We start from the raw sequence: 144,179 nt of genomic DNA, 5'->3' as shown, positions 1-144,179 counted from the left end.
AAGAACATTTTACCAATTTTATTGGAATATGAGCAACAAGGAGGGTTAATAAAGAATTTTAAATAGAAAATTATGTTAATCTTAATTCACATTACAAAATAGTAAAGTCAGTAGACAGACAAGCAGTCACACATACATACAGTTTTTTTTTTTTAATGTAACAGAAGCTATAGGACTGTAGTCTTTTCTGTAAATGGATTTGAACACCACAAGTACCAAATACTGCATTCAAGGGAATATAATTAGAGCTGAAGAGTTGAGAACTCTCAAAATACAGATGAAACTCGATACTCCCAAAAGATTGTACTGGCTGAAAGTTTAAATGGGTTAAATAAGGGTTTAGATAAATCCCTGGATGACTGAGCCATAACCAGTCATTTAAAGGCAATTAGAGATTTAAAGGTGAAGGTCTTGGGAGGATTATGTCACAGCAAAGGCAAAAGTCCCGTAGGGCACTTTAAGAGACAGGATTCTGCCCAATTCTTTCACTCTTAAACAGAAGCCTTAGATACCTCATTCTCTGGGACTTTATATATATTTGAGTGTTTGGTCTGGTCCCCAGGAAACACAGTAGCTACTCCAGGTTAAACCTAAAGTAGTACTAGGTGATCTCATCCTAACTAATGAATTCCATTATCTATCTAGGAAGATAGAAAATCATTCCTAGAGTTCCTTTTGTAAAAAGAAATGTAGGTTTGAGATTACCTCTCCATTCTTGTTTGCATATTTTTTCTCCCTAATTTCCTCCATTAATATTATACTTAATTGTAGAAGTAATTCAGATATAATTACATTTTACAAGTAAGAATAAAGGGGAAGGAATCATGTAACATGACTGAAAAGAAATAATTTTGACCATTTCCATTTCTGTTACATTTCAAGTCCCCAAAGATTTGAGTATGTGATCACCTGTTTGCAAAACTGTCCCAAGTTCTTTATCTTTACCTCTACTTCTACCCTTTGCAATGTAATTTGCAGTTCTTCCAATCAAAGAGTGGTCTATTTCCCTAACTCTTGTTTAGTCTGGTCTTGTTACTAGCTTTGGCCAATAAATTCAACAGAAATGATGGTGTGCCAATTCCAGCTATGGAATGGCACTATTTCAAACTTCTTTTTGAACCTCAGCCACTGACACAAGAACAAGCCTGCTGGAACATGAGAGGCCGCATAGAGAGAAACTGATCATCTTCAAGGCTAACTAGCTCACAGATGATCAGCCAGCTGATAGTAGATGCATGAGTTAGCCCATCTGAAATCTTAATAATTGTGCACATGATTTACATATCCATAATTAATAACAGATGCTTATTTTATGATAGTGCATTTTGCTGTGGATTGTTATATAGTAATAACTAAATAATAAAGGGATGAAGCATGTAATTGAGTTACTTGTTAGCTATATATTATCATAATAAGTATGTGGCTTTGTACTCTCTTCCCTCAGTATTTCCTTGGTGATATTAAATGATTTTGAAACATGTGGCCACATATTAAATCCAGGAGAATAAGGAGAAAGCTAGACACCAAACCTAAGGAAGTGAATCTGACAAAAAATATTATTCTTTCATTTAATGGATTATCAGAAAAATACAACTGTGTACTTATATGTACTAAATAACATGTCCTTAAAATATATAAAAAACAGGGGTTTGAAGCATGGCGGACGACGTGGACCAGGAACAAACCACCAACACCGTAGAGGAGCCCCTGGATCTCATCAGGCTCAGCCTGGATGAGCGAATTTATGTGAAAATGAGGAATGACAGCTTCGAGGCAGATTACATGCTTATGATCAGCATTTAAATATGATATTGGTAGATGTGGAAGAGACTGTGACTACCATAGAAATTGATGAGGAAACCTATGAGGAGATATATAAATCAACAAAACGGAATATTATGATGCTCTTTGTCCGGGGAGATGGTGTTGTTCTAGTTGCCCCTCCATTAAGAGTTGGCTGAAACAAAGAATTTATCGTGTTATGGAATATAGGAGACTTTGTATGATTGCCTCTTTAAATGTAGAAGACATTCAAAAGAGAAACCTGCGTTAATTTCGACATTAAGAAATGACCAAGGATTCTTGCACTCCTGAAATGAGTTGATTTGCAGATAACTCAAAAATTCTTAAGCTAAAGAGTATTTTTATTTTTTCCAACCCTTTCAATAAATGTGATCACCAAGAAAAAAAAATATATATAAAAAACAAAAATGGTAGTAAATTAATTATAATGAGTTGCTTTAAACACTCTACTTTCAATAGTTAAAAGTTACTTATCATTTGAAGAACAAAATTACCAAAAAAATGATTATCAAAACCAACTTACTAGAATATTCCACTCAACTGCAGAAGGCTGGTTTTTTCCCCCCCAAGCACCCAGAGGATATTTATAAAAACTGACCACAGATTGGGTGATAAAGCAAATCTCAACAGACTTCCAAGAATTAGAATCATATGGAATAGTATATTCCTTGATCACATGGATGAATTCATGCGCACACATATATATAGGATAAAGTAGGGCATTACATAATGATAAAGTGGTCAATTCTTCAAGAAGGCATAATATGCATGTGCCTAAAAGAAGCATTAAATATGTGAATAAAAATGCATTAGAACTACAAGGAGAAACAGATGAATCCAGTATTATTTCTGGATATGTCAACACCCTTTCAGATATGGAGAGATCTAACAGGTAGAACATAGTTTAACTTAACAATACGTATCATCAATCAACTGAATATAATGGCCACTTATAGGCTAATTCATCCAACAACGGCAAAATACACATTCTTCTCAAGCTAACATGGAGAATTTACCAAAATAGACCACATCGTGGGCCATAAAACACACCATAACAAATTAAAAAGAATAGAAATCATACAATGTCTTCTCTCAGACAACAGTGGAATTTAGATCTCAATAAAAGAAAGATATCTAGAAAATACAAAAATATTTGGATATTAAACAACATATTAATTTTTTTTAATGTTTATTCATTTTTTTTTTTTAATTTTTTTTTTCAACGTTTTTTATTTATTTTTGGGACAGAGAGAGACAGAGCATGAACGGGGGAGGGTCAGAGAGAGAGGGAGACACAGAATCGGAAACAGGCTCCAGGCTCCGAGCCATCAGCCCAGAGCCTGACGCGGGGCTCGAACTCACGGACCGCGAGATCGTGACCTGGCTGAAGTCGGACGCTTAACCGACTGCGCCACCCAGGCGCCCCAATGTTTATTCATTTTTGAGAGAGAGGGAGAGAGAAACAGTGTGAGTGGGGGAGGGGCAGAAAGAGAGGGAGACAGAATCTGAAGCAGTTTCCAGGCTCTGAGCTGTCGGCACAGAGCCTGAGACAGGGCTCGAACCCACAAACCATGAGATCATGACCTTAGCTGAAGTCAGACGCTTAACCCACTGTGCCATCCAGGTGCCCCTAAAGAACACATTTTTAAATAATGCATGAATCAAAGGAGAAATCTCAAATTAAAAAAAATATTTTAAATAAAATGAAAATGTAACATCAATATTTGTGGGATTTGAATACATATAAAGTAAAACCTTGGATTGTTAGTAACTTGTTCTGTGAGTGTTCCACAAGACAAGCAAACATTTCCAATACATTTTAACTTGATAAATGAGCAATGTCATGAAATACAAGTAGTACCTGATGCTGAATGTCACATAGTCAGAATTGAGCCAATGGTTCTTGAAATTCACTTTGATATACAAGTAGTTTGAACTAGAAGCATGTTTCTAAAACAAATTATTCCCGTACACCAAGGTTTTACTGTATTCAAAAGAATAAAGATCTAAAATCAATAAGCAAGATTCTACCTTAGGAACTAGGAGAGCAAATTGCATTCAAAGTAAGTGAAAGAAGAAGAGGAAGAGAAAGAAGGCAGAATAAAAAGTGGAGCAGAAATGAATGAAATTAAAAATAGGAAATCAATAGAGAAAATCAATAAAACCAAAAGCTGGTTCTTTGAAAAGGCCAATTAATTGATAAGCCTCTAGACACATCTGATAAAAAAGAGAGGACACAAATAACTAATATTAGAAATGAAAGAAAGAATATCATTGCAGATTTCATGTACATGGAAATGATAATAAAGTGGTACTCTGAACAACACCCACAAATTTGATAACCTTCAACCTAACATCTAAAATTATAATGTTTCTAGAATAAAACATAGAAGATTATCTCTGTAAACATGAAATAGGCAAATATTTATTAGACTTGACTAAAAATGCATGAAACATAAAAATGGATAGGTGGTTTTAGTGGAGATCGACAATGATGCTTTCTGAAAGACATTTAAAAAATGAAAAGGCAAGTGAAGAACTAGGAGAAATATTTACAGTACATATATCTGATAAAGCATTTATATCCTCAAAAATTATAATAATATGGAGTTCTATGTTTATAGTCCATGCACTATTCCGTCTGAGAATTCAAGTTCCTAATGAAAGGTTAAAACAAACAAAAAAAATGGCAAAAATCTTACAAGTTTCCAGCACATGTTTACCCTGGCAAATATTAAAAAAAATTTTTTTTTATTTATTTTTGAGAGAGAGAGAGAGAGACACAGCACGAGCAGGAGAGGGGCAGAGAGGGAGACACAGAATCCGAAGTAGGCTCCAGGCTGTGAGCTGTCAGCACAGAGCCCAATACAGGGCTCAAACCCATGGACTGCAAGATCATGACCTGAGCCAAAGTCAGATGCTTAACCAGCTGAGCCACCCAGGTGCCCCCTAAACTAGCAAATACTTTAAAGAGAGCTTCTGGCATGATACACAAATGTGTTTCTGCACAAAAACAGTACCCTTTCACGCTGGATTCATCAGCTGTTTTCCTTCATACCTACTATATAAACACAGCCTCCCTTTACAAAACAGTAGAATAAAATAGAAATTTCCCAGAGAAATTTTTTCATAGAAAATAATCAGGGAGCATAGAACAAGCTGGAAATATATATTCATTCTTATATACATATACACAGGCATACAGATTTTTTTTTTTAAGTTCCAATCTTTGTGTTACTTTCTATGAAGACGTTGTTGTTGTAACTCCTTCTCAGAACATGATAAGCCTACGGGATGTCTGAGATGCATCACTGGTGAGGTGCCCACAATTTTCTTGCATCCTCCATAACCCTGGAGGAGAAGGCCATTACTGTGTCCAGTCATTTAAGACTCAGGAGAGCCTTGTTTCATGGCATACTGTTTAAAGGTTTCTTGATTACAAGTGAATTCTATGGATGTTTCATTGGCAGTTTAAAAGGAAAATTTAATAGATATCCCTGTATACATAAGGTTTTGGCTGATAACCATATTGAGCATCCTGTACACTCCTATGTTTTTTCTGAGTCCTTTTTGCTTCCAAAGATTGTGCTAACTGCTGTTGATGAAACAGAGGCCATTCTCACCATGGAACAACCTACTGCTTTTACCTTCATTGATTTTTGAATTGTGCTGCTCACCAGAGAGTAATTGTTAGAGTCTCTTGTGGACCGGGGAACTTCAAGCCCAGTTCACACAGCTTCTATTGCCCAAGTAACTTGCAGAAACTTTTTATAACCTAATTGTACTCATTTTCAAGGAAAGAAGATATTTTGTTCTTTTGGTAAGAAAGGAAAATTTACCTAAATAGACTCCAAAATTGCAACACTGAAATGTTTATATATTCTTTTAGTTTAGTGTTTCTTTAATTGAAGAGAGCTCTATTGATATGGTAAACAACTCGAACAGTATAAGAATATGCACAATGAAAATCAAAACTCTCCCACACCGTGGGACCTCTAATCTTTAGTGGTCCTCTCTGAACAGTTTCTTGCATACTGCTGGAAATGGTTCATATACATGTATGAGCATGTGTAAATTTTATATATATTACAGGTATCATATATGTATAAATAAAACACTAAGGGAAACATATGATATATATACTCCTCTGCATAATATGTTTTAAATTTATTTTTAATTTCCATGTGATAAAATTCACTCTTTTTGATGTACGGTTCTATGACTTTTGACAAATGCATAGAGCCATGCAAACAACATAATTAAAGTACAGAACAATTCTATTATTCTTCTCCCCAAAAATGATCCCCTAAGATCTCTCTCTGTCTTTATTGTAATTTTCAGTAGAGTTAACATACAGTGCTGTATTAGTTTCAGGTGTACAGTCCAGTGATTCAACAATTCCATATACCAGTGCTCATCAGGATAAGTGTCCTCTTAAACCCCACCACCTGTTTCATCCATCCACCATCCACCTCCCCTCTGGTAACCATCGGTTTGTTCTCTATAGTTTAAGAGTCTGTTTTGTGGTTTGTCTCCCTCTTTTTTTCCCCCTTTGTTTGTCAAGTTCTCCCTCAACCTTTCTTTAACTTGTGGAGTTCACTAATTTGTTTTCCTCTCTAGTTTTGCCTTTTCCAGAATATCATATAAATGGAATCATAGCATGTAACCTTTTTAGTCTGACTTCTTTCACTTAGCAATATATATTTGAGATTCCTCTGTGTTGTATATGTTGATAGTTCGCTTCATTTGATTGCTAAATAGTATTCCATTGTATGGATGTATCACAGTTTTTCTATTTCCCCGCTGAGGGACAGCTGGGATGTTTCCAGATTTGGTGATTAAGAACAAAGCTACTGTAAATATTTCATGAATAAATTTTTGTGGGAACCTGGGTTTTTATGTCATGTGGGCAAATACCTAGGAGTGGGTGCATATGACTTTTAACCTAATATATTTTGAGTATTATTTCATATTAGCATCAAAAGCACACACAAACACACTCCACAAACATACTTCTCCAGAGAGGATGTAACTCAGACTCTAGTACCTCTGTCAATGCCCAGAAATATTCCATGGTGTTAAGAGAGGTGTGAGTTTAATTTCTGTTCCTTTCTTTGTTATAATTTTCTAAAATGAATTATGTATTATCTATCTACTAAAGAAGAAAACAATAGCAAACATTAATCAGCTCCAATTAAAAAATGACTCTAATTTAAGTAGCTCACTTAATTACTTTAATACTTTTTAGATTTTGTAACTAATTTCAAGTAGCAGTTTCTCAAGTCTGTTTTGAGTTTATAGACACAAACTGCCTAACTGTTGGAACATTTTGCTCATTAAAGCTTTCTGCTAATGCTATTGTCCCATGTTTATATCTGAAGAATTCACTTATTAACCAGGTTTGCCAATGTCTCTGACTTGACTGGTTACAGAAATTTGAAAGCATTTAAGTAAATTAAATAATTGGTTATATGGACCAATGACAGGAAAGCACTCTTTAGATGTTTAAGCATCATGTAAATAGCCATTGGGTGATTTCCCCAAGGAAAAAAAATAATTATGAACAGAAATGGAAGTTCAAGTTCAGAGAACTTAAATAGAAGTTGATAAAGTTTTTCAGCACCCAACTCTGTCAGATTGCTTCTCCTGTAAATATATGTGTGTGAGGGGATCTCAAGGCACCTGGCCCCTTTGATTTATAGATACTATAGTAATAAGGTTAATTTAAGACATTTACCTTATGTATTCCCACCACATTTTTACTTTTAGGGAGTAGGGGGGTCCTTGTTAAAGAAAATTCCTGACATACATTGCCTTCTTGGGTTTTTCCAAAATTCATATGTTGAAAACCTAGCCCTCAGTTTCTCAGAATGTGATGGTATTTGGAGATAGGGACTTTAAAGGGGTATTTAAGATTTAATGAGATCATAGGGCAGGTCCTAGTCTAATATGACTGGTGTCTATATAAATGGAGGAGATTAGGATATACATGTAGAAATTAGGTGACCATGAGAGGACACAGCTGGAAGGTGGTTATAAGCAAGCCAAGGAGAGAGGCTTCAGAAGAAACCAAACCTGCCAACATTTGATCTTGGACTTCTGGCCTCTATAACAGTGAGATGTAACCTCTACTGCTCAAGCTACCCAGTCTGTGGCATTTTGTTATGGCGGCCCTAGCAAAGTAATACATTTGTCACCATGGAGGACTGTTTCCACTTCCTGGTAGAAAGCGAAATATCACAGCCTGAACTTCTGCTATGAAGACTTTGCTTAGAAAGAAATAGGAAAATAACAGTTACTTCCATGGTTACAAATAATGCTAAGCAAGTACAAATAGATTTGAAAGTTCTACTTTTTTTGGAGACTTATAAACAGATGATTACAATAGGATTTGGTAGTAAATAAACCTTTGTTCTCTCCTTTCCTCCTTTCCTGTCTTCCAGAAATGCTTATTTCTCACTATGAAATTTTTTTTGCCTCTTGACCTCCTTTACCCATTTTCCATCCCCAGCCCTTCACCTCTGGCAACCACCAATCTGTTCTCTGTATTTATGAGTTTGTTTGTTTGTTGTTGTTGTTATTTTTTGCTTTTTAGACTGCACGCATAGGAGAGATATGGTATTTGTCTTTCTCTGTCTGAATTATTTCAGTTAGCATAACACCCTCAAGGTCCATCTATGTTATCACAAATGGCAAGGTTTCCTTTTTTTTTATGCCTGAGTAATTTATTTTTTAAAAGTTATTTTTATTTAGGTATAGTCAACACACAATGTTATATTACTTTCAGGTGTACAACATAGTGATTCACCAAGTATATACGTTATGCTGTGCTCACCACAAGTGCAGCCACTATCTGTCATCATACAACACTATTACAATATCACTGACTAAATTTTTATGTTGTACCTTTTATTCCTGTGACTTACTTATTCCATAACTGGAAGCCTGTCTCTCCCACTCCCTTTCAACCATGTTTCCCATTCCCCCACTCTGCCTCCCCTTTGGCAACCATCAGCTTGTTCTATGTATTTATTTATAGGTGTGATTCTGTTTTTTGTTTGTTTATTCCTTTTTTTTTTTTTAGATTCAACATATGAGTGGAATAATGTGTTCCTCTTTCTCAGTTTGCTTTATTTCACTTAACATAATACCCTCTAGGTCCATCCATATTGTTGCAAATGGCCTGATCTCATCCTTTTTTATGGCTGTACAATATTCCATATTGCATATAACACATCTTTCTTATCCAGTCTATTGAATACTTTCTTTTTTAGAAAAATATGTTTGTTTATTTGTTTTGAGAGAGAGAGGGAGAGAGAGAGAGACAGCGCGAGAGAGCGTGCACAAGTGGGGGAGGGTCAGAGAGAGAGGGAGAATCCCAAGCAGGATCTGAGCTGTCAGCACAGAGCAGAGGTCAAACCCATGAACCGTGACATCATGACCTGAGCTGAAATCAAGAGTTGGACACTTAACTGATTTAGCCACCCAGGCATCACTTGAATAATTTCTATGCAGGCAACCTCTACATGGGAAGAATACATAGGTCAGCTTCCACCCTATTTACTTCAACAAACATTTATTGGGTCCATGATAAATAGACTCTGGTGATTTATAGATTCAAAAGTCCATATGCACTCATCATTATTCTTATGAGGCCAGCCAGGGAGATATCAATACTAAGAAAATAACCACAGAAACATATTTTCAGTGCCGTGACAGAAGCACGAATGGGTATAATAGAAGCACACACAGAAGGTCCCAATCTAAAAGCAGTGAGCACATGAGTGAGGGAGTACAAAGCATCAGAGACTGATTTTATGAGAAATCAATGTTTTAGTTGAGATTTAAAGGTAAAGAAAGTAAATTTGTAAGAGCAAAAAGGATCTTTCTGGCAATAGGAAATGCACAAGAAGAGGCATGATGGGAGAAGCAGCATGAAAAAGTTAAGGTATTGAAAATAGTTTGGTTTCACTAAAACATTACAGGAAGAATGCAGGAAGTTGTGAGTTTGGGAATGAGCAGGTAGGCATATGCAGGATATGAAGAACTTTGTAAACTGTGCTAAAGGCTTTAAGTTATTATTTAAATTCTAGTTAGTTAACATACAGAGTAATATTAGTTTCAGGTGTACAATGTAGTGATTCACACTTCCATACAATACCAGGGGCCCATCACAAGTGCCCTTAATCCCCATCACCCACTTAACCCATCCTCCCACCTGCAACCAAAGACTTTAAATTCTACAAATGAGAAATGAGGGATAGGGATTTTTTTTTTTTTTTTGAGGAAACTGGCACAGACATATTTGCATTTGTAGAAGGATCCTTCTGGCTGCAGGACTGAGAGAAAATCATACAGGGTTGAGACCAGGAGCAGGAAGAACAACAAAGAGGTCATTGAGTTTGTTCAGAAAAGAAATAAGGTAATCCAGAAGTGAGGAAGTCATGTCGGAGAGGAAGAAACAGAAATTCAAGGACTGGGAAGACAAATAAGTTTCGTCTCGTGTATCAACTCCAGTCACCTGGTGGTTGATGAGGGACATTGTTTTGAGGAATTATGTGGAGGTGAATTCAGGATTAGCTGGAATGGGTATTGTGATTATTTAATTATGTCTGCACAGGCTTAGCAGAGGAGTGTATGTGGTAGGATGCTTTTCATGCATTTGCCGGCCATGATTTCAAGGGAAAAACTAGGAAGCCTAGAGAGAAATTGGATGTTGGAGAGTGTGGGAAAGGAAGCCAGAGGTGAAGGTGACTTAGATTTCTGGCTTGACTGGATGGATGTCCTATTGGTAACCCTATTGATAAAGGAGATGTAAAGGTTTTGCAGTGTGTGTGTGTGTGTGTGTGTGTGTGTGTGTGTGTGTGTGAGAGAGAGAGAGAGAGACAGAGAGACAGAGAGACAGAGAGAGAGGACATTTGTGCCCTAATGTATCTATTTTGGGGGACAGTTCCAGTTTGAGTATAGTGAGGTAGAATTTCCTACACAACATTTAGGTAGAGTTAGGTAGAGATGTCAATTAGAAAATTGACTGCATTGGGGTGCCTGGGTGGCTCAGTCGGTTAAGCGTCCAACTTTGTCTCAGGTCATGATCTCACGGTTGGTGAGTTTGAGCCCCACATCAGGCTCTGTGCTGACAGCTCAGAGCCTGGAGCCTACTTTGGATTCTGTGTCTCCCTCTCTCTCTGCCCCTCCCCTGCTCACGCTTTGTCTCTCTCTCTCTCTCTAAAAAATAAATAAACATTAAAAAAAAAAAAGAAAAGAAAATTGGCTGCATAAATTAATCTGAAGCTAAGGGAGAGCTGGAGAATCATTATTTAAGAGTGATTAGCTCTTCAGTTTAAAAAAAATCAGGAAATGTAGAATGAAACACAATGTGAAAGATTTTCTCAATATGTCTGTTACCTTAAATTTCTTAAAATAGCAAAGGGCAGAAGTCAAATCTGTAGTCTATTTTAATTCTCTGGCATCCTCCAGGGAAGATAATTAATTTTCCTTGGGCTCAACATTTGTACATCCGAAATAGAAATGATATGACTTGTCTTTTACTTTTATCTCAGCAATCTTGAGCCAGATCATTCCAGTTCCTAATCTTCTCATTAATCCCCCTTGCTATTGGGTTAATTCTTCCTAGATGCTTAGTGAATGTTGTCTTAACAATTCACAGCCCTAATTGATGACATATTTATAAAAGTTCCTACAGGCATGCCTGGGTGGCTTAATCAGTCAAGCATCAGACTTTGATTTCATCCCAGGTCATGATCTCATGGGATCTTGTGGGTTCAAGCCCTGTATCAGCACAGAGCCTGCTTGGGATTCTCTCTCTCTCTTTCTCTGCACCTCCCCTGCTCACTTGCACTCTCTCTCTCTCTCTCTCAAAATAAATTAAAAAAATAATTAGGGGCATTTGAGTGGCTCAGTCTGGTAAGCATCTGACTTTGGCTCAGGTCATGGTCTTGAGGTTCGTGGGTTTGAGCCCCTCATCAGGCTCTGTACTGACATCTCAGAGCATGGAGCCTACTTCAGATTCTGTGTACCCCTCTCGCTCTGACTCTCTCTCTCCCTCTCAAAAATAAACAAACATTTAAAAAATTCATAAAAAAGAAATAAAAAAAGATCCTACAAACCCTAACTTTGTTTAGAGAGTAAATGTACCTCTCATAATCAACAATCTGATCAGACAAACCAGACATTAAGGATAAGAATTGGCTCTCCCTGCCTCCAGTCTACTTCTCAGTTTCCCAGGATTCTCCTTAAGACAGAACATTTTCTCCTTTGCTCTCATTAGATATCTTCACATCAGGGATCATTTTCAAAACTTCTTGGACCACATATAGGATTCTCATCTGTCTTATGCATCCTGCCCATGCTGGTCTATGTTTCCAGAACTTGCTCTCTTTTCAGAATTTTGATAAACTTTCCCATTGATCAGCTCACTCTCATTTTCTCAGAATATGTCTTTTATTAGCAAATACGAGGTGGAAAATAAAACCTTTTGTTGTGACAATAATGGCTTGATCTTATATTTTGTTTTTTATTTTGTATTTGTAGATTTTTTTTTCTTAATAAGCACTTCTCTCAACTATTGGAAACTCTAATGTCTACAAAATGTTATAATTATTAAGGTACATGGAAGCAGTGTATTTGTCTAATGCTTTTAATATTGTTATGGTTTTCTAGAATATCAATGTAAGAATTAATTATATTGTCCAGATATTACAGACCTGGGCAGGGAATGGGGTCAGATAAATACTTAGGTGATCAAGTCTAAGAATGAATAATAAATTGATAAACAGGAATCAGTGTGATTTGAGGTTTAAATTTAAGGGAAAAAATGCCTTGCACCTACCACTGGAATTAAACATAAAAATGTTAATGATGGTGTTCTTAATGATCTAATTCTAGGATATTCATGTGTGTGTCCTGTAAACCAGGGGGATTAATCATTTCAGTGGAGAAAGACTAAATGACTCTGACAGGTGACACATTTAGTCTGTAAATTTAGTTCCTTGAGTGACTACCTGATAATTTATCAGTGAAAAAATATATCTCTTTTACAGTCAGAAGAAAAATAAACATGGCCCTTAAAATTAAAAAGAAAAAGCCTTATCAGTAACAGCTGGCATTTCAATATGGATCCTCAGTTGTGATTATAGGTAAAACCTAAATAATCCTTTGTTTTTGGATTGCAATTGGCCATAAAGAGCTGTAAAATAAAAAATCCATTCAATAATAATGGATTCAAATATGTAGATTTTTCTATTCCAAGAGAAGATCCAAAATCTCGATGATAGTGACATTAGAATTATGAGACAATGGGCCATTTAACAATAGAGTTAGGTTTTATGTTCTCAGAGAAATCACTAATATTTTTGTAAATGTGTAAATAGTATTTCTGAAACCAGTTAACTTGTCTTATCTCAAATTTATGTTGCCCTTTTAAACTATAATTTTAAGTGTAATCAAGGAGATAGTTGAAAAGCAACAATCCAATGTGCCCCCGACAGGTCCAGATCATAGGTTCTCGTTTTAGCCTAGTCTTCATTCATACAGACAGATATCAGCCACGACTGTGGTTGCCAATGGTCAAAGACATTGCCATAGTGATATGAGCATGAAACATGGGAAATGAAAAACATAATCTAAGAGAGGAGGCAGCCAATTCAGGACATTTGTGAGATACCTCAGGGGACTCCCAGGACTATTTGGGAAGAATGTTTGAGAGGCTGGACTTAGAAAGCAGAAGAAGCTGAGACAGAAGAATATCCTTATTGTCACTTTTCTCTTACTGCCACCAATGTCAATTTCCACTCCTTTCTTAATTTCCTATTTTTAAAATTGTATTTTCATTGTCATCATAATCTCAGGCCACCCTCTTTGCTTAATTTAGTTTTGTCATTCTAGCAAATGTTTTCTACTCTGGCTACATATAAAAATCACCTGGGTAGCTTTATAAAACCACAATACACAGGCCCAACCTTAAACTAATCAAAATAGAATCTCTGGAACTGGGGCCTGGGCATTAACATTTTTAAAAGCTTCTTAAGCGATTCCAATGTGAGGCCAAGGTTAAGAACTATGTCAGTAAACGGGGACAAATTATGGTTGGTTTATGGGCCTGTGTCATATAAGGAAACCACTGGCTTTGAACCTGGAGTTTGAATCTTATCTGACATTTACTAGCTATAGGACTTCAGACAAGACACTCTAGTGCCTAGATTTATTGTAAATTAATATAGATTTATATATGTGTATGTGTATATATACACATATATTTATCTATAATATGCTTAACACTTACGCATATTCATTTATAATATAAATTGGATAATATTTGTTAAATGAATACATGAATGTCAGGAACTATACTAAATGTGACACCATGTTAAATGATAGTGATAAAATAAAGAGGAAAGCAAACATATTTGCTGCCCATGTGCAACTTCTACTACAGTGGGGAAAAAAGACATTAATCAAACAAAGTCTCCCAAAATGTGATATTGAGGAGAAAGAGTGCTATAAAATTCTATAATGTTTTTACTCAGTCAGAAATGTTCTGAACCACTTCTCTAACGAAGTGATAAACACTGTGATAAAGAGCTGAGATCAGAAGGATGAGCAAGAGTTATTGAAGGAAGGTGAAGAAGGAAAAACACTCTGGGAAAAGAAACGGGCATATGCAAACCCCAGACTGTGAGAGAGCACAGGAGTCCTGTACTGAGGAATCCTGCCTTCATTCTGAACACAGTGGAAAGCCACCCAAGAGTTTTGATCAGAGATAGTCAGGAAATGAGGCTGGTATGTTACCTTGGGACTTGGAGAGGTGCCAGAGTGGATGCAGATAAATGAGTGAGTGTGCTATTTGCAGTCACGTAAAAGACTATGGTGGTTTCCTTCAGAGTGATGATGACAACATGGAAAGGTATGGCTAGATTAAAGAAATGGGTGATAAAACTCATAGGGCTTGGTGAGGAAGAGTGTGAAGGAAACCAGTGATGACTCCTATGCTTCTGGTTTGTACAGTTGGGTGAATGGTGAACTATTTACTGTGATGGAAAACTCCAGAAGATAATCATGTTCAGAGAGGAAGATCAGGAGATTTGGTGTTGACCTTGTTTACTTTGACATTTCTATGAGTTATTGAAGAGGAGTCACAAGATGGCATTCGGATATGCAGGTCTACAGTTGAGGAAAGAAACTTAGGATCAAGATAGATATTTGGGAATTATGTGCAAATGAGCAGTAATTAAAGTTGCAGTTATAGATGAGATTTCTCAGGGACAGAACATTGGGTGAGAAGATATGAGAAGTCAAGGCTGACTCCTGAAAAACTCCTAGCCTAGGCAGAAGAAGACAAACTTGAAAATTTGGCAAAGATTATCAGAGCAGTAGGGAAAATATCTACAGAGTATTTATCAAGGAATCCCCCCCCCCAAAAAAAAGGTAGTTATACTTAACAAGAGTGTACTCAACAAATTTGAATGTTGATTATAAGTAAGGTGAGATCCATAGGCTTTAATGACATGGAGGTCATTGGTGATCCATGGAAGAACACTACAGGGAAATTAAAAAAAAACCACATAAAACCGGATTGAATTACTGAACAGTGCATGGAAAATAAGAAATTAAAATGTAGGGTGTAGATGAGTGTTTTGAGAAATACAGTTGTGAAAGGAGACTGTTTCCAAATGACATTGAAAGATTGAGGGATTTTTGCTGTACTTTCTGTTTGTTTTAATGGGACAAATTGAAGTCATTTAACAACAGTGAAAAGGAACTCCATGGGAAGGAGAGGGTGAATTATAAGAGTAGCAGTGCATGTTTCTGAGAAGAAACTAGATTGGTCTTGGGTAGGAGCTAGTTCTCATCTGAAACAGGAGAGAGACTAGAATGCATGCAGATGAAGTAAGTTCGCATGCTTGGTCTCAGGGAAAGTTTCTATTTTCCTTACAAATTCATCTCCTGAATGGGTAGTAGAAAGAAAATGGTCAGAATTTTGAGAAGAGGGGGAGATTTGCAACAGGCATGTGGAGAGTTTTAAAGGAGAGACTGAGTCAACCAGAACCGGACAAACACGATAGGACTTCTAGGTATCATGAAGGCCTCAAGTAAGGTTGCTGTTTTATCAGAAGTTCTAATCTCGTACTGTGTAATGTCCACAAAGCTCAGCTGTTCAGGGCAGAGTTGAACTCACCCAGGGTTGGAGGGGAAAAGGAATGAGCTTTGAGGAAATTGTGCTTATACAAGAAATTATGCTTATTTCAGAATTTCCCCTCCCCACAAAGTTCTAATCCATCTCTTCCTTCCACTACCAGCTCAAAAGATGAAAGCCCCTCCTACTAATAGAAATTTCCTATTTCCCTGAGACCATTCGAGTTAGTGATTCCCATGGAATATGAGCTTCATAAAGAGAAGAGTGAAGAAATGAGAGGGACTGATGGATTGCAGTTCCCATTGTCCAATTTGTTTTACATAAATATTCATAACCTCATCAAATTTCTATAAATTCTTTTTAATATAAATATCCCATTGCTATAAATAATTAGAAAATTCCTCTACTATTATTTCTATTTGTTTTATTTGATCTTTCACTGACTTATTGTAATGAATTTTCATGGTGAATAAAGAATGCTTCCAAATAGCTACTATGTGGTTTGGACCCCCCCCCCCCCCCCATTGTCCTAGAGTCATGACAGTGGCTGCATAGCTCACATGTTTACAGAATGATGCTAATGAGGTTTGCTTAGTGTCTTTCTCCCTGGCTTCAAACTGACCTCTACTTTCTGCTGTTCTACTCGACAATCTCACAGAAAGAGATCATTAGTCCCACAAAGTGAATGGGGGTGGGGGGGAGAGTGGAACAAATGTGACCATAATCACATCAACAGTAGGGTAAGAAAAATACAGTTCTCATGCTTTCTTGATGGACTGTTCCTTATAAAAGAATAAAATATCTTCATAAATGGATTTATTGTTTTCAAAGTGCCTTCACATCTATTATCTGCCAAAATTTTTAGGTTTATTTATTTATTTTGAGAAAACAAGAGAGAGAGAGAGAGTGCATGAGTGAGGGAGGGGCAAATAGAAAGGAAGAGGGAGAATCACAAGCAGGCTTTGCAGCATCAGTGTAGAGCCTGATGTGGGGCTCGAACCCACAAACCATGAGATCATGACCTGTGCTGAAATCAAAAGTCAGACACTTAACCGACTGAGCCATCCAGACGTCCTGAGAAAAGAACATTATTATCTCCATTTTTCAGAAGTGAAATCTGAGATTCAGTGATGTCAAGGGCTTACCATCAAAGCAGCTGTATTAACCATGTGTTTCATTTTCTGTATTGCTGATGCTTTGAAATCTGGGGCCTTGCTGACCTTGGAGGCCCTCCAAGGTATTAACAATTCCTAGAGACAGGAAATAACTCACTTGTGAGTGTGCCCTTCAAATACAAACCAGCCCATCCAGAGCCCACACCCCAGGCACCACCTCTATCAGGCTCTCATACTCAATGCTACTATCCTCCAGCCCTAATGACCCCAGGGCCACGTACCAGAAAACTAGAAATAGCCCCTATGTTCCAGGGCCTGTTGAAAGTGTTCACATTAACCAGTCGTAAGCCTGTGTACCCTATCTCCCCATTCCTTCCGGCAGAAACCACAATAAAGGGTCCTGCCCACAGCTTTTCCTTCTCCTCGTACCTCCTCACCAACCTTGGTGCATCCCAATGTGGCTCCCCATGGCATGTCTTGCCTCTCCCCTCGGGAACTTTGAGTAATAAGCAATCTTTTTAATGGCTATCATCTTCTGATCTGTTGGCTTTACAATACCTCAAGTTTTTTTTATATCAATGCACTATTTCAGAATAGTAGTTTGGCTTGAAAGTGGTGAAACCAGGTTTAGAATCCAGGTTTGGATTCTTTCCATTTTACCACTCTACTACACTGTGGGTGGTGGGGCAAGAAAGTCACATCTACTGCTAACTGAATTCATTCATACATCAAATATGTATATTTGGAGCACCCATACCATGCTAAGCAATTGCAAGCACTGGGTATATATGTTGATAAAATAAGTTATAATAGACAAAGTGTGGAGACAGAAAATAAACAAGTAAATAAACATATGGGTATATAATTACAAATAGTGACAATGCTGTGGGTGAAAACCAGAGCATACAACTCTAACGTACGGCTTCAGATTGGAGGTCTGAAGAGATTTTCCGAAGAGGTTATATCTGAACTATGACCTGAAGGAAATGAAGGATCCAACCAAGTAAAAAGCTCAAAAGCCCTTAGACAGGAGTCATCTTGGTTTCTAAGAGAATGGAAAGAAAACTACAGTAGATAAAACGTAGGAGAGATTGGTACAACGTGAAATTGAAGAAGGAAGGAGAAGTCAGATTATTTCAAGGTTCTGTGGGTTATGGAGTTTGAATCATTTTTCCAGGACAATGGAAAGATATTGAAGGGTTTTAAGCAAGGGAGTGACATGATTCCTTTCATGTATGTAAAATTCACTTTGGCAGCTGTGGAGAATGGATATAAGATGGATAATAATAAAGGAAGGAGTTAAGAGGTTATTTTAATAGATCAAAAAAGATATGTTGACGGTGGCTAGGTCTAGGGTGATGGCTGTAAAGATGGAGAAAACCAGGCAGGTTTAAGATATATTTTGGTGATGGATTGATTATATGTGTAAGGGTGAAGTGAGAGAATCAGAAAAGCAACTTGAAGGACTTTGGCTTAAATAATTAGTCAGATGATGATGATGCCATGTGCTCACATGGGGAAGTCTGAGGGAGGAACATGTGTGTGTGCATGTGTGTGTGTGTTTATGCACGTAATAGGGGTGGATGAGGTGGAAATTGAGGATCCCATATAAAAACCACATGACAAGTTTGTCATGTCTCCGAAGTCTTTCAGTGGAGTAGCAATAGATGGTTGCCTATGAATCTGAATTTCAGATCTCAGAAGGCTGAAGATATATTTAGGAAGAAAATGCACAGAATTAATATTTTACAATTCATGACAGAATGAGATCATTTGGGGCTGTATATATAAGAGAGAAGTAGAAACGTCCATAACCCATTTCTGAGAAGTTATGGCACTTATAGGTTTAGGGGAAAAATACTGGAGAACGATAACCAGAAGTGGCCAGAGAAAAATGAAACCAAAACATGTGGACCACTATTTAATAGACTCAGAAGCTAATCAGCTAACAAATGGTAGAATTGAGATTCAAACTCAATTTGTCTGACTTGGACATTTCTATTCTTATTGCTCTACAAGCTTTCTTTCTGAAAACAGTGAGAATAATTGAGCACCACATACTCTCAAGGTTTTCCAAATTGACAGGTTAGAAGTGTCTCCTGGCATTTTTATTAAAAAGCAGATTTTCTAATCCTTCTTCTGATTAAATAAAATTCCTTTTTTTTAAATCTCGTAGCTACAAGCTAAATATAGGTTGATATAAAAATTAAAGTAGATAATGTAGTTTTACCCAAACTTGCTAGAATCAGTGGTTAAATGACCTGCCCAAGGTCACACAGCTAGAAAGAGTTGATGTATTACTTAGGGCCATTTGTCTTCTGTGTTCTACTTTCTTGCTCTGCCTCCCCAGTATGCATATAAACACTAATCAATTCCCATGAATGTGTAATGGCTCCCTTGGCTGTGTTGAAAACCCATCTAACCTCCTTTAGATTACATACATTTTTTTTCTATGAAGCTTTAACTTTGATGCTTTTCCCTTCCTTTGGATGCCTATAGTATTTATTATCTCTAATGTTAAATTATTGCTCAGCATATGTTCCTTTGTGTTGCTGTATTCTGTCTCCCCTGGATTGTAAATTCCTTGTGGTCATGACTTAACATTTTGTGACGGTCTCTTAGCTAACCACCCAAATCCATTTTCTCTTTCTTCCTAGTTACCGAGACTAAATTCTCAGCTGCCCTTGCACTTCAGTGTGACTTTGAACCAAAAGTTCTTCTAATGGACTGGAAGTTTAATATGCCTCTTCCAGGGCTAAGCCATAATAATTTCCACGAGTGCTTCACCATGATCTCTCCCCCTCTCTATGTGCCAAAATGGTAGTAGTAGTGTTAAGTATGGTGGAGACACTACCAGCCCGGTTCCCTGAAAGACTGCATGGAGCATAACTACTTGCCAACCTGAGATGCTCTAAAATGTATGTGAAGAGAAAATAAGCGTAATAGTATTTGAACCCTCACACTGAGGGGTTGATATATCTTTGATAGTTTACCATACCCTAATACACAGTATCACGTCTTTTGTGCTCTATCACATTATACAATATTCAAGATGTGACAAATGCTTAATGACAATGGTGATGAATAGATTAAAAGCTGAGTAATGTGAAAACAGGCAATTCTTGTCCAAGTTGTATACCTCATCAAATACTGCTAAGTTTTAGTTTCAAGTTTATTATGATCATTCACTTGATGTCCAGTTTTTGAAAAAAATCCTGTCTTCTCATATTCTTTTTTATTTTAGGTCAGTATTTTGATTATAAATCAATATACTGATATTTTATCATCTGATAAAAATGTTCTATTTCTAGTTTAGCTCAGGTGGGTCATCAGAGCTAAAAATTATTGGGTAATGTCAGCTTCACAGAACATATCAGTTGCAATAGAAATGGTGGGTTTAAATATTGTTTTATAAGAATCAGGGGAAATATTACTTTCTATCATTTATATAATTTATTTACAAGTCCATTTTTTTAAAGATTAGAGTATCTACAGACCGAGCACTCAGATCCCTCTCATGAATAATAGATCATCCTCATTAATACTTTCAATAATATATTAATAGTAGCATATTAATACATTAATGATTTATTACTGGTTACAGCTTTGAAACAAAAGTAAATCTTGAATTACAAGATATATATTACAACAAGCATAATATTTTTATAAGGCAGTTAGGGGAAAAATATACTTAAGCTATAGAATCAACCAACCAAAAAAAGAAAAAAAAAAGATTTTCAAGTTTTAATGACATTATTTGGAGAAATAATTAAATAAGATATAGAAAAGGCATTGGAGTAAATGTTTTTGTCATTTTTCTTTGAGATGTAAAGTGTGTTAATTAATAGGGAATAAACTAGAAAAAGAATAAACAATTTTGTTCTGTTGACTATCAACTAAAACTTGATTTAACTGAAAGAGTGATTATTTTGATTTGTATTGTGTATTGTAGTATGAAAACAGTAGGTGATTGAGTTGACTGCTAGAGCTTAATGTGATGAGTATATACATTATCCCATGTGTAATTTGTAAGATCTCAGAAAGTGGCTGAGGGAAAGAAGGATTCAAAGATTCTTCTCCCTTCTGTTCCCATCTAATTCTGATTTATTGCTCCTTCAGAGGCAAATATCTTCTGGGACCTATAGATAACTGGGTACAAGTGGGACCTTGGACTGTTGTAGGAAGTTCCCACCAGAAGCACTGGCTCACAGCTTTCTAATCCAAAGGCTGGATGAGTATCTTCACCCTTCTTTCAGAAACCCCAGGAGCAAAGGTGATTGGATTCTAGAGCTTTATCCACATATAACTGAGGCTCTCTGGGAGAAGATTGACAATGGATAAATATATGATCTTTCTGGATCCCAAGTGTCCAGACAAGCAAACTGGACAAGCCAAATTCTTTTCTCTTGGAAACTGAGACAAAAATTAATTATCTGAAATTGGAGAAAATTCTTTTAGGTAGTTTAGCAAGGAGGTGGCTGGCTATTTGTTTCTATACTGCCAGCCTTCTAGAATAACATACAAGTTTATTTTCCCCTATTTGTAGGGCAACCACCACTCAGAAAACTTTTATTAATCAACCTGAGATCTAATGACCAGAAAAGAAAAAGAAAGAAAAAGCTGCTTGCATAGTATCCACAATAGCGAAATGTAATTGCTGAAAAAGACCACAATCTGAATAAGAAAATAACAAGAACACTTAGGTAGAACCTTAAGTGAAGCAATCACACACACATATAAACAACTTTGTTAGCTTATTCTTAAAAATCCTCAAGTTGTCCATGAGAATATTTAAGTTTTGAATGTTTAGATCAATAATCAGACTCAATACAAGCATATACACAATCACATGGGAAACTATCTTAAAAGAGAATACAGCTCAAAGTGTCTGTATTTTCATTTGTATTTATGATCATGATGAAACTTTTAATGGATTAATTTATTATCACCTGCCGGTAAGACAAAATTAAAGGGTAGGTCTGATAATATTTAATGGTTCACTAAATGAATTCTATATGAAAAAGTTTTGCAATAAATTAAATGGGAAATACCACTTTTAAAAATGAGTCATCAAATGATGCAGTGTAGAATAGATCAAACCCAAAATATTCTGTACAATTTCCTACTCAATACAATATTTACATTGTAGATGGTAATGTAGATATAGCAAAGTATTGCATATAACATTAAATTGTTATTTATTTGATTTTTATTTGTTTTGTTGCTCTGTTTTTAACTTATAAATTTATGTTTACAATTGCATAGGAATTAAAAATATAAGTTTAGTTTTATGTTTGTGTATATTTAATTTATACTACCAATATTAGTCTACTATATTTTCCCTTTATAAGGGGTGTGTATATACTCAGATTTGAGAAATATTGTTTTATATATATATGTGTGTGTGTGTGTGTGTGTGTGTGTGTGTGTATAAAGTATTTTATTTCTCATCCTTGGTTCAAAATATCTTGTTTTCTATTTTATATTTATATAATATCTCACTCAAGATATTTCCTAAATTGCATTTTCATACATTTAATCTGTAGGCTTTAGAGACTTTTTTTTTTTTTTTGGTAGATAAGGCAAAAAAAAAAAAAAAAAAAGGTAAAAATTTCTTGGATTCTACATCCCGGGATTCAGAATTGTGATGTCAAATCAATATATCATGTGGCTATTAGCTTTTATTCCACATGCAGACACACTGTCACATGTTCCAACAACCCATAATACAATAGGCAATTCAAGAAATGGAAAAGCATTTTCTGGAGTCCAGCTACTGTGGGATCAAAAAAATCTCAGTTACAACCAAATTTGTGATTGTTGACAAAATACAATGAAAGGTAATTCTTTAGAGATGAGGTTTACTGTCATCTATTCAAATAAAAATATCAAGAGACTATTATATTTAAATGAGAGGTGAAGGAAAAGCAAGCAGTGCTTAAAATGGTGTCTTTAATCAGACTTCTTCTCATGCCTACATTGTCCCTTAATAATAGATTACAAAAATGTGCTTTTCCAATTCTTTATTATTCCTCTAATAAACAAATAATGTTATTATGTGTTTGTTTTCCATTATTATTTATATTTCTATTCTTGGCCTCTGCCTTCCTCAAAAGTCCTGAAGGTTCTTCTTGAATGGTTATCAAGAGTCTCAAATGTGGCTCTAAAGCAGACCTAATCCTAGTGGCAGTAACTGCAAATGTGCCCTTTTCAATATATTTACCTTTATTGAGACCAGCTGGGAGGGAGGAGAGCCTAATTTTGACCATAATTGCAGGATTATATCCTAATACCTTGCTCATCAAACATCGGCCCACTGAATGTTAGATTGACAGGAAGCAATATATGCTCTCTTTTAAGAAATACTTTTGAGTGGTTGCCATAATAGACTTGAAAATAGAATTCCTAAAAACAACAGCAAAGAAATCATCTCAAAGGAGCGCATCCGAGCTGTCACTCCAGCTCCCAAAAGCTTGATTCTCCGTTGACAATGTTAACTTAGGCCATCTGTAACTTGTTCCTATCTCTTCTCAGTCTCATCTGGCCACTTAATATGTCTTGGGTCTGACGCTTCAAGAGTCTTTGTTGTGTATAAAAAAATTGATACATCTTGATTCAGCTGATGGGGCATAAGATTGCTCTTATAGATATACTGCAAGTTTTCAAAAAAAATTTATGGGACTTCAACAGAATAGAAGACACTATAAATTTTACACAATGAATGAAACATGTTTTCTCAGCTCTTTTCATTTGGTAGAAAATTATGTATAACGCATTTCAGAAGGTGCCCACACTTCACGCGTCTATTTGATAGCTGGTTTCATTTAGCTGGTGGGGAAGGGATAGAGGAGAGCAGAAATGCCACTCATTTGTTCATCTTTCACAAGAAAATCTGAGACACTTACAAAAAGCAATTTAGTTCTTTTTTTTCTTCTTCTTTATATGAGGTTTTGACTTATGGCTTAAAGTAAGAACCCCGTCAGAACCCAGCAATTCACAGGGACTTATCCTTGGGCACTTTTTGATTGCCACCTACTTAGAGTAAATAAGTGGATACTTCCAGGAAATCTATTTCCTTTCAGTGCTATAGGATTCACACTATATTATGAGATAAAGAGGAATACTGTGGGAAATACAAACTACAATGACAAAGAAGAATTGCTCAATTTAGTAGAGAAGAAAGATTCTTCTTCAAAAATGTAAAAGTAGACAATATACTGTTCCGGTGTGGTTTCAATTTTCATTTATATGCAGCTTTCAAATGGAATTATTTCAAAAAGAATTAAAATATGAGGCTATTCTCTCATATCTTAAATGAGCTGGTTCTGAATTTTTTTTTTTTCCTGCAGGAATTTTTCTTATTTAATCCTACCTGACTTGCCTCACTTTCATGCTCATAATACTGATGGAGATAAGATTGTTGGCTTTTGTTGGGTCCCTGCTGAATGAGTTACTTGCTTTCCAAGGATTTCGGCTTGATTTCTTCCACTAGATTGGCAGCTCTTGGAGGATCAGTGTGTTGTTTTATGATTGTCACTAATCTGTTTAGCCCCTCTTTACATGTCAAAGAATTCAGAAAATGTTAGGGCATGATCACCTGGATTGGTTTACAGGTAGTCTTTGTCCTGTCGTGCATGCTCAGTGCTGCCTACAAGAAGCTACTACTCACTCCTCATTGTCTTTTACCCCAGTTTTCTGTTCATGAGAGTGGAGCGTGTCCCTTTGGTTACAGGCAATAGTGCATAGCTGATGGGCATTTTTTGAACCAATATCTTGGTATTATCAAGTGAAGAAATTTGGTCTTTATGAATGTCAAGAGCACTTCAGGATTATGACCTCAGAGAAGTAGCACTGTCTGTTTCACTACTACCCATCAGGTAACACTGCAAAACATTGGATGGTAAAAATGGAACAACCTGTGTACATGCTAGGTAAGTCCCTAAGATTAAAACAAACAAACAAACAAACCAACAACCTGAAAAGTTGCTTCTATAAGGTGTATTCTGGACTTGATAGAAGCTTCTTTGGTATATTTAGATAAGACATTTTGGTTTTGAGGAGTTTAATAGAGAAATGATCACTTGTTACTCTTTCAGAGAAATGTCTTAGGGATTGATGCTTTGATTTGGGTGTGGGGATTTGAAATGCTCAGTAGTAAAGCAAAGCTCTTATAGAATAGTAACTACATATTATGTGACACGAGGATCTAGAAATGAGATGAGTTACAAGTGACTGAGTGTATCTGCCCTATTCTCTTCCCATTTTTGCTTCTTGGATTTACTTATGGCGATTGTTAATTTATATGTCAACCTGACTGGGACACAGGGTGCCCAGATAATTGGCTAACTCATTTCTGTGTGTGTGTGTCTCTTTCTAGGTGAAATTAGCATTTGAATCAGTGAACTAAAAAAAGCAAATTGCCCTCCCCAGTGTGGGTGGACCTCACCTGATCCCCTGAGAGTGTGAATAGAACAAAAATAAGGAGGAAGGATTGGCTCTTTGCCTGACTAGTTGAGCTAGGCCATTGATTTTTCTCTTGCCCTTGGTGCTGCTAGTTCTAGAGCCTTCAAATTCAGACCGGAATCTGTACCATGGGCTCTCTCTGCTCTCAGGTCTTCTTAATACACCATGGGCTTTTCTGGGTCTCTACTTTGTAGACAACAGTGTGTGGGACTTCGAAAAGCTCCATAATCACATGAGTGTGAGTGTGTGTGTGTGTATGTGTGTGTACTCTATTGGTTCCGTTGAACCCTAACTAGCACCCTTATGTAGCAAATATTAATCAATGTTTATCCTCATTTAAAATTTAGAAATCAAAAGCATTTTTAAATTCTCAACTCTTATGAGATAAATATAAAATGTGCTTAAGCCAGAGAGAATATATTGGAGAATATAAAATCATTCTCAGGGCGGCTGGGTGGCTCAGTTGGTTGCACATCCGACATCAGCTCAGGTCATGATCTCACAGTTTGTGAGTTCAAGCCCCGCGTCAGTCTCTGTGCTGACAGCTTAGAGCCTAGAGTCTGCTTCGGATTCTGTGTCTCCCTCTCTCTGACCCTCCCCTGCCTCTCTCTCTCTCTCAAGAATAAATAAACATTAAAAAAAATTTAAATCATTCTCAAGGCTATAATGAGTGAAATAAGGACTTGAATGAACACGACTGAGAATTGGAATAACTATAATATACTCCTGGCTCTGCTTCTAACTATAGGTACAAATGTGGTGATGGCCCCTTCTGTTTCTGGATTTTAGACACTTTATCTTCAGATGAGGAGTCTGGTCTGTATCAGTCGGTCTCAACTTGGAGCAGTTTTCCTCTTAGGGTACTGTTGGCAATGTCTGCAGACACTTTGGTTGTCACAAGTGGGAGTGGTGGCAATGTTTCCAGATGATCTATCATCTTCCTGAGCTGCTAACTCAGGAAACCAACAGGTGGGCCCTGGCACTTTTGTGGCCAACTGTTCCATTCTGGGGAATCCTGCTGGGGTCTGGACAAACCCAGAGCACAGCTCCTGGCTGGGTTGGCCAACACTGTTGCCAAACAAGCTTGGATAAACTCATTGCAAGAGAAGCCAGTAGCTCAGGAGATGAGAGTTTGGAAAAGGGAAAGGGATAAATTTCGGATGTTGGCAACCAGGGGAGGGGGTAGACTCAAGACTTAACTGCCTTCTCTACCTGCAAGATGGAAACCTAGAGTTGTATAGGGAGGGGTTGGGGAAGAAAGCAGCAGGGAGTGCATGATCATGTGTTGGTGGGGGGTTGGTACGTGTTCAGCTTAAGATCAGAGACAGGGGAGGGGATTTGTGTTGTGTGGTCTTCTAGGAATTCTATTGCTATCAGACTGGCAGTTGGAATGTTCCAGTCATTGTCAAAGCCTCAAGAAAGTTCAATAAGAAATAATTGTTGGGGTCTATAATCGATCAAGAAGGCTTGCTGACAGTAATACTGGCATCTCATTAGTAAAGGCTAGGGATGCTGCCAAACATCCTACCATGCACAAGACAGAATTATCCATCTCCAAATGTCATTAGTGTCAAGGTGGAAAAATCCCCACTTGAGATTCTTTCTCTTACAGTCCTAATCTTTTGAATCTATCACTCTGCTCTGATTGTTTCAGTTAAAGTAACAAACCACAAGAGACTCCTGATAGAGAAAAAACTGAGGGCTGATGGGGGGAGATGGGCGTGAGATGGCTGGATGGGTGATGGGTATTAAGGAGGGCACTTATGGTAATGAGCACTGGGTGTTGTATGTAAGTAATGAATCACTGAATTCTACTCTTGAAATCAGTATTGCATTGTATGTTAATGAACTAAATTTAAATAAAATTAAAAAAAATATTTGAACTTTTGAGGTTTTTTTTAATAAAAAGAGCAAATCATGGTGCATAATTAACATGAAAGGAAATTTTATTAGTAAGAAATATAGTCTCATTTATGAAATTCTCCCATGGATTTATTAATATAAAGGAGAGGATCAATACCAACCACCTTCCCCCAAGAAATACCTTCTTTCATGGATCTCTATTCACACAAATTTTTAGCAAAACTAAGTTAAGGAGGAGACTGAGTTCTCTTTGTCTGTTAAGCTCTTTTTGTATTTGTTACTGGTGACACACACTGTCAGAAAAAATTTGAAGAGTAGAGAGAGGCTCAAAATGACTAAATGTCTGAAAATCCCCTTGCTTAAAAATCTTTTCCAAACTACCTCTAATTGAGAAGTGTAGTCTGATTAGCAAGCTCTTCTTGGAAATGCAGATGGTCCCTGAGAATGAATGAATGTTATTCTCTGTTAGTAGGAATCTCCATAGTCAGAAAGAGGCCTCAAGGGCTCAAGAGTTTTGTTTGGAAATAAGGAAATTCAGAGGTGGTGCCTGCAGGGGTGAGGCTGTTTGAGAATGTGACTCTCTGGTGGGCAGGAAAGAGAAGGCAATGGATTGAGGGTGATGGGAAGAGGGAGAATGAAAGAATACTTGGGTCTTTGTGTTTCTGCTTTTGGGAATCATCCAGTGGTGTATGAGTGCTTTAGGAAAGATAAAGAGGAAGAAACCCCGAAATTTCCAGTTTGGACATCCCTTCTCCATAGCAGATTTTTCTCTAGTTGTTTCCACCAAATGTTCCAGACAAGAAAAGGTATGAAACTTACTGTGAATTCTTTCTTTCCTTTTTGTTTTCTTTTTATTAGTAGTAGATTTTCATTTTCAGAGGGCCTTAGAAAATGTTATCCAGGAATGCAGGAGGTTTATGTTTGAATTTATGTAACAATCAAAGGTGACTTACCTGTCTTTCTGTTAGTTTAGTGAGTCACCTGACTTCCTTCAGCTTATGGCTCATTATCCTCAGCTCATGGGGGTGGGGATACTGTTTCCAACTCAAGGGTTCACCTGTGAATATAAATTATTCTTTAAATATAATATTAATATTAATGATTTTACATATTGTGTATAATTTATTTATAATTAATAATTGTATTGTAAGTATAACAATTATAATTATAGCATAATTATATAATTATACTATAAATATATGTATATATACATATATACACACACACACACATATACATATATATGTGTACATATATATGTATATATACATATATATGTACACATATATATGTATATGTGTGTGTGTGTGTGTGTGTGTGTATATATATATATATATATATATATATATATATATATATATGTGTTTTAACATGTAAAATTCTGATCAGAACAAGGTCAAGTGGGCATTGTTTTGATTGCCTGGGACAGATCTACCGGTCCTCAGCTGGTAGGATGACCTGGCTTCCCCTTTCAGCAGTGGATTTACTTTTGAATGCCTCTCCTTTTTGAAACTTACATTAAGGTGTCAGTGATCTATGGGCTTTCAAAGTTTCCTTTCTATGGCATTTAGAGTCTGTTTACTAGCAGGCAAAATTAAAATAAATTAAGCATGAGTTAAATTTGTCGAATTTCAGATATTAAGAATGAACAGTTGAGGGGTACCTGAGTGGCTCAGTTGGTTAAGCGTTCAACTTTGGCTCAGATCATGATCTTGTGGTTCATGAGTTTGAGCTCCATGTAGGGCTCTGTGCTGACAGCTCAGAGCCTGGATTCTGCGTCTTCCTCTCTCTCTGCCCCTCCCCCACTCATCTCTGCCTCTCTTTCTCTCAAAAATAAATAAAAACATATAAAAAAATTTAAAAAAAAGAATGGATAGTTGAGCTATAAGGGGCTTTCTAAGGCTCCTATTACTGACCTTTTGTTCCTAAATTTAGCTAACCAGTGAGTCTTTTCCCTTTTCATTCCAGAGACTTCTAGCTCTGTATTCCATAGAATATACAGGTCTACTATACCTTATCTGAAACCTTAGAGCTTGATGTTTTTCAGAATTCATTTTTTTGGAAGAGATAATACAATGAACAGGTGGAACACAGAGGATTTTTAAGGCAGTGAAACTACTCTGCGTGATCATTTCATGGTGGATACCTGTCATTATGTATTTGTCCAAACTAATAGAATGTACAACGCCAAGAGTAAACGCTCATAAAACTACAGACGTTGGTAACAATGATGTGTCAGTGCAGGTTCATTGATTGTACCACTCTGGTGCTGGATGTTGATAACAGGGGAAACTATAAATGTGTGGAGATAGGGAATATATGGAAAATCTCTACCTTCTACTCAATTTTGCCATGAACCTAAAGCTGTTCTAAAAAATAAAGTCTATTTTTTAAAAAGGTAATACAGTATAATAGCCATATCTATTATAACATCACTAGTAGAGTCTGAAGCAATACCCAGGAAGCAAAATAATATTTATAGTGAAAATTATGCTCATTTATGCTAAGTGGGATAAACATAGTATCTAAATAGTATATAAATAGCCTCAAGTCAATTCAGGTCAGATTTTGCCTCCAAATGAGTTTGCATCAAACTTGCAAAAAAGAAAAATAGCAATAATCGTTTTTCTGAGATCTTTGGATTCTGACATTATGGATAAGAAAATTCTCCACTACTCTACCCTATTTGTATTGGCCTCAGATAATCAGCCAGTCCTTAATAGCAGCTGCTCTTGTCTGGTGACAAGGCTTGTAACTGCCATCTTGGGAAAGTTATTCCATGTTCTGGTTCCCCTGTGCCAGTGTTCTCCATGTCCCAGGCCCTTGGGGAATGCAGAGCTGCAGGTGGTGGCCAGGGGACAGTAGGTGTAACAGAAGAGGATGACCTTCTCCTACCCAGGCCCTCTCTCTTATAAATCATCATAAAGCTGCCACTGGATTTCAGAGACAGCAGTTCACTGTTGTTCTTCCTCGGTCTCTGCTCTCAGAAAAGGGCAGCTTTATCCACACGTTTTTTGGCAAATAAATGTGCTTTGCTCTTGGGCAATCCTGAACTTTTCAAAAAGACAAAAATCACAGTTGAGTTTTTGCTGATCACCAAATGACTCAGAAATTAAAACGCCAACTTTCTGTATTTTTATATTCTTACTTCCAAGTCCTGATCTATTTCTTTTGAAAGTGGATACCTACAAGTGTCCCTTCTTTTACGAAGCTTGTTTCACCAAGAGCAAGTTTTTAAAATGTAAACATACCTGAGGAGTATGCTACTCACATAAATCCCTCAGTGATTTTTTTTTTAAATAACAAGTCTCAATTTAACATTTATGTTCATTGTAGCAGAAAAATTTTAGACTGGAAATTCAGGGGCAGGTCTGATTTCTAGTCCAATTTCTGCTGGTAACTACCCATTTCACTTGAGACAGTTCCCTCTGATTCCTCATTCATAAAATGGGGATGTTGAATGTAAGACCATCTCAAAAGTTTATGTCCATAAACTTTTTCAGATGGGATTCAGAAGGTCTGTGAAACCACTGTTAAGCAAAAATGCATATGTGTGTGTGTGTGTGTGTGTGTGTGTGTGTGTGCGCGCGCGCGCTCGTGTGTGTGTGCGCGCGCGTGCGTGCGCATGCATGCTTGTACATAGGAGCTTTGGATGAAAGCAGCATAGCTTTCATGAAATTCTAAAAAGGATGCATTCATTTTGCCTTTAAAGTTTTATGATTTGATAAGTATAAATTTTCATATATCAGGTTGGCTTAAATCAGGTTATATTTGCAAACATATAGCAGCCTTAGGTGGACATTTATTGAGTCAGTAGGGCTCCAGAAAGAAACAGGTGGCATACTCTGGAATGTGTAACAAGGAACTATTTACAAACGTATAGGTAGAGTTGAGGAAAGTAAAAAAAGTAATGCAGCACCCAGGGACTAGTAATAGGTAAGGAGGAGTTGTTACCTCTATTAAGCCTGAAGAGGCAATGGGAGAAAGCTGTTACTAAAATCCCAAGGAGAAAGTCATGACCTTGAAAGGAGTGGTGAATTTTGGTCCGGGGTTGCAGCTATTCTTACGTGACCTCTAGAAAGAGAACTGGGAAAATAAATGCTTCAACCATCATCTCCTCCATCCCTTGGGTTTCTCTCTATTGCTCTGCAATAGCCAAATTCAAATGTAAGACTGAGGCAAAGGAATCCGCTGATGTAGGTCAGCATCCTCAGATAGAGGAGAATGGATCCAGACAGGCAAAATGAGGCTACCCAATCAAGCAATGCAGAGTAGATTAGGTGGAAGCAGCCGAATCGGTCTTATCCCTGCTCTGTGACCCAGACCTTCCATGTGGTTCTGTTTCTTCAACTGTCATCTAAGGTGATAACATGAATGTACCCTGGAGAATTGTTTTCAGAAATGACCAATAAAAATGAATATTAAACATGGTGCAGATATAAAGTCCCATATGGATGCTCAGCATTTGTGGTAATAGGTTTTAAATTCCATAGGAGGCATGCCAAAAGGAGAGGTGGCATGTGCACTGGTCTGAATGGCCCTGAGGCTCCATCTGGGACTGGGCCAGCTGTGGAGAAGGACACACTGGCAGCTTTATGGACATTTCTGCAGGGTGAGATCTGTCCTTTATATAGTTCAGTCAATGCATAATATGGCTATGGGATACTAGAACAACTAGTGGATTCGATGACAATATCAATAAAATACTGGTCAAGTCAGCCATTTATGTCTCCCAATTTAAAAACTTCCGGTTTTAACCAATTGTGTGTAGTACTGGTGATTGGCAAGCCAAAATACAGATTCCTAGGCCATGGGTCTGGAGATTCCGACTCTGCTCATGGGGCATAGATCCTGGTAGTTCTACAACAAGCTTCCCCTGGAGATTTTTATGACTGGGTTGGTTGGGGGACACATTACACAAATGTGGGAGGCCTTACTATGTCCATTCATTCCTTTGTCACAAAAATGAATGATTGGGAAAAAAGAAGGGAGGGGTGGGGGGTTTATTTATTCTTTATTAAGGTAGCTTGGCTTCCTAATCCAGACTATTGGCAGAAGTCAGTAGGTGTTTTGTATTATCTGGAGGTGCTAAAAGCCTGCTCAAAAATGCCTCCCTCACTTCTCACCCCCCCCCCCCCAAATCTCACATCACTCATCCTTTTGCATTAGCCATTAAAGCTTCATGTTCAAATGCAATCATTATCTATGAGCCAACATGGCAGACTGGAAAGGTCATTGAACTGGGAGTCAGAAAACCTGGTACTGTGATTTATTTCTCACCTCTTATTATCTGTCTCTAAGACTTTTGGAGCTTTAGGTTGCTTCTTTATGAAAAGGGAACAGATGAGATTAGTGGCTTTCTGGAATATTTACTTATTAGTGGAAATCTTTTGTCAAACTAAAGCTTGCAAAAGGTCATGATATGTCAAATAAGCAAAAATTGAGTCATTTTAATGAGAAAGAGGGCAGAGAACTTAGAAAGAAGCCTGTTCTCCTTTTCTCTTGCCCCCTCAGTGTTTCCATTGTCATGTTTCCTGAGAACCCTAGGATTCTACCACCCACATTTAGAAAATTACTGGAAAAAATGGAATCTAGACTTTCTTCATGTCTAAAAAATTGTATTCCAGTTGGATTCATATTAAACTATTAATAACAATTATATTTTGAGCCGTCAATTCAAAGAAGTTTCTCAGAAAACGTAATCATCTAAAAATATCCACAGAAACTAGAACATTTAATAAATATATTATGATGAAGCACAGAAAGTAGGAAAGGAGGGCCAGGCTCTAAAGAGAAGGACCTGAGCAAGGAGCAGGGTAGAAGAGGCTGAGACCTTCTGCAAAGTGTAAAATATGAAGGCTGAGGCATTCTGCAAAGGGTAAAATATGAAAGCTGTGGCCTCTTTGTCAAGGGAAGGAATTCTAAGGGGAAATGGGAATAAATAACATGATAATAATAATACCATAAATTATATAGTTTTATGGATTCCCCAAATATTCACATTCTTTTCCCTTTTATCTTCTAGTAAATCCTTAATACAAGTAAGGCTGGTTGAACCCCTCCAACCTCCATATTAGGGTTTCTCAGTCTTGGTACAATAGAAATGTTGGCTTAGATAATTTTCTTTGTTGTAGGGACTGTCCTGTTCATTGTAGGATGTTTAGCAGCATCCCTAGTCTCTACCCACTAGACACCGGTAGTAACTTCTCTTCCCAGTTGTGACAACCAAGAATGTCTTCAAACATTTTACTCCACTCCCAGGTGAGAACCATTGGTCTACATGAAATAATTGAGATGGAGAGAAACTATGAGGCTGGACTGCAATGACACAGCTGTTGAGTTAGGACCTTTGTTCCCATCCCGGTTCTTTACCTGTGCAGTGCTATTTGAAAAGGACCATTTCTTTTCTCTATATTTTACTTAATTTTATATCTGATCCTGGCAATAATTTTATCTCCCAACGTTCCATACCTTTTTCAAGAAATATGCTTCTAACACATGTTTTTTCTAAAAAGAGAAAGTCCTGAGAGTGGGGAGCAAATTTAGGAAAAGGAGAGAATGAGGCAGCACTCCTTGCTTGAAGGAACATCTGCTTTAGAATCGAGCCCAAGGCTTTTAGGGGATGTTGGTCTTAACAGTGGATGTGTTTATAAGAGACATCCTTGGTCCATTATTAATTCAGCTGTCTATAAGACATGATGCTTTCTGTATGTTCCCTCTTTAACATTTTCTGTTGAATCTTTAATAGCCATTTAGAAAAATTAGCCATTAGTTTCAAAAAGCTCATCAGGCTAATGAATTTCTATACTCAGAAACTGATATCATGGTCTATAATTTTAAGCCTTGATTGGACTGGTATTAGAAAAGGAATTTATTGCTTTGAAGAGTTAAAGAATCAATGCACTCAGAATAATGTGTTGGGTAACCATGCCAACACAACTTATATACAAGGCTGGAGGGCAAAGTGGTTTTAAAATAATTGACAGAAAGATAATTAAGTCTAGTTGTGACAAGACATAAGATAAATGATGATTCACTTGAAGCCCTCTGGTATTTCTTTAGCTGGAGAAAAAATAAGGCTAGCATAGCAAACATGAAATCTAATAAATGATTCTCTAAACAAGGTTTCCAGAGTACTTCCCTAACAGAATTTTCCCTTATTTTGTGTTTCCCCTTTCACATTTGGGCTTATTCCATTTAATCTCTTCTCAGAGACTGCAAGGAACTCATTTGTTTCCTGTTTAGGAGCACAAAATGGATAAACACGCAGGGAAGTCATGGCAATTAGGGTCATATGTGATCAAGTTGTGATGATGGTTGAGTTCTTTGTTGGTAGACCTTCTTCCTGTTCAGCACCACTCTCCTTTCTCAATCTTTTTGTATTTAACATAGTCTTCCCTTGCTATCAAATATTCCCAACAACAAAAAAATTTCCAGAATGCTTTCCTAGACTGCAGGCTATGCCAACAGTTCAAACTGAGGTATTCTTATCTCTGGGAGTGCATAAAAACTCTCTTAGAGGTACTCTGGCATGAATAATATTAAGTCAATCAATTTCCAGAATTTCAGTTTCCATATGATTTGCCCAAAGTATCTGCAATTGAGATGTCAATCAATTCATCTCCACATTCCGTCTTACTTTTCCCCTTTCATCTCACCTGTCCAGAATCTTACTATGGTTCATTGCCCAAAGGTACTTAAAAAAAAAAAGTACAAAATAAAGGGATAATTTAACCCTCCCCCCTTAATCTAATCTCTACTTCCACTCACACCATTAAGAAAAGCATTTCTGATTCTATTTTTGGCTTAAAAAGTATGTATCATTTATTTGTTTTGAATAATTGTATACTAACAATAATTATAATAAAACTCAATCCAGATGAAATTTTTATAACATCACAGAGCCTCCGGTCACAGGAAAAAAAGATATATATATAGTTGTTGTTGCAAAGAAAAATGATATTGTAGGTGCCCCAAACACTTTCAAGTATAAATAGTATATTAGAACAGAATTTTGTGGAAGAAGTAAAATGAAAATATGATTTTTAAAAAATGTTTATTTATTTATTTTGAGAGAGAGAGAGAGAGAGAGAGCAAGAAGAGAGTGGGAGAGAGAGCCAGAGGGAGAGGGCCAGAGGGAGAGAAAGAGAGAATCCCAAGCAGGCTCCATACTATCAGCACAGAGCCTGACACAGGGCTCCATCTCATCGACAGTGAGATATGACTTGAGCTGAAATCAGGGGTTGGACGCTTAACTGACTGAACCACCCAGGCACCCCCAAAAATATGATTTTGAAATGTACAAATAAAATATAAAATTGTTCCTGCATTTATTTAAAATGGTTGATGGTGAGTATCAAGTTCCTGCATTTATTTAAAATGGTTGATGGTGAGTATCAAGTTACTATGCTATTTCCGTTCTATTGAATACATTTAGAGAAGTGATACAATGACTTCAAAGCCTTAATACTTAGAATATGCTGGAAGTTACATTCTCAAGACGATGTATAGGAGCAAAATGTTTCAAGCTTATTACTATATGCCATGAACCACTTCTCCTTTCAAAGCCTGCCTGCCTGATCGCTTCTCGGCCTTTTGGCTAAGATCAAGTGCAAAGCCTGCCTGCCTGCCTTGTGACCTCCTACTATATTTGATAGATACAACTGTTTTCTTAATTAATGTCAACTAAAATATTAATTACAGGTGAAATGTAACATACATTTGCCTTATAATAGTGCTTTAACTTGAACCTTTGAAATCTTATAACACTTTTTTCACTGGTAGGAAGGGTGAGCGTTTTGTTTTTCTTCATATCGTGTATAATTAGCTCACTACACTGTCAATCCTTGAAATGTCCTATGAAGGATCAAACAACTCTTCAGAAAATGTGTCGACCCTAATTTTTATTTTTAATTTTAGATGCCGATGTTTTAACTTTACAGTATTACATTTGTTTTAATTTTTAGAATTTCCCATATCTGTAGACTGTATTAATTGACTGAAGTAAGGTAAAAAGACATCCTACGATACTGTGTTTTCTGTTTCTTCAGTTCTTGAGGGAACTGTGCAATCAATAGAACTTCTACAGCAGAGTAAAGACGGGGGGGGGGTTATGAATTAACATATTTTTGGGAAATGTATATTGAATTTCAGTTGTCTTAAACGTGTCCAGGTAACTTGGAAGACATTGATCCTATCCAAGCATAACTAGTGGTTCTAAGTCATTTCTTTTCTCTTTTTTTATTTTTTTTTAACGTTTATTTATTTTTGAGACAGAGAGAGACAGAGCATGAACGGGGGAGGGTCAGAGAGAGAGGGAGACACAGAATCTGAAACAGGCTCCAGGCTCTGAGCTGTCAGCACAGAGCCCGACCTGGGGCTCGAACTCACGGACCGTGAGATCATGACCTGAGCCGAAGTCGGACGCTTAACCGACCAAGCCACCCAGGTGCCCCAGTCATTTCTTAACTGTAGCTAGGGCTTTGTTTATTTAATGATGCATTCAAGTACCTGATATAATGAAGATGGCAATAAACATTTTTCTTCTATCTTTTCAAGATATTTTTATTTCTGTAGAGAAAGGAATAGAAGAAAAGAATGTCTATAATTATACGTGCAGCAATACATTTTCCCTCTTCTCTTTAATCCATGTCCCTGAACAATTAAGACAGTTACTGTCTTTAAATCACATGTCTCTATGACTTCTCTAAACATTTACTCTTGGATATACAGATGCTCCCCAGCTTAAAACAATTAAACTTACGAATTTTCGACTTCACAATGGTGCAAAAGTGGTGTACATTCAGTACACCATACTTTGGTGTACTTTGAATTTTGGATGAGGGTCTTTTTCTGAACTAGGGATATGTGGGAGGGTCCTCTCCTGTGATGCGGGGCAGAGGCAGTGGCTGCAAAACCCAGTTAGCCACAAGCATGAGGGTAAAAACCTGGTAAACTAACAACCATCTGTACCCACACACCATTCCATTTTTCACTTTCAGTGCAGTGGTCAATACATTACATGAGATAGTCAATGCTTTATTTTAAAACAGGCTTTGTGTTAGGTGATTGTTTCCAACAGTAGGTTAATGTAAGTGCTCTGAGCTGTTTAAGGTAGACTAAGCTATGATGTTTGGTAGGTTAGGTATACTGACTGCATTTTCAACTTACAGTATTTCAACTTATGATGAGTTTATTAGGGCATAACACCATTGTAAGTCAAGGAAGATCTGTCTACGAAATATGGAATTGAGGACTTATACAAATAACCCAGTAGACACTGAGCTACTTGGAGAAAGGCAACATCTTACAAATCTTTGTATTCCTTGTGCTTCACTCATTAACAATTTCATAGTAGGCAATAAATAAAGTTGTGTTCAATTTCCTAAAGCAGTATTTTCACTTCCAGGACCAGTTTTAAAATATTGAATGCATGTCTACCAATGTATGAACTACCCAAATAATTGATAAAAAAAAACCTATCAGAACCATTCGTATAATTGCTCTAGGATCCATTTCCAGTTTTCCTAGATAGCCTCACCTCTAAGTTCAAGATTATTGCAAATACAATTTATAGCTTCTTAAAACAAAGTACTTAGTGACATGTATACAGTTCAGCTGCCTAAATAAATTCTATTTATCCAAGCTGGCAAATAATTCACAGCCAAGGACAATGGAAAACAATCAAGGTTTTAATCCTTAACATTCTACCTGGACCATTTAAAATGAGGCTGTAGTTCCCAGAAAGATTGAAGCAATTATATATATATTTATATAATTATAAATATATAATTTAAATATATAATTATATATAATGCAATAATGGTGACATAATTATTATAATATATACTCCATATATAGAGAGGGAAATATCTTCTATTTGTCTAAGTATAAGTCTATAATATATACGAGATATATATATCTCATATAGAGATATATATATAGAGAGAGAGAGAGAGGGAGAGGGAGAGATCTATTTGTCTAAGTCCTGCTTGTTCCTAGTAAAGAAAACCACTATCTACTCTGAGAAAATCTAAACTGAGATGGTTGGAAGAGGGGAAGAAGCATTGTAGAATGCGTGCTACTGAGAAGAGAGATCTTGTTTGCACCTGCTTATTTTTTTAAGAAGACCTTTGTTTGTCAAAACATATTTTCTTGAGTTGTCATAAGGTATACTGTATAATGGTTTTGGTCCCGGGTTCAATCTGTAAACAGTATGCTCACAGCTGGCAAAGCTGTTACATTTTGCTTCTGGCTTGTAGTTTTCATTTTATTCAAGAATAACATCAGCTCAGAGCTGGCACTGGGGCACACACTTGAGAAACTCGGTACACTTGAATCCATAAACCTATAATCTGAACTTGCAAACTAGATGTGCTGAGTTCTGAGTTTTGCTGCACACCCCTGTCCCCAGCCCTGAGGATGTGGGTGTGTGTGCACACACACTTATTCTCTCAAATGGCCATATGGGCCGAGTTAGCTATTACAACTTAATGGTAGTCAATAACACAATAAAGTCTGAGTTTGATTTATGTTCTCCTTACTTAAAGAAAGCACACTGTGTTCTGTATAATACTTATGTTGTAAATAATAATTGCAACCACAACAAAAAAATCCTCTATAAGGAAGTTCTCATTTATTGTCTGGGAGCAAAATGAAGGTCTGGAAGACAAGAGTTTCAGTCCTCAAGAACTGGGATCTGGAAGCTCAAAGCCATTTCTGAGGATCCAAGATGAGCCGATGTCCTGAAAAGAATGGGGTTGTGAGTTAGTTCTCAAATAATACCAAAACAGGCCCAGAAGTGAAGAAACTCTCTTTGGTGGTGTCATAAAAGGTGCTGCTAGAAAACATGAATAGACACTTCTCTAAAGAAGACATCCAGATGGCCAACAGGCACATGAAAAGATGCTCAACGTCGCTCCTCATCAGGGAAATACAAATCAAAACCACACTCAGATGTCACCTCACGCCAGTCAGAGTTGCCAAAATGAACAAATCAGGAGACTATAGATGCTGGAGAGGTTGTGGAGAAACGGGAACCCTCTTGCACTGTTGGTGGGAATGCAAATTGGTGCAGCCACTCTGGAAAACAGTGTGGAGGTTCCTCAGAAAATTAAAAATAGACCTACCCTATGACCCAGCAATAGCACTGCTAGGAATTTACCCAAGGGATACAGGAGTGCTGATGCATAGGGGCACTTGTACCCCAATGTTTATAGCAGCACTCTCAACAATAGCCAAATTATGGAAAGAGGCTAAATGTCCATCAACTGATGAATGGATAAAGAAATTGTGGTTTATATACACAATGGAATACTACGTGGCAATGAGAAAGAATGAAATATGGCCCTTTGTAGCAACGTGGATGGAACTGGAGAGTGTGATGCTAAGTGAAATAAGCCATACAGAGAAAGACAGATACCATATGTTTTCACTCTTATGTGGATCCTGAGAAACTTGACAGAAACCCATGGGGGAGGGGAAGGAAAAAAAAAAAGGAGGTTAGAGTGGGAGAGAGCCAAAGCATGAGAGACTCTTAAAAACTGAGAACAAACTGAGGGTTCATGGGGGGTGGGAGGGAGGGCAGGGTGGGTGATGGGTATTGGGGAGGGCATCTTTTGGGATGAGCACTGGGTGTTGTATGGAAACCATTTTGACAATAAATTTCATATATTGAAAAAAGAAAGGTGCTGCTAAACACCATCACCCTGTGGGTTTTGCAGAAAATCTCAGACTGCCTTTTTAGAGGGCATGCACATCTGTCAGCCTCACATGTCACACTTCCTAAACTGCAAAACGGCAAAGGGGCTGAGCTCAGTCTAATACGAAGACATTAGCAGGGCTAGCTGAGTACCAGATTTCCAAGCTTTTTCTGATTCCATTCAAACTAGAAAGAAAAAGAACAAATAAATATCACTTAGCAAACACCCACAAGTATGTGGCATTTTACCCCTGCTGCGGGGACTGTAAACAAGTTTGCTGTGTCTGACCTCATAGTTTATTGTTCAGATGCAGAGAAGAGATGTGCATACATGAAATGGTAGCAGAAATATATGCGCACATAAAGTAAAAAAGATGAAAAAGGCCGGAGAATGTGTTATTAAATTCTAGACCACATACAACAAATTCTGAGAGTAGGCATTGCAGGGCAGAGAGATCAACGAGGGCACCACGATGATGGAAAATGTCATGGGTCTTGAGCAAAGTCTGTAAACATACACAGCGTATAACAGGCAAAATGAAGAAAGCAGGACTCTCTGGTTGGGAAAAAAGAGCCAGGGGCTGGTATGTTTGAGGTTTGGTAATGAGACACTGCTGACCTTAGCAGAGTGTACTTGAAATGTTGTTTCTTTTTCTGTTTAAGTTTCACAACTTTCCCTTGGCAGGACACAGCAGGATTTAAGGGGATGTGGATGTCTGGACAATGAAACCAAAGATGGAAGTAAGTTTAATGTGGAGTAGGCATCCTGATGAACTGAATGTCCTCCAGAGACAATGGTAGTTACCACCTACTGTTTACTGTGCACCAGTTATATTTCTAAGTGTTTTACGTGTATTAACTCCTTCAATTTCTCAATAAATCTATATGATAAATCCTCCCATTTTATGCTTTACAGATAGGGGAACTCAGGCACAGAGAATTTAAGCAACTTGCCCAGAGGCAAACTGGGTGAAACTAGAACTCTGGATAGACTCTCTTTCAGCCACAACCTTTGCACTCTAATACAGCTCCCAAAAAGACCCTGGAAAATCTCACATGGGCCTCATAGAACTGTCTTATAATATCATCTTATGATATCATCTTATAATACCTTTGTACCCAAATCATTGAAGATAATTTTTTTTAATTCTTTTTAATATTTACTTATTTTTGGGAGAGAGAGAGACAGCGTGTGAGCAGGGGAGGAGCAGAGAGAGAGGGAGACACAGAATCTGAAGCAGGCTCCAGGCCCTGAGCTGTCAGCACAGAGCCTGACTCAGGGCTTGAACTCACGCACTGTGAGATCATGACCTGATCTCTGAAGTCAGATGTTTAACTGACTGAGCCACCCAGGCACCCCTATTTCTTTTTATTTATTAATGCAGCTACTAGAAAAATTTTTTATAATTTTTTTAAGTTTATTTATTTATTTTGAGAGAACGAGTGAGCAGGGGAGGGGCAGAGAGAGAGGGAGAGAGAGGAAATCCCAAGCAGGCTCCATGCTGTCAGCAGGAAGCCTGATGCAGGGCTCAAACCCACAAACTGTGAGATCATGACCTGAGCTGAAGTTGGACACTCAACCGACTGAGCCACCCAGGTGCCCCACATTAAAGATAATTTTTTTAAAGATGTATACTAATATATATGTGAGGCCGACAGTTTGCTCACCTAAATCAGATGGGTATATGTCTGTTATATTCTTCCCTTCTCAGTACACATCATATCCTGAAAGAGTGATTTGTAATCCTTGTGTAACAATGATAATGTTATGATGAAGGAGTCCATGCCAGTGTTTAAGGTGGGAAGAGTTATAAAATCACAGTGCCTACAATTAAATCTTGCCCCATTCCTCCCATTTAACTTTCTGTATAACCTTGCACAAATTACATAACTTTTCTGTGCTTCAGAGCTTTTTTTTTTAATTTAGTAAATGATGTAATATAACCTATTTGACAGAGGTGTTAGGAATATATTTATAAAGGAGTTGGATAGGCGTGGCACCAATGGTAGTCACCACCACCACCACCAATAACAAGGACAAATGATAACAATGAATGTTAGCTACTATTATTTTGTATTTTTATTAGAAAGCTGCTGCCAAAATTATCTCAAACAGAACTGACTCCTCTCGAGATTTAGACTATATTTATAACAAACACTTTTATGCAAAAGTTGAGATCTGAAGACATAGCTGTAAATGGGACCACAACCAAAAAAAAAAAATTGCTAAGCTGCAGGACCCCTGGGTGGCTCAGTTGGTTAAGCGTCTGATTTCGACCCAGGTTATGCTCTCATGGTTTGTGAGTTTGAGCCCCATATCAGGCTCTCTGCTGTCAGTGAGGATCTGCTCAGTGAGGACCCTCTGTCTCCCTCTCTCTCTGCCACTCCCCTGCTTACACACTCTCTCTCTTGAAAATAAATAAACATTAAAAGTACATAAAAGTGAAGGAATTTGTTTTTTGGTATGAGTAAGATATAAGAGAGAAGATGTGAAGTTATTAATAAAGTGAGATGAAGGGCCCTAAGAAATTTTCTTATTTGATTCAGAAGGAAGCCAAACAAAACAATAAAAACAATCAAATCAATCCATCAGGTATTTGCATTCTTCATGACAGTTGTTCTGGTTTCTTCAACAGATGAATGCTGTCGTAAAAAAAAAAGGAGGGGCTCCTGGGTGGCTCAGACGGTTAAACATCTGACTTCAACTTAGGTCATGATCTCCTGGTTCAAGCCCGCATTGGGCTCTGTGCTGACAGCTCAGAGCCTGGAGCCTGCTTCAGATTCTTTGTCTCCTCTCTCTGCCCCTCCCTGCTCATGCTCATGCTCATGCTCATGCTCATGCTCATGCTCTGTCTCTCTCTCAAAAATAAATGAACAACAACAACAACAAAAAACTTAAAAAAAGGTTTTTTTAAAAAAGGAGGGGAGTTGGAGCTACGTTAAAAGAGACTTGAGAGTATGGAACTATTAATATGATGGCTGAAGACTAAATTATAATCGCTCCATATAATTTCAATAAAGCCATACTCCATGACTACACTGTAACTAAGAGAAGAGAATACTGGGAAATTAAATTCACATGTTGGAAGAAAACCGAGTGTCCTAAACCAGGAGAGTGATCTCTGCAGCACGTTTGGCAAAGAGGCAGCAACTGTGTTGAAGACAGGAAAGTTTGGTGAGGTTCTAATACAACACAGATAACACCAACCAGAGTTCATTCCTAGGAAAAAAAGGACCTACCCTGAATCTGAAAAACTTCAAGAACAATTCTGAGATCCAGTAAAACAGTGTACTGGTTCCTAAGGAGAGCAATAGAAAGGGGTTTGGAATTATTGAGCAGACTGAGTGGTCCTGAAAAATACCGCTTCTGGCGAAAAGGGAGACATCTTAGAAAAAGGAGGTGTCTCTTGAAGGGAAGGAAGAAAGTAATGGTAGTCAAAATCCATAGTAAAAGAAGACACTAAGAATCAGAAGAATGCAGAAAGAAATAAAAGAAGATACTATTTTTAATAAAATAAGTTTTACTTTATAGAAACAGAAGATGCTCTTAAACAAAGAAATCAAATAAGTCATACCAACCCCTCCCTTTGAAATGCCTACTATTCCAATAAAAGGTAATTATGAATTTAAATGAAGAGAATTCAATACACATATGGAATTTATATAAGAAGAAAATACTTTATGAAACTCAAAATTTGCAGGAGACAAAAACACTAATAATAACAACCACCAAAGGAAGGCATGAAAAAAAAGCTGTAACTCAACACTATTAACTAAATATAATTAGATAAATCATAATAGAAATAAAAAAACAGAAAGATATAAGCAGGGAGATAATCAAATTAAAAAAAAGCCATAGGAATATATTACAATATACACTAACTTATATTAATTTTATTGTATTAAATGACCAGGGGAGAATAGCTATGATTAAATTACAATTAGTAGCATAGACAATAGCAATGCAATAAAGTATATACAATTCCAATAAAAAGAGCTTAAGTTTAACATAAAAGAAAAGATAGCAAGGATCACATTAAAAGTTATTAAGAAAACAGGCAAAGATCGAATGTGTATATAATTGGAGAGGCTGAAGACTAAAACAACAATGACAACTAATATTTAAAAGGATAGTTAAACTCTTTTAATACAATTAAAGGATATAAAATAAGATCTGAATAGATACATTCAGATAGATAAGACCTATTGGTCAATTCTTTTTATTTTTAAATTTTTTAAAAAAATTTTAATGTGTTTTTTTATTTATTTTTGAGACAGAGTGCAAGTGGGGGAGGGGCAGAAAGAGAAGGAGACACAGAATCTGCAACAGGCTCCAGGTTCTGAGCTGTCAGCACAGAGACTGACATGGGGCTTGAACTCAGGAAATGTGAGATCATGACCTGAGCCAAAGCTGGAGGCCTAACCAGCTGAGCACCCAGGAGTCCCCCCATTGATCAATTCTGAGATATATTCCAGTAAAATCAAAACTAAGTAAAATAAATTTAAATACAATTTAAAGATAAAATGAAGAAAATATTCCTCTGTGCATCAAAGATAAAAACAAGCAAAAAATAAAAATCCAAGTAACTTACAAATGAAATCATCTACCTATTTGACATAAGACTTCTCAACAGGAACATACAATAAAGGGCATAAAAGGGCAACATTTTAAATCTAGGAAAGAAAATAAAGAGCCAGGGATTTTAAATCCAGACAAGTTCACCTTACAGTATCAAGGCTATTGAAAAATCAGTTTAAAATTGGCAAGAATATTGTAATCATAAGCCTTTCCCAAGGAGTTAACTGGAAGGTGAGGCTGATTCAACCAAATGATTATTGGGTAAATTGGCAAGAGAACTGTGGGGTATTGAATATGTTCTGCAAGAAAGCTAAGCCTAAAGCAGAAGTGGTTCTAAGGATGGAATAGATGCCACATGCTCTTGAAGAAAGGAAAATAACACAACTTAAAACTGGGAAAAGAAAGGAAAGAGGAAAAGGGAAAGCATAAGAAACTCAGTGATTGCTGGATGGGTGGTGCAAGAGGATAAAAATACCATTTAATTGCTAACAAATGGAGTAATACAGGACTAAATAAGAAAAAAGGTGAGTAGGAATGTTATATACAGTGACTAGTAAAATATTATTTAAACAAACATATATATGTTTTAAGATACCAAGCAAAAAAATTTTAAAAAACAGAAAAAAAACCTGTAGTGAAAAAAGTAACAAATATAATGCACTCAAAATATCCAAAATAGAATAATACAATAGAGATGAGGCTAAATGTATGAATTCTATCAATACAAATGGGCTTAATTCACTTAATTAAATGATAAGATTTTTAGAAAACTCCCCAAAGCTCAATTCATTGCAATCTACATGAGGGATACCTAACACACATTCGTTCAGAAAGATTAAAAATTTTATAAATTCACCTTTACAGGGGTTGTATATCTTTGCATTCTTACTATCAAGGTATGAAAGTCTCTTTTTTCACATCTGCTCCAAAAAATGTATTGTCAAACTTATACATTTTAATCTTCATTTCTTTTATCATAAGGGAAATTGGACATTTTAAAATATGTTTAAGTAGAGAGGGAGAAAAATGAGCAATGTTTTATATATTCAAAATATGAATAAATTCAAACAGGAGGAAGCAGAACACATAACTTAAAAGAAACAAAAATAACAAAACTATATATAAATTTGGTAACATAATCACAGAGGAAAAAATAATTCTGAGTTACCTTTAACTCTAATAGTAGTTTCTTACTGGGATATATTCTAAGGGGAAAAGTTGAACTCACTAGTTTCATTGCTACTGGTTTTATTTGTCTAGTTAATTTGAAACCATTTTATAAATACTTTAGGGTAAAAATGTAAACATGATTATGTTATCAGGATCCAAAAATTTGGGGACAAAATATTTGGAAGAAGATAAAAGTGATTAGAAATTTTAATATGAATTTGTAATTTTTAACATATGTTTCCTAGGTCTGCCCTCTAAAAAGTGGCCTATGAAAGAATGACACTCCAGTAGTGATGACCACATCTAATTCCTACCAGAAGGAACTAGGACTTCTTGGAGAAGTAGGCAATCGTCAGTCTGGTGCAGGTGAGCCTAGGATCTCTCATTTCAAAACAACATTGAAAGCACTCAAAGACTGAACTTGCGGGATTCCCACTAGCCAAATTTGTGATAATTCGGATATCAAAAAGAATAATGACTCTAATTGATTGTAAAGCATTGAGCAAATTCAAATCTATGAACCCAATAATGCTAATCAAAAGAATAAAACTCATTTACCACCCTTGTAGTTAAATCTTCCACTGAATCTTTACTGTGAAAATTGCTAATTAAAGGGAAGGAATGAATCATTTACTTTGTCTTTTTGGCGAGGAAAGAAATTTCAGCTCAAATTGATAATAGAAAGCTCTTTTTTTTTTTGTACAGAAAAAAAAAGACAGTTAATAAATACAGAAAAAAGAAGGGAATTAGAAATCAACATTTATGCAACCCTCCATGATGTGATTGGCTGAGGCAAGAGATTATTGGAGTATGCATAAAGTAGTATGGAAGAAGTTGTTGGAAGGTACAATATTTACATCATACAATTATGGCTTTACAGGTTACTCACTGCAAAGAAGAAAATGTACCTTTTACAGGAGAACTATCAGGAGATTACCACCTTAACCAAGGGATCAGCCTTAAATTACTTAGAATGGAATAACTTGTCCTAATGTGCCCCTGTTGTAATGCAAATATGAAATATAGCACAGCATCACTCTTGAAGTAATCTTGCCAAAATATCTGAATCTAAAGAAATCTTTTGACCTTACCTTCAGTTTACAGGAAATGCGGGAGCTAACCGTTCTATAAGAACACCTGGACTGAACTTTTCAAGAAGCCAATGTTATTAAAATAAAAAGTAGGGAGAAGGCAGCTGTTCTAAAGTAAAAGAAACTAAAAAAACATAGCAACCAAAACCAAATGCAATATGTAAACCCTGGTTGGATCCTTGTTTTTTTTTTTTTTAAAGTATAAAAAGTATAATTCTATGCAAAATTAGGATTGCAAAAAAAGATATAAAAGGAATTTTGTGTTTAATTGAGGAAATGTGAATATAGAGTATTAGGAAATATTCGGAAAAATGTTAGTTTTCTTAGCTGATAATGAAGTTACAGTTTAGGAGGAAAAATTTTTTTTAGGTGATGCATGTTGAAGTATTCAGGGATAAAACATCATGGTGTCTAAAGTTTACTTTCAAATAGTTTATCAAAAAAAATGTGGTACATAATCTATACATGATAAACACACCAAAATATAAACAAATATTGAATCTAAGTGGTGTGTATACTGGTGACCACTGAACTATCCTTTCGACTTTTCTGTATATTTGAACTTCATGATGAAAAATTGAGGGGGAATGACTTAAGAGATGTCACAATTCTATGGTATATGCTAGATAGCTAGTTTGTGCAAACATACCCTGAGTGACCCTGTTAATCACTTTCTTGAAAGTGTAAAGACCCTGTCCTCCCTCCATATTCCCATCAAGCATCATGTGCAGAGGAATGTGTTGTTCAGTGTTCAAGGTCAGGGGCCCCAAGGATGGCAAACCCAGAGCATCTCCCTTTTAATGAAAAGTGTCCAGGTGCCTGGCTTTAATCACCTTGGAAATGCTGGCCATGCAAACGGGTGGAAGTGTTGCAGGATTTTTTACCTCGGTACCAGGGTTTGTTGTCTCATCACTCTGAAGAATGAAGAAGTGGACACAAAATGAGCAGCAGGCAAAACTTTATTCGAGTATAAGATCAGAAAGGAAGAATAGTATGAAAGCTCTCTTTATAGAGAGGGGACATTCAAAAGTGAATGCCCTTGACCTATAGTCAATAACTATATACATATAGTCTATAACTAGGGTCTTTGTTTTATAAGCTTCTGGTCAGCCCATCCTTCACCCTTGCCTTCCTTCCTTCCCAGGGCCTACCCTTATAGGCTTGATAACTCTAGGTGCTGGGTTGTCCATTCTGATTGGCTCGATTTCATTGTACGAGGGGTGGTCTATGGCCATATCATTCTTTGTGGGTCATACATGTTATGGCCTACTACTTGGTTTTAGTCTTTAGTAAAATTCTTGCAGGAAACCTGAAGGGGAGTAGGTGGTATCTGTTACATTCTTAAGGGGAACTTTATGCCTGAGAGGGTTTGCCGTGGTCAGACACTCCCAGCCTTGGTGTTTTTCCCCACCCAGGAATCTCAGGTCCTAATCTTTCCCTCTCTGTCTACTGAAGCCTATCTTTTCCTATCATAGAAGGGCCACTGATAGTTACTTGGTTAAGTTGCTATGCTATAAAAACTGGCTGCAGAGGATTCTTTGTCTAGTCAGCTGCTCCCAGAGTCCCTGTATATAAGTTCTCCCTAATTGTCCTATGTCTTGATTACTGTCTGGGGGTCTTTTCTTTGGCCTCTCTGGACCATCACTCACCTGAGGCTTAGAGTCTGCTGGGCTGTGTCTCTCCAATATATGGCCCTAAAATGTATACTGAATTAGATAAAACATTTGTTTATTAATTTATCATTTGGGGAAGGTTAATGATGACAAAAATTAGTTTTTAAATTATTTTATCTATAATGAAGTTTAAATTCCCTTATAGTTCCAAAGGGTCATGATAATTCAAGACCTACAGTATTGGTGAAGTTTTGGGGTAATGGGGGGTTTGTAGAGTCTGGAGCCAATGGCCAAGAAAGAATTCTTGAAGACATCTATAGTGCAAAATGGTGATTTTAATAAAGCATGGGGACAGGACCCTTGGGCAGGAAGAGCTGCACTGGGGTCATGATAGGTAACTCATTATATACTCTCAGGTTGGGAGGGGGTCAGGGATTGAGTAAATCTCTAAGGTTTTTTGGAAGCAAGATTTCCAGGACCTTGAGGGGCTAGCTGTTGGTAGGGAAACATCGTTTATCACCATTTAATCAAACCTGTCATGGGACCCTTCAGATGCATGTGGTGGTGGAGGGACATAAACTTGGAGCATGATTCTGGGGCAGTTGAGATAAAGGAAGTAGACTTACAGGATCCTCAAGATTGGGACAATGTTAAGCCAAGTTTCTCTTTTGCCCCTAGCAAAGTGTCATCCTTGAGGTAGCTGAGCTCCTAGAGGGAGGTCACTCTGCTGGCCTCAAGGACTTGTCAATAGGCTATAGGCAGTAAGAGAATTTAATTTTTCATTTGCCTTAGTTTCCCACATTACCATGGCAAGCACTTAAACCCCTTTCTTTTGTTCTTGGGTAGCTAGGAGTGTCCAAGGAATATCACACAGATCCCACCTGGGGTGCGGTGGGGTGCTAGCTTCTGTTTTTGCCCCTCAGTCTGCCTCATGCTCCCTTATCAGTATGGTATGGTCAGTTTGGCCTGAGTGGACATCTGGTTAGAGATAAAACATCCAGAGTGGTTGGCTCACATCTGCCAACTGAATGTAATAAGTCTCTGCTAAAGGGTTTCACTTAAGGTGGACACTTGAAAGATATCACGCATGGACATCCTATGAGTGCTACAAGAGAACAGTAAAAGATAAGATATCCTTTAGGCATTATTAAAAGGCCTATAGGAGGTGAGGGTGCACTTTTGTGATATGCTAGGATGATAACTAGATCACTAGGTAATAACTCAAGAAATCTTTGTTTACCTAGCCTTGTGATAGCTATCTGTATAGAAATATGAAACTTGATATATTTAGTATATTTGGTGTAATGTATTTCTCCTGTAAACCCAAATAATCTGATTTTATTTTCATAAATTACATATAATAAGAAAACTGTCAATTCTGTAGAATCAACCAGTTTACAACATACTTTTATATATAGTGAAGAAGGCAATGAAATAGTTTTTAATCTCATTTTATACATGAAGCAACAGGTACAGAGACTAAATTATTTGCCTAAAGCCAATGGCTAATAAATACAGAAGCTGAAACTTGGGTAAGCCCTACAAATTCCCCCTCTTCCTTCTCTTAAACAACTGGATCCCATCAAACTCATGTGTACTTGACAATCCAGGCTAGGGTTCAGGTTGACTAGTGATGAGGGGAGAACCTACACTTCACAATAATGAATTCTCTTAGCCTGATGTGCTTTACAGGGTAAGACATGGCCAAGTGTATGTTACAGGTTGCAAGTGGCTGTTTGCTCATGGAGATATATTTTTAGCTTCTTTTTATTTTAATGATGCTGGATGACTCAATTTCTTTTCATTTCACATGAGAAGTGTGGTGATATTTTCCTGTTTTACTTCACTTGAATATAAAACACCTTAATGAGCTGTGATGCTGGGTGGGCTAGTCTGCCTTTGTTTGCTTCTGAACTTCCATGGAATGCTTGGCCCCAGTAGAGCTTTCTCAGTTCATCGCTCTTTTTAAGGAACTGTTAGAGGAGCCTGAGGGCTCTTGAACTTTTGATGCCAATGGGTAGTGAGACACTCTCTTGGCTTAATAGGTTCTTTCCATAATTGCTAGACTGTATTTGTTTTTCAATACCGGCAGGCAGAGATATCTGGGGCTGGGGGGTGGGGATCTTTGGGTATAATGCAGAAAACAGTTTTTTCTTGCTTGTTTTAGTTCTGTTGCTTTGTCATTGTTGTTGTTTTTCCATTTCAATTTACTATCTGTGCATAAAACACTTAGTGTGTTTAGCTAATGTATTAGAATGGAAGCTGAATGAGTATTTTCAATTTTTTCTTTCCTTAACAGACCATGATTTTCCAGACCAAGAATTCTGTAAAAGATTAAGTCAGGGGTGCATCTTTTTACCTGCTTTATTTACAGATTGGACACATTCACCCCATTGTAATATCCACCTATGACTCACTTGTAGTTTATGTGTGTGTGTGTGTGTGTGTGTGTGTGTGAGCGCGCACCCACACACACTCACGTGCACATGTACTATCTAGTTTACTTCATAGACTAAGATCTTTGATTCACTTGTGGTTTTTAGTTTTAATTTTTTTTAACATTTATTTAACAGAGCGCAAGTGGGGAAGGGTAGTGAGAGAAGGAGACACAGAATCTGAAGCAGGATCCAGGCTCTGAGCTGTCAGCACAGAGCCCAAAGTTGGGCTCAAACCCACGAACCATGAGGTCAGGACCTGAGCCAAACTCAGATACTTAACCGACTGAGCCACCCAGGCGCCCCTGGTTTTTAGTTTTAAAAGAGTAGCTGCTCAAGTATAATTTCTCTTTTAAAAGTAAACAAATTAAGTTTAAAAGCCTATCGGTATATGTAATATTTTTTACTTGTTTTTGCCAAAAGAGATAATTTCTTCTCTAATTGTTCTAACAAACAGTGTGAAGACTGCTCTTACAAAGGAAGTAGTTGACAAGAATTACATGTGTGTGTGTGAAGAGAGCCAATTTTTTGATAGCAGACTTTTAAAAAAAATTATAGTCTATATTAACAAAGTGAAATTATGATAGGGAAAGATAGGATAAAATAGTCAGAGAGGGAAAGTTAGGACCTGAGATCTCTGGGTGGGGAAAAACACATATTTTAAAACAATGCTGGGAGCATCTGACTAGGAGCAAACTTCCTCAGGCTTAAGGTTCCTCTTAAAAATCTAATGAACACCACCTACTCCTCCTCAGGTTCCCCTCAGGATTTTGACAGTCAAAATACCTAACTAAAATACATAAACCATAAAACTCATGTTGTAAAAGGGACAGTATGACCATAGTCTGATTCCTCACACAATGAAATCAGCCACTCAGGAATGGACAACCCAGAACCTAGAGTTATCAAACCAATAAGGGTAGGACCTGAGAAGGAATGAGGGGGAAGGGAAGGGAGGGTGACCAAAATCCTATAAAACAAAGTCCCTTGCCTATTGTCCACGGATATTCACTTTCGAATGCCCCCACTCTGCAAAGAGTGTTTCCATACTATTCTTCCTTTCTGATCTTATACTCTAATAAACTTTCGCCTGCTGCTCATTTTATTCTGTGTCCACCTCTTCATTTTTCGAAGTGGTGAGACAATGAACCCTGGGTGTTGAGGTAAAAAATCCTGCAACAAATTGGAGAGGACAGGATGTAGGAGGGGGAGGGAGAATGGGAGAGAGGAAGTGTTATAAAAGATCATTTATTAGTAGAAACTTGAGCTATAGTTGGACCAATAGATTAGAAAACTACTGCCACTGAAAAGATAGTTTCTCGTTCAAAGGTCCCAAGAGGTAAGAACACACCAGGTCATGGAGGTATCTACACAGGGAAGTATCGCTATCAGTTAGGAGATGGAAGGAGAGGGAAAACTGTGGGCAAGAACTTTGTTATGGTTTCTTCAGTAGAGTGTGCAAGGCAGGATAGGCAGGTTTAGGACTGACCAGTTTGAACAATTTCAGTGTATAAGGTCTGTCCTTACTTGTCTGGCACCTAGCCTATGGTGATTAGGGTAGAGAGTTAGCGTCCCAGAATGTGGCAGCGTGATAGAGCGGGTAGTTGAGCTCTGGATTGGTTGATTTGTATTTGCAAAGTGCACTCTTGGGTGAGTTGTTTCTTATTTCTGGGAATTGGCTCCCCTTGGAAGGGGTGATCCCCCTGGGGTCAGCAAGTCTCCAGATGTCAAAATATCAGAATGTGTACAATAGAAGATATGGTTAATACAGAGAGAAAGAGAAGGAAGGGGGACTGGAGATAAATTAAGAAGAAAGACACATAAAATAGGCTTGAAACTAAAATGATGTTTCAGAAATTTAATATCATAGTATAGATGAAGAAAACAAGGTTCTCTCTGATGTATTCATGTTGTGTGTAAGTATTCTCTCCACTTGGCCTTCCACAGAGCATTTTAAAGTTTCTACTACAACAATATTTATCACAGTGCTTCAATTCTTTTTTTTTTTTTTTAATTTTTAAAACATTTATTTATTTATTTTCGAGAGACAGAGAGAGACAGAGCACAAGCAGGGGAGGGGCAGAGAGAGAGCGAGACACAGAATGAAAGCAGGCTCCAGGCTCAGCACAGAGCCTGACACAGGAGTCAAACCCATGAACCATGACCTGAGCCGAAGTTGAATGTTCAACCAACTGAGCTGCTCAGGAACACCCTCAGTGCTTCAATTCTAATTATTTTGTGATATCTGTTTTCTCCACAGGACTAAGGAGTCCTGGAAGTCAGTACTTTATTATCTCCTCTATGTACCAGCTCTAGCACATTCCAAACCCTTACAAACCTTTGAAGAAGGCAGGGAAAAGAAGACAAGAAAAATGGAAAGGAAGACAGGAAGTGCTAGAGTTTCAAGGACTGCTAGCATAAGAAGGGGATTTGAATACTCAAATCATAAAATTGAAAATAAAAAAAGAAGGGGACTTGAGGCTAATCTCCAGGGAAACACCAATGACAGAATTATTTTGTAGGGAGGAGGCTAGCAACGTATGTCTTATGCAGTAAAATACATAATTCAAACCACTGGCGTCATCCAGCTTGGATGATGCCTGTGTCACTACCCTCACCTTATGACTCACCTGCAGATTAATACCTGACTATAATTGTTGGGGAGCAGCAAAATGGAAAATGAACATGAAAAGAAAGCCATCATGAGCCAAAATGCTCAAATCATGTATAAGATGTAGGAATAATGAGCCTACATTTTGAACCTGGGTGACTCAGTCAGTTAAGCATCTGACTCTTGATTTTGGCTCAGGGCATGATCTCATCGTTGGTGGGACTGAGCCCCATATTGGGCTCTGTGCTGACAGAGCAGAACCTGCTTGGGATTCTCTCTCTCCCTTTCTCTCTGCCCTCCCCCATTCATGTGTGCTCTCTCTCTCTTTCTCTATCTTAAATAAATAAATAAACAAACACTTTAACGTTTATTTATTTATTTTTGAGAGAGAGAGAGAGAGAGAGAGAGAGAGCAGGGGAGGGGCAGAGAGAGGGAGACAGAATCCCAGTCAGGCTCCATGCTGTCAGCACAGAGCCTGACGTGGGGCTCGAACCCATGAACCATGAGATCATGACCTGAGCCGAAACCAAGAGTTGGACGCTCAACCAACTGACCACCCAGGAGCCCCAACAAACAAACACTTTAAAAGAAGATATAGGAATAGTGATACTTAGGAATGAAAAATGAAGATAAGATCATAATTATGAGTTGAGTGCTATGCAATAATATCAAGAAAGAAGTTTATAAAAGTAGGTACCAGCAAGTCAGGATAGATATTTATGTTTCTCACAGTTCAAGAGATATGCTGGCGTGCTGGGGTGCCCTGTGCTTCGGGGAGAACTTATCAGCAGAGCGGTGATACAAGGCTGATCTTCAGCAATATCTGTCAACATCAGACACAGTCTGACTGTAGTTTGAAAGAAAAATACATATGAAGGGAAAATACTAAATTTGAAATTGAGTGGTTGTAGAGGAGGTGGTCTCCCACTGTGAAAAGCTAAATATAGATGTTGACCGATTAGGAGTTTTCAAATTTACCCACTTAACCATCACTTGAGTTCTTCCTATTTCAAGTTTCCTAGGATACTACTCAAAGACCCCTGCAGGAGCCTCTGTGGGATCGGTAATAATTGTTAGAACACCAAACAGGCCTTAAACCAAAGGTGATGTGAAACCAGTAAAAAGCTGTTTGTGAAAACAGAGAAAATAGAACTCATATTCTTTCCCAGTCAGGTGTTTGATTTACTGGTTCTTCTAGCTTCTGATCTCTGTGGTATACAATCAATTATTGATAATCTAAGTCAGTGGTTGCAAATAGGTTTAAACTTGCCTGTCAACTCCAATGGCTTAGTAGAAACTGACTGGAGCCTTGTATTTAATAATTAAATAATTCAGAGAACACATACCAGCTGAGTAGTAAAGAATGCTGAGCTCAGTTAGCAATGCCTGCCGTGGACATAGCCATTTGTGATTTGTGAGCCATTCCACGCACCCTCCCCACTTTATTGGGTAGTTTAAGATTATATTTGCAGGCCAAGAAATGGATATAATGGTTTCCTATGCAAGTCCATTTGATAATAGTAAAATAAAATATATTAAATTTGCCCAGACCTCTTTATATATATTTTAAGTCACAGATTTAAAGGATCTATGAGCTACATGAGAAATACTAAAAGGTCACTGTAGCCCCACGCAAAATCTCAAAATCCATGTGAGCAACCACATTATCTCTAATCCTGATTTTGTTGCCCCTCACCTTCTGCCTTACTCCACTGACACAAAATGTTCAAATCAATTCTATACCAATATAAATCAGCCATTTAAAAAGGCAGATCATTTGTCATTCATCAAGATAATCTGTGTGTGTTTTTCTGCATAAAATGAGATTTCAAAATACATTGTGGTCTTTTTCTAAATCACTCAAGCTTCCACTCGTTTTCATTTCCTTAACTTTTATCCTTGAAAGTATTGGGTAATGTAGGAGTCCCTGGAGTCCTTTATAAAAGTAGAACAAAACAAACATCTAATCAACCAACCAAATAAACCAATACATAGCCCAAGCCAGTCTAGTGTTACTTAATATTGGGTTCCTTTATAGCTCACGATGGCCAATTTGTAATGGATCACTGACCTCCAGTAACACTTTTCTTGATTTAATTTATTCCATTTTCTTTCTGTAGTTAGTAAAGGCTATTTTAGATAAAGCTTATTCCCCCAAAGTAGAATATTTTTAGTACAGAACATTTTCATAACTGTATTTGTTTTTATTCTTTTCTTATTGCTATGTATTCGCTCTTTTTGATTTTATACCAGATTGCCTGTCTGTCCCTTAGTCTTCTTTTGCATATGTTATAGAGAAAGAAGTAATTAAAACTGAAATTGGGAGCATGGAGGTTGTGCTAAAAGTAAAACAAAGAGTAGATCAGTAAAACATCACTTTCTTTTGGTGTTCATTGCAAATATCAAAAAAAAAAAGTGACATTTAATACAATGTACTCCCCTTTAATAGTGATTGGGTATCACCAGCTGGTATCACCAGCTACTCTCTGTACATTTCTCTACATTCTCTACATTCTACAGTGGAAGGGAATCACTCTAGAATTTTTTGTATGTGTTTCAATAGAAAACTGTGCATTATCTACAACATATTCTTCTAGGTTATTAACTCTGGCCCTGCTTGTTGTCTTTGAAATGGTTTGCAATTAGTTATCAGTTATAGGTAACTAATGGATAGGTAAATAATGTCTTGTTTGGTAGTGATTTTCATGATTTCATCCCTTCTGGAAAATCCAGTTTTGTTCCTATTTGCAATTTGTCTTGACATTCCTTCACATCATAGAATTTTGTGCTCTTTTGGTTTCTCTTTTGAATCAGTAATAACATGTTTGGTTCCCTCATATCAAATAAGTAAAGTCTTTAACACATGATTATTATTATTTTTTTAAATTTATTTGAGAGAGAGCATGAGTTGGGAAGCGGGGCAGAGGGAGAGAGAGAGACTGAGACAGAGACAGAGAATCTTAAGCATGATCCATGCTCAGCATGGAGCACAATGCAGGGCTCGATCTCATGACCACGAGATCATGACCTGAGCCAAAATCAAGAGTTGGATGCTCAGCTGACTGAGTCACCCAGGCACCCCAACACATGATTACTTTTATATCTGCAGGAAACATGATTTACCATTTCCTTAAACTAAGGGAAATAATTAATCTAAAGACAAGACAAGTTGGGGGTGCCTGGGTGGCTCAGTTAGTTGAGTGTCTGACTCTTGATTTCATCTCAAGTCATGATCCCAGCATCATAAGATTGACCCCCCCCCCCCCATCAAGCCGTGCATTGAGCTTCATGCTGAGCATAGAGCCTGCTTGAGATTCTTTCTCTCTTTCTCTCTCTCTCTCTCTTTCTCTCTCTCTTTCTCTCCTTCTACCCCTCTCTCCTACTCTCTCTTGCTCTCTAAAATAAACAAAAAAAATTTAAAAATGAAAGTAAGACAAGTAATTTTTGAAGCAGTTTAGACATTTACAAATTTTCAAATAGACTATTACTCCTTTCTCCTCTTCTTCATTAACAGGATCAATTACGTTGGGCAGATGCCTTCTAGTGTAGTGACAGTGTTAGAATCAAAGAAAATATTTTGTTTAAAGTAAGAGCACTATAAATATTCAAAAAGTGTTAAGTTGCTGCTGATTTACTTCAGTAAACAAGGGATTTTTACATCGTAAAGTTGGCTATAATTTACATGATAGAATAAAATGCTAAATTACCTTGACAGGCAAATGGTCTGCCAGTTTTGTGTCTTGGGTCCCTTTCCAGACTTCCAATGCCTGCTCATCTCTCTAGGGAGAAACTAAACAGATTTCTCTAAGAGAGAGAAAAAAAATTTGGGGTTTAATTTTAAAATATTACTAGGGAAAAAAATAAAATGGAATGCCTATTCAGAAGCCGAGAATAGACAGAAGGACATAACTTAACAAAAATACCAACACAAGAAAAGGGCCAAGCCATCTTTTTCTTCTCACATCTCCTCACAAGAGAAATACAGGATCATTCTTGCCATTTGAATTTCATGGTTCTGCTTCAATGGTGAGAAAACACTAGCTAGGTTTGTTTTTGTTCTTGTTTTTAATAAGCTTTGCTATTTATCTCCCAACTCCTTCCCCTTTAAATGTTAGGGAACTAGGTAGTCCTGACTTTTCTCAAAGTTTTATTTTTTTAAGTTAATGTTGCTTTATATAGTTTTTTTTCATTGAACTTGTTATTTGTTTTTCCTGCCTTCCCATATCTAATATGATAAAAATTAGGCTTGAACATTTTAGTTTAACTGACCAATTTTTTTTTAAGTTATGTATAGTAGAAAACTACTTTTAAAATGTATATTCATAATTAAATTTACCAAACATTATTAAACACATGTTATGAATTGTTTAGGGGCTGAGAACATATCCGTGAAAGTTTCAAGGCCCTTAGAGCATAAATCATTAGCAACAATTTCCACAAAAGACTGGAGGCACAGGGGATTTACATTTTTTTTTCAGTTCTAATTGTATTCAAGATTTCTTGATTTGTGGTCCATGTCCTCACAAAGTAGTATCTTCTTTAAGATAAAGAATCTTCTGATAAATAAAAATGCTGAGGTTACTTTAAGGCTGACCCAGTAAAAAGCTCAGAAAAGTGATATTGGCGACAGAGAATAATGTTCATGAAAAGACAAAATCATGATTCATATAGATATAAAATATTGTACTCGTATGACATGATATTTTACTCAGGAAACTAAGAAAATGTTTAAACTGTTCAAAGGAAAAGTCAAAAGAGCACACATTTATGTAGAATAAAGGAATGTTGCAATAAATTGCAAATAGAGACGAAACTGGATTTTCCACAGGATAGAGAAAGTCAATTAAAATTGCCATCAGTTGCCTATAACTTATAAAGATTTGACAAATGAACAATGAATGAAAACAATCAACATGGCTAGAACCTAATAACTGAGAATGGTGTGCTATAGATGAGGCATAGTTTTCCATAGAAACACAATTTTTTTTTAAAATAAGGAAAAAGTAGAACACCAGATAAGCTCATTAAAACTAGTTAATTTCTTCAACTCATTTCTCCTACTAACTCAGAGTGCCATGTCCATGCCAAAATGGATACAAAGAGACATGGTCAAAGGCAACACAAAGTATAAGAAACATCTTGGTACATCTGCCCTGCCCCCTCCCCACAGGGTACCACCCTGAACCATGACCCTGGCACGTTGACCACAGATGGTAGACCAGAGGTCAAGTGCTGACCCAAACTAAGTCAATTAGATCCTCTCTCAAGAATTACAAACTTTGAACTTGATTCCAGTCCCTGTCTGGGTTATCGCCTGCTTGTGAGAAACTTGTGGGCTCAATTGTGACAATGTTTAACCATGTGCATTGTGAAGCAAGCAAAAGTAATCTCAGAGAAAAAGAAGTAGGGAAATGAGTAGAGAGAAGCAGAGCCTAGGGACAGGTCTGGGTTCCTGATGAACTCCCTGTTCTGAGTTCCAGTTCATCATGAAGTCTGGTGTTGGTACCTGTTCAAACAAATAATAGAAGGCCCCTCTTCGAAGAAAAATAATGTGTAATCAGAATGGTGAGTCAACTTGAAGAAGGAAATTAGACTTCAAGTAAGGGAAGCTAGCATCAATTTTCTGAGATCTCAAAGTAATTTGTTTATTCATATACTGTGCTGTACACGTTTCCTTTCTGATACAAATGTGAATTTATGACCAAGTAATCTATAGTGTGTAGGGTCATCAGGTTAAAATAAAGGTTTTAAGTAAAGTCATATTTGGCTATGCTATATTATTATAGTTATGGATTGCTGTAGCAGTTTCCTTCATTCTTTGTAAAGAAACAAAAGATGTTCTTGTTGAAAAACTGTTTTACTCAGAATGTTTTGACCTATTTAAGGTAGTAAATCTGCAAGAAGTCAGAGTTTGTGAGACATTCTTAGTTAATTGTGAAACATCACAATGCGTGGATAGTGTGAGGGGTAGTGATAGTCCACGAGTTATTTTCAATGTCAGTCATGTCAGATTGAACTGATCTTAAATTTAACTGCAAAGATTTTGATGATCTTTAAAATTTTTCCATTTCATTTATCATGACTTTTAGCTATGTACCCAAAGAGTTGACCCTGGCTGATAAAGCAAAAAAGAAATGTACTAAAAACATACTGACATCTCTGGCTTCCACGGAAGGTGTAGAAAGCTGGAAAGAGCATAGCCTCCACCTAATCACATAAAACCAGCCAGATAATGTACAAAATCATAACTTTTCTTGAACCCATTAAAAAGCTGAGTTTTCTGTGCATCCAACTAGCCTGAATTCTTAAGATGTGCACCATCAAAGACAGGTGGGATGTGAGTACCATTTCTCCTGTGGGGGTGGGAAGCAGACAATGACTCCACAGAATGTGTAAGAAGATAAAAAGGTTTTCAAATAGATAAAGTCAGAGTGTGGGCTACCATGAGGGCACAGAACTGTTCGGACATTAACTCCTGAAGGAAATCTATACCTGACCCCAGGTTTTTCTGGAAGTTTCTGGCATTCAAGAGCAAGAAGGAAGGTGAGCAGGAGAAGACAAAGCCTCCAAGCAGAAGTGCACTTGGCTCCTTTTTCCTGGAGGAACAAAAACCTTAGTTGCTAGGGGAAGGGCAGTATACCTGTAGCCACCCATCCACCCCCTGGGGAGGGGTGGGCACAAGTAAAAACTCATTGCACCTGGGGCAAGAGTGTAAGAAAGTCATCCTATACTCCTGGGGAAGGGTTGGAAAGGGCTCTCAAAACACTAGAGAAGGGACTGGATCTCTGAGAATCCCCACCCTCTAAGATGCAGCATTCAGTGCCAACAAAAATGGGGGTGGATGTCAATTACATGATGCTTTGTGAAAGAATCCAGACTCAAAAGGCTAAACAAACTGTAGGGCAGAAAACAAATCAGTGGTTTCAAAGGGCTGGGGTCCCGGGAAGAGGACACTAAAGGGGCATAGTTATGAAGAAATTATTGGAAGTGATGGATCTGTTCTATGTTTTCACTGTGGTGGTGGCTACATAACTGTACGCATTTGTCAAAAATTATAGATTGGTGTACTGTATAAATTGCGTGTGAATTATATCTCAGTAAACTTACTTAAAAAGATTAATGTAGGATTCTTGGACTGTTACAAGATAATCACAACAGTATAGATTTTGAATCTCCCCAAATTCCTCTTCTTATAAAAACACGCAGAGAAACTTGATTAGCAAATCAAAACTCCACAGATAACATATGTATCCTCATTAATCCCCAATTTTCAGTAGATGGAGACAAATCAATGACAGCTACAAGACATGCATGGTGTCAGTATCTGTATAGAAGAAGCACCAGGGTAGCTATAGCCCAGAAAATCCTAAAACAGCCATCAGATCCTCACTGAAATGCTAAGAGACTCAGTTTGAGAACAATAGCTAAAACTGAGAGAGCTTCTGCACACTGAATAAATGCAAGTCTTCAGAAATGTCAGAATGGGCTTGCATAGTTTCTGCTCTATGAGTTCTCAGAATGAACCAGCAAAAGCCCCCTTTCAGGACAAAGCCCACACTAAGAGAAACTCGAGGGAATAGAATTTAAATTAAGTAGCTCAGGGAAAATGGAGACAAAGTGGGAGAGAATGTCCAGGTCAAAGTTGGGGAGGTAAACCAAGTCAAAATGTCAGCTGCCTATTTTGTGACACTTTGGGAAAACATGACCAAAGAGAACTATACAGCTGTGAGTTTTGAAATGCTATCTAGAACCAAGTTTTCACTGTAGTTCAAGAAAACTAAGGTCACATAAGAAGAGCAACAAAAAGGATTGAGGTCACATTCCTTGGAATGTGATTAAAAGAAGATGGTGTAGCTGGGGTGTAGCGGTATAAGAGCACCTGGCTCCGGGGTCCCAAACACACCGGATTAGACCACTCCCCGCTGACAAAATCCAAAGCTGAGAAATGAGCGGAGGTGAAACAATTTATTTCTTTTAGGTCAACACCAGGAAGACAAACGTCTCCAAAACTGTCTCCCAAGTGCTAAAAATACCTCTATGTTTACCTAAGGAAACTGTTGGACAAAGGTCGGTGGGTGCATGCACGTGGGCAGTAAAGGTCTGGTCGAACATTGTCTTGGGTTAGTCATGTGGGGTCTTGCTGGCATCAGGGCGGAGTCCTTATTTCTTGATGGGTTAGTTTTGGTTTCTAGCTGGGGATGCTTTGCCCTCAGGGTCTTTTGCCTGAGTGAAGAGACAAGCTGGGAAGAATTTAATTGGAAAGTACAGACAGAGGTCAAAATGGAGGTAGCTGATGTTCTCTTTCAAGAAGACTAGCATCCCTAGTCAATGTAAAAGCATGCCATAAAGACGTTCACATAAAGATAACAGTACAAACTATCATTTCAGAATTACTTAAAAGATATTAAAATGAAACCACATGTGAAAAAAACAACATAAATCAGAATTAGAAAATTTAAAAAATGAGATGATAATTATTAACAGAAAATAGATACATAATAACTAAAAATTAAAATAATTGAAGCCTAAGTTGGGACATCTGAATAAATGAACTCAAAGATAGTGAAAGAAAAAATTGAAAATAAGATTTCAAAAAAGCAAGGTAATAAAAATATTTGAGAGAGAAAAGATAAGCCCAAAAGATCCCAGAGTGTGTATGATAGTAATTCTCCAGCTCTCACTGTCCCCAGAATGGAAGAAAATGGAACAGTTACATTTAGTAACTGTTACATCAGCTATATTTAAAACAAAATCCTAAAATTAAAAAAGAAAAAAATTAAAATTACAGTTAGAATGGATACATTAGTACTGGAGAAAACTGACCGAGAACAACCAATATCTGGATATATTCTAGTAAAATTATAGCACATTAAAGAAAAAGGAAAAATAATTATTAAACATCCAGAAAAAATACCCAGCTACTTACAAGGAAAAGAAACTCAGATTGTCATCAGCTTTTAAATAGCAAAACTTTATACCAAACTAATTGGAGTATCATATTCGAGATAGTTATGTAAAGGGCATCTGGGTGGCTCAGTCAGTTAAACATCCTACCCTTGATTTCAGTTCAGGTCATGATCAATTGGGTTCTGCACTGACATCTCAGATCTTCGAGCCTGCTTGGGATTCTCTCTCTTTCCTTGTTTCTCTGTCCCTTCCCTGTTCATGCACACATATGCCCTCTTTCTCTCAAAATAAATAAATAAACTTGAAAAAAAAGGCATTTAAAAAGATATTCATGTAAAGAAAATGTAAGACAATCATTAAACCAAGGCAATTTGACTTTCCAGTATAAACGCCACAGGCAAACTCTTACCTTTATGCAAGAATTCAGGAAATACCTGTTTGCTAAGCTCCTCCTATGGAATTTAAACCAAATGCCCTGAGACATTAATATAAAGACTGGGGTAAATATTCATTATATATTTGCTTACACAACTAATACAAAATAAGGACTATAAAGGAAAGAATATACTATGTAATGTGTATATGTTCTGACAATGTAAATAAGCAGAAATGGAGAGAGAGTGGGGAAAATATAAGCAAAAATGTCCAACTCCTTTCAATAGTAGCTTTGATTATGTTAATATTAGCATTGTTATTCTTCTTTTTTAATGTTTATTTTGAGAGAGAGGAGAGAGAGAGAGAGAGCGAGCAGGGGAGGGACACAGAGAGAGGGAGAGAGAATCCCAAGCAGTCTTGATGCTGTCAGAGCAGAGTGCATGGGGCATAGTCTCACCAACTATGAGATCATGACCTGAGCCTGAGCCAAGAGCGAGAGTCTGATGCTTAACTAAGTCACCCAGGTGCGCCCTGGCATTGTTGTTCTGAGGTTGCTGTGAATGTAATGTGGGATTAAACAAATACGGTTGACCCTTGAACAACAGAGATTTTAACTGCATGGGTCCACTTATATGCAAATTTTTATAATTCTGTAAATGTATTTTCTTTATGATTTTCTTAATAACATTTTTCTCTTGTCTAGCTTACTTATTCTAAGAATCCGTAATATAATTCATATAACATACAAAATATGTGTTAACTGACTGTTTAAGTTATTGGTAAGGCTTCTGGTCAACATTTGGCTATTAGTAGTTAAGTTTTGGGGGATTCAGAAGTTATACTTGGATTTTCAACTGTGCAGGGAATCAACGCCCCTAACCCCTGCATTGTTCAAGAGTCAACTGTATATAATTATGTAACAGTTTACTTTACTTTCCCAGTGATCTTGAAAACCAGCTTCTCAGGGAAGAGACATGAGATACAGATATATGGTAGACAAGTATAAGTCAATATCCTGACATTCTAAATTAAATTAAAAGTATTATGGTGAAATCACAAGATGCTTTATCTTTAAAAGTGTATGTGTGTGTGCGTGCGTGTGTGTGTGTGTGTTCTAGTAATGACCACTAAAAGATAAAAATAATGACTAGTCTAATAGCAATGAACATTCCTGGAGCTCAGATGGTACTTAGTATACATGATTTCCTTCTTAAAAGAAGCAAGCAAACAAAAGTGTTTGGGGAGTAATGTCTGATTCTAGGGGCCTGGGTCAAAAGTGTTGAAGATAATTATCAGAGATCGTGTCACTGCAGACATGAACAGAGTTATCAGAGACTACAAGGGTCAAAGCCAACTTAAAGAGGCTCCTAGTGCCTATAAGATGTGGAAATTTATATGTCAATAAATGTAATAACTATAATAGTTTGAAGACATCAAATATGTTTAAATATATGAATGAGTTCAAAGTACTACTTTATAAAGAAATTAATTGTTCAGTTTTGGAAGGTAGGAAAACAACTCAATATTTTAGAGCCTGGTAAAGGAAGGAAAAGGTCTAAGTATTATCCTTTATGAGTTTTTTTACTGGGTAACTACAAAGTACATGCAGAGAAATGTCTCTTTATAGATGTATTCCAGCTAATAATGGAAGAAGCAATGGGTGAATTAGAATAACACCATTTGCAAAGCCTAACAGGCTTTGGAAGAACATGACACAAACTCTGAGGAAATTCTTTTTTAAAAAAATCATAGAATATGACCAATTCTTTATATGTAACATGACTTTATAGGAACTATAGGGAAAAGTGCAGCATGTGAAACTACACCATGGAGATAGAATCAGCAAAACCCATACTGTGTTTTGTGAAACTCGAAGGGCTTAAATAAGCCAGCTATGTAACATACAAATTGTAGGGAGGGAGGAGAGAGAGAGAGAGAGAGAGGGAAAGAGAGAGATGGATGGAAAAAGGAAGGGGTGGGAAGATTTAGAAGATATATTTGTCAAAACGGGTACCTGTATTATTTCGGGGGTGCACATTCCAGTAATAAAACTATAAAGAATGCAAAGAAATAATAATAATTATTTTTTAATGTTTATTTATTTTGAGAGAGAGAGCATGCTCGTGAGCAAGGGGAGGGGTAGAGAGAGGGAGAGAGAGAATCCCAAACAGACTCCATGCTGTCAGCACAGAGCCAGTAGTGGGGCTCGATACCATGAACTATGAGATCATGACCTGAGCCAAAATCAAGAGTTGGGCACTTAACCAACTGAGCCACCCAGGCACCCCATAGGAAATAATTATTTTAAAAGTCAGATTAGTGGCTCCTTTGAGGCGGAAGGAGGGCTGGTAATTGGTTTTTAGGGAAAATGATAAGTTCTATTTCTTATCCTGGGTAGTGATTACAAAGGTTATCCTTGTAATAATTCACTAAGTTATGCCTTGATACGAATTTTTAAGAATCTATGTTACATTTCACAAAAGAAAAGTTTAAAAAAAAAGATAGTAAGTGCCTCCCAGAATTTTGAGAATAGTAGAGGACTAACTGGAAGTGAAATTCCCTACTCCCCACCCCACCAAAAATGTTAAAAGCACACCACGGAATCCTCTGATAGGGAAACTGGTGTTGCTACTGCTTCTTACACAACCACAGGCTAGATGCAATAGTTTGTTCTGCTGCTTGTGAGTCTACTTTATGGCAACTATAAATCCCGCCAGCACTGATGCTACTTCGCATCAGACCCCTGGCCTTGACAGACCATTTCTTGCTTCCCAAACTAAAGCAAGCAGAATGGATTCTGTGAGATTCTCCTTCCTTGTGTTGTTTACTTCCATGTTGGAGTCTCAGGGTATGTGAATAGTGGAGCCTAATATCAGAGAGGTGGGCATAATCTTTGGGAAATGATTGGCAGGTTATGTGACAAAATACCTTTTTATCTTATTTTTAAAGTGTAAGGCTTATGCTCTATTTTCATGTTTATTTTTATTATAAAGCTTATACAATATAGACATACATGACAAGTATGTTAATAATCTTATGTTCTCCACCCAGAGTTAATGAATATTCATATTTTGTGACTTTATATTCAAATATGTTACATACAAAAGAGATAAAATGGGAGTCCCTCTCTCAACAAGGAGTACAGGGTCCTCCTCTGTTCCTGTCTCAGAGGGCTCTTCTTCAGCAGCATACAGTGACTCTGAACTATACTATACTTCTCTGTGACTTCAAGCATGGCCATATGAGTTGATCTGGGCAATGGAGTATTGTGCTGGGCCAAGATGGCAGAGCAGCATGGAAGTTTTCTGCTTCTCTTGTCCCTGAAATGCAGCTAGATCAACACCTAACCATCTTGCACACCTAGAAAATTGGTCTGAGGATTAACACAACAATCTGCATTACTTGAGCCACAGAAAGCACCAGGTACATGGCACAGAGAGGTGAACTGGGGGAGAGAGAAGTCACGGAGGGTAGGGTGCTGTTTTTGCTTATGGAGAGAGGACAGAGACAGGGTGGGGAGTACAGGAAAAGCACTCCCCCCAAAAGCAGCTGGAGAGAAAGAGGAAGAGTGGAAACACCCATAAGGGACTGAACAAGAAAGGGAGAAAGGAGAAAGGAGAGGGTTTCAGTACCATTAGGACTCTATAAGCAGAGGACTGCAGAGTCTGAGACTCCACAACTTGATACCTGGCAGAGCTCTGGTGGGAAGGATGAATCCTCAGGAGCAGGCAGTGAGGTCTGAGGGGTCCGAGAGGCAGTCCCCTGCTGAGAGGATATTTGGTAGAGGCTGTACAGCCTCCTGACTGGCAAAGGTCTCAGTGGACCCTGGAGAACAGCAATGTTTGCTGGTATTGGAACAAGGACTTTAGGGAAATGGGGAAGCCTAGGGTGAGATGTGTGTTGTGATTTACCACACTCCCTGAAATGCTGCTGCTACATGATTGCATGAAACTTTTCTGGGGTGGGCTGGCATCTGACCTCAGTCTCTGGGCATCTGTAGCAGTATGGTCACACCAATGTTCCTGGGGGTGGGCCTGCACCTGGCCATTGTTCTTTGAGACCCTCACCCAAGGATTGGAGTGGGTCAAAGGCACAGGGCCCTCAGATGTGAGGGTTTTGAAAACATAGCCCCATCTGAGATAAAACTTGGGAGGGAGGTGCCGCCTGAGAGGCTGACTACTCAATCCTGGACAGTGTAGAAGTGTGGAGTGGATGGAGAAAAAGGAGGAGTGCTTGATTGTTGGTGAGTGAGAACACAGAGTCCTGAGGCTAGAGACTGGGTAACACCAATTTTCACCTCTCTGGCCCATGTGCATACACGCACACATGCCACAACGATCCACCCCAGTAAACTAAGCAGTGCCATCTAGTGGAGAACAGAGCTGTTACACCAAGCCCCATCTAACTGTGCCAACCGCGTTCTAGAGGAACACCACAAGTCTCTGCCTGCTTAGTTTATGGACTATAAAGTGCTTCATAGTTTAACTTCTAGGGGAAACTGGATGTAATTTCAATCACATTTAATTCCGTTTGCTGGTAGATCTATTCAATTTTTTTTTCTTTTTCTTTTTTTATTTTTGAATACAGAAAGAGAAAAATATTTTTATTTTCCGTTTTTATAAAGAAGATATTTCTTTAATTTTATACTATATTCTTTATATTTTTTGTAAAATTTTTAATTCTATTTTACCTTCATCATTTCATTTTATTCTATTTTATTGTGATCATTTTTTTAAATTTTCAAACTTTTTCCTGCATTTTTTTCCTTTTCTTTTCTTTCCCTTTTGTTCTATGTTCTATCAAGCTTATTTCAACAACCAGACCAAAACACACCAAGGATCTATCATCCTTTATTTGATATTTTTGTGTTGTTTTTAATTTAAAATTTTTATTTTATTAATTTTTTTCTCCCTCCAAAATGACAAAATGAAGAATTTCATCCCAAAAGAAAAAAAACAGGAAGAAATGAAAGCCAGGGACTTAATCAACACAGATATAAGAAAGATGGCTGAACCAGAATTTAGAATCATGATAATAAGAATACTAGCTGGGGTTGAAAAAAGCATAGAATCCCTTTCTGCAGAGATGAAAGAAGTAAAATCTAATTGGGACAAAATTAAAAATGCTATAACTGAAGTGCAATCTCAAATGAATGCCACAGAGCAAGGATCGATGAAGCAGAGCAGCGAATCAGCGATGTACAGGACAAACTTATGTAGAATAATGAAGCAGAAAAAAGGAGGGAAACTAAGGCACAAGAGCACAATATAAGAATTAGAGAACTCAGTGACTCATTAAGAAAGAATAGCATCCGAATCATAGGGGTCCCAGAAGATGAAGAGAGAAAAAAAGGGGTAGAAGTTTTATGTGAGCAAATCGTAGTGGAAAACTTTCCTCAACTGGAGAAAGACACAGACATAAAAATCCAGGAAGCACAGAGAACTCCCATTAGATTCAACAAAACCCAACCATCAACAGGCATATAATAGTCAAATTCACAAAATACACAGACAAGGAAAGAATCATGAAATCAGCAAGGGAAAAAAAAATCCTTAACCTACAAGGGAAGACAGATCAGTTTTGCAGCAGACTTATCCACAGAAACTTGGCAGGCCAGAAAGGAGTGGCAGGATATATTCAATGTGCTGAATTGGAAAAATATACAGCCTAGAATTCTTTATACAGCAAGGCTGTCATTCAAAATAGAAAGAGAGATAAAAAGTTTCCCAGACAAACAAAAACTGAGAGTTTATGACCACTAAACCAGCCCTGCAAGAAATTTTAAAGGGAACCCTCTGAGGGGAGAAAAGACAAAAAAATAAAAATAAAAAATACCAAAAGTCACAAAGACCAGAAAGGACCAGAGAATGCCACCTGAAACACCAACTCTACAGGGAACACAATGATAATAAATTCATATATTTCAGTACTCATTCTAAATGTCAATGGACTAAACGTTCCAATCAAAAGACATTGGTAACAGAATGGATAAGAAAACAAGATCCATCTATATGTTGTTTACAAGAGACCCATTTTAGACCTAAAGACACCTTCAGATTGAAAGTAAGGGGATGGCGAACCATCTATCATGCTAATGGTAGCCAAAAGAAAGCCGGAGTAGCCATACTTATATCAGACAATCTAGATTTTAAAATAAAGACTGTAACAAGATGAAGAAGGGCATTATATCATAATTAAGGTGTCTATCCACCAAGCAGACCTAACAATTGTAAACATTTATGCCCCCAACATGTAAGAAGATGAATATTTAAATCAATTAATCACAAACATAAACTCATTGACAATAGTACCATTATAGTAGGGGACTTCAACACTCCACTTACAGCAATGGGCAGATCATCTAAGCAGAAAACCAACAAGGAAACAGTGGTTTTGAATGACACACCGGACCGGATGGACTTAAAAGTTATATTCAGAACATTTCATCCTAAAGCAGCAGAATACACAGTCTTCTCAAGTGCACATGGAACATTCTCCAGAATAGATCACATACTGGGACACAAATCAGCCCTCAACAAGTACAAAAAGATTGAGATCATACTGTGCATAATTTCAGACCACAACACTATGAAACTTGAAATAAACCACAAGAAAAAATTAGAAAGACAACAAATACTTGGAGTTTAAAGAACATGATACTAAAGAATAAATGGGCTAACCAAGAAGTTAGAGGGGAAATTAAAAAGCACATGGAAGCCAATGAAAATGATAACAACACAGTTCCAAACCTCTGGAACACAGCAAAGGTGGTCATAAGAGAGAAATATATAGCAATCCAGGCCTTCCTAAAGAAGGAAGAAAGGTCTCAGATACAAAAACTAACCTTACACCTTAAAGAGCTGGAAAAAGAATAGCAAATAAAACCCCAAACCAGAAGAAGATGGGAAATAATAAAGAATAGAGCAAAAATCAATGCTATTGGAATAAAAAAAACAGTAAACAGATCAATGAAATGAGGAGATGGTTCTTTGAAAGAATTAACAAAATTGAGAACCCCCTAGCCTGTTTGATCAAAAAGAAAAAGGAAAGGACCCAAGTAAATAAAATCAAGAATGAAAGAGAGATCATAACCAACACCATAGATATACAAACAATAATAAGAGAATATTATGAGCAATTAGATGTCAATAAACTGGGCAATCTGGAAGAAATGGACAAATTCCTAGAAACATATAAACTATCAAAACTGAAACAAGAAGAAATAGAAAATATGAACACATCCATAACCAGTAAAGAAATTGAATTAGTAATCAAGAACCTCCCATAACACAAGTCCAGTGCCAGATGGCTCTCCAGAGGGATTCTACCAAACATTTAAGGAAGAGTTAACACCTATTCTTTTGAAGATGTTCCAAAAAATAGAAATGGAAGGAAAACTTCCAAACTCATTCTATGGAGCCAGCATTACATTGATTCCAAAACCAGACAAAGACCCCACTAAAAAGGAGAATACAGACCAATTTCCCTGTTGAACATTGTATTTCAACAAGATATTAGCCAACTAGATCCAACAATACATTAAAAAAATTATTCACCACGACCAACTGGGATTTATACCTGGGATGCAGGGCTTTCCATGTCTGCAAAGCAATTAACGTGATTCATCACATCAATAAAAGAAAGGGCAAGAACCATATGATCCTCTCAATAGATGCAGAGAAAGCATTTGACAAAATACAGCATCCTTTCTTGATAAAAACCATCAAGAAAGTAGAGATAGAAGGATCATAACTCAAGTTCATAAAGCCATTTATGAAAGACCCACTGCTAATATCACCCTCAATGGGGAAAAACTGAGGTCTTTCCCCCTAATGTCAGGAACAACACAGTGTTGTCTACTCTCACCACTGCTATTCAACATAGTATTGGAAGTCCTAGCCTCAGCAATCAGAAAACACAAAGGAATAAAAATCATCCAAAGTGGCAAGGAGGAAGTCAAACTTTCACTCTTTGCATTCGACATGACACTATATATGAAAAACCCAAAAGATTCCACCAAAAAACTGCTAGAACTGTTTCATGAATTCAGCAAAGTTGCAGGATATAAAATCAATGCACAGAAATCAGTTGCATTTCTATACATCAATAATATGCAACAGAAAGAGAAATCAAGGAATTGATCCCATTTACAATTGCACCAAAATGCATAAAATACCTAGGAAAAAACTTAACCAAAGAGGTGAAAAATCTATACACTGAAAACTATAGAAAGCTTATGAAAGAAATTGAAGAAGAGACACACAAAAAAGGAAAAAAAGATTCCATGCTCCTGGATTGGAAGAACAAATATTGTTAAAATCTCGATATTACCCAAATCAATCTACATATTCAATGAAATCCCTATCAAAATAACATTAGCTTTCTTCACAGAGCTAGAACAAATAATCCTAAAATTTGTATGGAACCAGAAAAGACCCAGAATAGCCAAAGCAATTCTGAAAAAGAAAACTAAAGCTGGAGGCATCACAATCCCAGACTTCAAGATGTATTACAAAGCTGTAATCATCAAGACAGTATGGTACTGGCCAAAACCAGACACTTAGATCAATGGAACAGAATAGAGAATCCAGAAATGGACCCACAAACATAAGCCCAACTGATCTTTGACAAAGCAGGAAAGAATATCCAATGGAATAAAGAGAGTCTCTTCAGCAAATGGTGCTGGGAAACCTGGACAGTGACTTGCCAAAAAATGAACCTGGACCACTTTCTTACACCATACACAAAAGTAATCTCAAAGTGGATGAAAGACCTAAATGTAAGACAGGAAGCTATCAAAATCCTCGAGGAGAAAGCAAGCAAAAACCTCTTTGACCTTGGCCACAGCAACTTCTTACTCAACACATCTCTGGAGACAAGGGAAACAAAAGCAAAAACGAACTATTGGGACCTCATCAAGATAAAAATCTTTTGCACAGCAAAGGAAACAATCAGCAACACTAAAAGGCAACCAATGGAATGGCAGAAGATTATTTGCAAATGGCATATCAGATAAAGCATTAATATTTAAATCTATAAAGAACTTATCAAACCCAATACCCACAAAACAAATAATCCAGTGAAGAAATGGGCAAGACATAAATAGACACTTTCCCAAAGAAGACGTCCAGATGGCTAATAGATGCATGAAAAAATGTTCAACATCACTCATGATCAGGGAAATACAAACCCAAACCACAATGAGATACCACCTCACACCAGTCAGAATGGCTAAAATAAAAACTCAGGCAACAACAGATGTTGGTGAGGATGCAGAGAAAGAGGATCTCTTTTGCACTGCTGGTGGGAATAAAAACTGGTGCAGCTACTCTGGAAAACAGTATGGAGGTTCCTCAAAAAGTTAAAAATAGAACTACCCTACGACCCAGCAATTGTACTATAAGGTATTTATTCAAAGGGATACAGGTGTGCTGTTTGGAAGGGGCACATGCACCCCGATGTTTATAGCAGTGCTATTGACAATAGTCAAAGTATGGAAAGAGCCCAAAGGTCAATTGACAGAAGAATAAAGATGTGGTATATATATACAATGGAGTATTACTCGTCAATCAAAAAGAATAAAGTCTTGTCATTTGCAACAATGTGGATAGAACTAGAGGGTATTATGCTAAGTGAAATAAGTCAGAGAAAGACAAATATCACATGACTTCACTCATATGTGGAATTTAAGATACAAAGCAGATAAACATAAGGGAAGGGAAGCAAAAATAATATAAAAACAGGGAGGGGGACAAAACATAAGAGACTCTTAAATATAAAGAACAAACTGAGGGTTGCCGGAGGGGTTGTGGGTTGGGGGATGGGCTTGATGGATATGAGGCATTAAGGAACACATTTGTTGGATGAGCACTTGGTGTTATATATAGGGGATGAATCACTGGAATCTACTTCTGAAATTATTGCACCATATGCTAACTAACTTGGGCGTAAATTTAAAAAAAATAATAGTAATAGAAAAGAAAAAAAAAGATATAAAATGTAATCCTCCGTAGTCTCCCTTGTTACTTTCACAAGTTCCAAAGTTCTGTGTTCCTTCCAGAGGTACCACTATGACACATTTTATATGTATTCTTCTAATTCATGTGTACTGTTCATGAGCAAGAGTTTGCTAAGGAACTGCAATTGGTAGCATTTTAAAAATCATACTGAAGCACAGTGTCTACTTCTATAGATACAGCCAAATTTTCCACTAATATGGGTGGACCAACATTTAAGATTTCTTTTTTACCATCTCTTTGCCTGCTTGATATTTTTAGACTTCTCAATTTTTGCCAATTTGACGACTGTTAATTAGAATTTCACTTTTAATTGCATTTTCCTGATGTTCATTATAGTGCCATTTGTAACAGTGAATTATCGGATTTTTTATTTTATTTTTTAAGTGCAAACCATACTGTGATCTAAAGGGATACACAGATGCTGAACTAGGCCAATAGCACAGAAGGCATGCTGATTTTGTTCACTTGCCAAAGAGTAAAGCATCTACTCAGATCATTATAGCAGATGCACACCAAATCAATGGTAGAAGCTTGACCTGTGCTGATTTTCTGGATTTTCATTTGCTGGATTTCTCTCTGTTGGAAATTGAGAATTTGAACTCATGGGCCTCCGATTTGAGAACTATATTTGGAAGTTGATGTCAGAAGTGCAGCTGCATATTTGAGCAGCCATTTTGGGAGTTGGGGAGAATAGAGCATGGTAGTACAGAAACGATCAGGAAAATTGAACATGCTATGACCCCAGAGTCAGGAGAGGCAACTTCAGGTTTCGCTCCTGCTTTCCAATTCCAGATCCAGGTCAAAGTGAGACCCAGCTGCAGTGCTTGCCTTTATAAGCTCTGGAAAATCTCCCCTGAGTGTTTTATAATAAATCACCTTTGTTCATGGTATGTCAAATGAGCACTTACCTACATCCAGCAAATGCCTTGTTATTTTATTGGTTTAGATATAGCAATCATTTTTGTCAGTGGAGACATTTTTTCCATTATGGCAAATAAATGATCAACACTAAGGATCAGATACTTTTGTACCTATTGGGAAAAGTTAGACAAAGACTAAGTCAGCAGATGTTACCAGGCAGAGTGGAAAGTAAAGTGGACTTGGAGTTGAAAGGTAGGAGGCAGACTCTATGCCACTTTCTAGCTGTTTGAATTCAGGCAAGGAACTCTTCTGAATATAAATTACCTGTGAGTAAAGACAATACTATCTCAGGATTGTGGTAAAGAGCTAATGAGAGTAACTAAGATAAAGGATGCAAATGGGCTTTATAAAACTTGTCCCATAAAATAGAGTACAACTTGAGAACAATCAGAGTAAGACAGTCAGCAGAATAGCCCAATTTTCTTACCTATTTGTGTTCCTTTTACCTTTTCTGGGTTAGATACACACAGCTAAATTCCCCAGGGCAGTTTAAACTCTGTAGGAGATGTAAACTTTTTAGCAAGGCTTCTTTCTTGGCTAAGCCTAATCTCAGGAAGTAAAGAAGCAAGTCTGAAGCACAAATCATGCTTAGTGGCATTTTATTAAAACTGTCTTCTTCTCTCCCACTCTCCTTTCTCATCGCTACTTGTTTTTTATTCAACGATAACGTTGCTATTCAATGATAGCAGCTTCACATAGAACAGTAAGAATTTCCTAAAGGAAGAGACATTCTTTGCTGATCTAGATGAAAAGTAGCTTTGCCCCTGATTGCTGGGAAACCTGGAAATGTTAGTATGATAGTGCATTTGGTAGGAGATTGGAAATGAGGTTTAAAAATTCTTTTTTCTTTTCTTTTCTTTTCTTTTCTTTTCTTTTCTTTTCTTTTCTTTTCTTTTCAAGTTTGTTTATTTATTTGGGGGTGTGGGGAGAGAGAGAGAGGAGAGAGAGCGAGAGCGAGAGCGAGAGAGAGAGAGAGAGAGAGAATCCCAAGCAGGCTCTGCCCTGATAGTGCAACAACTGTGAGATCATGATCTGAACTGAAATCAAGAGTCAGATGCCACCCAGGTGCCCCAAAGGTGATTTTCAAGTTTAATGAAACACCAGCAATAGACTTGGATTCGATGGGCTCAATGTACACATGGAGGGGGAAGGGCATAATCAGGGACTTTAGTGAGCTAGTAGTTATTAAATAATTCATTCTGTTTAAAAATATTTTTAAATTATGATAAAAAGTCCAAAGTATAAAATTTACCATTTTAAGCATTTTTATGTGTACAGTTCAGCAATTTTAAGTACATTCACATTGTTGTGCAAGCACCAATCTCCAGAATACTGTTCATCTTGTGGAAGTGAAACTCTATACCCATTAAACAATAACCATTCTAATTATTATAGAACTTCTTTCTCTTGAATTGTTTGGTAAAGTACATATTAGATCAGAAGCAATATACCCTGTGCCTTGTGTTCATGTAAGTATGTCATTCTTAGATAACAAAGGCCTAGAGAACTGGCACAGGTTCAAAGCGTTTGTATACATTTTAAAGCAACATGGTTAATAACTAAAAGGACTCTGGTGATAACAGTGATGTACTTCCAAATATCAAAATCTGACCTCGGATTTGATCTAAGGACCATATTTGATTTGATTTAGTTCATTTTGCTGGATGATGAAACTGTTTCTTAACGATGATAAAAAAAATTGGAGGTACCTAGGTGGCTCAGTCACTTACGCATTTAACTTCAGCTCAGGTAATGATCTCGCGGTTTGTGAGTTTAAGCCTCACATTGGGCTCTGTGCTGACTGCTCAGAGCCTGGAGCCTGCTTTGGATTCTGTCTCTCTCTGCCCCTCTCCTGCTTTGCTCTGTCTCTGTCTCTCAAAAACAAACATTAAATTTAAAAAAAAAATGATAAGAAAAATCATCCTCATTAGGATTTTAATTTCATGGGAAAACTGATTTGGATAGGAGCCTTACTCGGCTAAGGTTCATGAGCACTGGCCTCCTCAACTTATTTTTGGGTGGTAAATGTGGACTCTCAGACCTATCTAGAGCTGCACATTTGCACATTATTGATTTTTCTCTGCAGGAGACTTTAGCTGACATTTCCTCCATGACATATGCTTATATGGCAATAGAAAATTGTCCACGTTCATTTTTATGCCTACTTCAAGCAATTGTCCAAAAATGTCTCTCTGACTCTCCAACCTTAACACTCAAAACAAGTTGGGGTTAAATCAATTTCACAATACAGCAGCCTGTTTGGAAGGAAATCAACTGGAAGTGCAAATGACAAAGGCTTTTCATTGTCGTTTTTCTTAGATCTAGAAAAACAACTGAAATTTAAAAAATCAAATATAATTGATAATATAACATTTCTTATCTGTAATCAACTTATTAGATTTTAAAGTTTTAATAGAGGTAAACGAGGTCCCGAATTACTTGCAAGATGAAAATGAGCCCATGATAACCGATGTACATATTCCTCTCATGCTAGAGCTGCAGAAAAGCTGGAGGGGTTTTAACAGATGCCGCTTGTCCTAGCATGACATGGATTATTATTCCTATTATCATTTACGCTTCCATCTGAGGGGAACGGGCAGAACTGTCACGGCAGGAGAAAAAGAAGGAAGCAATAAAAATGAATGTTCTTCCCCAGATGACAAGAATTTATCTTGCAATGTTTGAAATACTATTTAGGTGGAGTAAAAAACAGAATAGGTCTGAAACTGTTCAACCAAGGCACTTCCTGGAGATTACCATAAATTAGTTAAGTCTTCCATAGACACCTTTATGAAGAAGAGTTGAATGCAAAGTGTTTGGAGGTTTAGTAGAAATGATTTAAACTAACCTTTTTTTTTCTTAATTAAATCATATTAATCTTCTGAAAATAAGACGCCATAATGTAGTGTCAATTTCACTACATTGAAAGTAGTGAAAAATGTACTGTTATGAGTAAGAAAAGAGCTCCTGCCAAACACTTATTGGAAATAAAAAATTATATGCAATGACATGGATGGAGCTACAGAGTGTAATGCTAAGTGAAACAAGTCAGTCAGAGAAAGACAAATGCCATATGATTTCATTCATATGTGGAATGTAAGAAACATGATCAAAGGGAAGGGGAGAGGGGGGGAGAGAGAGAGAGAGAGACAGAGAGAGAAACAGAGAGAGGGAGAAAGAGGGAAACCAAGAAACAGACACTTAACTGTAGAGGACAAACTGATGGTTATCAGAGGGGGGGTGGGTGGGGGAAGAGTGAAATAGGTGATGGGGATCAAGGAGTTACACTTGTCGTGATGAGCACTGGGTGATGTACAGAATATTGATGAATCACTGTATTGTACACCTGAAACCAATATAGCACTGTATGTTAACTAATGAATTAAAATAAAAACTTGAAAAAAGAAAAAAATATTACATGGCAGTAAATATTGGAAATAAGAGAATAAAGGAAATTAGCTACTGGTTCCAATACCCATTTATTACCCATCATATTTATTAAGGCACTCATTTTATATCCTTAAAGGCAATGCATTAAAATAAAGGTACTTTAAAAACATATATTGCAAAAGAGCAGGATCACATACTTGACCATTTATGGAAGGTTGCAGTGAAATAATTTTGATAGTAGTCATGCTTTGTGACGTTATTATTCATGCAAAAAGATTTAGAAACTAACTAGTATAATTCTGTCAAGCCATGGAAATAAATGAAGACCAACCAAATGCGAACAAGCATAGGCTATTTATTCTGAGCGTGCTGGATCAAGAGAGCCAGCCACAGTCACTTGCCTTTTGGCAAGGACTCAGAGACAAGCAGAGGAGTAGGAAAGCTTTCTAGTGGAAAAAGGAAAAGCTTCAAGTATGTTCTGATTGGAGGCTGTTGCCATGAGGAGAGTGGGCCACCTAGAGGCAGGGCATCCTGCATGACAAATTAGGGATGCATATTTGGCTTTCTCTTGTTGGTCCTATACAGGAAAAAGGAACAAAAAAAAAAAACCGACAGGAAAGCTGTCAGTTATTAATCAAGTGCTAGCCATTTGGAGCTGGTTCTTACAGGGGGTTATTGTTTGGCTTCCTGAATTGTTGCTAGCGATAACAGTCTGACTTCTTACACGTCTGCCTTAGAGCAGGCTGGCTTCCTGGGCATACTATTGCAGAGAACAGGTCGGTTCCTGGGACAGGTTGCTGCAGGTTATGGATCTGAGGTCTATTTTTGTGTAGGGTTTGGTCATGACCCTTTTTTATATTCAATCTCTCAAAACAAACCAGTGTGAAAGATAAAATGCACGTAGAGTTGGGTCTACCTTTGCATTACTCATATTTACTGAATGGAGATTGGACTTTATAGGGAAGGGGTCTTTTGCTGTTAGCTCCCATAATGTAAGGGAGTGGGGTTATTTCTCAACATGTGTTGCCTTCTAGGAGCACAGGGCTGTTTAATATTGTCACAGGGGATTGTTTGAAACAAGTCAAATGCTTAGAAATAATTAGTTGTTTGATCTGATGTTCCTTCTTGGCATTGTCTATCTACATGCTGGCTCTAGCCTGAACACATTCCATGATGTGTTTGTATGAGAAGTCTGTAGAAGCACCATCACTTCTGACAGGAGCAATTTAAGAAGACTTCGTGGATATGTATTCACATTTGAACTGGACTTTGAAGGATGGCTAGGATGGGAATAAGCATTGCAGGTGGATAAAATGGAATGCAACATGATCCAAATCATGAAAGTAGGAAAGCCTCAAAGCTTCTTGGGTGGATTGGCAAGCTGTCATGCCCTTTTAAGGGCACTGTGTGTGGAAATCTGGCCATGTTAATCTGCAAAAGTAAAGGAGGAAGACAGATCACAAAAGGTCTGAGGAATTTGGATATGATTTTGCAGACAATAGGGGGCTAGGGAAGATCTGGGCCAAGGTAGTAATGTGTCAGGATGATCCTTTAGGAAGAGCAACATCTTAAATGCAGTCTCTTCATCAGGCAACGTAAAGGCTGTATTCTTAGAAAGATACTAATGAGAAATTGAGGAAATGTCAAAAAATAAAGCACTGAACTAGAGGGTGACAGTGGTTTTTGAGAGGAACATGAGGACTACTGCTTGTCCAGTTTGTATTTCACCTTCCTCCAGTCACTGCACATCGGATTTCCTTTCTCTTCAGCTGAATCTTCCTCTCACACTGTCTTGTGAAGTTTAGACTTGTTTATTTTGAGATGCCGGTGGGATAACCACATGGGGATGTGCAGAACATAGTTTATTATTTATGTTGAAAAGTTAACTCATGTTTTTGGCCCCAAACTTCCTCTTTTTCTGGCTTGCCCTGTTGGTGAAAGGGGTCAGCTTCCATCAAGATATCCATAGAATCCTGGAAGGTTTTTTGACTCCTTTCTCTCCTTGATCTCACAAATTCAATCAACAATGGAATCTTATCCATTTTACTTAGTAAATCAGATCCAAATCCATCCTCTATGCTCTCTTTCCCCACTACTACATTATCTTAGCCTGACCTTCTCATCACCTTTGAATGGGCTTCTGAATACCTCCCCAAATGCTCCACATTCCTCCCATTTTTCCTGGATCCAAGCCCTGCATTAATACTGAGATTTTTATAAAAAATGCAAATATTGTCATGTAATGCCTTTGATTGCTCCTATTTTCTATTACCTTTAAAACAAAGTTCCAATCGCTTCTCGGCCTTTTGGCTAAGATCAAGTGTAAAACAAAGTTCCAAACTCTTTCACATGGATTACAAAGCGTCATGTGACCAAACTCTTCTATATCATCATCTTTTTTTCTCAAATCTACCCTTTGTCCAGCTATGCTTCAGTGAGATCGATCTTTATTTAATTCTTTGGATATAGCTTTTTTATTTTGATACCCCAACTTTTAAAATACGCTTTTATATCTTCTTGTAATTTTCTTTCCTTCCCAGATACTCTTCCGCCCACAACTCTTCACTAATTATTACTTATCCTTTAGATATTATCTCATATTTTGTTCCCTTCATGGGGACCAATGAGCCTGAATCTGGTCAGGAATAAATGTATGTAGTCCATAGTGAAAACTGAAAGCAGATGGGATTTTTTAGGGAGAGCACATGAAGCAAAAGAGAAAATTGTCTAAGGTGGTTCCTTGGGAAGTACTAACACTTAATAGAGAGGCAGACCAAAATGAAAAGTTGAAGGTAGATAGAATAGGCTCTGAGGAATGGGATTCAAGACAAAGCTAGCAATCAGCAGAATTAGGTGCATCATTGAGATCTGTTAGGGTTAAGATCCTAAAAATGTTTTTTGGATTTGCCATTTAGGAATTGGCTGGTGATTTTTAAAAGAGTAGTATTAGCACAGTAGTCGGGATAAAAGTCAGGTGGCAGTGAGTGAGTTAGAGTGCCAATGAAGTAGACAAAGCAAGAGTAAAATAGTCTTCTGAGAATTAAGGATGACAGAGAATGGAAAGGAAAGAAATTTTTAGCATTGTAGCTTTAGGGGAATGAAAATGGAACAAGGGCTTGTGCAGGTATTATGAACTGGAGGTAACTAAGAGGCCAAGGAAAAAAGAGAAGATTAATTTCTTACTATGTGCTCATGCTTTGTCTTGGAGGTGATATCTTAAGGCATGTAGAAAATGGCAGTATGAGACTACAATATGGCCAATCACAGGTAGAGTCTATAATAATCTTTTAATTGGTTTTGGAAAAGAAGTTTTATTACTATTAGTACATGGTTGTTTACAATATGATGAACATTTTATTTACTCTGTGATTGTTTTGAAGGTTTGGGCCTGTATTTGTCAAAACAATCTGAATAGAAACCATGTATTTTCTTCCTTAAGTGACCTCAACTCCTTCCTGCAACCTACTCTAGGCTAGGGAAGGAGAGTTTGTGAATCCGACTGGCATGAAAATGTAGCTTAACGCAACCATCATTTTCCTTCTTCCTACAGCAAAGATTTGGTGCAAAGATAGAATAGGTTGCCTCAGGGAGTAGTGAATTCCACATCACTGGGATTGTTTAAGCTTTTAAGAGTCATTCAGATTGATGACAGGCCTAGATGATTTTTAAAGGCCCTTCCATCCACAATAGTCTATGAATTTCACATTTCTAAATGACTCTAGAGTTTGAATGTAAGCTACAGTCAAGTTAAGAATAAATAGATGTGAGCTGTTAACAAAGTAAGCAGTGAAGTGGAATATTGTTTTTGCTGGTGAGATTTGCCAAAGATAATCTTCTTTAAGAGAACTGAGAGTTTATTCTATTAATGTTCATTGTTGCTCTTTTTAGACAAACTTCCATTTGTGCTTAACTTCCAAGTTGTATTTTCAAGAAGAATATGAAAATAGGATGAGAACCTGGTGATAGGATATCTGTCTAGATCCTGAATAGTAAATAAAGCTTTGCATTCATAGAGAGCTCTGAGGAAATTGGCGTAGTTTACTTTCCTCCCATTTAAGTGTGGTTATCATCTTTTTGCATCATTTCCTTGTCCCTTTTATCATCCACCCCCTTTCAGATGAGGAAACTGAACGAGAGCCATTGCACATGGTCCAAGGTCATGGAGGGAAATGATGGAGAGAAATCACCATGTACGTTAAGAGAAAACATCAATAACGGAACAATCAATGATAATTCATCAAGATCCTGTCTTGATGCTGACATTTGGCCTTATGCTTAGCATTTCTGCATTCCCAGTTCTCCGGGCATGTTTTTCACTCAGTACAAATTGAATTACTGCTGATGCCGACACATTATTACTTGCAGAACAACTCAACAAATATTAGAAATAGCAAAAGTCAAATTTGTATTAGAAGGCTGATGTCTCCTGCCAAAATATCTGAACATTGTCTTTACTAAAAATGAATTCCTTAATATTTTTGTTATTCAGAAAAAGAAGTATGATAATGGACACAGAACCATGAATTTGAAAAAAAAATTACCTCAAATATTTTCTAAGCTTTGTGCTTCATTAAAGTCTGCAAGAGAAGAAGCCACTACAAAGAGACACAATCTTTCTGTGAGTTTTATATATTTGACAGGAAAAAGAATTAATAAAACTATTCAAAAATGTATTTCATGAATGCAAATGGTGGAAAACCTATGCTAATTTGACTTAGGTTTTATTCAGATAATTCTATTTTTTACTTCTTTTTCTGAAGGAAGAATAGTTTTAAATTTTTATTCTAGGCAACTCTTATTTTGTTTGAAAAAATTTTAATGTTTATTTATTTTTGAGAGAGAAAGAGAGAGAGACAGACAGACAGAGCATGAGTGGGGGAGGGGCGGGGAGAGAGGGGGACACAGAATCCAAAGCGGGCTCTAGGCTCTGAGATGTCAACACAGCCAGACACGGGGCTTGAACTCGCAAACCATGAAAACATGATCTGAGATGAAGTCAGAGGCTTAACTGATTGAGCCACCCAGGCGCTGCTAGGCAACTCTTATTTTAAAATGAGTTAGAGGGTGCCTGGGTAGCTCAGTCAGTTGCGTGTCTGACTCTTGGTTTTAGCTCAAGCCATGATTTCAGGGAGGTGGGATCAAGCCCCCCTCCACACTCAGCGTGGATCCCGCATGGGATCCTCTCTCTCTCATTCTCTCTCTCTCTCTCTCTCTCTCTTTATCCCACTGACCCTCTTCCTCACTTAAAAATGAGATACTTGAACATAATCAAATGCTCAATTAAATGTAATATATTTGTCTCAGGTAAACATCCATGAGAGAATAGAAAGTCCTTTTCTCTTTCCCATCCTTCACCTGAGAGGATTTCAATGGAATTTAATCTAACAAATATTTATTGAATGTCTACTGTTTCAAACACTAGTATAGGCATTTGACACAGGGAAATGGAAGATATAGTCACTGTCTTCAAGGACACATGACTCATGGAGGAATTCACAGCCCTATGAGACCATGTTTCTTAAGATACTGAGTCCCATAGATTCCCATTGGTAAAGCCATTTCTGTTTTCAAAATTGCATTCATTCTTATTAGTTTGGTTGAAGCATCTCAACCAGTTCTGCCCTCTCAATTTTCATAGAATGATATGATGGATCAGATCTGAAAATGTCTTGATGAAAGGCCCTGGCAATATCCTTAAATACACAATGTCTATCTTACACTTTGAGACTTGTTAGTGGAACGGACACTTTCCCAGGCTCCAGCTTTTCTCAACTTGCTTAATGTATTTGCATGCATTTTGATGGAAGCCTTATTTTTTAGTTAGTCTGCATCTTTTCCTATAAAGAAAATGCAACAGAATATCAGAAAAATCAATAATAAAATGAGAACAAAGACTTCAGATTTAGAGTTTCTAGTTACCTTCTCACTAGTCCTTATGAAAATTGGCTGTGCATGTGGGAACAACAACAAAAATAACTGATTAATTTGTAGGAAACAAAAAAAAATTAGAGAGTTTCAGAAATCCAAGGTAGTGTGTTTTTCCTACTATTAGAACAGGTAATTAGAAGTAATTGAGTATGCCTTTCTCATAAATCTCAGACATCAGTATTTCACTATACAGCATATCAGTTCAGTGTTTTTTTTAAAATATTTTTTAAATTTTTATTTATTTTTGAAAGAGAAAGAGACAGAGTCCAAGTGGGGGAAGGGCAGAGAGAGGGAGACACTGAATCCAAAGCAGACTCCAGGTTCTGAGCTGTCAGCACAGAGCCCGACATGGGGCGTGAACTCAACGAATGGTGAGATCATGACCTGAGCTGAAGTCAGATGCTTAACCGACTGAGCCACCCAGGAGCCTCTCAGTTCAGTGTTTTATACTGCATGATTGTGAAGCCAATGACAAATAACAGGTTAGGCAGTGCTTTTCAAATTTTAAGTTACAGCTGACCCGGAGGATTTTGTTAAAATGCAAATTCTGATTCAGAGTTTGGGATGGGAACTGTTCTATATCTGCTTTGTCCAATACTGTAGCCACTAGGCATATGTGGCTACTGACCGCTTGATATATGGCTAGTATGATGAAATTTTTAATTTAATTTGAACAGCCGTAAGTGGTGAGTGGTCTCTATTGCATAGTGCATGATCAGTGTATCAAGAAAAGTCAGACGATTGACAGATCATTAACAATCTTCATGATCTCTCTGACAGTTTTTTCCACTTTTTTTCTTTTTCCTATTTTCTAGATAGTGGTCTGTTTTGCTTATTTGATTACCTTGAATTTCCTGGTAGAATCTTTGGAAAGCATATGGTACTTTTTTTGGTAAACCTATAGAGCTCTGGCTGAGGAAAGAAAAATCAGTGAAGTATGACATTTTTTTGGCTTTTCCATCAGAAGTATACCCCACAAACACAGGATGCAGAGCACATTAAAATGCTCAGTGAGAGCTAATACACTACATTCACTCATGGCAAAATCACTTCGGGTGCCGGATATTAGAATAAGGAGATTTACTTTGAATATATTTTATATTTTCATTTAAATTAAAAGATTCTTTATGTCTCTTTGTCTTCTATAAGAATGAAAGTATAAGATACTTTGAAAAATACTGGTTAGCAAACACAATCAGTAGGTAAATCATCTAATTAATACTTACTCTGAATCAACTTTTAAAGCCCATTCCTTGAGTGATTTATCCTGAAAAATAAATCTTCCCTAGGTGCATAAACAAAATTTGTCAACTTAGCACATTAAATAGGCTCTGACTGAGTTGACCACACTCCCATAAACTTTTCAAGTAATTACTATTAATACATATTTACATAGTATTTATTATATGACAGGCCTATTTTAAGTGATTCTAACTAATATTTATTGAACCTTCATGACAATTCTATTAGGTAGTAGTTTCTCTCCCATTTTATAGACAAGGAAACTGGAGCACAGATAAGTGGAATAATTTGTTGAAGGTCAAATGGCTAACAAATAGGAAGCAGGTTTGAGAACTCCCAGAGCCCATGCTCTAAATTCCTGTACCATGCTGGGTGAATCATTCAGTATTGGCTTAGTATTAACGGATAGGCTTGCTCGTGTAAGACTTTTTATTTTCAGAATATTTCAGGAAGCACTAATTAATATGCAGTCTTTAAAAGATAAATATGTTGTAACCATTTTTATTTCTGTTTTTCCTTATGGTCAAGCAGTTGAATTTTGTATTTGAATATGGGAAAGCTCTGGAATTTAATGCCCATCTCTGTCTCATGGCACTTGTGTCACTTGGGACAAAATTCTTCATCTCTAAACTCTGACTTTCTCACCCCTCATTGTAGTCAATCATAAAGCTTATTTCACAATGTTTTTGTTAGAATAAAATGAGAAATATGTAATCCACACCAAATACCTTGATTAAAATGTTAATCAATTCCCCAGGAAAAGTTAAAGCAAATAGAAATTTAAACCAAACTTATTTATGTGAGTAAGTAGTATTGACTGAGCCTGGTTCCATATAATAAAAACAAATACAAAAATTGCCTGAAAGTTGATGAAGTTTAAACTTTTAAATCATACCTGTGCACTAAAGTAGAACACTTTACTAAAACTGTCTCTTGGAGAGGTGCCTGGGTGGCTCAGTCAGTTAAGCATCTGACTCTTGACTTTGGCTCAGGTCATGATCTCATAGTTTGTGGGATTGAGTCCTGTGTTGGGCTCTCCACTGACAGCATGGAACCTGCTTGGGATTCTCTCTCCCTCTCTCTCTGCCCCTCCACTGCTCATATTCTCTCTCTTCTCTCAAAATAAATAAATAAACCTAAAAAAATTTAAAACTATTTGGAGGGGCACCTGGGTGGCGCAGTCGGTTAAGCCTCCGACTTCAGCCAGGTCACGATCTCGCGGTCCGTGAGTTCGAGCGCCGCGTCAGGCTCTGGGCTGATGGCTCGGAGCCTGGAGCCTGTTTCCGATTCTGTGTCTCCCTCTCTCTCTGCCCCTCCCCCGTTCATGCTCTGTCTCTCTCTGTCCCAAAAATAAATAAAAAAAACGTTGAAAAAAAAATTAAAAAAAAAAAACTATTTGGAAAATAGAAAAAAAGCAAATGGATAAAATGCTTAGTTTCTTCATTCCCTATATGAATATTATATAATGTAGAAGATATAATCTTAAGTTTTACTTGTGTTTGATTAATACACATTTTAATGGAGACTTGCATATAAAAACGGGTTCATCATACTCATTCCTTTTAAAAAACATTTAGCACTTTTGACATCAAAATATTACCATGAATAATTGAGTCTACAAAATAAATCATGTGGTTGAAGGGTACTTGGGACAAACATTTCAATTGATTATACTGTATATAGTTAACTTTCAATGTATGTTTTTTGCTTTTTCCTTCTCTTTAAAAGCTTAGTGGGGAGTACCTGGGTGGCTCAGTTGGCTGGGCATGTGACTCTTGATTTCAGTTCAAGTCAAGATCCCAGGGCTGTGGGATCAAGCCACACATCTTTCGGGCTCCACTCAGCATGGAGCCTTCTTGGGATTCTCTTTCTTTGTCCCTGTCTCCCACTCATGTGCACTCTCTCTCTAAAATAAAAGAATAGAATAGAATAGAATAGAATAGAATAGAATAGAATAGAATCTTGATGGTAAAGGTTGAAGTATGGTTATAAGGAAATATGATTTATTCTTTATGTTTATTTTTATTATTATTTTTAAAGTAGGCTTCATGGATCAGCATGGAGCCCAGTGCAGGGCTTGTACTCATGACCCTGAGATTAAGACCTGAACTGAGATCAAGAATCAGGCACTTAACATTCTCAGCCACCCAGGTACCCCTATTCTATTTTTTAAAATATTGTTTTACATGTCAGTTATCTTTAGCCTTTAAAAGAGGTCATTTGGAAATTTTATTTTTGTTGCAACAATGCTGCCAGGATCCAAAGTATTTTTGAACTCCTTTTTGAGACTTTCTTTATATTCTTTGATACATTCCTAAGAATTTAGCCACTGTGTTCATTCTTCACCTGTTTGAAAATGGATTTGAGTATTAGCACTCAAAGTCATTCAGAACAAAATCTATAGAATAAGGTGAATGGTTAAAAACGCATAATATTTTGATGACAAAAAATAGAGTTGACATACAATTATAACACACAATTATAAAGAAATGAGATGTTGCCAACACACCTAGGCTAATAACACTAGTGTCAACAAGAACTTGCTAAAGTTCTAGACTTTTCCAGCCACTCTATTAGGTACTTACTTCATACTACTTTATTTAATTTTCACAGAAACTCTGTATTATGTTTTCCGTAATTCAAATGAAAATAATGAGAGTCAAAGCTTTTGTAACATTCTCAAGGTCACATAGCAAGAAGTAATACAACATTTCGAATTTAAGATTGCATAAATCTAAAACTCATGCTCTCTCCACTACTTACATATTTCTGAAGTCATATTTTCCAAAGGTTTTAATCATCATGTCTTCATGATGATTAAAGGGCAACATTAAGGACCAAGTGGATAATTTATCTAGGTAATGAAATTAAGGGCAATATTTATTTGGATGATATATTTATAAAAGTAACTTCCATTACTTTTAGGACACAGTACTATATTCTGGTAATTTTACAAATTCAAGTGCAAATCATTAAGTAGTGATTTTATCTAATATTATGTTGCGTCAAATATTTGTTCATCTAAGTGGAACTGGACTAGGAGCTATTGGATTGGTTAAAATGTAATGTATTTTAATATATATAGTTTGTGCAATGATTAAGTTAATGAAAATCTTGTAGAAACCTTAATATTTATTATTTCACTTACAATTTCAATGACTTAAAGAAAGCAGTCTTTTAAACATGCTTTATTAAGTATGTATTTATTTTTATCACTCTCTTTTCTCTAAAATTCTCAACTGCCTTTGCTTAATAATACAAAAAGCTACTGATTTCCCTTCTGCTTTTTAAAAATGTTTATTATTTTTGAAAGAGAGAGCATGAGCAGGGAAAGGGCAGAGAGGGGGTGGGGGACAGGTGATCTGAAGCAGGCTCTGTGCTGACAGAAGCAAGCCTGATGTGGGGCTCAAACTCAAGAACCATGAGATCATGGCCTGAGTCAAATTCAGATGCTCAACAGCCTGTGCCACTCAGGTGCCCCTCCCTTCTGCTTTTCTTAATGCTTATTCTCTAACTCCTTTGCTAATCTTTTTTTTTTCCCCTCAATTTGGCTCTTTAAAATCGATAATGCTTGGTTCTGGTATTGAATCATCTTTTCTTATTCTTCTTGTCATTGGATTCACGCAGGTACCCGCAAATATCCTGCAGGCACCTCAAAGTAATTCAGCTTGCCCTAACCTGAAGCTCCTTTCTTCTCAAACTCACCCCTGTACAGCACTTGCTTTCTTGGTGAATGCTGTTATCATACAGCAAATCATTCAGAATAAAGAAAACAACCACACTCAACCAGGAAAACCCAGAAAACCAAAACTCAGAGTCATCTTTGATTTCTGATTTGGAAGTCACTGTGCCGCTCTCATTAGACCCAGCTCCATGTTCATCATTTACCAGGACAGCATTTCTTATTGGCATTGCATATGTGGGTAAACTTTCTCTAGGTATTATGTTTCAGCTGTCCACTTAACAAAGAATAAGGGGAAGACTCTACCCACTGTGTGGATAAAATAGAAAAGTTTCTCCCTTCGATGCTTTGTTCTCCCCTAGCTTGGTGTTTGCTCTTCTCTGTGCTCACTGTCATTTTGGCAAGCAACTTGATGAACCAATCCTTGCTAGGCTAATAATAATAATAATAATAATAATAATAGTAATAATAGTAATAATAATATAATTAATAATAACAAAAATTATAGCTGATGTGTTTGGCTAACATATACTAGTCATTTGCTGAGCACACTCTCTATATAATAATCTTTAGCTTTATCAACTTCTCTGCAAAAAGAATTCTTCCCGGATTGAGATCAGGAGATAGAGGCTTAGAGGGTCACAGTGACATGTCCAGGGACATGCAAATGATGAGACGCAAGGCAAAATCTAGTCTATATCAGGAATATTTCAAAGTTGGGGCTCTCTTCCCTATCTCATGTTGCTATGGCTTAATGTTTGTCTCTTCCAGAATTATTTCCATTTAAACAGAGAGTCTGTGGAAGCAATGTCTTCAAGCCAATGAGAATATCTTTAAGGCCAGACTTTCAGAATACAGAGGTTTGTTTTTTTTTTTTTTAAGTTTATTTAATTGTTTTGAGAGAGAGTGAGTGTGTGCATGTGCACATGCTCAGGGGCTGGAGAGGGGCAGAGAGGGTGGGAGAAAGAGAATCCCAAGCAGGCTTCATGCTGCCAGTAGAGCTGACATAGGGCTTGATCTCCTGAACCATGAGATCATGACCTGAATCGAAATCAAGAGTCCAGCATTTAACCAACTGAGCCACCCATGCGTCCCCTAGACTACAGATTTAATTTGCGTTGTTGCAATTATCCATTCTCCCAACTAGATGTCACTTCTTGCTTTCCTCTTTTCCAAGAATTCTCAGATTTGTTGGGGCAGATGAGAGACCCAATGGACTCCTTGCAAACTGTCAGCTCTCCCCTGTACTAAACATCATCATGCTCCACATGACCTAACTTGCCACCACATCGACTTGCTATGAAGTTTTTTAAAGATGCAATTATGAGAGAAAGCTATTTGCAAATAGTTTAAATAAACACAAGTTTATTCTCAGAAAATTTTTGAGTGTAGGCAGAGATATGGCTGGTTTCACAGGCTCACTACATTCAATGAAGGGCCCAGACTGTTTTCTGGTCCTCAGTTCCCTCCATCCTTAGGACCTGAATTTTCACCTCATGGTTGAAATAAACTGTTGCAGTTTCAGACATCAAAACTTCACTCAGGAAGAAGGAGGAAGGAAAGACTCTGGCTACATCTATTTTCTTTTATCAAAAACACAACAGCTTTAGGGGCCCCTGGGTGGTTCAGTCGGTTAAGCTGCCAACTTTGGCTCAGGTCATGATCTCGCAGTCTGTGAGTTAGAGCGCCACATAGGGCTCTGTGTTGACAGCTCAGAGCCTGGAGCCTGCTTCGGATTCTGTGTCTCCCTCTCTCTCTGACCCTCCCCCACTCATGCTCTGTCTCTCTCGCTCTCAAAAATAAACAAAAAAAAAAATTTAAAAACAAAAAAACAAAAGCAAAAAAACCAGAAGCTTTCCCAGAACCCCCCAGCAGACTTTCATGCACGATTCTCTGGTCAGACTGTGTCACATGGCCACTGCCTGGTGTTAGGAGATGCCAGGCCAGCAGAGGTGTTGTGCAAGCCTGCACATTTGGCTGTTGGACTCGATTCATCAGGTAGAAGGGGATGGTGGATCTGAGATGGGCGGCTTGTGGCACCTGGCACACCTTGTCAGTTACACACATTACCTTCTTATAACCCCAGGCATGAGTCACTCCCTTGCATGTTGGCAGAACCTTTGTCTTTATCATATTTCTATTTCCATTAAGTCTCACAACACCTGGCCTTTTATAAGTGTTTAATAATTTCTTGCTTATTGAATACCAATGTGAAAATAAAAATGCATTCATGTATTCTCCCCAAATCATCCTTAAAAAAAAGAGCCTTGAATGGGAATTGGAAGAATGAGAAAAGAATGAAAGGAAGCAGAAGAGGAGTGAGGGAAAATGGGGAGAAGAAATGAAGAACATTAAGTGGCTAGGCATCCTGGAAAGAAAAAAATTAAAACTCTGAGCTAAAGAATTCTAGTTCAAAGAGAAAAAAAGTCATCTTGACTTTGTAGCCCTCGGGTCTCTGCCATGACTGTGGGGACCACTCAGGGGTCGCCCACACAGGCCTGTGCTGCACTCAGTGTTGGGATGGGCATGGGGGAGTGCCATGGATTCTGTCAGGGTTCTTTTCTAAGCTTTGTTCTGGAAGCCTGCAAAAGTCAGGAAGCTTGAAGGTCAGTTGTTACTTCTCCAGTGAGGAAGTACACCGTATGTTATGTGTGTTCTTCCCCCAAATACAGAAGGTTTGCCTGTTTCCCTACTAGTTTAATTTATGCCATGCCTTTTAGGAAAGAACTAGGTAACCTAGCGCTCCTAAGAAAAAATAAATTTCTGGACGGAACCGGCATGAATATCCAAAGTGAAGATTATTTTGGCTTTGCAGCTCAAATTCTCTTCCCCTTTGTTTTCTTGCTTTTTCCACAGGTGGTAATCAAGGCACTCTGTATAATCCAGCAGAGTGTTCAAAAGCGGGAGGTGCCCGACAACAGGGTGGCAGAGAACACGGTTTGTATTTGTGCGTCACAGGAGCCAGACTGCTGCCAGCACTTCAGGTGAGGACGGTAGGCTGGCCTGGCTAGTCCCTTGACTGCTCTGCCACAGTTCCCACAACCACTAAGCCTATTAAAGTGTAAATAGCAATATGACAAGTCTCCATTCAATTTATAGTGTTTTTATTGCAGGCTGTGGCAGCAAGGGATTTATCTAAGGTGGAATTCTCTAATGACCACAACCAGCCCCAATGTACAGGCCAATTTAAAACCAGTGCTTACAAATTGCAAAATACTTGAAAACAAAATCAAGAAAGATTGATTCTTTGGTTGTAAATTTAGTTAGTTCCCAGACACTAAATATATGGATTTTTAAATAGCCATATGGCTTAAACAAAATAAAGCAAGAAAATGCTCTCCCAGTAAATCACATAGTAGAGAAATGCCTTGGCTTGAATTATCTTCCTTAGGGCTTGATCAAATAGTAAGTTTCCAAGTCTATTGTTTTCCAATAAGACTCTTTTCCTGCAAACTTCTATTTGAAATATTTATGCCAATGCTCTAGTGGTTTCTTTAATGGGGTTTCAACATTGAGAAGTGGGGAGTGAGTACTGCAGATGGTGTCTGAATTTTGAGCTATGATCTTTGAACAAAACCAGCTGATTCACCCTACTCATCCTGCCTTGAGAATTCCTTTTCTCTCATTACCAGCCATGGCAGAGCATACCTGTAGCCAGGCAATACCTATGGCCAGAAATTGTTCCACATTCAGGGGCCACTGGGGAAAGAGTTCCCATTAAGTCATGGCCCAGAAAAGTAAAAGTTAGTTATTACTGAATCACATTTAAGCTTCTTGCATAGCTACATACCTGCCCTAGAATTAGGGGATCTCAGAATTTCGGGGCTGGAAAAAAACCATAAAGCACACAAAATCACAAAATTGCCTCTTGAAAGAGACTCATATTGAGAGCTTGGTAGCAATTTGCATTATGGAAAAAAATATATCCATGGGTCTGGAATACCTAAATTTAAGGATGAAAGAATGGTTCAACTTGACTAGGCAGAATTATCCTGCAACTAGATTCTAGCTTGTGCCTTTCATAGGTCAGCTGCTACCTGGAGGCCACATGGGATATTTATATTTTAAAGTTGAGACAAAGTAAATTGGGAGAAACATCAGAATATTACTCTCTAGAAATGCCTGTGGTCTTTTGGGAATAAGGGCCATTTTTAGCTTTCCCTTACGTTAAACTTTTCGCAGGCATGGAACAAACCTGACTTAGGTTTTAGCTCTAGAGTCTCACACATTCATTCTTTAACAAATATTATTGAATGCCTGTTATATGTTAAGCCTGTTTAGTCACTGGGAACATAGCAGTTAACAAAAGAGACAACAATCCCTGTTCCATGGAACTTCTTTTCCAGTGAGAGAAGACAGATAAGAAAGAAAACAAACAGTAAATCATGTAATGTATTAGAAGGTGAAGTGTACCAGGTTAAAAAAAAATACAGGAACGGCAGAAAGGTAATTGCAGTTTTAAAAATGGTGGTCTAGAAAGGCATCCCTGAAAAGGTGACATCTCAGTAGATTGAAGGAAGAGTAGGAATGGGATATCTGAAGGAAGGCCATTTCTGGCACAGGGTGTACAGATGGCAAAGGGCCTGAAGTGGGAACGTGCTGATCCACTGAAGGAACAGCAAGGATGTTAATGTCACTGAGTTCAGTTTGGAGAGAGTGTAGGAGAGAGGTCAGGGAGGCTAAGGAGTCTGGATCACAGAGAGACTTGTGGGCTACTATAAGGTCTTGAGTTTGTATTCTCAGTGAGAAGCTGTTGTAAAGTTCTGAGAATAGGTGTTTTAAGATCTCACTCGTGATTCTCTGAAAGTGGACTGCAGGTGGACAAGAATGAATGCAAGGAGACCAGGTAGGAGGTCATTGTAACAATACAGGTGAGAACCCATGATGGCTTGGAAAATGATGAGAAATTGTCAAATTTGGATATATTTTAAGGTGGTTATAAGGAACTTTGCTGATGCATTAAATGCTGTAGATAGTTGATAAGAGTCAAAGATGATACCAAGATTTTGGTCTTGGCAATTGTATAGATGTGTGTGTGTGTGTGTGTGTGCGCGCGCACGTGCACATATGTAATTGCCAGTACAGAGGTGGGAAAGACTACCGGTAAATTAGAGTTGTGGGATAACCATAAAATATTTTCTTGGATATGTTCAGTTTGAAATTAGACATCCAGTTGAAAATGTTGAAGAATAACTTGGATGTATACATTCAAGACAAAAATGAGTGCTGGAGATTTAGGTCTAATTTTATGTTTCAGATGTTAACTTAAAAAGGGGGAATTTTTGGTTTCAATTGAGAAGTTTAAGTATTTTAAGAGATTTTTATCTTTTGGAAATCAAATCTCTTCCTAACTTCATATCTACTCACATTTTCACTTATTAAATAATAATTAAGCATTGTTTATGTACCTGGCAATGTCCTTGTATGTTCATTGATTAATGTGATAGGCTTGGTCTGTGCTCCTACAGGGTTCATGGGTAAGAAAGGAATGAGGGAAGACCCAGACCATCACAATACTTGGTATCAAGTGCAAGTTATGGGCTGTGGAGTGTTGTATGTGAGTAGAGTGTGGTGGCACCTCACATAGTTAATGTTAATGACTCAGGGAAAGCTTCTTGGAAGAAATTATGTATTAAGTAGATCTTAAGGAAATAGAAATGTAAAGACAAAGGGGAAAACTATTTTAGGCAGATCAAAACAATCTATGGAAGGGCTTAGAATTGAGAGAGAGCACATTGTATTTATAAAATGTAAGAGTTCAATTTGCTTGGACATAAGGTACAAGGTTGGAGTGGGGTGAGTTAAGAAGGACTGAAAATGTAGAGAATCTTTTAAAAGATTGTGAACTTTATCTTAAGAGCAAAATAATAATAACAGTAATAAAAACATCAACAAGTATTTGTTTTACCCATTCAATGTTCAACAATCAAATATTTCTTTTCTCACTAAAACTGGGTCCACCATGTTTCTCATTTTGAAAGAATTTTCCTATCAGATCAATACCAATTTACTATTTTATTATACTTGATGTGCATATTTATTTTTATTAAAGTATCTGGTTGTTTCACTCAATTGCTAATTTTTTGTTCAGGTTTTGATGCACATAAAGAGATAATTTTGACTATCTGAACAAGTCACACTCATGCTTCTTCAGATTGCTGAGAAATCAATCCTATGTGTTTCAGATAGTTATAAATATTGAAAAAAGAAACAGACCTAGGAACTGAATGGTAGAGATACAGGTATTGTTCATATGGAGTTTGAAAATAAAAAAGGGTTTAAATATTCAAGACATCCCAGTTTCCTACCATCTGTTGGTGGCAATTATTGGAATACACAGTCAAAATTGAGTGTCCAGTAACTTAATGACCATCCATGGTGACTCCGGAAGTCTTTGCCAGAAATATGTTGAATGGCATCACTCAAGAGGCCAAAAAGTGGGATGAATGAGAAGACATGACAGAGAAGAAAGCCATGAATAGAGGCAAACATGGATATTAATGCCATGTATCTGTTGTAGAAAAGAAGGCAAGAAGAGAAGTTGAGACATAGCCTTTAATCCAAGGTCAAGATAGTGAAATTTGGTCTCAAAAGGAATGCTGGTCCCAGAAGGGAGGTTGCCAAGGTGAAATGAAATAGTTCAGACTACCTTTCAAAGCAAATTTATCAGGACCCCTTCACTCAGCCATGTACATAGGCAAATGCCACACACAATGACAAGCTACTAATGTCCTTTTAGATAACCCAAAAGTTTCAGGCAATTTGTAGTTAGTGAAACTTAGGGAATAAAATTCTATTCTTCCTGAATTCATTGAGCATCATTGTAAGGTCAAAACTGGCTATGGGTGAAAAATGGCATAATCTCATTCAACTTAAGAGTGAGCTTTCTTCCCAATATGAAAGATAGTTAATATCAGCATATAACTTTTATGTTATAACATTAAAGTGGATAAATGGTGTTACAGAGCAATTAAGAAATTCACTTATTTGGTGAAGACTACTTGTTCTATCTTCTAAGTTTTAACACCCTATCTTTATATTAGTTTCCATTGCACAGTTCAACAAATGGTCTCAAGAGAATTTCAGGGGACTATAAGGAAGTAATAGTCTAAAGTGATGGATTCTTTCTGTGGGTCAAGGTGGTCAGAAGTTTGCAATTTTCCATAAGAATTGTGAAGTTTCTTATCAAGGCCACAGAGGCCCCAAATACCCATTTACTTAAGAAGGTCAAAATAGCTATCTAATAAGGAAATAGCACATAAAATTTGGGAAGTTTTACATTTTAAACAAAATATTGTGTCTATGCGTGTTCTTATTTTTTGGATTCCCAAACTAGCAAAGAGGATTGAATGGATTATAGTCAGCACAGCCTTAGGAAGGAGAAATGTCAGACCAATCTAATTTTCTTTTATGATGGAGGGACCAGCTTTGTAGATGGAAAAAGCAATAGGTATAATATATCTTTCTTTCAGGAAGGCTTTGACTTTGCTCCCCAACATATGCTCATAAACAAGCCAGAAAAAAATATTGTTGTTTATTTATGTCAGATGTCAGATGTTTGGAGGTCCCAGAGACTACTTATCAATGATTCAGAGTCAATATACCAGAACCCATTGAGAAGCTCTCTAAGTGTGGCTAAAGTTCAAATTTTAGAACAATGTCACATCACAGTCACTTAGAATTTAGGAAAATTTGCTGATGACTTAGCAAAATGATTGACCTGAAACTCAATTGATGAAGTTTAAGTAGGATAGAGTCAATTATTTTTGGAATAATAGTTTTACAAAGTTAAAGAGGAACAATTGTTTTAGGGAGGAAAATAGAGAAGAATCTAGATTACTCTTATGAGTTGAATTGTGTACCCAAAATGATGAGTTGATGTCCCAAACCTCAGTACCTGTGAATGTGACCTTATTTGGAAATAGTCTTTGCATATGTAATCAAGTTAAGATCAGATTATAAGAGTGGGTCCTAATCCAATAAAAGTATCATCCATATAAGAAGAGAAAAATGTCCTGTGAAGACAGAGACACATAGGGAAAATGCCTGTATGGAAAGAGGGAGAGATCTAATTGAAGCCAAAGAATGTCAAAAATTGATGGTCACCCCCAGAAGCTAAGATGAGCAAAGAAGGATTCTACCAAAAGTCTCAAAGGAAGCATGGCCCTGTTAACACCTTGATTTCAGACTTTTGGGCTCCAGAACTGTGGAAAAATAATTCTTATGTTTTAACTGACCAAGCTTGTGGTATTTTGTTACAGCAGTCCTAAGAAACTAATAAAATGACCAACAGCAAATGTTCCACCAAAGGAAGTTGTGAATATGAGGCTACAGAGCACCAAAGAGACCAAAGGACTCTAGAAATAATGCAAGAACAGTTACTCACTAGCTTTGACAACAGATATACAATTTCACTCATTGCGATCTTGGCTCCCTAAACTTTTATAAAGGAGAGACACTGGTGTAGAATGGAATTAGACCAGACTTTCCTGAATAGTATTCTGTCAGACACATCTTTCCATGGGGTAAAAAAAAATTATTTAAAAAAATTTTGCATAACATTTTAGGGATTTCATAGACATCTTTCAGCCCAGCACATGGTCCTCAGTTTAGATCCTCTGCCTTTATTTTATTTTTTTAAATTTTTTTAACGTTTATTTATTTTTGAGACAGAGAGAGACACAGCATGAACGGGGGAGGGGCAGAGAGAGAGGGAAACACAGAATTGGAAGCAGGCTCCAAGCTCTGAGCCATCAGCCCAGAGCCCAACGCGGGGCTCGAACTCGCGGACCGCGAGATCATGATCTGAGCCGAAGTCGGACGCTTAACCAACTGAGCCACCCAGGCGCCCCTAGATCCTCTGCCTTTAAACAACGCTTGCCTCTCTAAAAGCAAGCCACTGTAAGATGATATTCTTCATTGCCTTATCATGGCAGTAGGGCAATTTCAGTCAGCCAACTATCTAAAGGGAAGAAAGAGTCCTTAATGTATTTCGTCTTATGCCCTCTGCCATCCGTCTACCTACTCTTTTTCCCAGTACCTGCACAAGGTGTATTACCTCCATAAAACTTCTTGTCTACCTTCTTTCACTGCCTTCTCCCCAACAGCCATCATCTGAGGTTCATGGCATAACACTTGATCACTTGTATATTCAGTGACTGTTTAATGGCTTCCATGACTTTTCAAATAGATTATAAAATAGTGCTCCTGGTTAGGAAAGGATGAAAAAACGACAACAACAAAGTGCAAGTAATCCTCAGCACCCATAGTCATTCACCATGAGAACTGCAGTGAGGATTTACATTTCAGCCTCAGTGGTGGTGAGGGGTGGTGAATCAAGTCAAGTGTAGTGACAGAGATAGAAAAAAGAAAGGAGGAGAAGAAGGAACTTGTATATTGTGATCAGTTGTTATCTATAACCTCCAAAAAAACAATAAGAGGACATGGGGTAAAATTTTTTTGGGGAATTTGGAAGGTTATAAATACCATCCTCGCTATTCATGGCTTAACATTTTTAAGTAGATTTCTGGATGGATGTCACACATGAGCTTTAACAGCAGGCTTGATAACTATCAGTGAAGAAGATGAGAACACAGGCTTCACCCCTGAAGTCCTTCCAAACCAGCACTGCATGAGAAAAATCATTACACACTCAAAAGTCACAAAGCCAAAACAAAAGTCTCAAAGATTGAGCAGATAATTCCATGGAGGCCCATTTAGAGCACCTTCCTCAGTTACAGTCAATTTCCTTCCACATGATGTTTATTCCGTTGTCAGATATTTATAGTCCTAATACCAAAAGTCCATTGAACATCAACCATTGATACAGTAACATAAAGCAGATTTATATATTTAGCTTGTCTAATTCTCCATTGGGAAGAGAAGGCATTGCTCAACCTAATAGCCTCCTTTCTTAAGAGGTATTCATTTTAAAATGTTGTCTTATAAATACAAGATGGGTTGAGACTTGTGTGCTCTAAATATTTTAAGGGATTTATGTTTGCATTAACTGTCCTTTTAATCAAACTTCAATGCATTGCTGGCACTGCAGAGGTTTCAAGGAGAAAAATACTACTTGCCGCTTCAAAGTTAAAAGTTTCCTAGTAAAAAAAAGAAATCCAAAAAGTTCTTAAAAGAAAATATTATGGACATATTGTCAGACTCATTATATATAGAAAATATTCCTACCTAAATCAGAGTTGTGGATTCAAAAAAAAACAACTTTCCTATTCTTTTTTATCAAATAATACCTTATAAAAATGCTCCAGACTTGTTTGTCTGCATTTTTGTGGTGTTAAAAAATACGCAATATCTCTACCTACTCAATCTCAAAATGCACAAATTTCCTCTTTAATTTGGTGTATTTTAGTTTCTGAAATATCAGTAGTGTCTTTAAGGCTCTGTCTTCAATGACTAGAATATCTGGAATTCATTGATGTTGGACCTCACTCCATTGGTTATTTCCTCCCTCTGGAACCATCCCTTTTTTCCATTCACTGTATTTGCCCCTCAACCTAGAAACTCAGCACAGAGCCCAACACAGGGCTTGATCTTGTGAACTGTGATGTCATCACCTGAGCCGAAATAAAAAATGGGACACTTAAACCTACTGAGCCACCCAGGAGCCCCTGGCTACTTATACTTCTTGAACCTTTTCTAATAACTCATCAAAAAGAAGTAATTAACATTCTTTTCTCTTCTTTACTGCTTCTGTTGTGAAACTTGTGAAATGTGAGATCATGACTTGAGTCGAAGTTGAACACTTAACTGACGGAGCCACCCCAGGCACCACAAGTTGTTGTTTTTTTTTTTGAACAAAGCCAACAAACTCAAACTCTTCTTATTCTTAGTATCTACCTACCATGTGGCCCAGAGAATACCTGAGCGACCAAGCCAATGATGTCAAGACAAATAACAAGGTGGGTTTTAAGAAAGAAGTTTGAGAACCGGGAGAACTATGTAGAAGCCAGAAAATCATTAAGTGTCTACACGCTAAAGCCAATTTTCTGGAATACGTATAAGGAGGAAGTAAGCAAAAAAATGAGGAAGCTGGTTTTATGTGCCCAGTAGGGCATTGTCAGAAGTTATGATGGCAGTTCATTTCATACTACCTACTTCGGTGTTTTTCTTCCTTCCTCATTCAAACCCTTCAATCAACTGAAGTCTCACCTAGATCATGCAGTTCAAACAGGCTGCATTATGATTTAATGGACCTCTTCTTCCACCCAAAAATATCAAAAATTATATTTCATTCATGCATGTTCTGTGTTTTCACAGATTCTGTACTTACCTATTTGGCATCCATTCATCACAGAGCCAATATAAGCACACCTCAGATACAGAGGTTCAGTTCCAGATCACTGCAGCGAAGCAAATATCTCAATAAAGTGAGTCAAATGAATGTTTTGGTTTTCCAGTGCATGTGAAAGTCATGTTTATACTATCATATGGTCCATTAAGTGTGTGATAGCATTATGTCTAAAATACAACGTGCAAACTTGAATTTAAAAATATTGCTATAAAGCGCTAGCCATCATCTGAGCTTTCAGTGAGACATAATCACTGATCACAGATCCACCATAACAAATAAAATAATAATGAAAAATTTGATGTATTATGAGAATTACCAAAATGTGACACAGAGACACAAAGTGAGCAAATGATGTTGGAAAAATAGTGCTAATGCTCGCTAGATGCAAGGTTGCCACAAACCTTCAATTTGTAGAAAATGTAATATCCGAAAAGCACAATAAGGCAAAGTGCAATAAAGTGAGATGTGTATTATTATATTAACTACCCTTTCTTATTTACTCTTGGTGCTCTGGCATTTGGGAGACTTACAGACCCAAAGAGACACTGCTTCTCCCAGAGCCAGCCGATGCCTAAAACTAATAGCAACAAACCGGCCAATCCCAAATCTCTACACCCAACTACTTCCTTATCTAACTTTCATACACCAAGCCAAAATTTCTCTAGTCTTAGATAACCCAAGGGCCGGGGATCAGGCAACTAGAGACCACCCCTACAGCCCAAAGCCTGCCAGCATTTCAAACAGGCCAATCCTAAACTGTTCACCCTGCCTTGCCTTGCCTTGCCTTGCCTTGCCTTGCCTTGCCTTGCCTTTTTCCCCCCTTCAGAAACCCCAGTAAAGGCACTGGCCCAGACTTTCTCCTTGCTCCTTTCTGCTTCCTGACCAACACTGCCGCTTTCCCCTTTGACCCTTCATAGTACGAAGGGACCCCCCCCCCCAACCTGGGACCTATTATATAATCAACTTCTTCCAAGCTTTGTTCTTATTTCTGCCTGTGCCATTTTACCACATTCAACATTTACATTCTTAGAACACTGAGTTAGCATAAAGACAAATGTATTGATATTATACATTAAAATTATTCAAAAATCTCCTTTTTTTCCGATTTCAAAAGAAATTAAAACATTTTTGTATGCTCCTAAAAGTATCATGGACCCTTGTTAGATACAGTATATCTGGTAGATTATTTAGCCCTAAAGCCAGACACTGCCTGCTCTGACTGACACCCTTGTAAGCTCCTGAGAAATTGAGTTATAAATAGACATGGCTAGTTCATATATAATCAATAGAACTGTGACCCACAACCTCACAAGGTGTCAGTTAAAACCTCTTCAGCAATTGGCCCCAAATGGTTATGAGTTGGTCAATGACTATCAGCTTCCCTATCTTTTATCCTTGCTTCTAATTCAGAACCAACCAGAGAAAGTTAGATATGCTCCCCAAATCAATCACATGAGATGTGTCATTTCTAGTTAGCCCACTTCCAGTGACTCCAGCAATGCATGCCAGTGACCTGGATCAGAGCCTTCCTACAAATCTTCTCTTCTGTCCACTAAAAAGCTTTCCCACTGCCTTGTCTGCCTTTCAGTTTCTGCCAAACACAAGTGGTAGTGACTGACTCTCTTGTGAGAGCAGTCTCTTAATAAATAGCCTCTGTTTGTTCTCGTTTGGGTGGTTTTTGCTTATTTTTACACATCCCATCTTCCTTGTAGTTTTTAGATAAGATGCTTTCTTCTCACCAAAAGCTACCTGTCCAGTACATCTTCTAAGAAAAAGGTTCGTTGTGCTTTCCAAGATGACAAGCAGATAATTTGATGAATTAATCTATGCACATATGAAGACAGAAGATTCATAAATGCCTTTGCCACTTTCTCAGATAGAATGCTTATATTGAAACCAGAAACTCTTGAATCTCATTTTCTAAAGATTTTCTTTATCCCCAAGGAAATATGAAAAAAAGCTAAATAGATTTAAATATGAGCTAGCACCAGCATCACCTGGAATCACATTTGAAATGCAAGTTTCTGGGCCTCATCCCAGACTACTTTGAGTGATCTTGCTGCACTCTGAAGTGTGAAAGCCATTGGTCTAAACCATGCTCTCCTGGACAAATTCTCTGAACATTACTTTCTTCCTATATAAAATGTACTTATGGTCTCCTTTCTTCCAATTTTAAAGGATTATTGTGAGGATCAAGCTTTTAATGGACTTGACAATTTAATATTTTCAAGATGCTTTCTCTGAAGAAAAGAAAAATGAACTCTGCTATGTAATACTTGAGAAGTCTTTAAGAGAGGAGTTGTTTCTACTTTAGACAAGAAATGGGGATAGCTAAGAATTATGTAATGTAAAAAAAAGGGGAAATGAAATTTTAGGCCAGGAGAGTAGAGGTTGTCACTCACTACACTTCCTTTACAGCTTTACTTAATACTGGTTCTGGGCTACATTTGACAATGATCCTGAGTTTAGTCCCACTCATCAAGGGATGAGTCATTTACTGATAGGACTTATTTGATCAGCCACTTAATAGCTGTGCTTCAATGAACATGTTCCCTGTCCTGTTTGAGATAGTTTTCTTATCTGTCAAATGATAATGGGAGTGAAAATATTTACCTTAGAGCATAATAGAAAGCAGTAATTAAGATAATGTACATAACATATTCTTTCCCAAGAAATATCAACTGGAAATATAAGAATAAGATATTAAATCCATATTTTCCTACTTCACTACCATGCTTTGAGAACTATAATTTGCCTTGAGGTCCTTCCAGAGAGTATTCTGAGAATATTCTGTAATATTTGAGTTGTGCACCAATAATTAGTCCCCAGGTTTAACTCTGAATCATCTGTCACTTTTCTCTCCTCTTAGGTTGTTTTGTTTTTGATAAATGTCCAGGCTAAACAGTAGTGAGTGAAACATGAGTCCACAATAATCAAGCTCTTATCCTGGTTGGTGTTTGATGTCTACATGGGCGCTGATTACACCTAAGACCAAGGGAAAAAATGTCTGTCCAAAGGCCCTCATCCCTAATGTGGAGGTGCCACTGGTGGCTCTCAGTGTAGTCACCAGTCTAATGCTCTTGTTCCAGTGGCACCTTTATTGGCGCTTCTATTATTGTCATTGCTGATGCTTCACATTCTAAATGTCCCGTAGAGATTTAAAAAAATAGCTTTCATTTTTTCTTCACTCTTTTACTGAGATTCCTTAAGACTTTTATTAGGTTCTGAAGCAATGGACTAGTTTGAATGACATTGCTATGGTATTTTTATTTTTTATGAAAAATTTAAAAAAATATTTATTTTTGAGAGAGAGAGAAGCAGAGCATGAACAGGGGAAGGGAAGAGAGAGAGGGAGACCCAGAATATGAAGCAGGCTCCAGGCTCTGAGCCTGATGTGGGGCTGGAACCCACGGACCGCAAGATCATGATCTGAGCTGAAGTCCAGTGCTTAACCAACTGAGCCACCCAGGCGCCCTGCTATGGTATTTTTAAAAATCATCAGTGCTGTCTAGTTGTCCTTGGGCCAAACTCAGAAGGCTTCTTCATCCTTCATATAAATGGCTCCTTGAAGGTTCTGTCCTGCTAATTCTCTGAGTATACTCAGAACTTCCTGAGTCCTAGACTAAACATAACTTAAGCTTGTGTTGGCTCCTCTAATATATGTATTCATAGAAACAAATGTGTATGTGAAGAAATTTTAGAAACATAAAGCACTGTAAGAACTATGTAATAATAATCCATCATTATTGTCATTACTACAACCTTGGTATGGTGGACAGACTTTAAGGTGGGCCCCATGACCATCACTTCTTAGTATTCATGCCCTGTACAATCCCCTCCCTTATGACTTGAGTTTAAACAATAGAATAGCAAAGGTTATGGATGTCACTTCCATGATTGTTACATTACATAAAACTCCATCTTTCTAGAAGACCCACAATAGCAATCTCCTTTCATTCACTTTGAAGAAGCTGTCATGAAGTAAGTGGCCATATTGGAGAAGCCTTTGTAGCAAAAACTTCAGAATTCTCTATAAGCTGAAAGAGACATCCAGCAAGAAATTAAAGCCCTCAGTTATATGACCTCAAGGAAATGAATTTTGCCACAAACCTGTGGGAGTTTGGAGGTATAACCTTCCCCAGTTGAGTCTCTGATGAAACTGCAGCCCCAGAAGACATGTGAATTGTAGCTTACTGAGGTCCTCAGGTAGAGGACTCAACTAAACATGGTCAAATATCTGACCCGCAGCAACTGTGAATTAATAAATGTGTGTTGTTTTAAGTTGCTAAGTTTATGGTAATTTATTGTGCAACAATAAAAACGTAATATACCAGGTTAAAGGAACAAAATCCAAAGGGAGTCATTTTATTATGAGCTCCCTAAAATATATTAGGTAAAAATGTATTTACATGATTTTTTACACACATCAATTATTATGACTATGAAGTAGTACAGTTTGCTTTATTACTATTTCTATTACAGAAACAATTAATAGTTTATGCCTAATGAAATTATGATGATATAGTCTAAGACATGCAGCTCTCATAGTAAAGATTTAAGGACTTCTAGTCAAACATGATTAAATGAACATATGTTTTAATGTTTGCTTACTCAAGAAACTCACTAAAATAATAATTTTAAAAAAACAGGCATAAATTCCAAGGGGAACTAGAAAATGAAACAAGTGACAGTACTAGATCAAATATTCCAGTAAAATTTTTTATATTGGGAATGCAAATGGACAAGTATCAAGGTAACTCACATGAGAGAGTAGTGAAGAAAGTTCATATCTAACTGCCAATGGAACCTCAGAAAAGCTAAGGAATTCAACGTAGCAGTAACCTGTAAAGTTGGCAGTGTAGGATGGAATTAAAAACAGGAGATTCTAAGTCTCAGTAGGAACCATTAAGTCTTTATATATCTTCATTTCTCCCAGGCAACTAACCTGTCAACAGAAATAGAAGTTTGCTTTGTAAGAGAGTGTACCTTAGGGGTTCTGGGCTTGGAGTAGATAGGAAGCACGGTAGAACAATAGTTGGATATTGATATGTGGGCTTTTAGAACTCCTCACTATCCCCCAGCTTCCTCCAACTCAGCTCCCACAACAGAATATAGATTATGACTTCCTGGGAAAACTTGTAAGTCCAAAAGAGAAGCTCTCTAAACAGTTTGGGTATTTAATAATAAAATATCCCAGCCAGATATTTTTTCCTGAGAAATAGCCCCCACTTTCACATTTGCATATACAGAGTTTCCACTGAGGTTCACTTTCTCTTTTTTAAGTTTGTTTGTTTGTTTGTTTGATTGTTTATTTATGTATTTATTTATTTATTTAGAGAGAATCCCAAGCAGGCTCCACACTGGCATTACAGAGTCCATCAACATAGTGGCTTGAGCTCATGAACTGAGAGATCATGACCTAAGCTAAAATTAAGAGTAGGCACTTAACTGACTGAGCTACCCAGGCACCCCTCCACTGAGGTTTTTAATGCACTAAACTTAAATACAGATTCGAAGGTTTCCTATTTCTAGTAGTGATGGGCTACATGTCTTTCACTTAATACAACTGCAAAATCCTGGAAAAATGTTTTTAAAATTCTATTTGAATGCATGAGAGACCCGTAAGATAATAAGATATTATGGGTCAAAATCTAATATAAGGAGGTTTTCAGCATTTTGGGTCCTGTTTCCTCTAGAACAGAAGTTGGCTACCTTTTTCTGTAAAGGTCCAGATAGTAAATATTTTTGGTTTCGTGGTTTATATGGTCACTGCTTCAACTAATCAACTCTGCTCTTGCAGCATAAAAACAGCCATATGTAAATAAATAGGCATTATTATGCTTCAATAAAATTTCATTTACAAAAGCAGATATGACTCCTGGACCATAGTGGCCTGACCTCTGCTCTAAGTATTTGTGAATTATGGAAGAAGTAGCTGACAAATTAAGGAGACTTTCCAATATATCCATGCTAGAACAAAATGTAGAGTTAAAGGTCCATGAAGAAGGGTAATAAATTTTTGAGGCTTGGGTTTGGACCCTAAGTGGCTGTATCTTATAAATAAGGGTAAAGTAGATGGGGTACCTGGGTGAGTCTCAGTCTGTTGAGGGTCCGACTTTGGCTCAGGTCATGATCTCACAGTTGGTGAGATTGGGCTCTGCGCTGGCAGCTTGGAGCCTGGATCCTGCTTCAGATTCTGTGTCTCCCTCTCTTTGCCCCTCCCCCATTCACACTCTGTCTTTGTCTCTCTCAAAAATAAAGATTAAAAATTAAAAAAAAAGAAAGAAGGGTAAAGTAGAAATAGACTAGTTCTCAAATAGACTAAACTCCAGCTTCAAACCATCTCTACCCCAATTGGATTAAGTTGATCTGTCATAGCTCCTGCCATTAGCCTAGCTTTCTTGAAGCAAACATAAATTCTATCAGGAGGATAATATGATCATTCACAGCCTCAAATTAATGCTTTAAAAAATAAATATAAAGTTTCCTGAACTGCAGAAAGGGACAAGGTTAAATGGTGCAAAATCAAGAGAAACTAATGACAATATAAACAGACCTGCAAAAAATATAATAGAATAATAATAAATCAGTTTTAAAATATGTTCCAAAAGATAAATGTTGCAGAAAAATAGGATATAGATTGAGAATTTTAGGTTGAGAATGGTAAGTTATATAAAAAGGTTATAGAACTGAGAAATGAAATAACTGAAATTGAGAACTCATAGAATGGATTCAACAATAAAATATACACAGCTGAAGACATGATTAAGACTCAAAAACAATTGGCGGGGGCACCTGGGTGGCTCAGTCGGTTGAGCGTCCGGCTTCGGCTCAGGTCACGATCTCGCTGTCCGTGAGTTCGAGCCCCGCCTCGGGCTCTGTGCTGACTGCTCAGAGCCTGGAGCCTGTTTCACATGCTGTGTCTCCCTCTCTCTCTGACCCTCCCCCGTTCATGCTCTGTCTCTCTCTGTCTCAAAAATAAATAAACGTTAAAAAAAAATTAAAAAAAAAAACCAATTGGCGGACAGTAGATACAAACGCGTATAAGATGTATGACATAGTAGAAAGGTCTAACATGTGGTTAAGAGGAGTCTAAGAAGAAAAGGAGAGAGAGATAAAGAGCAGAGTTGTTACTTGAAGGGGTAATGGCTAAAAATGTTCCAAAATGACAAAATGATATCAAATCATAAACTTCAGAATAACTACATACTCCAAATAGTTGAAGAAGAAAATAAGACAAAAAGAAAAATGATAGTAAAATTGCAGAAATCAATGTGGTGGAGGTCTAACAGCAGCTAGAGAGAAAAAAGAAAAAAGCTTACCTTAAAAGAAATAGTGGTGAGACTAATAGCTACTTCTCAAAAGAAACAGTGTAAGCTTGAAAACAATAGAACGGTATTTTTAAAGTGCTCAAATACACACACACACACACACACTCACACACACACACACAAAACAAAACAAAATAAACAAAAACACAAAAAAACCAAAAACCACCTCTAACCTAAAATTGGGTAAATTTATTATTCTAACAAAGTGGTAAGTGGGGGATTTCCAGGTTATTGTTCTTTTTAAGCAAAGTTTGTTGTTGTTGTTAACAGCCAAGCTCATTCATTAATCTATTATCTATGAATGTTTTCACACTACAAAAAGAGTATTGAAGATATGGGATATTATAACTCAAACCTAAAAAAAGAATTCTATTTGGCTCTTTATAGGAGAATGCTGGTCTTTCTTCTAGAATAAAGATAAAATGAGGCATAATTTGTTAAACAAAAAGTAAGAGAATTTTTTTGCCAATAAACCAGTTAAAAAAGGAAGTTTGAAGCTTAAAAACAAGAAAGTGAGCAGAACAAGCTAATAAATTAGTTACAGTAAATAAATGACATAACGTCATCATCATATATTATGGGTTTAAAATGTGTTTAGAATGAAACTACACTACAACAAAAGCATATGATTCAAGATAGAGATACTTGGAATTAAATGTTCTAATATCTATGCATTGTTTGGTAAGTGGCAAAAGTACTAATTTATATCACATTTGATACATCAAAATGGCATTTAGAAAAATCTGGAGTAAACATTAAGAGAATAGATTTAAAAAAATACTACCAAACTAGTAAAGTGAGAAAAAATGGAAAAAGAGGAAACCAAATCCAAAGGGAACAACAACAACAACAAAAAGACCATAATGTTATCAAGCAAATGAGAAGCAAATAGTAAGATGGAAGTCTTAATCACAAACATATCTTTTTTTTATTTATAAATTTTATTTAAAATGAAGCCACAATATTTAAAATATTTTGAATCACAATAAAATTATATTTGGTTCTTTTTTTGAAATTCAAACTTGTCTTTTTTTGTTTTAATATGAAATTTATTATCAAATTGGTTTCCATACAACACCCAGTGCTCATCCCAACAGGTGCCCTCCTCAGTGCCCATCACCCATTTTCCCCTCTCTCCTATCCCCCACCAACCCTCAGTTTATTTTGTTTTTAAGAGTCTCTTATACAAACATATCTTTAACTACATTACATTATATATGAATAGAATAACTACTCCAATTAAAAGTTTGAGTGTTAGAGAAGATTACAAAATAAGAAGATCCAACTATATTCTGACTCTAAGAGCCACACTTTAAATATAAGCATATAGAAAAATTGTAAATAAGTACATGAAAAATATTATATGAAACACTATCCAAAATAAAGCTGCAGCTCTATTAATATCAGACAAATATCAGCGGGCTTGAAGGCAAAAACATTTGAAGTTAGAGGAATATTTCATAATGATAAAAGGCTTATTCCATGAGGAAAGCGTAACACCATTACAAAACAGAGAACTAAGAGGAGAAATAGTGGGAAATGTTAGCCCATTTTACTTAGTACATGAAAGAGCAAATGGACAAAACAGTTCTTAAAGATATAAATTTGTATGACATCATTAACAAACTGGGCCTGATTTACATTTAAAGAACACTACACACAGTAACAGCAGAATACATATTGGTCCTAAGCACACAAGGAGCATTTACAAAATTAACCAGAGACTGGGCTCTCTGGTTTCAAGTTTCAAAGGATTCAAGTTTCAAAGGATTAAAACCATACAGAGTAGTGTACTCCTTGAACATACCAAAATTAAAATGGAAATTAATAACAAAAAACTATGAAAACTTCACGAGTTTGAAATTTAAGAAGGTTACTTCTAGATAATCCATGTGTGAATAAAAAAATAAAAACGAAAACAAAATATTTGTCATTTGGTTATAATAAAAATACTATATATTGAAACTTGGGGGGATAGAGCAAAAGCCAAGGCTAGAGGGAATTTATAACAAATGCAGATATTAAAAAAGAAAAAGGCTGGAGATGAATGAACTAATTTTCCTTTCAGTAAGTTAGAAAAATAACAACAAAGCCAATAGAAAAGAGAAGACAACATAATGTAAGTACAGCAGATGTTAGTAACAAAACACAAACCTACAATAGGGTACACAAAACTGAAAATTAATTCTTAGGAAGAAAACCCAAATTAACACCATCCATGAAACCTTACTGAGGGGGAAAAAGAGAAACACACACACAAAATCAGTAACACTAATGAAGCAGAGAATATGATACCAACTGTACAGATTTTGAATACATTAAATATTATAAATAAAATTGAAAATATGGAAGTGGACACACACACACACACACACAACTTACCAAAACTTAAGCTAGAAGAAATCAAAATTTATATGAGGTTCTAGTTCTTTAAGAAATTATATCTATAGCTTAAAAACAAAGCATAAAGTGGCTTCATCATAAGTATCAAATTAATACAAACACTTCCAGGGAGTAGAAAAAAGGGGGCATATTTCCTAACTGCTTTTAACCTAGTAGAGAAATGGACATGGGGCTTGGAAAATATTTCACAAAAGAAGATATCAAAATGGCCAATAAATATATTAAAAAGTTTCCAAATTATTAACAATAAAGAAAATATAAATTAAAGTCACATAACATAAAGACTTTTAATGCCAAATTTGTTGAGGATGTAGAAAATTTAGAACTCTTATAAATAGCTTGTAAAAGTACAACTTTGGAAAACTCTTAATCTCTCTTTACTGAGGTTGAATATTTGCATATCCAGTAATCAATTATTTTTACTCTGGATATATAGCCACAGAAATGCATGCTTATACACACCAACATTTGGTATAAAAATGTTCACATTTGCATTATTCATAAAACCTCCACACTAGAAGCCAAATGCAAATTAGCAATAGAATTAAATACTATTAATTAAATGAAGAACTGTAGTTATATGATATAGTGTGGATAAATACTACAAATTGAGAGAAAAGCTGGACATAAAATAATACCTACTGCATGATTCCATTATACACAGATTTTTTTTAAGCAAAAGTAATCAACACTGTTAAAAAACTAAGTAGTGATTTCCTCCAGACAAAAAGAAAAGGTATAGTGATTGCAAACAGGCAAAGTGGGGGTTTTGGGGTGCTGATAATGATCTATTTCTTGACCATAATAGTTATATAAAGGTATTCTATTATAATATTTGTTGTTATAAGTTTATGCATTTTCTGATGATATGCTTCAATAAAATATACAGAAGTTAAAAATGCTAAAAATATAAACAAAAAACAATGATTATCAGATATTATAACAAAGCTTCTAATAAGGAAGATTTAGACCAAAACAAAGTGATAAGAGAAAAAAAAACGGCGTAAATAGACGATGCAGCAAACAGAAGAAAACTCCAATAAAATTCACTAATCTCTTAAGAGTGTAAAATAGTCTATTGCATTCACAAAATCAAAAGACTATAAAAAGTGAACTTGCAGGAATTAATAAGATATTTTCCAATTAAAAAGTTCTAGCAGAAAATTTTTTAAAAATGTGGAAGATGAGTTTGAGAAAATATCTTCAAAATAAGAACAAAAAAATAAAAAGCTCAAGAGAATGAGAAAAAAAGTAAGCCATTTTTTTTTTCTATGATATCCAACATACAAGTTAGCCTTTTACTATTTTGAGTCTCTTATTTTGAGGCTCCATGGTTTCTCTTCTTATAAAACAGGAAAGGTAAAATGGAGAGCCAGATTAGTTTTAACCTGCCCAGTAAACTTTGGGATTTGGTGAAAGTCCATACCAATCAACATCTCTTCACCTAGCCCTATGTTTTTACTGCCTATGGCAGAGTTTTCTAAACTTTTCCAAATTAAGTATTGATTTTAAAATGTTACTCATAGGTATTTTATGTAGTGAAATTTGGAACCCCTCTGTATTTACTCAGTGAAAAAAATGAAAACTGCAAAATCTGTTTAAATTCATATACAATTGTCAAAAAGCTTCTGATGAGTCATTTTTCCAAAAAATACATATAGTATTAAGGCTTAAATATTTGGATCAAGAGTATTAAAATCATATGCAAATAATAAAGGACAATCAAGTTTCAGGCATTACACCCATAAAATGAGGATGTTCTAACTCATAGCATCACTGCAAATATTTCACATTGAATTGAGCTGATATAATTCTATTACAAAACAGAAAAATTTAACAGTTTATCTGACAGAGGCTTATTTTGGCTAACTGCTCGATTTCTGTTCTACTTTTTCAAATAATGAAAATAGATTCACTGACTCATGTTACCACTTTTGTAATTCACTCCTGGTCTGAATAACCCAGCTTGGGAATTATTTGCTTAATTAAGGAAATCTTAAAACCTACTTTTACATTTATGATGAATAGAGTTAGAATAGTTCCTCTGTTTTTCGTCTTTCTGTTATTTAAACAAAATACAATATGCTTTTATTTTCCAATTTAATTTATGTTTTTTTTAGAGAGACAGAGAGAGATAGTGCAAGCCAGGGAGAGAGGTAGAGGAAGAGAGAGAGAGAATCTTAAGTAGACTCCATGCTCAGTGTGGAGCCTGATGTGGGGCTTGGTCCCACAACCCTGGGATCATGCTAATCTGAAAGCAAGAGTAGGACGCTCAACTGACTAAGCAACCCAAACACCCCTCCAATGTTTTTTTGAAGCTAAAATTAAACATATTCAAAAAGAATCTTGAATAATAGTAAAATTATTTACACTATGATTTAAATTATAAGTGATTTACATAGATGTGTAGAATCATTTCTCTGGCCCCTAAAATTATATACATAAAATATGACTAAGTTAATGCATCTGATATGTAAAGTGGCATGCTAGGTGTTCTACCAAGATCCTGGTGAATAATTTTTTAACATTCATTTATTTTTGAGAGACAGAGACAGAGCGTGAGCAGGGGAGGGGCAGAGAGAGAGGAAGACGCAGAATCTGAAGCAGGCTCCAGGCTCTGAGCTTTCAGCACAGAGCCCCACGAGGGGCTCAAACTCATGGAACCATGAGATCATGACTTGAGCCACACTGAGCACCTAGGAGCCCCGCTTGTAAATAATTTTTAAAGAGATTATTTTTCGGGGCGCCTGGGTGGCTCAGTTGGTTGAATGACCTACTTTGGCTTAGGTCAAGATTTTGCAGTTCGTGAGTTTGAGCCCTGCATCGGGCTCTGTACTGACAGCTCAGAGCCTGGACCTGCTTGGGATTTGGTGTCTCCCTCTCTCTCTGTTCCTCCCCTGCTCTTGTTCTGTCTCTCAAAAATAAACATTAAAAAAATAAATAAAAAAGAGATTATTTTTCAAAGACTTCAAGGAAATGGGGGAAAGGAGGAGGGATAGAGGCTTAAGCTGTAATTAGTTTTTAAATTAGTTATGAAGATAAATGCTCAAATGAGAATGATTTAACACAGAAATGGGATTTTCGAGGAACCATCTTTTCTAGAGATTTTAAGCAATGCTTTCCCAGGGGCTGGAGATTTCTATATTCTATTCCTCACTACCTAACCCACTCTTGAGCCTTCCAGATACCAACTTAAGTCATTTTCTAACATTCCGGATGCTGTCACCATACCCTTTCCAATCATTCTGTATGAAGGAGTTGTTCAAAACTCTGGTTTATGTTACTGAGATGACCTCACCTGAGAACCTTTGGAATACATTCCTGGAATGGTTTAGGGCCAAAGTCTGACCATTGCATGGACCAGCCAACGTCTTACTGTCCCACCCATCCAGGCAGTCCTAGGCTAAGTTGTTTTTGCTGATGTTTATTTTTATAATGAAAAGAAAGAAGCTCTCAAAGGAAGGAAGACCCTTTTGTTGTCTAGATTCATGTAATTTTGCCATTTGCCACCTAGTGGATTTCCACCATAACTGCAACCATTAGACAAATTCTTAGTGGACAAGAATATAATTTCACCACAGACTTTCAAAGAAGTCTTGTGATTTTGATGAAAAGGAGGCAAACATATATAGTTCTCTCTCTCGTATCTATCTTTCCTATGTGAGGGATTTAAACATCTAAGGACAGTCTTAATATTGACAGGATGTTTTATGATACCAAGGGCCCTACAGGAAATCTAAAAAACTGAAGCAAACAGAGGTTACCATATCAACAGATGTCATAAAGACATTGCTACCTGATGGTGTGTGTGTATGTGGTGTGTGTGCGTTTGCGTGTGTGTGTGTGTGTGTATGCAATGGATATTTTTGCATCAAAAAAACCTAGCCTGTGAAAGTGTTCTGACCTACTCTAGGAACAAATTAAATAATTGACATAATCAGGAATATCTCTTTATGGATTAAAAAAATGAATATTTATATCAAAATGCCTACTATCTGAGCAATGACTCTAAGATATTTAGTAAGACACAGACATTATCTATTTCTCAGCAGGGATCCTGAAATATCTAAGTTATGGTTAAAAAGGAGGCTTAGCTAACTTGAGATCTTTAGAAATTCATGGATTAAGTGATCTTTTGTTTCACCTTATTAACTGCAGTATAATACCATAGAAATAACCTAGACCATTTGAATTCAGTAAATTAGAAACCTCCATTATCTCCTGGTGTCTTATAATTTTAAGTTCCTGTTCATGGGGGCTAATGATTTTACACAGAGTGAAAAAATGCAGCTTTGAAACCTGGAATTCCTCTGGGCTTCTTCAAAGTGATTCTTTCTTTTAACCTGTGAATCCCTCATTAGTAGGGCCATCCTTCAATATTTGAAATGCCTGCTAATATACCACCTACAGTGCCTAAAATCCCACCATTTGCAATTCAGACAAACATTCTGTTTGTCTGGAAGAGGAGAGAGAGAGAGAGTCTTGGAGGTAGTAAGGGGAGAGAGGAATATGAAGATAAATTTTGTTGTAGAACCTGCAAATAACTACTTATGACTGTGGGATGCCCTGGAGAGCAGAGGATCATGGGTGGTACCTCCCATTTATATGTTCAAGTATTTGCACCTACATAGGCTAGTATCAATTTTTATGTCTGAAAAACACTTTATGCCTGAAATACATTTCTTATTGATTCATTTGTTCACAAGAATGATTTTAATAGGAAAAACCAAGCAATGCATGTGCTGAGTGGGGCCTTAAGTGTCTGTTTTGACATTGTCTGTCACTTGGAGAATCTTGAAAACCTCTAAGCTAACCTATTATTCCATCCTACTGACTCCAGAGATGCTTGTCTCCAGTTTTCCAGGCCAGTGAATGAATTCCCTACTGATTGAATGCATTAGGCTCTATCACACATTTCACTCAGGAATTGGTGATATGTTCTCTCTTATTTTCTAACTTTGACTTGTATTTCAAGATTATTTTTAATTTTTCTGTGCTATAGGGCCTTGTATAATTGCATTTGTTCAGTGCACCTGCTAAAGACCAGCAGAGAATTTTTTGAGTAAATATTCCCAGTGTCTCATCTTCTAACCCAATCATGGTGGACAAAATGGTGGATGCTGCGTTCTTGCAGCCTTCATATTAGGCCATTGTTGATGGTGCAAAGGTAAGTATCTGATACAATAGGACCAGTCATAGTTGCTCCTTGGAATATTTGAGCTTGGGAATATGAAGAGAATATAAATCAGTTCCTCTCAGGTGATGAGCACTGTGGGAAGTCATATTTGGGAACTGTCAGTCATCATATTCTCTAGCACATGAAGGAAACCAGTTTGCAACATGAGAATATAAGGTTGATCTGTGGAGACAAACGAGATGAGAATTTTTCAGCAGTTAAGTCCTGGATTTCAGTAGATGTTGAGGTAACTAACCGTGCTGTCACAAAACATACCTCTAGTATATTACATATAAATCCTTCAAATATATTTTCTCTTCTATGTAACAATTTAAGTTGATGCCACTTGGAGCCAAGAGTTCTGAGTGACACATAGAGCTCTTTCCAAGTGTGGTATGTTTCTACTCTAGCAGTTTTCTCATCCACATACATTGTAGAGAAGTCTTTCTAAGTCTATGGCTTCTGACCATGGAAATGTAGCCCCTTGTTTCCTCTCAAGGAGACTAACAAAGAGAAGAAAGTTGGAGACTGAGCGCATAAAAGGAGAAAGAAAATAATGACATAAGACAGTTTTGAGGACGATGGTCAGGACTAGTTCCCTAGGACTTCCCAAAGACTAATTATGCTATGATAACCAGTACTAATGTCCCCCTAGGATCTCTTGTCTAAACTGACTTAAGAATGCAGAGTTGGGGCATCTGGGTGGCTCCTCTGGTTAAGCGACCAACTCTTGATTTTGGCTCAGGTAGTGATTTCAGGAGGTCATGAGATGGAGCCTGCTTAAGATTCTCTCCCTCCTTTCCCTCTGTGTGTCTCAGAGGGACCGCATGTATTCATTACCTTTAATTATTGAAAGTTTATTTCTGGGGCGCCCGGGTGGCTTGTCCGGTTAAGCGTCCGACTTCGGCTCAGGTCATGATCTCACGGTCCATGAGTTCGAGCCCCGCGTCGGGCTCTGTGCTGACAGCTCAGAGCCTGAAGCCTGCTTCAGATTCTGTGTCTCCCTCTCTCTCTGCCCTTCCCCTGTTCATGCTCTGTCTCTTTCTGTCTCAAAAATAAATAAACGTTAAAAAAATTAAAAAAAAGAAAGTTTATTTCTGTTTGTTAAGTACACACAAACATAAACCTTACTAGGACTTCTCTTCTCATCAGACAGCAATGATACCCAGCTCAAGGGGTCCAGAATAATTCTTATTTGACATCTATGCTGGAATCAAAATGTAAATTTGTAGTGAACCTGTGCAATTTTTTTATTTCTTTGTATTAAAAACAAATTGAGCCCAAATTACTCACTTTAACATTTAGTACTAAATGCTGTGACTTCACTGTTATTCGTGATGACTCAATACCTTTTCTTTTTTTTTTTTTTTAATTTTTTTTTTCAATGTTTTTTACTTATTTTTTGGGACCGAGAGAGACAGAGCATGAACGGGGGAGGGGCAGAGAGAGAGGGAGACACAGAATCGGAAACAGGCTCCAGGCTCCGAGCCATCAGCCCAGAGCCTGACGCGGGGCTCGAACTCACGGACCGCGAGATCGGGACCTGGCTGAAGTCGGACGCTTAACCGACTGCGCCACCCAGGCGCCCCGACTCAATACCTTTTCAAGGAAAGATTGCTTTCAGTAAAGAAGGTGGTTGAACTTCTTAACGTGAGCAATTCAATTGGTGGCAGAGTATATTCTGTAATTAGGAAAAAATGCAAGAAAGAACTCCCGCGAGTCCCATATATATTGGGGGAACTGAATATCTCTGTGAATTTATAAGAAAGTCTCATAAACACCATTGTAGAAATGAATGGATCAGGTGAAATAAGTGCATTTGAAACATTTTTTTCTCCACTCAGTAGAGGTGAACATGCTCATGTTTCTCACCAGCTCCTTGACCACTTCTCCCAAGAGCCTCTGCAGGATGCCCAGGCCCAGAAAGCACAGCAGGCCTTGATGTCAACAGATTCTTCACAGTGAGATTTCTTTCCTAAGTATTCTGATAGTTGGAGTCCATTTTCTCTCTGAAACCTCATATTTCTGTAACTCTGACATATTTCTCAGTGTCATTTATGGCAGCTCTACTGACTTTCAAGTCACTGCTATAAGATCACTTTATGTATTTAATGATTTATTTACATACAGTTGCAATGGGAAGGAGTCATGTTACATATCGGTCTACTTAACCAGTTTATCAACAATATCATTCTCTTCTAATAAAGAGGGATTTATTTGATTTGGTAAATATCTGCCACACCTATGTTTATCACCCAAACTGTGGTAGTATTGAGTGAAAGAGAATACTATTTATCATTACGCTAGAGCAACAGGTGTAAATTATAAATTTCTTAGGAGAGCAGGACATATGGTTTCCCAAATTCAGTGATTATGATTTTATTCATACTTCTATTGGATAGAATCTTTTGGGTTACCCAGCTAGCTCGCATGTTTTTCTCTGAAAACTACTCTTTCCACATTCTTTTCTGTGGTTTATTCTTGGAAAATCCTGAGTCATGGCCCCTGCCCTTTCCAGCCAAACCTACACATTGAAGTGGACTCAACTAGAGGTAGATTTGGACCCAAAGTGGGCCAATCAGATAATTTATTTACAAAGCAATTTAAAATTGGGATTCAGAGATTCTGGCTAGAATCTGTTGGCATTTTAAACTGAAAGGTTGTGTAAAGCAAGACAATGATGATCATGTCACACATGTAGACACAAGGAATGGTGCTCTGCTGATGAAGGAAAGAAGACACGTAGAGCAAGACAGAATAGTAATTCCATCGGCTCTACCTGGTGACAGAGATTGGCTAGGCTTTGGACTCCTTCTGCTTCTGGGTTTTATGATATACCTGGGATCCCTGATGTATTTGAATACCCTTATAATGAAGACATCTTTTTGCTTATGATGGTGTGTGTTTCTTTTGCTTATAACCCAATATTCTCTGACATAGGTATATATTTGCTTAAGAGGTTCTCTTTCTCTAAATCTATGAATTTCAACAAAGTTAGCTAAGCTTTGGTCTCTGCAATGAATTGTAATGTAAGAAAATTAAAATTACTTATTAAAAGTAAATATGCTTTAGTTTCCTTATAGTCTCTAAAGACCAATTAAAATATGTCTTATTTTTGAATCGACATATAATTAGTGTTGATGGAAGAAACAGTAACAGAAATCTAATTTTCTGCTTGTTCCACCTTGCTTCAGAGTTTAGCTACTATTTGCCTTCAACAGACAAGAAATACTAATGAGGTAGGAAGGCAATTGGCATATTCTCTCTACTTCTTTGGCCTCTTTTTATGTTTTCAAGCCTGAATTGCCTATTCCAGTTTCATCAATCTCCTTTAACATTTGAAACATTCGCTTTCAAGGAGCTGCAGGTGCAACATTCAAACAAGCCAGGTTCTCAAGATTTAAGTAACAAAATGAAAGAGAGTAAAAAAGCTCACTGGCCAAATTCTAGATGAGGGGTGAAAATGAAGGAAAATACACTTGTTTACATAGACACAGACCATCAGTATTAATGGGACCATCTAAAGATCTGCTTACCTTGTGGGGCCATAGTGGACAGATGAGCTTTGTCAGATAGCAGTGTAATACGCTTTCATTCTTGGGGGGATGTCTTGTTACAATCAGAAAGAAAATCAGCCATGGAAATTTAGTGTTGATTTTTAAAAATTCAAAAACTCTTGTACTGTTAAGTGATTACTATTCCCTTCCAGCTTCAAGCTAATAATTACAGAAATTAGAATGATTTGTAAATACTGGAACCGGTCCTGCCTAAAGGAAGCCTAGTATGTCAGTGGCGATGGGTCACCTGAATTTCTTTTCTCAGTTTACAATTATAAATATACCCCACATTTATTAACTGATCTATTCATGCTACCAAAGGGTATCAAATAATGGAGTCTGAGCTTAAACCTCAATATTTTGGTTAAATCAGAGGGCTATAACAACCACATAGTTAGAAAGTTTATGTATCAGGTTACTATCTCCTAGGCATTAACAGACATAACCGTGGTTAAAAAAAAGAAGGTTTCATCTATCTTCAAAAGGTCACATTTTTCCCATAATTAGAGAAATGTGTTAGTTGGCTGGATTCAGAAATACTGAATTTAATAGATTTAAATATTCAGCAGATTGCAGGTAATCAATCATTTCTAAGATTTTTTTTTCAATGTATGCTAAATAAGCGGTTTTTTTATACTTCAGGCCCCATATTAGTGTAATAAACTGGACCAACCTCAAGTTTGATTTTTAAATAGGGATTTTTAAAAAAGATATGGAATCAGTCAGGGTTCAATCAGAGAAGCAGAATCAGTAGGAGATATATATTAAGAGATTTATTGCAATGAATTGGCTTACACGACTGTGGGGCTGGCTGAGCAAGTTGGAAATTAGTAGGTTAGGCCATCAAGAACAGGCTGGAATTCTCAGGCACAGGTTGAAGGTGCTGTCCACAGGCCCAATTTGTTTCCTTTTCAGAGAGGCCTCAGCTTGGCTTTTAAGACTTTTCAATTGATTGAGTCAGGTTCACCCTTAACAGAGTGTAATCCTATCTACAGAATACCTTTACAGCAATCCCTGGATTAGTGCTCAGTTGAATGAGTGGGGGCTGAATGACTGGGGACTGCAGCCTAGCCAGGCTGATACATGAAAAACATCATCACAGATGTCTAAACCGTGGACCAAGCCTTAAGGTAAATTTCAGGTGTAATTATATTCCTCAGTGTTGTACCAAATTTGATTAACTCCTTCATGAATCAAACAAATGGTGATTCTAAGAGATCAAGTTGGAAGAGAAAACTTTTTTGTTCAACTATCCATGGAATTTATGAAAAGGAAATGAAGTGTGAGTGGTAGAGAGAATATTCTAGACAAACATGATTTCCACTTTGAAAATAAACATCACTGCTTTCCCTTTTTTGATTTGAAAAAATTCTCTATTTCAGTATTACTGTAACAGGAGGTAACCATTATCCTGCACAAATGTTGCATTTCCCTGACATTATCTCTAAAGGATGATCCAAGGATAGATCTGAGAATGAGTTCCAAACTACCACTTTTCTCTCTGTGTTTCTAAGACCTTGGGAATTTTACTGGAGTATGTCAGAAGGGATTAATGAAAGCATTTTCTATTATATCACATTTAAACACAGAGAGATATGATGTGAGAATAAACTAACTAGTGATAAATAGCATGTGCTAAAGCTTTAGCCTGAATTTAAAATGGTGGTTTCCTAATAAATTTATCTTGGGTTGGTGTTTTATTGGTCAAGAGAGGATATTATATTTTATATACAAAAAGATGGCATTTCTCCTCAGCGCTAATAAATTTTATTCATTTCAGACATTCATGTAGCCAAATGATGTGAATTTTGTTTGAGTAAATCAGCTCAGAGATAAAGATGACAACAAGATAGTGCTTGTTACTATCTTCTGAAATCTGACTGGCTTCGAGGTTGGGGAGTTTGTTCAGGCCTGGTCGCTCTGCAGTTTCTCAGCCGTTTCATGTATTATTTTTCTAATAACTTGCATACAATTTTCATTTTTATTCATGTGTGTGGCTTGACAAATTTGTACATTCCACATAATTTCTTTCCTATTTTAGAGCAAACGTTAGAACTGCCTGTTAGAAGTGTTCAATGCCTCTGCATGGCTGGGAAGGCATGGCTTCATGGCTTCATGGCTGGAAGATCTTTGGCATCAGAGTTCTTTTTCTTTTGTTTGTTTTTGTTTTTTCTTATTCCATAGTACAACCACAAAACCAACAATTTAAGAGCATTAGCTATCATTTACTATCTATTATCTGCTACTTATCATGCTAGGAGCTTTATAATCATCTCTTTTCATCCTGTGTAAACATTTCTGCATGGTGGTTTGCATATTGTAGATGAGGAAACTAAGGCTTATGGAAGTTAAATACCTGGCTTATGATCTCAGAGCTTCTTGGTACTATGCTGGTGTCTGCCTGTTTCCAAACCTCAATTCTACTCTACTATCTTATCTGTCAATTTAATTTGTTATTTGGCCACATGTAAAAATGTGTATTCCAAAGAAATGGTAGCTCTGAAAGGGTGAAACTTTGTCATCTTTTCCAGATTGACAACTATCTATAGAAACTGTCTTCATACAACTTATGTGGAAATATCAACAATATCACCATGAACCTCTTTAATTCTGACCATTATGAAACCTGGACCTATTGGGTATTGGTGTAGAGAATTTATTTAAATTATACAGAATTCACTTTTATGCTATGTGTGCATTTAAAATCAAATGATATCTAAGCAAATTAATTGTACAATTAAGATTGTAGGGCAAATGTTTAGCCTATTTTGTAGGACTGGCTGATTTAAAGGACTTTAGAAGTACCATTAACATACATATAATTGCTGTGCTCCTTTGAAAGTAGTCTATTTATTATCCATTCATTAGGCCGATCATCAAAGAATTCTGCTTGACAACAATTTGTTAACCTTCTTCAAGTTACTATATTTACTTAAAAGTCATTAACCTGCACTTTTTTTAAAACATTACATAACTGCTTTGGTTTTATACTAATCATGATGGTTTCTTCCCAGTGGTTTCAATCAGTGAATTTTTTCTATATATAGAATATACTTAGGTCATACGCATATGCATTTTTTTCTTCTCAAAAAAAAAACCTTATTCATGTATTTAGGGAGAAATAAAATGTTTAACTATATTCAGAACTGACCATGGGTGAATGTTTTGATTAATTTCTCTTAATAATACAAGGACTTAGGGTTGTAATGGCCCTTGGGAGCCTTGGGACTACTTATAGACATCACAAAACAATCAATAGTAGTTATTTTGGAGTATTGTAATTATTACCCTCATGTAGGGACGTTCATAGAGTGAGAGCTCACACCCATCTCAAAAGTCTTCATTAACACAGAAAAAAAAACTTAATTGCTAGATTAGGAGCCCTCTCACTTCAGCCCAAATTATTATCATGTTTCCAAATCCTGTCTTGCCACTTCAAAACAGATATACATCTCATCACGTGGTATCAGAAGGTGCAGAAGTAGAAAAAGGAATGTTATTAGAAGAAGGAAGAGTAGTAAGAAAACGTCCCCATAAATTAGGTAATATTTGTTCTCAGAAGACACATTTTATTTTCTTTGTAATCTCTAAGGATTCCTCCATAGACAAGGAAGGATATATCAGTTACAAAGGTATGGTTTAGGACCTTCCTTATGCCAGATACACTCCAAAATTATATAGATTCTATACATTAACTAGTGGAAAGATGAAAATCATTTTGAGGCAGTAGAACCGGGATGGCACCCAGTTTAATAGGTAAGGAAACACAAGATTTATAATACTGCTTAATGTAATTGTCAGAAAACTGAAATAGTGCCTCGTGAGAAGAATATGGAAAAGGAGATTTTAACCAGAGGATAGTCAATACCATTTAGGCACAGAAGCCAGAATAACTACCTAATTCTACATTATTTTTCTCTCATAGAATAAACTTTCTATTCTCTCCCATACTAGTATTTTTATGTAGATATTTCCACAAGCATGTAGGTGTTTGTTACACTCATGTGTGTCCTGTGGCAAATTAGTCCCTAATGATACCCTGTTTTGATCTGCACCACAATGAGATGAAAGAGAGATTGCTGTCTTGCACTGTAGCTTCTATGCTTTTTGTTTCTTAGGTAAATAATGTTGAACTTGTTACTGCTAATTTTCTCTCGACATCAATTAAGTACCCATATTGTGGGTTTGTTTTTGACATGAGAATTTAGGTTGGTTTCCTTTTATGTTTCAGAAATATGTCAACATAAGATTAGCTCAGAAAAAATACGTCATGAGCCAGAGAAGACAGGTAAGTGTGTACGTTGACTAGAAACTTCTCATCTATAGAATTATCTAAAAGAAATGAAATCAGATTACCTGTCTATAAGTGAAAAACATTTTGTTTAAAGTCCATAAAATGGCAAAAATATATATATATATTTTTTAGTCAGTGAACTGATTTTTTAAAGAAAAAAAACACATTAACTGGTTTTCTGCCATTCATAATTCTGCTCTTCCTAATTCTGCCATTATGCTTCTTGAGAGACATGACAGCAACATTTTTTTGATGCTTTGCAGTAGATTTATTTCAGGATAGGTTGTTCTTCTGGGTACAGTTTCCCCCACTCCTTTAAAAATCTAACAAAAGGCACTCAGGCACACATATAGCAGATTGTGAATAAAGTTTCAATGGATCATAAACCCATTTCCTGACACCACCAGCCCCAACCCCACATAAATATAATCATCAATACCTGTATTCTGGACTCTGTTCTAAAAGTATACCGTTCTCAAGAACTGTGATATCATCTTAATCAGGTTTATATACTTCAGAGAGTCTGATATAATGCCTTGAATATAAGGTGGTTCTTAAATATTTGTAGAATTGATGAGCATACAAATAAAGGAGGGTCATTTTAACATGTTCATTGTCAAGACCTATTACATTAAAAAAAAAAAAAGAAGAAAGATATCCTGACCACTGACACAGAATAGAGAGTCCAAAATGGCCTACACATATGTAGTGGATTGATTTCTTAACAAAGGTATCAAGGTTATTTAATGAAGAAAGTATATTTTTAAGATAAGTGTTGCTTTAAGAATTGAATATCCATATGGAAAAAAAAAGCAAATCTTGAACATAACTCATACCACACACAAAAAATAAATTTAAGTGGATCATAGAACTAAATATAAAGCTAAAGCTATGAAACTTTTAGAAGAAAACAGGGCTAAATAGCCTTGGGGTAGAAAAATTTTCTTAGGGCATGTATTAGAAACACTACTGGAGGTGGGGGTGTGTGTGTGCCTGGGTGGCTCAGTCAGTATCCAACTTGGGCTCAGGTTCAGGATCTTGTGTTCTAGGGCCACCTTGGGCTTGGTGACAGCAGGGAGCCTGCTTCGGATCCTCGGTCCCCCTCTTTCTCTGCCCCTCCCCCACTCACATGCATGTTCTTTCTCTCAAAAATAAATAAACATAAAAAAAGAGAACACTACCCAATTTTCCCCTCTTGAATTAGACAAAACCTCAGTCCCTACCTCTTGTGTGTCTCTCCTTTATTTTTACACATAATACTTCTGACACTTCTGTTCACCACATGGATGTGGGTTTATGCCATACCAAGCAATTCTGCATGACACCAGCTGAGTGTCCTACAATTTGACTCAATTCTGACACCATCTACTTGGAGATATAGCACCAGATCTCCAGGTTAAGGGCTCAGTCCCACAAGACCACCCTCACCCTCATCCTCATCAGATGCAAGTCACAAGTCCAGACTGTCACCTGTGCTTCCGACTGGCTAGAAGCTAGAGGTCCCAACAACCCTCTCCTGGTTCAATTAATTTTCTAGAGCAGCACACAGAACTCAGGAAAACAATTTATTGGTGTGTACTGGTTTATTATAAAAGGATATAAAGGATACATACAGATGAATATTTAAACAGAAGAGATGCGTAGGGCAAGGTACTTGGGAAGGGGCACAGAGATTCTCACTCCAGCTACTCGCCTCTCCAGCACCTCCACGTGTACCCAGAAGCTTTCTAAACCCTGTACTTTTGTGATTTTTATGGAGGCTTCATCACCAGGTGGGATCAATGATTAATTCCATTTCAGCCTTTCTTCCTTCTTAAGATAAAAGGGCGTGGGGTTGAAAATTCTACACGTCTAATGGTGGCTTGGTCTTCTGGTGACCAACACTTACCCAGGAGCTGTCCAGGAGCCTACTCAGAGATACCACATTAGAGCAAAAGACACTCTTATCACCCAGGAAATTACAAGGGCTTCAGGAGTTCTGTGAAAGAAACTGGAAGCAAAGACTAAATATTACAACAAAAGATCCTCCCAGTGCTCTTATTACTTAGGAAATTCCAAGCGTTTCAGAAGCTTTGTGCCGGGAACTGGGAATAATGATCAATATATATATTTTTTCTATTACCTCACAGAACATGAAATGCATAAACAATAAATGAAAAGCATTGATAAATTAGTTTTATCAAAATTTAAATCTTTTGATTTTTGAAATACACAATTAAGAAAATAAAGGGAAAGCCAGATGTTGAGAAAGTATCCCAGTACAGATCTTTCTTGATTTATGATGGGATTATGTCCCAATAACTGAAAATATCTTAAGTTGAAAATTTATATGATATATTTAGCCTACCCAAAATCATAGCTTAGCCTAGCCTGCCTTAAACAAGGTCAGAACACTTACATTCACCTATAGTTGAGAAAAATCATCTCACACAAAACCTGTTTTATACTAGAGCATTGACTATTTCATGTAATGTATTGAATACAACACTGAAAGTGAAGAACAGAATGGTGTATGGATACAGAATGGTTGCCCATGTGTCAGTTGTTGTCATGTTACACCATAGTAAAGCCAAAAACCTGTAAGTCAAACCATTGTAAATCAGGGACCATCTGTACATATATCTCTGACAAAGTACTTGATGCAGAATTTATAAAGAACACTCACAACTCAATAAAAAAAGATAGACAGCCCAATTAAATAAATGAGGAAAAGATTGGACAGGGACTTCAAAACAGAAGACGTGCAAATGGCACATAAAAGATATTCAACCATCAAAACATGAATATTAAAACCACAGTGATATACCATTACATATCCAATGGAATGGCTCAAATTAAAGAGGCTGGCAATATCAAGTATATATAAGGAGGTGAACAACCAGAACTCTCAGACATTGCTGATGGCAATATAAAATAGTACATCCATTTTGGAAAACAGTTCACCAGTTTCTTATAAAATTAAACATGTAAGTACCATATGACCCATATGATTTTATTTTCCTAGAGATCTAGGAAATATCTTCCTAGATTCCTAGACATCTGAATTTCCTAAGAGAAATGAAAACACATGTACACCCCAAAAATTTGTGTTCAAATATTTATAGCAGCTTTATTCATAATAGTCCAGACAGGAAGAACCAAAATTGTCTACCAACAGGTGAATAGATAAGCAAATTGTAGTATTTCCATGCAATGGAATGCTACTCAGCAATAAAAAGGAACAAAATACTGCGACATGCAATAGGGATGGACCTCAAAACCACTGGGCTGAATGAAAGAAGCTAGACAGAAAAAAGTACACACTATGTGATTCCATTGATATAACATTCTAGAATAGACCTAATGACATGAATGCAGCCAGAAGTTTTCTGAGGCTGGGTGTGTGTCCGGAGGGCTTTGGAGGGATAGCTTTAGAAGGGACAAAGGAGAACTCTTTAGGCTCCTGAGGATATTCTATATCTTTATTTTGGTAGGGATTACATGGTGCATATATTTGTCAAAACTCATTGGACTGTACACTTAAAACTGGTGCTTATTATTTTATGTAATTATATTAGTTTCCTAAGGCTGCCATAACAAAGGACCACCAACTGAGTGGCTTAAAGCAACAGAAATTTATTCTTTCATAGTTCTGGAGGCTTGAAGTTCCAAAGCAAAGTGTTGTAGGACCCCACTCTCTCTGAAGGCTGTAGGGAAGGATCTTTCCTTGGCTCTTACAGCGCTAGTGTCCATAGGCAATCTTAGGGATTCCTTAGCTGATGGCCACATAACTCCATTCTGCTCCATTGATACATGGCATTTTCCTCTCTGTGTCTCTGTGTCCAAACTTACCTCTTCTTAAAAGGATACCAACCATTGGGTTAAGACCCATTTCACTTTAACTTGATTATGCCTACAAGGACGTTATTTCCAAATAAGGTCATATTCTGGGGTTTTGGGTAGACATAAATTTTTGGGGGGTATACTACTTTTGGGACAATACTCAACCCAGAATAGCAATATACCTCATCAAAGTTGATTAACAATAAGTGGGAAAATAAAAGCTATCTTCTTGAAATCTATTAGTACTTTCAGAAAAGTCATGCATGTTTTCAGAATATATTACCTCAGAATTGCAGACAATGCCACATGTACATACCAACTTCCATAGTGGAAGCATTTCCTTTTTTTAAGGCCTACATGCCAGTTCTCACAGGAAAATCATATTTAGATTCTTTTTTTTAAGTTTTATTTATTTTTTGAGAGAGCATGAGTCGGGGAGGGGCAGAAAGAGAGGGAGACAGAGGATCCAAAGTGGGTTCTGTGCTGACAGGCTGATAGCAGTGAGCCTGATGTGGGGCTCAAACACACGAACCATAAGATCATGACCTGAGACGCTGTCAGATGCTCAGCAGACCAAGCCACCCAGGTGCCCCCATATTTGGGTTCTTGAATTGCTAATTGCACTGCCCAATTAAGAGCAATAACTTGAATTTAGTTACTAACAAAAATTATATTTAATAATAGCCATAGGGTTGCTGAAAGCACAGTAGCTTTCTGGGTTCAAATGTGCCTTATTAGTGCATGTGAATGGCCACTTTGACCGGTACCCAGCAGACCTCCTGGTAACATGCCAGCCTACAGTGCACAGGTGGTCAGAGTCGTTGGGAGACCCAGCAGCCTTTATGTCGGCTGAGGGGGCACAGGGAGACACAGCCATGGAAAGGTCAAGTAGGGCCCTATCAACAAAGTTAACAGGATATTTAACAGAGCCCTATGTTTACTTGCTTTGCTTCCTGGCGTTGGCTGAGCCCTTTCCCTCTTCACACCGTATATGTGACCCCACAGGGAAGTTCTGCCCGAGTAACACACATACGCTTAACAGAAGGCAAGAGGCAAGAGGGTGAGCATATGGTTACTCAAATCCCATGACGCAGGTTACTAGTGTGATAGGCTAAGTGGGGCTGATAAAGTTGGTAGATCAGAATGAGCTACTGTGAGGAGAATGGTTGGGGAACCTTTTGCTTCACGAAGGGATAGAAGATTGACCTTCTGTGAACAAACACCATGCAGAAGAAAGGGAAGAAAAATTAAATACTTCAGAGGTATAAAATGATATATTGATAATAACAGGAACACACCCATGATGTGTATAGCATTTTATAGCTTGAAAATTGTTGTTTTTTTATGTTTTTTTTTTAAGAGATCCTTGCAATAAACCCACCTGGTAAGCAGGGGTTATTGGCTGCATTTTATGGAGAAGGGAGGTGGGCTAAGTAACTTGCCCAAATTATTGAATGAAATACCTGGCACTCAATGTAATGCTTCTGGAATGCCTGTTACTGCTGTTACTATGATTGCTAAGATGATGGTAGTGTTTCCACTGCTTCCTGTGGTGCCTCACACAGAGAAGCTGCTCAACAAATATTAAGTGAATGAATGCACTGTCAGCAATAGTCACCATATTTTATTTCCATCTTGAACCAAACAGCATTTTGGTCTAGGAAATCCTCATCAGATAAACCAAGCTTCATTCATAAGTGCCATATATATGGGACTCATGTTGGAGGTTGAACAAATGCTTGTTAAATGAATGGTCACGTCTCAAGTACCCTTCTCTTAGCCACATTTAGAGGATGAAGAGTATAGAAATGGTGCCCTATGTGTGTTATCATGCTTTCCTCTTAAGCCAACTCAAACCTAGTACTGAAAATTTGCCAAAGTGACAAATAGTTACATGTTTCAGTATCCCTTTCGTCTCCTATGCGAGATAAAGCTATGTTTAACACAGAACTCATCATATAGTTTCGGTTTACATGTAACATTTTCTGCGATGCCTTCCATGACTCTAAGTCTGGGCCCAGTAAACAGAAGCTCCATGCATTCAGGACAGTGTCTGTCTCAGGTAATCAAGCATTCCCAGAGCACACAGTGGATAATCAGGAATGAATTCCCCAAAGGATGTTATGTCGAAAGGCTCATGGGGTTAGAATAGTGAATACAGCACTTTTGGCAGTAGCATACATGCAATGACTGGAAATTCTGAAATCAAACTGTTCCTCTACTGGCATTTACCATTCAAGTACTGAAGAAAAATTCATGAACACAAAGCATCAATAAATTTTTTATTCTTTCATGACAGTTGATGCTCATTTTGAATGAGATTTGATTGTTCTTAACACTCTGGGGAATGCCAACCCCTAACAGGGAAATTTACTAGAAAAACAAAAGGACCTCTTCCGGACACATTTCCCTGACTGTTTAAGACCCCTTTGTCACTTCCATGATGCAGAAAAATAAATTCTAAATGGAAACATTTTCTCTCTCCTTTATATTAAATGTGTGGTTCAACACACAAATCTATGTTTTATGATTTTTTCTCATTTATTTTCACAATTTATTTAGGTATTTTTCTAGTCTAAATTAGACTTTAATATGTAGAATGCTGAAGTGGACAGTGTTGAATTTTTCTACTCCAGAACACTTTCTTCTAGAAAGAGGACTGTCTTGGAGGAAGAGCGTGTTGTAGAAAGGGCACCTCTCTGTCCCTTCACCCACGCGGTTTCTCCTTCCTCCCATCCTCATCAGTGACCCCGCCTGCCCATGTTTCTTTGGTTGCAGGTGCCAAGCCACAAGGCCTTCTCCCCAGGCACAGGTGTGGTCACTTGGCCCAGACAAGGCCACCTGCCCACAGTGCTCGGTCCAAGTAAAAGTACATCCCTCAAAGTAGATCAAAGAGCTCTTCCCGCAGATTGTTAGCTACAGCTGGTGCAAGCCTCCAAGGGTGCAGTCCAATAGCAGCTGCAGATGTAGTCCAGTCTTGTTGGAATGGCTAATTTGGGGGAGCACTTTTTGTGCCTGGTTTGTATATGTGGTTGCTAATGCTTTTGTAGTTTGATTATATGAACCAATAAACTTCCCATTTTTATTCAGGTTCAGCTTTAGTCCCTAGAAACTGAAAGAGACACCATTAGACTACTAGAAGCCTTAGTATTCTAATCACATGTTGGACATTCTTTTTTATAAATTAAATTAAATTCGGGGCACCTGGGTGGCTCATAGGTTAAGGGTCCGACTTTAGCTCAGGTCATGATCTCACGGTTTGTGGATTCGAGCTCCGCATTGGGCTCTGTTTTGACAGCTCAGAGCCTGGAGTCTGCTTCGGATTCTGTGTCTCCCTCTCTCTCTGCCCCTCCCCAGCTCTCCGCGTCTCTCTCTCTCTCTCTCTCTCTCTCTCTCTCTCAAAAATAAACATTGGGGCACCTAGGTGGCTCAGGTCATGATCTCACAGTTCTTGAGTCTGAGCCCTGCATGGGAATCTGTGCTGACAGCTCAGAGCCTGGAGCCCGTTTCAGATTCTGTGTCTCCCTCTCTCTGCCCCTCCCCTATTCATGCTCTGTCTCTCTCTAAAAACAAACATTTAAAAAAAAAATAAACATAAAATTTAATTTAATGATTTTTTAAACCTCAGATTAATTTATTTTTTCTTAAAGTATAATTAACATAGTGTTATATTAATTTTAGGTGTACAATACGATGCTTCAACAATTCTATGCATTTCTCAGTGCTCATCAGTGTGTGTACTCCTAAACCCCTCTATTTTACCCAAATTTTATACATTCTTGAAGATTGGTCTAGAATAGCTCAAAGTCACTTCCTATTTATTCCATTTTATGGTCCTTCTTGTGTTTTGAGGAGAAAAGTGTTACTTTTCTCATTTCTTTTTTCATATTTGGATGATAAAATTATTTTGTATAATTCTGTATTAAGATGCAGTATTTGTCAGTATCAGAAGGAGCAAAACTGAAAGATGTTTAGAAAGTGTGGAATGAGTATTCTGAGGTGTGGGCACATTTATAGATCTAAAGTTCAAAAGTAGCTGGCAAATAGCTGTCATTTTCCAACTTTTACACATAAAGAAACATGTTCAGGGGCCCTTTTTTTAGTGGCTTAAACTCTGAGGTTCATCTGTGTTCAAAGTAATCACCTGAAACAGTCTTTCTATTCACTCCTTCATCTAGTATTAACATTAAAATATAAGCTAGAAAGGAAGGAAAATTATTTAACTGGGGTGCTTTACATATCCATAGATATTTATAGTTATTTATAACTCATGTTTGTAGCATAGTCTTAGCTACTATCCTTTAAATCACACTTATCAACATTGAATTAAATGCCTATCTCAAAAGATGCTTATGGAGGGGTGCCAGGTTGGCTCAGTCAGTTAAGCATCCAACTCTTTTTTTTTTAATGTATGAAATTTATTGTCAAATTGGTTTCCATACAACACCCAGTGCTCATCCCAAAAGAAGCATCCAACTTTTGATTTTGGCTCAAATCATGATCTCACAGTTTGGGGGTTCAAGCCCTGCATCGGACTCTGTGCTGACAGCACAGAGCCTCTTTGGGATTCTCTCTCTCCCTCTCTCTCTGCCTCTCTCCCACTCACACATGTTCTCTCTCTCTGTCTCTCTCTCTCTCAATAAATAAATCAACATTAAAAAATTAAAAGGTAATAAAAATAAGACATTTATAGAGAAAATTAATGTAAGATTTTGTCTTATATAAGAAATCTTGAGATGTCTTTAGAGAACTGTATTCTAGATCTGCTTTCTTTATGACTTGAAGAAAAATATTATTTGATAGCTTTGTTCAATATGTGAAAATTATTATTTCTTCAGTGTTTTCTGTACCTCCACAGGTGCAAAGTAGAGTTGAAGAACAAGGAACAGATGAGACAACAGCCATTTCAAAAAGAAGACGAGAACAATGAAGGAGAGCAATATATATCATATATACAATAATGAAGAACAATAATATTGGCTATGGTTTTTCTCGGGATTCAGAACTTCTGAGAAAAATACTCTGATATCCCTAAAGTTTTGAAATGCAATTATAGCTAAAGAAGCTGCAGAAATCAAATGGGTTCTTTTTGGGTTATCTAAACATGAAATTTTGGAGTCTAATACATCCTTTGCGATTAAAAGAGTCATTAAGAAACCATTTATCTACAAAAGTATCAGGAAGAAAGCACTGAATCCAGATGGTTATCAAGTTATATTTTGGGAAATATTCAGTAATAAAGTATATCCAATTTTAAACAAGAATTGCAAATAGGCAGTAAAGCTATTTTATCTTAATTTAGTAAACATTTTCCTTCTTCACACTGAAGCAAAAAACTCCAAGATATGAATTTCCAAAAAATTGGCTTTATAATTTAACATGAATTCAGTAAACTTTACTCCAAAAATATAGGATTATTATTATTTTTTTTTACTATTTAAGCAAAAAAGAGTTGAGAAAGACTTGTTTTGCAAAATGAGAGGATGTATTTTGGTCAATTTCCTTTCTCCCTGCATTGGATAATACAATAAGGTCATCTCCTTCAGACATGAAGATGATATGAATCATGCTGATGGTTTTGTTGTAATCTGTCTGAATGTACAGGTTTGGAAGACAAAACCCTAGCGATTAAGATACCCTGGCTATGATAAGGAAAACTTGCCAGTCATATGATTTTGATAGTTTCTTAAAGCAGTTGACAGTCTATTCTTATAACTTTTAATTCTACCTAGGGAAATCTAGTGTACATTTGTTATTTTTGCCACCTAGCATCCACTTCGTCCTTCTGATAGTGATCAATTGTACCCTCCCCTATTCTCTCTCACTTCATGGGCTTCAATTGACACCCCCACCCCACCCCAGGCCTTGAAGAAGGAGTAAATAAACAGTATTAAGAAAAGAGCAAATTCTATCCACTTGATCACAATGCTTGGTTCAGGAATGGACCTATAGGATCGATATCCCAGCCAGAACCAAGAAAAGTCAATTATGGAACTATTGGTACAATCTGACAATAAAGACGTGTCTAAAGTTAGTCTACCCTAAGTTGTTCAGGTATCTAAGCCAATATGCTTTCTTTTTTAAAATTTAAGTTAGGAGTTCATATTGGATTTTCTATTGAGAGAAGCAGAGTTCTTATTAATATGTGACATGAGAATAGAAATCAATTGGGGAGGTGGTTAAAGTTACAGACTCTCAGACCTAACCCAGACCAACTGAATCAGTATCTCTAGAACAGGGCTCTAGGATTTATTATTTTAACAAGAGCTCCAGGTAGATTTTACAATCACTACAGTTTATGAAACACTCCATTAAGGAATTTCTTAGAACTAGCCATTGAATGTTATTCAATTTGGTGATAAAAAGCACATATTTTAGAGCTGACAGAAGTGTGTTTAAGACCCAGCTTTTCACTAAATAGATGACTTATGGCAAGATACATCATTACCCTAGTTTCAATTTTCTCATCAATAAAGTAGCAATAATAGTGTTTCAGACATCAGAGTGTTGTTTTGCATAGTAAATGAGATAAAGTATAAAAGGTTCTTGATATAGCATGTTGTACATATAAGGTGTTTAATTTCATTAGTGTTTATTATATTATTGAATTTATTATTGGCATAAGTCAAACTCTTGTGAAACATTGAGAAAAAGCTCAAATTGAGGAAACTTTACTATTGAATGTAAATCAGATAGAATTGAACAAGAGTTCTACCCAACATTGATAAATATGTTAATTATGTTATTTAAAAAATATTTGGCTCTTAATTTTATACAGTACTTTATTTTTCATAGTCAATGAAACAACAAATTAAATTAAATCCATTCATTCATTCCATAGATTCGTTCATTCAGTCAGTTTGACTTCTCTGTGCATGCTCATAATGAAGAGGCCTTTGGTCTACAAAATACATTTGAGAAGGGTAAAAAGTTTGAAAGGAATCGCCTTTCATAACTTCAGCTTCAAGGAGGGTCCCAATTTGATCCAAGATAATTCAGAGGAAGAGCAAATATTGTTTCTTGCTCTGAAGTCTGGCCTAGAATTCTTCCCTCACACTTAGATAAATGCAAGAAAACTGGGGTAAAGTTTCCATTTTATTTTACCATATTGCGGGGTAAGCACTATATTATAATAGCTGGCTTCAGAATTCCTTCTATACAGGAAATGGTCTTTAGGGACATAGAACCTTAATTAACTGCTTGGGTTAGAGGGTAAGAGTCTAAAGTTCTGTCAACAATAGGCTGAACAACAAAAGACAGTGATAATTCCCTAAAGGAAAGAATAAGAGGGATTTGTATTTCTTCTCTTGGAAGTAAGGACTCGAACAGAACAGAGAGACAAAGATGAGAAGGGAAAGAGAGGAGTCTGGGAGATGTGTAAGGACACGGACTGCATGATTTCTGGGTCGGTGGAAATTTCCTTCTGAGAAAATGGCTGAAGAAAATTACGTTGGAATGTTTGCATTTCTACAACTAAGGTAAAACCCTTTCTTCCACCCTTTCTGTTCCTGTCTTCAACCCAATCTCAAGTAAAGTCTGCTGCCTATACTTCTATTTTTTTGTTTTGTTTTGTTTTTAATAAAAATATAGTTGCGTCAATGAGATTAGCCAACAGAATCTGGCTGCATGTCAGCAAGCGCCTGAGCTGACATTTCCCACTCCACCCCTCTGGAAGTCCACAGAAACCTTAGGGAAGGCTTTGGACCCTAATCAGGTATAGGATTTCTGGTAAAATCCTTTGCAGATGCCTCCACTCACTTATGTTTTAGGTCTTGAAGGCTGAGTAGGTCACAGTTTTCTGAGTACAAGTATTGAAAATTAATACCATTGGAGCTTTGCAAGTTATAAAATAACACTTTATAAAAATAAAATGTTTTTATGTCTAGTATCTGATTTGATGCACATAGGAAATCTGTGAGGTAAGCAAGTCAGATATTATTACCCGTGTGTTATAGATAAAAATAGAGGGAAAACAAACAAAATCAAACCCAGAGAAATTAGGCATCTATTCAAAGCCCCGTGGCCAACAACCCTGAAGTTAATGCTTTTGACTGGGATCTCATTCCAGATTCATCTTCCCAGTTGCTGAACCTGGAAGGTCCATAAAATCCACCATAACTGTGAGCTGATCTTCTGGACGATCGTCAAGGACCCTCATTTACACCATACTTTTATACAGTAAACCCAACCTGTCTGTGTGGTAACATTGAAACTCTAGATTCCATCTCCTTTTCTCCACCAAGGTATCTCCTCTAATCTCTTTGGACTTGGCATTTGTCTTTTCAATAATTTATTTGTTGCATTTTAGACTTCATGGTCTTGCGTGGACTGAGCTTTACTCAGTCCTATCATATCAGTTTCTTCTGGCTACTATAACAAGTTACCACAAAGCGGCTTAAAACAACAGAAACGTATTCACCCACAGTTCTGCAAACCAGAGTCTGAAATGGCGATTGCAATCAAGGTGTTGGCAGGCATGCAGTCCCTCCAAAGCCGCTAGGGGAGAATCCATTCTCTACAGCTTCCAGCTTTTAGTGGTCGCCAATATTTCCTGGTTTGTGGCTACATCATTGCAATTTCTGCCTCTGTGGTCACACTGTTTCCTCCTCCTCTGTTTCTGTGTCTAAACTCCTTCTGTTTCCTTTATAGGGACACTTGTGATTGCATTTAAAGCCCATCCAAATAATCTAAAATAATCTCCCCATCTCAAAATCCTTAAGTTAATCACATTGACAAAGACCCTTTTCCATTTCATATAAAGTAAAATTTTCAGGTTATAGGTGTTAGGATCTGGTATAGGATCTGGTGGTGTATTAGTTACCATTCTATCAGCTTATTACACTCTATCCTCTTGTATAAAGATACTGCATGCCCCTTTGCTTTTGGTTCTGGAGAGTCCCATTTCTGACTCTAAACCAGGGCAACCCTTCACTGTTATGCAACACTCTCTGGAGTGTTTAATTATTGTACCTCGCCTGAAGTTCTTTTTCTTAAATCATACTGCTATTCATTCTGAGAATTTATGACACAGATGAATTTGATTTGGAAATTGCTCAGTTTTCTAGAAGAATCTTTCTGAGTGATTTTATAGTTCATTTTTGAAAGCACATAAGATCCAGTTACCCTTCTAATTATTTCCCATGTTTCTTCTGTTCTTCATAATACAACTTTATCACAGTTATTGCACATGCATTATATTTACTTCATATGTTCTCATTCCATCTATGATCCATTATAATCTGACTTCTACCTCCATCCCTTCACTGAAACTGCTCCTGCTTTAGTCACGGATAACTAGTATGACCATAAAAACTATCATCCAAATGAGGATATTTTGAAAGTGAAAGTAGATACTATATTATGGTAACTACTATTCTAGAAACTACATGAGGGCATGGGACATAAACTAGGGTTATCCCAGGAAAACTAGGGGACTTAGTTACCCTTTGTATGATCTTCACATTGACAAATTCAATACACACGATTTTGTCTTTGTCTTACTCCGAATGCCACCAAGTTCTTAACACAGCAATTTTTTCCCTCAGACAGAAAACTCCTGTATTTTTTCCCCATTTTTGCCTGTCATTGGCCACCCTTCCTAAGCCTGCTTACTTGGTTGCTCCTTCTCTACCAATTATCTATATTCTAGATTCTCTCAGGGCTCAATTTAGGCCCAACTTTTCTCTCTGTCATGTATATTCTTGTGGCTTTAGATGCCACTATATGTTGGAAACTTGAATTTATGTCTCCAGGCAAGACCTTTCATACGTGTTCTCAGATTCAAATGTTCATCTACATTTTGATGTCTCCTTTTAGATATCATACACCTCTTTAAATGTTATATACTTTTATTTCCCTATACATACCATACCAAAACTGTTTCTCTCCCAGTCTACTGTATCAGAGAAAAAGTTACCACCAACTTGAAAGTGTAAACCAGAAACCCACTCCATCCTATCCATTTGCATCTGTGCTTATTTCTACCTCTAAAACACAGTTCAAATGTCACCCATTCATTTCCATCTCTTCACCACAGTTGAATCAACTATCAAACTTTTCCTGCAGCTTTTTTTTTTTTTTCATTTTTGCTACTTGGAATTCATTCTCTACACAATAGCCAGAGTGATTTTTAATGCACACACATACACACACACAGACACATCTGGTATATTATTTTTATAAATATTAAATTAATAAAATGTCTATTCTTTTTAAACTTTAATGCCTTGTGGCTTCATAACCATTGACCAAATGGTTTCAGGGAAATTAAGATATTAATATAATGCACAAATAGTGAAGATTTCTAAGATATGACATGAGGAGAATTTTTGCCAGACCTCAAAAGTAAGCAGAAAGTTTCTCTTGGACAAAACATGGCATATCAACAGACACAAGTGTGCAAGGAGAAATGAAAATATTACTAAGTTAGATATAAGGCTTCTGGCACATCTCCATGGAGTAAAACCCTGGGGTGAAGAGGCAAAGGATGATAGAGAATCTAGTTAGGTAAGGAATGAGGCCCAAACCAGGGGACTCTGATTTGTTGTGGCCTACAGCATTCTTGGAAAGGAACATCCTAGAAGGATGAAAAGAGAGAAAAGTGGTGTCGTGTTGTCCTCAACATAAAGAGCACTGGAAATACCACCTGTATATGGCAAGTAAGGGATCCGGTTATTCCCGCATACTCTCAGCAGGGCATTTGGGAGAGACCTAAGTTGAGAGTTGAGTCTACCTTAGGATTATCATGGCAAAGGAGAAGTGACTTTTAAATAGAGGTTGCATAGTAGACGGACTAGTTGGGGGTCAGGTGTAAAACAAGGCTGAGACTCAGGGATTTAATAGTGAAAAAAAAAAAGCTCAGATTGGGCCAAATCAGTGAGGGGATGAAGGGGATGGAATGAAGGGTCATTTGCTGAAAGCAGAGAGGATCCACATTTGGTGAAGCATGACATGAGAACATTTGTGCTTCCCCAGAGCCATCTTGAGGACTGGCAATGATAGGGAACTTTGGGAAGAGAAAAAAAAGCTGTAGTGGGGAGTTAGAACTCGATTTTAGTGACTTTATCCAAAGAGTTAAATAGAAAGAAGCTGCTCTAAATGAAATGACAGATTCCTTTTATTGAAAAGATTGAGATTTGACTCACTACCCAATAAGAATTGGGAATTGTGAGCAAGACAGAAGCAATTATAGAAGATAAAGAATGCTACATAGTCTTGCACATCTGAGGTAGTGTGCACACTTTTCAAAAATCTTGATACACACAAATCAGATTTTAACTCTCTTTTTGCCTTCAATTGGCTATTTACTTTTGAATCTAAACTCAGTAGCAAGTACTGCAGTGTGTAGCAGGATATGGCCAATTCTAAATCCTTAATTTCTTCATTCTATTTTTCCTCCTGCTCAATGAAATGCAACTGCACTAACCATCTGTCCAGTCCTTTGATAAGCCAGGCTCTTTTCCCAACCTGGGACTTTGCCAGTTTTCCCCTCCTTCTGGAATGTTCTATAGTGCCAACATTCACATGGATGGATTGTTAGTATTCTGTGGTTTTAGTTTAAATGTTACCTCTATGAAGAAGCATTCCCCACCTAAAATAAGTGTCTCTACTGCCCCTCAATAATTGTGGATAATTCCTAAAGATGCAATATTTCCATATCATAATCTTAGTTTATAGCACTCATTACAATTATTGTACCTATCTGTTCTTTGTCCCCACAAGTGAATTATGAACTCCATAAAGGCAGAAATATTCATACTGGTCACTGCTGTTTTTCCAGTGCCAGCTCAATCATTTGTACGTGGTAAATATTCAACAGACATTTGTGAATGAAGAAATAAAACTTGCATATTCAATGGTTCCTTATTAGTAACCAAATTAAATTAAATATCTTAGATCACCATTATATAACTTTGTAATACAACAGTCACTTTCCACTGACTATAAAGTCAGTGGAAATATACTTCCTACTTTCTTCCACAATCCACATACTTTAAAAAAAGTCCCAAGATAATTATTAGTTCCATTTTTTGTCCTGTAAATCCTTGCCATTGTATCTTTTTGATCATATAACTTCTTTGAGCTGACTAGCCCTTTTCAATCTCTAAATATTTTAGTCTTATTATTTAAAGCTTTTCTCACACAATAAAAAGAGGTTAGAGTGGGAGAGAGCCAAAGCATAAGACTCTTAAAAACTGAGAACAAACTGAGGGCTGATGGGGGGTGGGAGGGAGGGGAGGGTGGGTGATGGGTATTGAAGAGGGCATCTTTTGGGATGAGCACTGGGTGTTGTATGGAAACCAATTTGACAATAAATTTCATGTATGAAAAAAAAGCTCTTCTCACATACCACCTTTCCTATGAGGCTTCCATCAACCTTAGTTTGATGCTCTGTAGTCTAGTGGAATTTTGTCTTTACCTATGTAAAGCTACCTGTCTCATCCAAACTATCCTCACATAAATACATATACATGTATACACACACTTATCTGTTAGTGTCTAAATATATAAAATGTATGGCTTTATCCTTTGATTCATTGGTTCCCTTAGTACTATGTCTTTCATGTGAATAAAGGCACTAAATAAATACTGGATGTATATGTTAAGGAAAAAAAACTATTTTACAATAGTACCATGCTTTTAAAAACTTCTTTCTACATCTGCATGCATGTTACAAATAATATCTATAAAGTTAGAATCACTCCCAAACCACAAATTTGCTAAATTTCCATCTATACTTTTTAAAACATGAAAATATTCATAAATGTTAAGGGGAAAGATTGAGTGCAGAAACGGTGCAGAAGTAGCATTCGTTAGGCTTTTGCCAAGTACTAGAAATTATACTAAGAGGTTTATTTACATTGTCTAATTTAAATTTACTATCTACAATATCCCTATGAAGTAAATGTGCTGATTTTTCAAAACATCAGACTTAGGGAAGCAATGGGAATAATCCATGACAAATAAGGACTCACATCTACAAAATTAAAATGCTACCATTACTAAAAGAGTTCCACACCAAAGGACAGTTTTTAGTTGAATAAAAAGAAAAGTAGCAGAGGGAATCCACCACAGATTCAAAGAGTAGTTTAAGAATTAAATCCTTAAGAAATATTAAGAAGGTGAAAAATTGTTCTACTAAAGGGTATTTTGTCAAACTTACATAAAGAGTCAGAATAGATATTAGCAAAGACAGGGAAATTAATTTATAAAGAATGTTAATTAAAACGTGAAAGAAATCTGGGAAAAATTACTTCTCTTATTTATTTCAAGAAATCTTTTGAACTGCTAATGAGAACATTTGGATTATCTCAGGAATAATTGCCTTAGTATTTATTGTATCAAATTATGAGTTTCTAAAATTAAGGTGAAGGAGAGAGCTTAGTTGCAGATGAAAGAGAAAATAATGTAGCAACACAGAAATAAGAAATTGGTAAACAAAATATAAGTTAAGCTTTGACTTGTGCAAATCGAAAGTAGGATAAATCTTCAGTGCTTTAAAAAAAATATCTAGGGTTCAACAATTACAATGGCATCTGGAAAGTTGCCCCTAGCAGTCCATCCCACTTTCCCATTATTATATCTAGGGATTCAGAAAACAGATATTTGAAAGAGAGAGGAAGACGACAGAATCCAGAAAGTTTTTTTTTTTTCCCACCAACTGTAAGGTCAATAAATCATTAAGAAAGCATAATTGAAGGCCCATCCTCACCATGTTGCCCATGATCTCATGCAAAGGATCTTCAGGACACAAGTGAAAAGTTTATACCCACCAGAAATCCAGGCCAGTATCACTCTGGCTGCCTCAAAAAAGCATCATGCACACAGCAGTTATGTATTCCTCCCTCGGCTCTCTCTCTCCACTACATTCATTTGTTTAGTACAAACTGTCAGAGCAGGACTGGGCAGAAAGGATAAGAGAGGAACGAATGAACTTGGGTACATCTCTCCTCTCTACAGCATTCTAAGTAGATGTAGAAGTAGAGATAGGAGATGGGGCATGTTTCTTCTTGAGTTTTGCTGATTTTCATGTGTTCTGGTTGGCAATCTAAGAGCCAGAGAGATGAAAAGGAAGACACTGCATCAATCCAGCAGATTTATACTAGATGAAAGCCAATGAGATAGTGGAGCCTCTGCTGGGATCTGTGGAGAACAACCAGTTGGCCATGTGTGCCTCAGGAAGCAGTCTCACAGAACACAAGGGGTCATAAAATGGGGCCGTGAGCAATTCACATGGACAGAGGGTTGACACACAGTGATCTGGATGAATTTTCCTTCATTTCAGAAGAAATGCATATATTAAAGACACTTAACTCTAAAATTAAGAATAGGCTTGGGGGCGCCTGGGTGGCGCAGTCGGTTGAGCGTCCGACTTCAGCCAGGTCACGATCTCGCGGTCCGTGAGTTCGAGCCCCGCGTCGGGCCCTGGGCTGATGGCTCGGAGCCTGGAGCCTGTTTCCGATTCTGTGTCTCCCTCTCTCACTGCCCCTCCCCCGTTCATGCTCTGTCTCTCTCTGTCCCAAAAATAAATAAAAAACGTTGAAAAAAAAATTAAAAAAAAAAAAAGAATAGGCTAAAGTGGGTGCCTGGGTCGATGAGTTGGTTAAGCGTCCTACTCTTGACTTTGGTTCAGGTCTTGGTCTCTTGGTTTGTGAGTTTGAGCCCTGCATCAGGCTCTACACTGACAGCACAAAGCCTGCTTGGGATTCTCTCTCTCTCTCTCTCTCTCTCTGCCCCTCCGCCACTCATGCCCATGTGTGCTCTCTCTCTCTTTCCCTCCCTCTCTCTCTCTCTCAAAATAAATAAACATTAAAAAAATAAAAAAAATACATTAAAAAGAAGACTAGGTGAAGTAATGAGACATAACAGGCTTACAAGATAATTCTTTTACAAAAGCAGAAGGAGTTTCAAAGAAAACTGGCATTTTCCAAGTGTATAAAGAAATATCGACTCTATGAAACAGAATTGGAATATAATAAAGAGAGAATGGGATGGGATAAAAAGACAACATAATGCAATAAAGGAGATGGGTAAGAAAAGGAAAAGTCACAAGGAAATTACAAGTGCAATTGCAGAATTAAAACCGTTAGTGGAGGAAAGACAGATTTAGCTTTACAAGCATAGAGGTGGTATGTGAATGCAAATGAGAGACTGCAAACAATGTTTAGGAAAAGAGTGATGCATAAAAGAAATGAGGAAGTGGAATGATGGGCTGGAGATCAAGATGTATTAATAATTTTACGTACACCTTTAAAACACATAAATCTAGGGGCGCCTGGGTGGCGCAGTCGGTTAAGTGTCCGACTTCAGCCAGGTCACGATCTCGCGGTCTGTGAGTTCGAGCCCCGCGTCAGGCTCTGGGCTGATGGCTCGGAGCCTGGAGCCTGTTTCCGATTCTGTGTCTCCCTCTCTCTCTGCCCCTCCCCAATTCATGCTCTGTCTCTCTCTGTCCCAAAAATAAATAAAAAACGTTGAAAAAAAAAATTAAAAAAAAAAAACACATAAATCTAAATGAACTGATGAGTGATCAATGAATTGAAGAAAATTTCCATGAAAGAGAGGTGATGTCCACCTTTCTGGATTTCGGCTCTGGGTAGACCTCTCTTTCCACTTTCCATCAGACCTATTAAACTCACCTGCATGCATATTAATACAATTTTGTATCTACCCAATTCTAGCATCATAGGGTATTTAAGATAGCAACTATCTCATTCTTCGAACAGTCCAAAATCTCTTCCATAACAATATTTGCAATGGAGAGAGTAGTTAATTTTTTAGTCTTCTCCTCGCTAGGTCAGACACCAGCAACCTATTTTACTTTTCTTCAAATAACCAGTTTTCCGTGGAAATGATCATCTGTGACAGCCTTTTCTGGTAGCACAACATTCTTTTGTTAAGATATGGTTACATCAGTTGAATATGGTAGTGTAAAATGTGTGAAATAAAATAGACTGTGGTAAATATGTTGTTTCTATTTCTTGCATATCAATCTCCTTTAACATTTTGGTGTTAACATAGTTACATTTCATAAATTATAGAATAAATATTAGCATTTACAGAAGATGGCTCTGGAATATCCTTATTTGGAGATGTTTAAAAATTGTGCTAAAATATACATAACACAAAAATTTCTTTTTAAATCATTTTTAAGTTCAGTAGCATTAAGTATATTCGTGTTGTGCAGCCATCATCACTATCTATCCCCAGAACCCCTTTCATCTTCTAAAACTGAATCTCTATACCAATTAAACAATTATTCTCCATTGCTGTATTTTCCTAGCTACTGGCACCCACCATTCTACTCTCTGTCGCCATGAATTTGACTCTTCTAGGTACCTCACATAAATGGAATTATATACTATTTGCTCTTTAGTGACAGACTTATTTTACTTAGCATAATGTCTCCAAGTTTCATCCATGTTGCAGCATGTGTCAGAATGTCCCTCATTTTTAAGGTTGAATAATATTCCACTGTATACATACACCACATTTTATTTATTCATCTGTTGATGCATCCGCAGATTGCTTTCATCTTTTGGCTATTGTGAATAATGCTGCTGTGAACATAGGCATCCAAATATCTGTCCAAGTCTCTGCTTTCCATTCTTTTGGGTATATGCTCAGAGTCAATTTGCTGGATCATATGGTAATCTGTGTTTAATTTTTGAGGAACCATCATGCTGTTTTCCACAGTGGCTGCATTAGTTTACATTCCTACTGATCGGGCACAAGGATTCCAATTTCTCCAGGTTCTTGGTGATTTCTTTTCTCTAGATGGAATGAGTATGAGTTGAGGAAGACAGGGAGATCTAGGTGATCTTTAAAGCCCAACCTATCTTGTCACCTGTGATGCATTGCCTTCAAGAAAGAATTTACTAGGTGGTTCTCTACTTGCCCCAAAGGGTTAATAACACTTTTATTAGCACATGACTTTCTCTTAGAGAAGAGATTACATGCCCAACTTAATCTTTCAATACTCACAGCAATATATTGTTCAATGCATATGCATCCCCATGTTCTACTATTGATAAGAATGAAATATCTGGAGGATGGAGAGAGCATTACATTTATTTGGTATTGGTGTGCTGAAATGGAAATAAAAATAGAGGGGACTTGCCTCGGGGTATATTCCCCCAAAACAGACCCTGACATGAGAATCTGTGTAAAAGTGATTAAGAAGTGCTCCCAGGAGAGACCATTAGGAGAATGGGGAAGGAAGGAAAGAGAAATGACACAAGCCAAATAAGGTACTATGTCTAGGGTACAATATTTTGGAGCACTGTCACTCCTCAGAGTCACTTTGGCTAGGTCCTGTAGGGGAACTTTAGAGATGACTTGGGTTACACCTCAACATTGTTCCAGTTGGGGAAAACAGGCCAAATTACTGACCAGCTATTGGTGAGGTGTGGTCAGGGATTTCCAGCTCTCCTTTGCATACAGGCAAAGTGAGTTCTGGCAGCTGGGGGCAGCCCTCCAACAAAAAGACATGGGTATTTGCTGTTGGGATTGAAGCCACACTGGGCATGTGCATGAACATAGTATAAGGATCCGAAGGGATATGGCAGAGCACTCCAGCCTCCGCCACAGAGGTCAAAATAAGGCAGTATGTATCCTGAGTATAATAGACAGGCAGGGATTAGAGTTGGGTGCATTTAGTGTCAGCCATTTAATATAAATAGCTTGGAGCGCCTGGGTGTCTCACTCGGGTGAGCATCCGACTCTTGATTTTGGCTCAGGTTGTGATCCCAGGGTTGTGGAATTGAGCCCTGTGTGTCGAGCAAGGAGCCTGCTTAAGATTCTCCCTCCCTCCCCCTCCCCCTCTGCCCAACTCCCCCGCTCACATGCTCTCTCTCTAAAATAATTATATATATACATATATATATATATATACACACATAAATAACTTGAAGAAAGAACTTTGTATCAAAACTTTATTTATTAAACAAAAAATGCACCATTGGAATAACATTTCTATAAAAAATGAATATGAGACTGTTCTACAGTGATTACAAAACCCCCTTTTTCCTCGTGTGGTAGTATACAAGATCGAGTGTAGAAACAGTCATTGTTTTAAACTGTAAGCAAGTATCCTTTCTCATAGAACAAGATTTACACTTAAATATTGCAATCACTAGTCTAATTTGGTTAACAATGCTAGAGTCTTGACAATTTAAAGAAACTCTTTGTAGGCTCAAAATACCTTTGTTTGTTTAAAGGTGTTTTGTAG

The 144,179-nt window shown here is 37.1% G+C and overlaps 1 long non-coding RNA gene and 1 pseudogene across 3 annotated transcripts; both read left to right on the top strand.

Annotated features, from left to right (window-relative positions):
- Window positions 1-1,651: 1,651 nt before the first annotated feature.
- Window positions 1,652-2,184, top strand: LOC132666007 (U6 snRNA-associated Sm-like protein LSm3 pseudogene; annotated as a pseudogene).
- A 55,883-nt stretch (window positions 2,185-58,067) lies between these two features.
- Window positions 58,068-135,477, top strand: LOC144613805 (uncharacterized). Of its 3 annotated transcripts, none has more exons than XR_013551228.2 (5): window positions 58,068-59,160; window positions 90,916-91,043; window positions 122,069-122,125; window positions 130,812-133,431; window positions 134,022-135,477. It is a non-coding gene; the product is annotated as an uncharacterized LOC144613805 (long non-coding RNA). The 3 variants fall into 3 exon arrangements; XR_013551230.1 differs by lacking the exon at window positions 58,068-59,160 and adding an exon at window positions 86,422-86,528; XR_013551229.2 differs by lacking the exon at window positions 134,022-135,477 and having other exon boundaries at window positions 130,812-133,586.
- Window positions 135,478-144,179: the final 8,702 nt, after the last annotated feature.

Source organism: Panthera onca, chromosome D3 (genome assembly GCF_046562875.1).
Source record: "Panthera onca isolate mPanOnc1 chromosome D3, mPanOnc1 haplotype 2, whole genome shotgun sequence".
NCBI lineage: Eukaryota > Metazoa > Chordata > Mammalia > Carnivora > Felidae > Panthera > Panthera onca.
The sequence above is the reverse complement of the archived record's forward strand: the minus strand, read 5'-3'. Positions and strand labels throughout refer to the sequence as shown.